This window comes from Festucalex cinctus, chromosome 1 (assembly GCF_051991245.1).
Source record: "Festucalex cinctus isolate MCC-2025b chromosome 1, RoL_Fcin_1.0, whole genome shotgun sequence".
In the NCBI taxonomy this organism is placed as follows: domain Eukaryota; kingdom Metazoa; phylum Chordata; class Actinopteri; order Syngnathiformes; family Syngnathidae; genus Festucalex; species Festucalex cinctus.
The window spans coordinates 41,429,152-41,551,047 of NC_135411.1; the positions used below are offsets into that span (position 1 = coordinate 41,429,152).

General features: G+C 40.0%; 5 protein-coding genes and 1 long non-coding RNA gene across 13 annotated transcripts; 4 read left to right on the forward strand and 2 right to left on the reverse strand.

The window, feature by feature from the left end:
* The first annotated feature begins 981 nt into the window (after positions 1-981).
* On the forward strand, positions 982-2,361 carry LOC144027869 (uncharacterized). The gene is made up of 3 exons (XR_013285674.1): positions 982-1,138; positions 1,846-2,088; positions 2,189-2,361. It is a non-coding gene; the product is annotated as an uncharacterized LOC144027869 (long non-coding RNA).
* Positions 2,362-10,899: 8,538 nt separating this feature from the next.
* On the reverse strand, positions 10,900-12,941 carry hoxb13a (homeobox B13a). Its single transcript, XM_077535612.1, has 2 exons — positions 12,236-12,941; positions 10,900-11,147 (listed from the first exon to the last, which is right to left on the reverse strand). The coding sequence occupies exons 1-2, from the start codon at positions 12,939-12,941 to the stop codon at positions 10,900-10,902; spliced, it is 954 nt and encodes a 317-aa protein (XP_077391738.1).
* A 19,917-nt stretch (positions 12,942-32,858) lies between these two features.
* atp5mc1 (ATP synthase membrane subunit c locus 1) lies at positions 32,859-41,249 on the forward strand. Of its 2 annotated transcripts, none has more exons than XM_077535704.1 (5): positions 32,859-33,006; positions 34,098-34,145; positions 35,154-35,237; positions 36,072-36,250; positions 40,874-41,249. In XM_077535704.1, exons 2-5 carry the CDS (start codon positions 34,107-34,109, stop codon positions 40,986-40,988), a joined length of 417 nt encoding a protein of 138 aa, XP_077391830.1. In that variant the 5' UTR covers positions 32,859-33,006; positions 34,098-34,106; the 3' UTR covers positions 40,989-41,249. The 2 variants fall into 2 exon arrangements, with proteins under 2 accessions (XP_077391830.1, XP_077391829.1); XM_077535703.1 differs by lacking the exon at positions 32,859-33,006 and adding an exon at positions 33,434-33,696.
* A 1,633-nt stretch (positions 41,250-42,882) lies between these two features.
* On the forward strand, positions 42,883-60,626 carry ube2z (ubiquitin-conjugating enzyme E2Z). Its single transcript, XM_077535705.1, has 7 exons — positions 42,883-43,916; positions 45,122-45,194; positions 51,245-51,432; positions 56,573-56,684; positions 56,959-57,071; positions 57,150-57,240; positions 60,070-60,626. Exons 1-7 carry the CDS (start codon positions 43,495-43,497, stop codon positions 60,244-60,246), a joined length of 1,176 nt encoding a protein of 391 aa, XP_077391831.1. The 5' UTR covers positions 42,883-43,494; the 3' UTR covers positions 60,247-60,626.
* Positions 60,627-61,937: 1,311 nt separating this feature from the next.
* Positions 61,938-101,659, forward strand: LOC144029272 (oxysterol-binding protein-related protein 7-like). Of its 5 annotated transcripts, none has more exons than XM_077535708.1 (25): positions 61,938-62,069; positions 69,752-69,868; positions 69,973-70,037; positions 73,776-73,975; positions 74,387-74,530; positions 74,646-74,699; positions 77,361-77,474; positions 78,004-78,171; positions 81,673-81,814; positions 82,439-82,557; positions 84,037-84,126; positions 84,385-84,526; positions 84,912-85,045; positions 92,376-92,468; positions 94,456-94,633; positions 95,373-95,444; positions 95,789-96,003; positions 96,803-96,940; positions 97,024-97,087; positions 97,164-97,242; positions 97,888-98,032; positions 98,137-98,287; positions 98,370-98,496; positions 100,474-100,596; positions 100,720-101,659. In XM_077535708.1, exons 4-25 carry the CDS (start codon positions 73,838-73,840, stop codon positions 100,826-100,828), a joined length of 2,739 nt encoding a protein of 912 aa, XP_077391834.1. In that variant the 5' UTR covers positions 61,938-62,069; positions 69,752-69,868; positions 69,973-70,037; positions 73,776-73,837; the 3' UTR covers positions 100,829-101,659. The 5 variants fall into 5 exon arrangements, with proteins under 5 accessions (XP_077391834.1, XP_077391837.1, XP_077391838.1 ...); XM_077535711.1 differs by having other exon boundaries at positions 84,454-84,526; XM_077535710.1 differs by having other exon boundaries at positions 61,946-62,069; positions 69,756-69,868.
* On the reverse strand, positions 100,288-120,731 carry LOC144029328 (TANK-binding kinase 1-binding protein 1-like). 3 transcript variants are annotated; one of them, XM_077535716.1, is made up of 13 exons: positions 120,608-120,731; positions 113,766-114,009; positions 113,526-113,651; positions 110,872-110,976; positions 110,628-110,778; positions 110,108-110,307; positions 108,908-108,969; positions 108,730-108,836; positions 107,783-107,967; positions 107,433-107,708; positions 107,262-107,342; positions 106,968-107,180; positions 100,288-104,307 (listed from the first exon to the last, which is right to left on the reverse strand). In XM_077535716.1, exons 2-13 carry the CDS (start codon positions 113,997-113,999, stop codon positions 104,179-104,181), a joined length of 1,869 nt encoding a protein of 622 aa, XP_077391842.1. In that variant the 5' UTR covers positions 114,000-114,009; positions 120,608-120,731; the 3' UTR covers positions 100,288-104,178. The 3 variants fall into 3 exon arrangements, with proteins under 3 accessions (XP_077391842.1, XP_077391841.1, XP_077391840.1); XM_077535715.1 differs by having other exon boundaries at positions 110,628-110,976; positions 113,772-114,009; XM_077535714.1 differs by having other exon boundaries at positions 110,628-110,976.
* Positions 120,732-121,896: the final 1,165 nt, after the last annotated feature.

Sequence of the window (121,896 nt, forward strand, 5' to 3'; positions counted from 1 at the left end):
GTTACACCCTGAACCGGTTGCCAGCCAATCGCAGGGGGTTGCACCGGGATTGACGTCATACAGCTGTCTCTCCTACACACCATTTTGAATGTTTTGAGGAAGGACTTCCCCTGCCGAATACGTCACAGCAAATAAATGAATTTGATTGCACGGTTTGTTTTGTCGGTTTGTTTTGTACCGGGCCGAACAGTGGTCAATGCCGTCCTGTCCAGACCCACTTTCTTCATTTATATATATATATATATATATATATATATATATATATATATATATATATATATATATATATATATATATATATATATATATACATATATATATATATATATATATATATATATATGGGTCTTCTCCGGGTACTCTGGCCTCCTCCCACATTCCAAAGACATGCATGGCTGGTTAACTGGGCGCTCCGAATTGTCCCTAGGTGTGCTTGTGAGTGTGGATGGTTGTTCGTCTCTGTGTGCCCTGCGATTGGCTGGCAACCAGTCCAGGGTGTCTCCCGCCTACTGCCCAGAGCCAGCTGAGATAGGCGCCAGCACCCCCCGCGACCCTTGTGAGGAATAAGCGGTCAAGAAAATGGATGGATGGATATATATGTATATAATCTCTGCAATTTTTTTTTTTAAAGGTACACTCAGTATTATACAGTGGCATCTAGTGGTGAAACAATAAATCATTCGAAAAAAAAAAAACCAATTGTTTGTGTTAGTAGTATGTAAAAAGATATGTTGTATCGCATAAACGTACTTTTTTAAAATATAACGGTTAGTCTAGAAATCGCAAATTATCTTACATGTCCGGGCCGCGGCTTCTAGTGTCCGCCATGTTTCGCCGCCATCTTTCTGCTACGGGTGCCGTCAACGACAAATTTCAGCGCTCCATTTCTTAACGCGTTTTTGGAACGCCTTTGCAGACGCACTTCCGGTTTGTATGGCGACCGCATGTACACGAAGAAGAAGAGTTTCCGGTCCTCGAAGAGAGCATTATCAAGCATCACATTGCTTTGGGAATTTATTTTATTTCAGCGCGACAAAACAAGAGTTTATATTGTAGCCGCATTTGCCAGATGGAGAGAAATGAGGAACAGACTAGGTTTGGGACGTGCCGGTGCCTTCGACTGCTTTCTACTTGACCGGTAAGTAAGAGTACATTTGTGTTTACGTTTTGAGAGCAAGAGAAAAAGTATACACTGTACTAATTAATACGATGTTCGTACCTTTGTTTTACGATCACTGTAGCTGTTGATTAGCAACTCCGCACCACTCGAACGATTTCGTTATGTAGTTACTTGCTTTGAAAAAAAAAAAAAGATTCCCGCTGGCACGTTATATTTAGAGTAAATGCGCAAGTTATTGTGTAATGTAATGTAACTGTGATTTCGGAGGTATATTTGCCCATAACTTCAATGGAGAATCTAAAGCATACTGTATTAGAGGAGGAGTTGAAAATTATTATTTTCGTTGTGGATGGTGAAAATAGTGTTCTCGAAATTAATTTTCGGCAGGGAATAACTTTCTGGACTTAAATGCTGGCTGTACCGTAAGCACTGCTAGAGTCTGAACTCTCTCACTCAAGTGTGTACTGGTCCATTGTGTAATTGGGTGCACAAGAATTTACAGGCTGCCACGTTTTCCACGGAAATTCGACAAGCAAGCAGCCTTTGCATATTCTATGCAGTATGCAGTCAAGTTACTTTTATCTAGCTAATACAATGTTTTGGGCCCAAAAACTAAAGATCTTACCTCTATTTTGGGGGCTTTGTTGGTAAGTTGGTGACATATAGTAGTATCATCAATTATTTTATTTTATTTTATAATTTTGTTTTTGTTTGTGTCACACTAGATCAACAGCCAAACTTGAGGGGTTCCAGAACCATATTCTGATGTATACAAGCATTCATGCACCGTTTAAATACATCACCGACCTGCAAGAAAAAAAATATCAAGGGGAGAGTCAGCAGCCAAATTGGAATGCCCCGAATGAGGACACTTGAACGGAGGACCCCAGAAGGCTTCGGTGTTGTACCACCAGTATCTCCACCTACCATATCTGAGCTGCAACAAACTGAAGTCAGCCGACGTCTTGGTATGTCATTTACATATGGACGGCATTGCACACTACATGAACTTTTTGTGTGAAGCAATACGGAATGGTCACATGTACAAGCACCACTTGTTTTACACAGGACCTGCTGACCAGGTGTCTGAAGCCATGGAGTGACTCCTCCCTCACTTTCCTCAGCAAGCCTTTGAAGAATATGATATCATCGTTGGTGGGAACATGCCCTCACTCCATAACATGTACTTGTGCAGTCAAGGAGCATGTCAAACTTAATAAAACCAGCAAACATTGAAGTGACTTCATTTTTACTGCAGTCTGTTCACACAATCAATGGACAAGCCTTCCTTAATTTTGCCCCAATAACATCATAGAGTAGGCGAAAAGTAGTGTTACAGATTATACTGTGTTCGGGAGAGTTTGAGGAATGTTGCAATGTTAATGGGGGACAATGTCAGCACACACACACACACACAAAAAAAAAAAACATCATGGTATTGAGGTAATCAGATATTTTAGCTGTGTACAACACATACTTGCTCTGTAACACTACTTTTGGCCCAAACCTGTATGTCTATTTTCCATATTTTGAAATGCACAGCGTATTGGTAAATTTCTGGAACTGCAATTCATGTAGCTCATTATATTCTAACAGCATTTTTTTTTTTTAGTTAATATGTTCATTTCATGTAGACTTTTATTTTACTTTATTTTATTTATTCATTTTCATGTACTGTACCTTACATTCATTGGCCAATGAAGAATTCCTTGTCATTGCAAGCATTTATAATAATTCTCCAGGCTTTTGATGTTTTACATTTCTAGTCATGTAAAATAGTGTTAGGTTAGGTGTCGAATGAACACTGCATGTTGACGCCAAAGGAAATAGTATTTTTTTAGTTATTCAAAATGTACAAATTAACACACAACAACAATATACAAGTTATACAAACTACAACAACAAGTGTCAGACATGGACTAATTATATGCCAGGTAAAAAAAATTGTATTGTCCTCAAGGATCTGGGAAAGTGTCACTTATTTGCTACAAGTCCACCAAGGTGCTGCAGTCTGGGATCCAGGTACAGGAAATCATGGTGGTGCTGATGTGTCAGCAATGTGTCAAAAAGTATTTCTTGGTGTCAGTCTATCAGCTGGACTTGGATATCTTCATGTTCCTCCATGGTCATTTCCTGTACGAGTCTCTGCAAGAAGGTAACAATTGTATGTCAGATGAGGTACCAAACAATGAACTGAAAGTCACTGAGCCAATGAAGTACATTATTATATGAGCAAGACTATTTGTGAAAGCCATGTAAATTCCTGCACATCGAAGTACAAGGAAGCTGTTGTATCTTCAATCAAAACTAATTAAGTTGCTTAGTGATATTTATTAGGTAAAATTGTTCAACATGGTGACAAATCGATATCTGAGTAAAGGGTTTCAAATGTTTTTGTAAGCAGCACTTTTCTGAGTGGTTAGTAGCAACAAGACACGGGGGGAATTACGAGTCTGAGTTGCAGATGTGTAGTTCAGTTAACACCATTATTTTTGCACGATATACTAAACATATCAGCAAACGATGTAATCTAAATACCACATATTCCAAGCAAAGGTATGTTTTGAGCCATTCACATGCATGCTCGAATGGAATTATTTTTCCATGATGACATAATTGTACGTTACGAGACTCCACGTTCTCTTCCTCGTCGTCTCCCTCGCCCCCTCATCGCCCCCTTTGAGATGGTCCACATGTCTATAAAACATATAACATAACTGTGTGTTCTCTGTTGCATGGTTTAGTTGCACTAACAAATATGAACATAGATAGCCATTATCATTAGCTGACGTACAGTATTTCCAAACAATGCCGACAAAAATATTAATTCTGAAATTAAATGACTAAATCACAATTATTAGGGATCTGTACAGTATGTCTAACAAATGCAATTCACTTACGTCATCACTCGAGGGAATACCAGAAGTTGTTTGCGTTCTGTTCCGGTGAAATTGGTGGTAGGCTGTTGAAGTCGGGTCTCTCTGGGACGCCGTAGTTCGTGTGCTTAAAATCATTGCATTATCTTGTTTGACCGATAGATGGCGGTCGTGAGCTACACACTGGGGCTTTAAGTTTACTGTTTCGTGAGCATATATTTGTTCACTCCAATGTAAACATATCTGCTGTGCATATGTTGCACTGACTTGTTGGTGGAAAAAAAAGTATTTCAGTTGTTAAAAAGTTTCAACAGCATGTGTGTGTCTACAAATATTTTTGATAAAGCTATTTGTAGTTTTGGTTGCAGTGCTTTATTTTGTAGTGTGTGACGGATTTTGCAGTTCGGTTGTGTGGTTTTGTATATATATATATTACAAATGTGTGTGTCAGCGAGTGTATCACATATCCTAGAGTGACCCTATTTTAATCGGGTGAGAGAAAAAAAGGACACTTCGGCCTAAAACTAATAATCTTAAAAATTATACTTTGTTTACTCCAAGATGCTTTACATTTAAACTCTTTTAATGCATGCCTCCTCTGGAGTGTTCGAAACAAAAATTACTTGACAAAAATGATTATGACAGACACAATGTTTTAAGTGAATTTTTTGCCCGCAAACAAATTGGGATGAGTGAGGTCCGTGCCCTTCACCTCCCGTGAGGCAGCTCATCACTTCGCCACTCAGCTAAAGCTCTGGGCCACCGTTGCAGCCGAGGACAACATTCGAACGCTAACTAATGTACGCAAATGTGGGTCTGCCCGTCACGATAAACGGTGCAGTGCACTCCACCTCCCATTTGCCACACAACGAAAACCGGACAATTTCATTCATTAATAAAAACCCGTCCGGGCGCCCGGAAAGGATGTAATAAAGTGGGCATCTCCCAGTAAAACAGTCTAATTCCTTGCAAAATCAAGCTAGCAATAGCAATGTCAAACATCAGGTAAAGTGAAAACATCCACAAAGCCAGTATTTCCTTTTGTAGCATTCTTTGTGAAAAGTGAATAATTCTCTATCCCTTACTTTGCTGAAGATCCGGTAGCTAAGGCGTTGGTCTCCCATCCTTCAAAAGATGACGTTTTGCCTCAAAAGAAAGGCATGAAAATAGTTTTATATTTTCCAGAGTGACGTCATCTTACCGGCGTACTGTGCACTAAGTGTGTTTTGAATTCACGAATGCACTGTGCGAACGTATGATCGCATAGGAATAATACAGCTACGTAAAAAGGCTGCATAGCAATCTGCCTATTTGCGTAAAGGACTTTTCTACTGGGAAACTGACTACGCATGCGTGAACACACATCGCTCAGAAAGGCTGCTGGAGGCATCGGAGGCGTGTGCCTTCCTTCAGCATGAGAATTTTGCAGCAGTTTTGCCTGCAGGCCAGAAGAAGTTGTAAGTCCTTTTTCAAGTTTGAAGTTTAAAATTTATTGAACATGTAAACATAACATATGAACATAAACAAATAGCAAGTAAAAATTAAGAGAAAGAAAAAGAAAGCATTTTAACCTTTTTAACTGAGCTATGAAACTCACCAGATGTTGTCACTTTCAAATCTATATAAGTAGTGAAACACAAAAATAACTTAAATCAATAGAAGAAGCCAATTCATTTTCGTTTCATTTCAGCCTTGGTCAGGCAGTGCCTACCTTGCCTGCCCTGATATATATATATATATATATATATATATATATATATATATATATATATATATATATATATATATATATATATATATATATAAAACAATTTAATTTGGTAAATGGTGACTGATGTAATTTGGTCCATTTTGTCCTGTTGCCCTGTTTTCGAATCAGCTACAAATATCTGACAGATTAACTTAATATAGCTAATATTTACCACCCATGATTTTTTTTTATTTTTTATTTTATTGTAAGCGTGATATAAATAAAGATGACTTGACTTTAGCTTATATTAATCATGTTTCTGATCAACTAAAAAAATATGAATTTGAAAAAAATATATCCTATTTCCTGAGGTAAATTCCTTAAAATCCTTCTTTATGGGTATTATCAAATGAACTCAACACTTTTACTGTACTTGATGAAAAGATATGAACAATAGATTGCTCCTTATTAATTGAAATGTATAGTACTAAAAATATATTTTACCAGCAACGTAGCCTGTATAATTTTCAGCAGCGAATGCTGAAACATTCAATAGGTGCAGCTTCATTCAACTGCCCTGTTGTATTGTCGGGTTTTTTTTTTTTATTGTTTAATAAACTCTTTTTCCCTGTGTTAACTTGCAAAAAAATGCTCCTCAAAATTACTAAATTGCTCCTCAAATGAAGTCACCGATTAGCAATATTGCTCTTCAAAGAAAAGAAGTTATTTCCAGCCTTGTAATATCATAATTGAATGTGCTTGCGTTGAAGACAACCAGTGGTTCCAGTGCCCTTGTCATTGCTCTTTTGCCCCCCACCCGTGCCCCCTCCAGGCCATTCCACATCATTCCAGACGAGACATGGGCCAGACTACTAACAGTTTACAAGCTGTCTGTCTGTCTCAAGTTCAACAGCAAAGTCCAACCAGGGAAACAAAAAGACAGTCCGCAATGCAGACAAAAGAGGAGGGGTGGAGTGGGGAAAAGGTGGTAAAATGATAGGGTGGGGGGGGGGGGGGGGGTGCGCGCGCGTGCGTGTGCGCGTACAGACGTGCGAAGAAGAACGAGGGCGGCCGGCCACTGTTGGACATGAACTTGAGGAAAAACAAGCCAATGGTGCTGCATTCTTGGTCTCAAGCATGAAGTATATTCTCAAGGGATTTGTTGATATGTGCATGTGTGTGCCTCGTGTATGCGTGTCTGCGCTTGTGTGTGCGTCTGGACAATGAATAGAATAGAATAGAATAGAATAGAATAGAATAGAAAAAAATAATGTGGTAGGGATTTTCGAAGCTTGATGAATGGATGGCAAAACAGTGCTTCAAGGTGGAAGGAATTCAGAAAAGAGCCATATGGACTGTACGCTGGCAATAAACAGTCTTGCTTTATGTTGCACCGTCAGCTACTATAGGCTCACTTTACAACACTGATTTCTGCCAACAGATGTGCTCCTCATAATGAAATTGCACATATTCATATACAAAGTCGTCTCTAAATCACAGCTGGCGTAATTATTGAAAGTTGTATGATCAAAACGGGGTTGTCAGAAAAGAGTTTTCTGTATAGTTCTTTTTTATGTCTGGATAAGATTACAGATTTGAATCATTTATTTCTGTTTTTGCATGCGCGTGGGTGCTGGGGTGGCAATCGGTTGTCCTTCCGAGCCACTCGTTATTGGAACTGTACGGTTGCAGTTCAAATCGTGCTGATGTGAAACCCCCCACCATGCACCCCCACTCACACACACATACACAAATAAATATATGAATACATTGAATACATATAGGCCTAATACAGTGCATACTTGTCGGAAAGGGGCTATTCCTTCCCCTATAGCCCTCACTCTTTCATTCTCCTGTGGTGTGCAACACAAAACGTACAGCAGTGTGAGTTTGATTTTAGCGACTATAATTATTAATGCCAATAAAAGATCCAACCTTGATTTCTGTCCTTAGGTGTTCATCTACTTGCGTGCTTGTGAGTTTGCGTGCGTGCGGACATTCTTCAATTGTTGTTGTCCTGTACCATCGCTTATCCTATCTGTATTAATGATTGGCTGACGTCGTCCTTTGCCAAACCAGTATATATATATATATATATATATATATATATATATATATCTATATATATATATATATATATATATATATATATATATATATATATATATTATATATATATATATATATATATATATATATATAATATATATATATATATATATATATATATATATATATATATATATATAATATATATATATATATATATATATATATATATATATATATATATATATATATATATATATATATATATATATATATATATATATATATATATATATATATATATATCCATCCATCCATACATCCATCCATTTGCTTTCTCTCTTGAATGGTTAAGTTGCACAACAAAAAGGCACACATTCTTGTTAACTTGTCGTCTTTGTTTGCATTTATGTATTTCAAAGGGCGCTGTGAATGTAAACTACAGTTCATTTGAACTGCCTCAATGTATTAAACTTAAACCGCCATAAAATCTCTTATCCGGAGCTGCCCAATGTGGTGTGACTAATTCTTTCAACAACCACTATTATGCCTTGGAGCAATATGTCTCGTCTAGGCCTATTGTAGTGTTAATAATAATAATAATAATAATAATAATAATAATAATAATAATAATAATAATAATAATAATAATAATAATAATAATAATAATAATAATACTGCGATTGGCTGGCAACCAGTCCAGGGTGTCTCCCGTACTGCTCAGAGCCAGCTGAGATAGGCTCCAGCACCCCCCGCGACCCTTGTAGGGAATAAGTGGTCAAGAAAATGGATGGATTGTATAATACTAACAATAATAATAATAATAATAATAATAATAATAATAATAATAATAATAATAATAATAATAATAATAATAATAATAATAGGAGAACAATAAATTGGCTAGAAACAGCCACGGGTGTAACTTTGGCTGCATGGTGTTTATTTTTTGGTTAATAACACTAAAAAAACAATTATGACAAAATTATTATTTATCATTATACATTATAGAATAACATTTATTGTTATTTTTTTTCGTGGAAAAAAAGGGAAAAAAAGGAATAACATTTATTAAGCCAAATATTATTGTGGTTTTTCTATATTATAAAATATCGGCCTAATTTTTCTGTCCAACAAGTCTTTTCAGTTGAAGCACTATTAATTTATGTGCAGAACATACATTGCATATGTTTATATTTACATAATTACCTATATACGTTTCTTGAAGTAATTTCTGGACACATTTATAAATAAATACATTTATTTCTTTATTAATTAAACAATTAATGTCTCCGCACTCATTTATTTTATGCTAAAAGTGTAACCAAGATTAATTTCCTCATCATATAGACATATTCAATAGGGTTTCATTCAAAACCTGTGTCTCGAAATGCAGTTATTTGTTTTCATTCGTCTTAACTGCAGGCTATAATTTAATTTAACAAAATATCAAGCATGGATCAATTAAATTGTTTGCCACGATCTCGTGGGTAATTGATGCATATTTCTTCTTCGTTCTCCTCAACTTTCTCTGCTATTTAGAGAATAACGTAAGGTGCAAATCTTTATGGCTTCCGAACTTCCGTCAGTTTTGTTGGTTTTCAGGGCGGACAGAGACTGTGTTGTAAAGAGTGTCAACAAACCAGGAGCAAACAACGCCACGTTCAATGCTGATGCTGAACACCGTGAACCCCCACTCATTTTCTGATTTCAGCAACCTTCCCACCGGACTCCTTTACTTGCTTGAATTTTACAAACAGTCACATTCGCGGGGCACGTACAAATATTTAAATTTATGGAAAACAGCAGTAAAGTTTCATCGTTTTCTCTTTTTTAAAAAATTTAAATATTCGTTGTCATTTAATATTTATTTGTGCTGAAATTAAAGCCTCAAATTGAGAGCACCAATCGGTTCATGCATTTGATTAAACATGTACATGATGAAACATTTTTGCTTAATCTAGAAATAAATTAGGACACATCAAAAGTAGAGCATTTCCTGTCAGCCACTTGTTAAGCCGTCAACGCGTGGAAAACACCTGGGGAAAAAAAATTCTCATTGAATTATTTGCCATGGTGCATGCTTAGCCTGTCGGAGTATAGATTTCAAGATCGAGAGACATAGCAAAGATCATTGTGTGCATTTCATCGAGACATGTTGAGGAAATGCAGTTAACGAGTTGAAGAGAAAATGCATGTGTGCGCGCATGCGCGTTGCCAGCACACCACAGTTTTCTCCTCTTGTAAAATAGACAGAGAGCACTCCACCGAGTTTATGGTGGTCATTTACCGTGAAGGTCAAGGTCAAACTTATCTTGGTCGGTCGCTATTCTGTGAAATTTTAATTTATTCATACAATGTTTGGTGCGTACGGACACGGTTGCAAGATGTGGTCCTTTGACCAAATTAGATTTTGTTTAGGAAGATTGTTACTGATGAATCCTCACTTTTGCCACTTTCCTTGTCTTTTATCGCTTTGTTTTGCGCGTGTGTGTGTGCGTGTGCATGTGAGAGAATTTATATGAAATTGTTTAACATTAATTTTGAAAAGAACACAAACGACCACTGCATATTTGCTCATACTGAACATTTATTGTATATAATTTTTTGTCATGCTTTAAAATGAAGAGATGCTCATAACGAGGTTTTATTCACGTGTATACAGTATCAATACAGGCAGGAACTTTTCTGGAAGCTTAATTAACCAAATGATGTCTATATCAGCGCTTTCAAGTGACAACAATACTTTGGAATTTTTGGCACATTAAAATGTTAAATTCGAAGTCTCCTTGAAATCGTAATAATATACAGATTCGTTCCCAAAAAAAAAATACAAAAATTGCACTGAAATCTGAACGCGTTATACATAAGCTGCAAGGTATTTCACTTGATATATAAGACCACAATGGCGAAATAAAATAGACAAGACAGTTCAAATATGCAATATTTACAAAATGCCTACAATGGGGTTTGGTTCATTCATATGGCCTTTAATGAGTCCCACTGGTTTGCGTCATTCATATATCGGTTAATGAGTCCCATCCATCATGGTTCATATATGCATTTCTTGTGATAGACGAGCTCAGTCACAGTGTTGGAGCATTTCATGATTGATCTCCAAAATGCGTCATCTTGCTGTCATGTCTATGCTATATAGCAAAATGCTAAGGCGTAGTGTTTTTCACTTTAGTCACAAACTTCTTCTCCTTTACCCTCCTGTTCTGGAACCAGATGGTGATCTGCCTCTCCGAAAGGTTAGTCGCGGCAGAAATCTTCCTCCTCTTGTCCTTTGTGATGAATTTGTTGGCGGCGTATTCTTTCTCCAGCTCCTTAAGCTGCACCTTTGTGTAAGGTATCCGCTTCTTTCTGCCTCGGCGGAAAGGGGAACATTCTTGCTGGTGGGCCACCACATCTGATAGCAAGCAGAAAGGGGGCATGAACGTCAGAAACACATCTTGCGTCATTGTATATCATGATGGTAAGATGAACCATCAATTTATGGGGCAACATGGATCTATTATATTTATTTAACTTTTCTTCAAAGGCAATTGAGAACAGTCTAATTGCAATGCTGACAAAACAGAGAGGCCTACATATTATATATAGGCCTATAGTATGACCTGTAGTGAGGAAAAAGAGACGGGGGGGGATTACACATGTTCACATATCGCAAAAACTTAGAAACGAGAACGTGTGACATAATATTCGCATATTACCAGAAGCATGTTGTGTTGCTTCTTCAATTGTTACATTATTTATTTATGTATGTATTTATTTATTTATTTATTTATGCTTCTTCCTGATATTGCTTTTTGTTTCCATTTTATATAGTTGTAAAATTCCGTTTTTTTGTTTTTGTTTTTTTTCCTTCTGTTTTTTTTTTGCAACTAAATAAATTGTTTTCCAGACAATGAACAATCAGTAAAATGTCTCTCTCTCTCTCTCTCTCTCTCTCTCTCTCTCTCTCTCTCTCTCTCTCAGCACAATATTTGCAACATGGGTGCCTTAACTTTTGCTTTCAAATACTTAATTCATTGGCATCTATTTTGTCTATTTGACGTAGTGGATGAATTTACATTTACATTTCATTAAATTTCACGATGGTTATATTTATGGTTGCATTCATCTTCTAATACAGTCTCTGAGAAAGCACAACAAGTTTCAATAAGACAGTTATTAAAAAAATAAATAATGAAACTTTACTGCAGACGTATAGCCCTGTTCAAATTGGGTATATTAACTAATTAAAACACTGCATTTAAAATTGAGAGAATCTTATTATTTATAATAGCGAACATATTGAACAGAACTGGTCTGCTTGACGGATATATTAAATGCTAAATTGGGTAGACTACGTTTAAAAAAAAAAAAAAAAAAAAAAAAAGGGACACGTGCCCCTGCACAGCCTTTTTTTAGTACAATCGACGGGAAATGATGAACATTTCAATAGGCTGCTATCGTAAATGTTGAGTGCGGGTGGCAGTCATAGTGAATTATTACCAGCCAAAGCGGACTTCCAGAGGTGGCCCTGCCCCTGGTCTTTGGAGCAGTACATCTGTCCCCCCCAGCCGTTGGTGAGAGCCCACGGCTGGTAGCTGTCCATGGGGAGGAAAGTTTCATGGCGCGGCTCACCAGTGCCCAGCGTTTGGACCACGGACACATCGAGGTAGCTCGCCATGGACTGGTATGGACTGGGGTAGCCGTGGTAAAATGCGAACTCCTTTGGCCTGTGGTTGGGATAATCGTCGGAGCTGACGGTGGTGTCCATGTATTGAGAGCTAAGCGCGGCTCCGGGAGCCTGTGTGCACGATTTGACTGGACCACGCCCCATCCCACACGGATAGTAGCCGTTGCCAAAGTAGCCGTAAGGTAAAGCAGGTGCTGCAGAAGTGCTCTGGTGGGCCACGGCCGCCGCGCACGTTTTCACCGACGACGACGCTGCATCGCTGGGGCCGGACACCGACACGTCCATGGCAGAGTAGCCCGCTGAAGAATGCACCAAACCAGGGGGATGGCCGCCGAGCGCAGCCGCGGCCGCCGAATGAGCCATGATGTTGCGGCACTGGTTAACCGCAGTGGCGGTGGCGAAGTTCCCGCTGCCCACCAGCCCCTCCATGTTCTTGTTCAACTCGTCCAGATTATTGTCATAAACGAACATTACCGTTTCCGCCGACCAGCGAGGGTTTAGGACCAAGGAGGCTGTCATATGAGCTCCTTTTCCCCGATCTTTGCTTCGTTAGTGCGCACATCAACGTCAAGGCACACGGATCTGCTCCAACTGCTGTAACCTACACGCACAACTAAACTACACCAGATTAGTATTGGCCTCACGCACACGATCATCGCACGCGTATTGCTTGCAGACTCTGAAGAAAAAACTATGCCGGTCACCGGGTTTCATATCTTGACGCAAACCGCCTCGAGAGGAGAAGATGGGGTTGGTCGGGTGTCCATTGGATGAGCCAGAGCGATCACGTGATATGAAGAGCTAGGGAAAAAAAAGAAAAAAGAACAGACGACGTGTTTCGGTATTGAAACTCAAGGAAATTTGTTTTAAAATGGGTATAGAGCTGACATATAGGAAGAACATGAACTATATACATGTGGCGCGAGCAAAGCTCAACGTGTTTTGTTTGTCAATCTGATCTGTCTTTGTCTCATGCAATCCACACGAGTAGGTTTCCTTCATTCGATAATCACCAGAACGCATCAACATGCAGGCAGGTTTTGTGCCGTGCGTATAATGCGCATTGCAGTATATGCCCTAAGCGACGAGCATGCATGCAGTGCTTTTCGACGATGGAAATTATGACGTTTGTATATGCACGAAACATGGAAGCGTTCTAACGCGGAGAATATAAGCAAAAATTAAAATAAAATAAAATAGAATATTATTAATATTGTACTATTACTAATATGACTTTATTTTATTCAGCTAAGGCATGAATTAAGAACAGATATCATTAATTCACGAATAGTATGAATGCAGGTCACCATATTTTAAATGTATTTACTTATGGTGATTGTTTCAAAAAAAAAAAAAAAAAAAGGGGGTAAACGTGTTGTTGCTGTGTAGTGTTTATTCATTGTAACCCCAAATTAACAAAAATATAGTTAAGCTCAAGAAACATTATATTGCACCTGCAGCTTATGTGCAGACTTAGACACAATATTTCTTATGGCGGGAAAATATTCTCCAGACAGACAGACAGATAAATTGATCAGCTAAAACATATTTTTGATTTAAAAAATACTGAAATAATTACTAAAAACAAAATACAATTTGGCTTAGCGACCTCAGTACACCGACAGCTGAATTGCTGAGAATAAGCGGCACAATATACATTACTGCATTTTACACCTTTGAAATTTTTTCTATATGTATTTTAAAAAGTAAAGAAAAACAAAACAAAACAGGATTTCGTTAGCCGATATACGTATCAGCTTGATCGGGTCCAAAAGGCAACACAAAATCTCTTCCGCTTGCGAAATAAAGTGAAGTTTGCAATTCCACTAATTTCTCAAAAGCAAAACCATATACTATTGCATTTGTTTTCCTTTTAATTAAGCTTACTTGACGCATGCATTACAATATTTAATGTTGTGAATTTTGCCAATGGTCCCGTTAACAGAAGAAAACATTTCCTTTTAGCCATACACAAATGTTGCATGGCATTTTCAAATGTTCAATTAACTTCCATGTTAGTAAAATATAAAAATAAAACTAACAAATTCCAGACTATATCTGCAGTTATGCATCTTGAATGCTAACATCCAAACACCTTCATCCGCAGTATGTGGCATGCGCCAGAGGCCACACACGGAAGCCACATATAGAGCTGTGCTCTCCTGCAGTGTGGTCTGCACTCAGACGGGCCTCAGAGGTTCAAGGTCAAGTTTGACGCATAGAGAGGGGGGCGGGTGCTGCAGACAGATGTACTGAGCTCAAGTTCAAGGCCACCGCCATCTCAAAGCTTTATGTGTGGCGTGCGTGTGTTTGTGTGCCATGGGTTCGCGCGCGTTCCCGCAGATGGCGACCAGGAAGCCGCCATGCTGTCTCAATGATCGTCATAACACCACCCAATATAACCATATATGAAGACGAACATCCAGACTGAAGTTTCCGCCTGTCGGGAAGATTTCTAAACGATTTATTAATTATTACCATCGAGACACATGTTTTTTTTTAATCTACAATATTAAAGACCTATGCATGTACGTCGACTCGTATTTGCTGTCAATAAAAAGAAAATGTGCAGCTATTGTTTCTCATTCATTTTTGAGGCATGCGACGCAGGAAAGATCTTTATTCAAGTATAGGCCCATCCCGTCTGAAAATCTGAAGCCTTCAATTAAAATTTGTTTCCAACATTTTTTTTTGATAGGTCATACGTGTTGTAGGACTTTCAATGATCCCATCAAGATTCATTCATTGAAATGCGTTGCGTTCGCATGTAGACAGCACCCTACGAATTTATCACCTGCTGTTTTGGCGCATTATAGTGTGTATTATTTCACCTTCGTTAAATCATTATTATCAAAAGTTGATTTATAAAATTAAATTATATGTTTTGTTCAATTTTCCTTGTATTACATTTCTAGTTATTGTTCAATTGTCCTTGTATTTCATTTTTAGCAGTATAGGCATTGTTGCGCGCAATCCTGCTGAAAACAATCCAAGAGGAAATCGGACGCATGTGTGGAAATTAACATTTTAACCACAGACAATAATGACTAATGAACAGTGTAATGGCCTATAATTTTAGTCATCGGCAGCAATGATTATTTCTGTATACTTAATTTCCTTGTGGTTAAGTATAGTTTTTTTTTTGTTGTTTTTTTTAACTACCATTAGATATTACTCGCTCATTGTTTGCATACTGTACTGCTTTAAGGACGAGATATATTGACAAATACTGAAAAACTAAACGAAATTTACTTTCTAAAAACATAAGCGCATTTACCCCTACAATCAGGTTTATTTTCGGGCCAGACATTGTCTTGAGTAAAGCTGCAGATTAAATAAAAAATAAAACATTTAATTAAATAAAAAAAAAAAAAATAAAAAAAAAAAAACGAAAAAAAAGTCGCAAATGATTCCTTACTTGGATTCGTCCAGCTATACACAATTATCGTCCAGGCCACTTTACCTATAGGCCTACCTCTCTTTTTGAATTTTCCACCCGCACCTGAATGTAAACTGATGGGTGGGAATAACTGTAAACCTGGTGCTTTGGGAGAGCATGGGGTTTTTGCCCTCGGTTCTTTAAAAATAAATACATAAATAAATATATATATATATATATAAATAAATAAAAATAAAAATAAAAATAATTGTATGTGTATATATATATATATATATATATATGTACATCCCCGCGACCCTCGTGAGGAATAAGCGGTCAAGAAAATGGATGGATGGATGGATATGTACATATACATATACATACAATTACAAACAATCTTAGGTATTTGACAATTCAAACCAAGTCAAACATCTCCATCCACGGAGAACATGCAGCATTTATGACTGAAGAAGAAAAAGAACAAAATACAAATGTTAGTGCTTGCTTCCATGAAAAAGCGATACGCATGTCTTCCAATGGGCTCTTTGCACATGCAGCTCGGCTATACTTCCTGAATTTAACACCACTCCTTTGTTCCCTGTCTTTCATGATTGGACAAATTGATTAATTCAGGCATGACCATTGTCGCCGTGGTTATACTGAGGTCAGGCACAACTGGATTAATCATCTTGTCCACTCATGAAAGGCAGGAAATGAAGGAGTGGGATTGAGTTCAGGAAGTAATGGACTTGTGCAAAGAGCCCATTTAACGACCTGGACGTTTTCTTCATGTCAAGTCAAGTCAAGTCATCTTTATGTTGTTGCATTGCGCAATTTGTTAGATTAGATCGCTAGAAAGAAACATAATAAGACTGCACAAACTGCAGTGGGTGCTGAAAAATAAAAGGAAAGCATGAGGAAGCCATTTTCTTTTTACTTTACAATAAACACTCCCTTAATTAAGTTGTATAACTTCCGGTCAAGAATCATGGGATCAACCTATAAAAATGGCACTTTTTTAATATTTGTAATGTACTACCTTTAAAACTTTATTTTGTGAAGCATTGAGATACACATACATACATATATATATATATATATATATATATATATATATATATATATGCTAGTATTGTTTGTAGCACAACCAAATAATGAGGTATTAGTATAACTCCCAACTAACCTGTTATGGGTGTATAGAGCAAGATATGTCCTCTCTTCTATTTTTCATATTTTATTCTGGAATGGCCCGTATATCATCTGATCTTCTCAACTTAGTTATAGAGCACTTAAAAAAAAAATAGCCCAACAATAGTTACGACTCCGAGCTTTTGTACCCCGATTCCTTAGAACCTCGTCATGTCTTGTTCCTCCTGCCCTGCCTTGTTTGTCAGTACCATAGCTTTAGTGATTTTTGATTTTTGTTTCTTGCCTCTTTTTTGTACAAGCACCTTTAGTATTTTAGTATTTTACTCTTACTTCTGCAATTAGTTGTAGGTGCACTTTTTGTTAGTATCACTCCTTGCCGTTTGCAAGCATTTTCTGTTGTACTCTATTTGTTGTGTGCTTCGTAAAAATTAATTCTGTCGTGGTTTTGGGGTACTTCCTACTCCAATAATTGCATGGGAAGTCAGTGAGTAATCCAAATCTAATAAAAGTTATGCAAAGGACAAAAGGCCTGTAATAGTAAAATATAAACACATCCTAACTCTAATTTATGGGGAAGGGTACTCTTTTTGATCCAACCGCTCCTCAACACACGCATTCACAATATTCAAGTTTCTGGAGTAAACCAGCTCCCCACAGTTTACAGTGAGAACGAAAAAGTGGACCTTGGACTTGTTTGTTTTCTGATTATATATTGCTTGTCTGTACTATTTTATATACATAAAAAACATATACATTAACATTTGCATCAAAAAAAGAAATGTGCTTGAATCTGCAAAATTATAATATTGCAAGTACAACTCTGTGTACGGGTGAAGTGCAGACACAATATAAAATATATTTAACAAAACAAACTGACTTGAGCACTGTTTGTCTCTTCCTTTTTACATCTGGCCTGGCTTTAATACAAATAAATAAATATACACTTCAAAATTGAGCTTTTGTTTGCAGAAAAACAATCTTATGTCCATCACTCTCCGTGAGGCTACTTTTTTCTGGGCAGACACACAGGCACGTACACACGCCACACACGTTAGTAAGCTAGTCAATAGCAACACAGTAGCGATATTCAGATATTCAGGAGAAGATATAAGTAAATTTGAAGCTGTTCTTGAACCGTTTGGAGCATCAGCATAGTTTTGGTCTCTTTTCGAATATAACACTTTGAATGTTTCTCCCAAGCAGTCAGAATCTGTGCTACTGGCACTGAGTAATGGAATTCTGAATACAAAACAGACACATTTTATGTTTATCTAATTATTTTTTCATAAAATCTGCCTTGAAAATGAATGTAAAATGGTGATTAGGACTTGAAAACACTACAGAATCGAAGCTTGAGGTCTTTCCTAATTTTACACTGGATTTTCCAAAACAGGGGTCGAGGCGAGCAGCTGGGGGACCCTTGAAAGCCCAGGTCAAGTCTGACAACAATTCATTTTAATTTGTCACTATTCTATTCTATTCTATTCTATTCTATTCTATTCTATTTTTGGGTGCCACGGTGTTGACTGGTTAGCACGTCCTCCTCCCAGGCCTGGGGACGCAAGATCGAGCCCAGGCTTCAGTCTTTCTGGGTGGGGTTTGCATGTTCTCCCCGTGCCATGCGCGGGTCTTCTCCGGGTACTCCGGTTTCCTCCCACATTCCAAAGACATTCATAACAGGTTAACTGGGTGCTCTGAATTGTCTCTATGTGCTTGTGAGTGTCGATGGTTGTTTGTGTCTGTGTTCCCTGCGATTGGCTAGCAACCAGTTCAGGATGTACCCTGCCTGTACTGCCCGTAGCCAGCTGGGATAGGCTCCAGCACCTCCACGACCCTTGTGAGGAGTAAGCAATTAAATTAAGAGGAAGATGTATCTTAAAGTAATTTGTTGATGCAGTACTGCCCAAATCAATATTGAAATCACCGCATAAAATTATTGATATGTTTGTGACATCTTAAAATATTTCAATGAATGTATCAGTAAATAAATCAGCTCCTGGCCCAGGCGGTCTATATACACAAGTGATTTGCGAGAGACGAACAACCACCCAGACTCACATTCACACCGAGGGACAATGCGGCGTGCCCAATTAACCTGCCATGCATGTCTTTGGAATGTGGGAGGAGACCGGAGTGCCCAGAGAAGACCCATGCGGGCATGGGGAGAACATGCAAACTTCACCCTGGAAGGCCGGAGCCTGGACTCGAACCAGAGTCCTCAGAACTGGGAGGTGGACGTGCTAACCACTCGTTCACTGTGCCGCCCACCACTAAATATGCCACCTGAAAATAACAGGAAATGTAAATGAACTTTTTTTTTTTTAATTTCTTGACCAACTAGCACACATTACTTTCAATGATACATAAAAGTATGAAAATCTCTTGTAAACATTAAGTATAAATATTCAAAATAGCTTGCATGACTTGAACAATGCCATCCATCCATCCATCTTCTTCCGCTTATCCGGGGTCGGGTCGCGGGGGCAGCAGCTTCAGGAGGGAAACCCAGACTTCCCTCTCCCCAGCCCCTTCAGCCAGCTCCTCCGGCGGGATCCCAAGGCGTTCCCAGGTCATCCGAGAGACATAGTCTCTCCAATGTGTCCTGGGTCGTCCCCGGGGCCTCCCGCCAGTGGGACATGCCCGGAACACCTCCCCAGGGAGGCGTCCAGGAGGCATCCGAACCAGATGCCCGAGCCACCTCAGCTGGCTCCTCTCAACGCGGAGGAGCAGCGGCTCGACTCTGAGTCCCTCCCGGATGACCGAGCTTCTCACCCTATCTCTAAGGGAGAGCCCGGACACCCTGCGGAGGAAACTCATTTCGGCCGCTTGTATCCGGGATCTCGTTCTTTCGGTCACGACCCACAGCTCGTGACCATAGGTGAGGGTCGGAACGTAGATCGACCGGTAAATCGAGAGCTTTGCCTTTTGGCTCAGCTCTTTCTTCACCACGACGGACCGATACAGCGTCTGCATCACTGCAGACGCTGCACCGATCCGCCTGTCGATCTCCCGCTCCATCCTACCCTCACTCGTGAACAAGACCCCAAGATACTTGAACTCCTCCACTTGGGGCAGGATCTCGTCCCCGACCTGAAGACGACACTCCACCCTTTTCCGACTGAGGACCATGGTCTCGGATTTGGAGATGGTGATCCTCATCCCAGCCGCTTCACACTCGGCTGCGAACCGCTCCAGTGAGAGCTGGAGGCCCCGGCTTGATGAAGCCAACAGCACCACATCATCTGCAAAGAGCATAGATGCAATGCTGAGGCCACCAAACCGGAACCCCTCCACACCTCGGCTGCGCCTAGAAATTCTGTCCATAAAAGTTATGAACAGAATCGGTGACAAAGGGCAACCTTGGCGGAGTCCAACCCTCACCGGAAACGAATCCGACCTACTGCCGGCAATGCGGATCAAACTCTGGCAACGGTCGTACAGGGACCGAACAGGCCGTATCAAGGGGCCCGGCACCCCGTACTCCTGAAGCTCCCCGAGGGACACGGTCGAACGCCTTCTCCAAATCCACAAAACACATGTGGACTGGTTGAGCGAACTCCCACGCACCCTCGAGGATCCTGCGGAGGGTGTAGAGCTGGTCCACTGTTCCACGGCCAGGACGAAAACCACACTGCTCCCCCTGAATCCGAGATTCGACCTCCCGACGGACCCTCCTCTCCAGCACCCCTGAATAGACCTTACCAGGGAGGCTGAGGAGTGTGATCCCTCTGTAGTTGGAACACACCCTCCGGTCCCCTTTCTTAAAAAGGGGGACCACCACCCCGGTCTGCCAATCCAGAGGCACTGTCTCCGATGTCCACGCGATGTTGCAGAGGCGTGTCAACCACGACAGCCCCACAACATCCAGAGTCTTTAGGAACTCCGGGCGGATCTCATCAACCCCCGGGGCCCTGCCACCGAGGAGCTTTCCAACCACCTCAGTGACTTCGACCCCAGAGATAGGAGAGCCCACCCCAGAGTCCCCAGACTCTACTTCCTCAAAGGAAGACGTGTTGGTGGAATTGAGGAGGTCTTCGAAGTATTCCCCCCACCACTTCACGATGTCCCGAGTCGAGGTCAGCAGCACCCCATCTCCACTATAGACAGTGTTAATGGTGCACTGCTTTCCTCTCCTGAGACGCCGGATGGTGGACCAGAATTTCCTCGAAGCCGTCCGGAAGTCGTTTTCCATGGCCTCACCGAACTCCTCCCATGTCCGAGTTTTTGCCTCAGCAAACGCCGAAGCCGCGTTCCGCTTGGTCATCCGGTACCTGTCAGCTGCCTCCGGAGTCCAACAGGCCAAAAAGGCCCGATAGGACTCCTTCTTCAGCTTGACGGCATCCCTTACCGCTGGTGTCCACCAGCGGGTTCGAGGATTGTCGCCGCGACAGGCACAGACCACCTTACGGCCAAGGCTCCGATCGGCCGCCTCAACAATGGAGGCACGGAACATGGCCCATTCGGACTCAATGTCCCCCGCCTCCCCCGAGACAAGGGAGAAGCTCTGCCGGAGGTGGGCATTGAAACTCTTTCTGACAGGGGATTCCGCCAGATGTTCCCAGCAACCGGTCGGACCGGCATCTTCCCCCACCATCGGAGCCAACACACCACCAGGTGGTGATCAGTTGACAGCTCCGCCCCTCTCTTCACCCGAGTGTCCAAAACATGCGGCCGCAAATCCGATGACACGACTACAAAGTCGATCATCGAACTGCGGCCTAGGGTGTCCTGGTGCCAAGTGCACATATATGGACATCCTTATGTTTGAACATGGTGTTCGTTATGGACAAACCGTGACGAGCACAGAAGTCCAATAACAGAACACCGCTCGGGTTCCGATCAGGGGGGCCGTTCCTCCCAATCACGCCCCTCCAGGTCTCACTGTCATTCCCCACATGAGCGTTGAAGTCCCCCAGCAGGACTAGGGAGTCCCCAGAGGGAGCGCTCTCCAGCACACCCTCCAAGGACTCCAAAAAGGGTGGGTACTCTGAGCTGCTGTTTGGTGCATATGCACAAACAACAGTCAGGACCTGTCCCCCCACCCGAAGGCGGAGGGAGGCTACCCTCTCGTCCACCGGGGTAAAGCCCAACGCACAGGCGCCGAGCCGGGGGGCAATAAGTATGCCCACACCTGCTCTGCGCCTCACACCGTGGGCAACTCCAGAGTGGAAGAGAGTCCAACCCTTCTCAAGAGGACTGGTACCAGAGGCCAAGCTGTGTGTGGAGGCGAGTCTGACTATGTCTAGTCGGAACTTCTCGGCCTCACACCGCTGGAGGCGGGGCTCGCTAGCGAGCGCCTGGTGGCCGGGCCTGTACCCATGGGGCCCGGCCGGGCACAGCCCGAAGAGGCAACGTGGGTCCCCCTTCCCACGGGCTCACCACCGGTGGGAGGGGCCAAAGGGGTCGGGTGCAGTGCAGGCTCGGTGGCAGCCAAGGGAGGAGACCTTGGCGGACCGACCCCCGGCTACAGAAGCAGGCTCTTGGGACATGGAATGTCACCTCTCTGGTAGGGAAGGAGCCCGAGCTGGACTTGAACAATGTCACATTAGAATATGAGAAAAATGTTACCTCTTGTAAACCTTTTTTTTGTGTGCAAATACCTTGCGCAAAGGTACTGTAATGCCATGTACGAAGGCCTATATTTGTGTAAAGGCGGTAATGTATTTGTGGAGGTAATGTTTCTTGCAAAGAAATATAAATAATGCCATGTGCAAAGGAGGTAGTGTGGCTTGTAAACAAAATACATAAAAAAAAATGTTAATCAACACCTATAATCAATTGCAAATAAAAATGCTTGACGTCTAAATTCGGCAGTCTCTCAGTGTTGGGAAGCAATATTTTCACGATGCGATGAATTCACATTGGAACGTATGGGGCTCGTTTTGAAATCTTTCCACTCTGGAGCCCGGTTTCAAAAGTGATAAGTTTCAAGCTGCGAAACCGTGTGGATGAACTGCCCAAACGGTAAGAAACGTGCGGATACAATGAAACGGGCTATCGTGTGAACGGGGCCTATAAATAGAGCAAGGAACAGGTGAAAGAGATGAGGCAGCTAACAAGTGCTAATAAAGCTGAGGCTCAAGAAATGGTTCACAGGAAACTGGGTCTTTAAAAAAAAAGTGTGAACAGGATATGGGCGGAACATGGCATAGTCATGTCATATGTAAAAAAAAAAAAAAATAAAAATAATCTAGCTCCACACAAAAGGAGCCCACCATGCTTGTCCTCAACCACAGCGCCTCAATATTGTGCAGGACTGTATTTTCAATGATATTATAACCCTGAGAGAAGAGTGAATCCCAGAACTGCATTTAACCCGTATACCTCAATCAAATCATAAACACATGTTGAAGTACAAGTAAAATTGACCCTGACTTTGCCTTATTTTCTCTCTGCCCTTGTAGTTAAAATCAGCATAAAAGCTTGAGTATTGACAGGTTTAGCATTGCCTAGCATCAGAGAAGGCCCAAAGCAGCAACTTTAATACGCAGTAAATGTGCCCACCTTTCTGTCAACCACCAGAGGGTCATTTATGAAAGAGAAGGAATGCGAGTAGAGGCCTTATAAAGGCTGCCATCTGACATTTTAAAAGTGCAGCCTTCCAGGTCTGGTAAAAGCTGGTATTAAAGAGAGAGAGAGAGAGAGAGAGAGAGAGAGAGAGAGAGAGAGAGAGAGAGAGAGAGAGAGAGAGAGAGAGAGAGAGAGAGAGAGAGAGAGAGAGAGAGAGAGAGAGAGAGAGAGACTTGTCTTAAAAATAATAAAGATAAAAAGAAAAAGTATGTCCATGCAACAAGGGGTAATAGCAAAGATTTTGGGGAGATGGACAATACTGTATCTGTATACTGTTAAAAGGTAAATTCTCAGAATAATTCTATATAAAAAAAAACCAATATGCAGTAGTCAAACTTAACACATCCAACAAAGTTACAGTTTTACAGAGCAGGTTTGCCTCCTTACTCATGGAAGCAGAGCATTTTGTGGAAGAAGCACATACGAATAATGAGCCAAATAGAAAGACGTGTCTTCCTTGAAAATCTCAGTGTTTCAATAATAAATTGGGTAAAATGGGTTGGGTTGAAGAACCAATGGTTACCTATATGAAAGCAAATATTTCTTCACATTGAAAAATCTATTTTGAATTTAATCTTACATTTAGACAACAGATAATATCTTTTAAGGAAATTTTTAATGAATTGACCTCATCAGTATTCAGGCATCCCTGTGGAATATTGGCTAGCTTGTCTGCCTCATATTTGAGGTTTCAATCTCATCTGGCCTTGTGTGGAGTTTGAATGTTCTCCATGTGCTTGTGGGGGTTTGCTCTAGGTCAGGGGTGGCAAACTGCGGTCCTCGAGGGCCGGTGTCCTGCAGGTTTTGCAGATTTCCCTACTCGAAGTGCAGCTGATTCCAATTAACAGGCTCGTTATCAGGTTTCTGCAGAGCTTGCTGATGAGCTGATCATGAACCAGCTGTGTTGAAGAAGGGAAATATCCAAAACCAGCAGGACTGCGGCCCTCGAGGATCGGATCTCGCCACCCCTGCTCTAGGTACTCCGGCTTTCTCCCACATTCCAAAATAACGCCTGTTAGGTTAATTGAAGAAAAATTGAAGAAGAAGAAGCAGAAGAAGAAGAAGAAGAAGAAGAAGAAGAAGAAGAAGAAGAAGAAGAAGAAGAGGATCAATGGACAGATGGACGGACGGATATCAAATTTAACTTATATCCCACATTGCTCTTTTAGACTCGGATGAATAGGTGGAAACTGGACATCATTATATTTATAGCCCACATTGTTCTGCAAACCCAATCAAAAACTTCCATATTCTTCTATCCATATGTGTGGTTCCAGAACTGAAGAATGAAGGACAAACGAAAGAGACGCTCTTTATCGTGGTGTATGGTAAAATGAATGAATAGTTAAGTGGGGAATATGCCGCACAAATCACATCTTCACGATACTTCATGGAGTCAACATTTCAAAAATGGCAGACATAACATTTCATCATTCATTGTCCTGTTGCAATATAAGACACTCACGGGTAGATTCACAAAAGGTTTGTGTAGCTTTTGCGTGGCACTAACCGGTAAAAATGGAGCAATCCGGGAGAGTCTAATCCACTAAACACGCGCAGATGGAGAAATTCATCATTAACTGCGCTGCCGACCAGAAAGCGCCCCGTTGCGCCGGTGGTTTTTGCGCGTACGTAAATGAAGTCATTTGCATTCATTTGGCGGAGAAAATGCCCACCTCTGTTCAAATGAGGCTCATTGATAAACAGTATCTAATTCACTAACGCCAGCACTAATAGCCACAGGGAGTTTGAGTGACGCAAACAAGGTTTATGGAAGGCTGGTGTAGGCGCTTCCTCGATCCCGTGGATCATGACAGCAGTCGTGGCATGGAGAAGGTAGTGCCCGTCCCCCTCAGACTGATCACATTTTTCTTGGTTTACAACATATGGCATAACCAGGGCTGGACGGCAATCACGGTGGGGGGTGGTTGGGACATTTTGCGATCATTTTTACGAGCCAGATGCATACTGTATGCCCACGTCAACCTCTGAAAATCCATCCATCCATCCATCCATCCATCCATCCATCCATCCATCCATCCATCCATCCAATTTCTTAACCGCTTGCTCCTCACAAGGGTCGCGGGTGTGCTGGAGCCTATCCCAGCTGGCTTCGGGCAATAGGCAGGGTACACCCTGAACTGGTTGCCAGCCAATCACAGCCTCTGAAAATATATTTTTGAAAACTGATCGCACTAATAATTTGTATTTATGAATGAATGACGTCATTGTCGTCCTCTCTGCTCTCTACAGCTGGCTGGATGGCTGGGATGAGATCTGGGTGGATCATCACCTTGAAGTTGTCGCCATGGAGATAGATGCCCCGACCTACCGGGCTAGATTTGGATGAGGACACACTTCCCCGACGACGTCTTCTTGCAGTGCTTCAATTTCCTAAATGGACTTTTGCACTATTCTAGTTACTAATGTTTAGTGTCACAAACTATGTCAATTGTTGCCCATTCAGCATCCATTGCAGCCTGGTCATCCTGGAAGGGGGATTACCACATCTGCGGCCCCTTCTCAAGGTTTCTTTTTTTTTTCCCTGATGTTTTTTTTTGTTTGTTTGTTTGTTTTAGTTTTTTCTTGCACTTTTGTGGTTCGATCAGAGGATGTCGTTCGTATTTGTCAACTGTGGGCATGTGAAGCCCTTTGAGTCTCTTGTGTGATTAAGGGCTATATAGATAAACTTGACTCAACTTGACCACAGCTGAATGGCGCTAAATGAGGACAACGCTTCTGCACTTCCTTGGTCCAACCTTGCTTTCTGATAATGCCATCTTTCTCCCAACTGTTACGATACTACCGTGTTCTTAGCGCAAATCCATTGCCATGTGTGGTGAATCGGGTGCAAATGTGCTGCCAGAGGTCAGAATTTATGGGTGTGTTTGCACCTGTATATGATTAGAGCAATATCCTTCGTGAATAGCTGGTAAACAGGGAGCAGACTGCAGGTACAGTTGTGGAGCAATATTTAGCGCTCTGGATGCAGCGCATTCTTAGTGAATCTACCCCTCAGTTAGGTTTCTGGAAAGGTGTGTGTTTTTTTCCCCCCTGCCAGTCAGTCTTCTGAATGTAGAACTGGGTGGGGGCTAGCTGTCTGTGGAGGTGAGACAGACCGTCTCTTGGTCAACCATCCCCCACCTTGGCGAGCCCAGGACAAAGAAACGGAGTTCCTTTGTCCTTGATGACGTTGTAAAACTTACAACCGGCCGATAATTGTTAGAGTGCCTACACCATCTCAGAGATCCAATGGGTGTTCTCGTGATGGTCTAGGGTTCTTCTTCCTCTCCTGTGCCACATCCAATAGCTCTACAGTCTCCATTCCTTGCCATCATCATCGCATCACAGCCACTACCGTGCACCAATTATCTCCCTGGATTCACCCGGCTTCTCATAGTTCCACAGTAGACAAGGTGGGCTACTGTCAACAACAGAGGTGCTATACCCTTCCTCCAGTGTCATCCGCCATACTTACTCATGCCGCTGCCCTATCTGTATGCACTGGGGAAAAGAACAGCTGATGAATCAGCTGAAAGACAGTTGCTGTGGAAATGAGGGAAGAGACCATGTAGCTAACCCTTGGGTATGTACATTTATGAGCAGAACTGTATCAACCCAAAAACAATACAGCCATCCATGTGTAGGGTTGGAGGATGGGTTCTTTTACCGTACAATCCAATTAGCAAGGGAGACTACTGCCTGGACAAAAATTATCATCATTAGTACTGACTGGTTTTCTGATGTGAAAAAGAGGGTAGATGTTGAATGAAAGACTTTTGTGATACATGCTCATGTCCATGTCTAGAAAATAGATGATTATGACATGTTTCAAAACCTGTCCATTGTTAATGTGACCTGTATAACCCAATTTAAACAAGTTTGTTGTGGTTTGTGTTGGCTTAGTTTTGGTTGTTTTGTTGTCATTTGTCAATCATGATCAGTGTTTGTTATGTTTTCCTTGTATCTGCCTTTTTTTTGTCAAGTGTGATTGTGTCCACCTGTACTTGTCTTCCCTCCCCCTTGTTTCAGGCTGCCAATCAGCTCCCGTAGCCACTTGTGTCTTTTCCAAGTGTGCCTCATTGTCTAATTCGTGAATCTGTATTTAGTTTGTTTTTGTTCAGTCTATTGTGGTTCCTTCACGTCCTGCTGTCTTGTCGTCATGTCTCTTGCTTAGTTCATCACTTGTTGTTTTTGTTTTTGCCTGCCAGTGCCATGTTCACCAGCGGGTTTTTTTTTGGGTCAAATTAAAACATCTTTGGACTTCATCTCTGCTTCACTACCTTAATTCCTTGCATTTTAGTCCACTTTTCCTCAACCCCATCGGAAAAACTTAAACATAATTTAAAAACCTTGATTTAGCAACCTGCAGGGTGTACCCCGCCTACTGCCCAAAGCCAGCTGAGATAGGCTCCAGCGCCCCCTGCGACCCTTGTGAGGAATAAGCGGTCAAGAAAATGGATGGATGGATGGATGGATGGATTTATAATGTGAGTTGATAAAAACTATTCTGTTCAAACTGTTCATTCCATTTCAAGACTATTCTTGATTCTGTAAAGATGTTGGACTTTTGCATACTGTATTTAAGTCATGGTGACAGTCGACAGACATATGACTTCAACATGACAAGAATTAATGCAATAAGTTAACATGTCGAGCAATCTATTCTGTGTTGTCCCTCAAAGTGACACAGAGAAAATGCAATGCTTCCTTCATATCCTTCAATAGTCCTGGCTGGAGCTGTATGAGTGAGCATGTATTCTGAACGTTTCCGACTGTGGAATGCTTGTAAAAGCTGGTGGACCACACAAAGCAATTATAAGATTGCTTGTGAAATTATCATAGCCACCACCCATGCAGATGCAAAGGAACTGGAAATACACACCACCAAAAAATCCATGAAGAGTAAGAACACAATGTAGCAATGTCCGGCAGTCGGACACAGGCAGAATATCAATATGCCAAAAAAGAAAAGCAAAGCGTACAAGTGACAATATGGAGGATCTATTTCAAACACTACTGTTTATAAAGTGGATATGTCCTTACAAGTAGTAAGTTAGACAAAGGGTCAAGATTAGCAGTAAAATAGATGAAAATCCATGCCTCAGAGAACAAGGCCAGACACAAGCTGTCTACTTGGTAGGATGGTTGGTGTAGAATTACAGTGAATAAATTCAAAAGATTTAAAGGGCCCCTCCGTGAGCCGGCACCTTATCGTGGTGGAGGGATTTGCGTGTCCCAATGATCCGAGGAGCTATGTTGTCTGGGGCTTTTATGCCCCTGGTAGGGTCACCCATGGCAAACAAGTCCTCGGTGAGGGGCCAGACTAAGCACGGCTCAAAGACCCCTTATGATAAATACAATACATGGTCTTGCAATTCCCTTGCCCGGACGCGGGTCACCGGGGCCCCCCTCTGGAGCCAGGCCTGGAGGCGGGGCTCGTTGACGAGCACCTGGTGGCCGGGCCTGCGCCCATGAGGCCCGGCCGGGCACAGCCCGAAGAGGCAACGTGGGTGCCCCTTCCCACGGGCTCACCACCAGTGGGAGGGGCCAAAAGGGTCGGGTGCAGTGTAGGCTGGGTAGCAGCCAAGTGAGGAGACCTTGGCGGACCGACCCCCAGCTACAGAAGTTGGCTCTTGGGACATGGAATGTCACCTCTCTGGCAGGGAAGGAGCCCGAGCTGGTGTGTGAGGCAGAGAAGTTCCGACTAGACATAGTCGCACTCTCCTCCACACACGGCTTGGGCTCTGGTACCAGTCCTCTCGGGAGGGGTTGGACTCTCTTCCACTCTGGAGTTGCCCACGGTGAGAGGTGCAAAGCAGGTGTGGGCATACTTATTGCCCCCCGGCTCGGCGCCTGTACGCTGGGTTTTACCCAGGTAGACGAGAGGGTAGCCTCCCACCACCTTCGGGTGTGGGGACGGATCCTGACTGTTGATTGTGCATATGCACCAAACAGCAGTTCAGAGTACCCACCCTTTTTGGAGTGCTTGGAGGGTGTGCTGGAGGGTGCTCTCCCTGGGGACTCCCTCGTCCTGCTGGGGGACTTCAACGCTCACGTGGGCAATGACAGTGAGATCTGGAGGGGCGTGATTGGGAGGAACAGCCCCCCCGATCGGAACCTGAGCGGTGTTCTGTTATTGGACTTCTGTGCTCGTCACCGATTGTCCATAATGAACACCATATTCAAACATAAGGGTGTCCATATGTGTACTTGGCACCAGGATACCCTAGGCCGCAGTTAGATCATCGACTTTGTAGTCATGTCGTCGGATTTGCGGCCGCATGTTTTGGACACTCGGGTGAAGAGAGGGGCGGAGCTGTCAACTGATCACCACCTGGTGGTGTGTTGGCTCCGTTGGTGAGGGAAGATGTCGGTCCGACCTGACAGACTCAAACTTATTGTGAGTGTCTGCTGGGAAGGTCTGGCGGAATCCCCTGTCAGAAAGAGTTTCAACTCCTACCTCCGGCAGAGCTTCTCCCTTGTCCCGGGGGAGGTGGGGGACATTGAGTCCGAATGGGCCATGTTCCGCGCCTCCATTGTTGAGGCGGCCGATCGGAGCCTTGGCCGTAAGGTGGTCGGTGCCTGTCGCGGCGACAATCCTCTGTGTATAGTGGCGATTGGCAGACCGGGGTGATGGTCCCCCTTTTTAAGAAGGGGCACCGGAGGGTGTGTTCCAACTATAGAGGGATCACACTCCTCAGCCTCCCTGGTAAGGTCTATTCAGGGGTGCTGGAGAGGAGGGTCCGTCGGGAGGTCGAATCTTAGATTCAGGAGGAGCAGTGTGGTTTTTGTCCTGGCCGTGGAACAGTGGACCAGCTCTACACCCTCAGCAGGATCTTTGAGGGTGCATGGGAGTTCGCTCAACCAGTCCACATGTGTTTTTTGGATTTGGAGAAGGCGTTCGATCGTGTCCCTCGGGAAGTCCTGTGTGGGGTGCTTCTGGAGTACGGGGTACCGTACGGGGTACCCTGATATGGGCTGTTCGGTCCCTTTACGACCGTTGCCAGAGTCTGGTCCGCATTGCCGGCAGTAAGTCGGAGTTGTTTCCAGTGAGGGTTGGACTCCGCCAAGGTTGCCCTTTGTCACCGATTCTGTTCACAATTTTTATGGACAGAATCTCTAGGAGCAGCCGAGGCGTTGAGGGGTTCCGGTTTGGTGGCCTCAGCATTGCATCTCTGCTTTTTGCAGATGATGTGGTGTTGTTGGCTTCATCAAGCCGGGATCTTCAACTCTCACTGGAGCGGTTCGCAGCCGAGTGTGAAGTGGTTGGGATGAAGATCAGCACATCCAAGTCCGAGACCATGGTCCTCAGTGGGAAAAGGGTGGCGTGTCCTCTCCGGGTCGGGGATGAGATCCTGCCCCAAGTGGAGGAGTTCAAGTATCTTGGTGTCTTGTTCACGAGTGAGGGCAGGATGGAGCGAGAGATCGACAGGCGGATCGGTGCAGCGTCTGCAGTAATGCGGACTCTGTATCGGTCCATTGTGGTGAAGATGGTGCTGAGTCGAAAGGCGAAGCTCTCGATTTACCAGATCTACGTTCCTACCCTCACCTATGGTCACGAGCTGTGGGTTGTGACCGAAAGAACAAGATCTCATATACAAGCCGCCGAAATTAGTTTCCTCCACAGGGTCCCGGACGGGCTCTCCCTTAGAGATAGGGTGAGAAGCTCGTTCTTCCCAGAGGGACTCCGATTTGAGCTGCTGCTCCTCCATGTTGAGAGGAGCCATCTGAGGTGGCTCGGGCATCTGGTTGGGACGCCTCCTGGATGCCTCCCTGGTAAGGTGTTCTGGGCATGTCCTTCTGGCCCTGGGGATGACCCTGAAAACAACTGGAGAGACAAGCTCTGTGTCTAAATTTACAAGGCTGGGTCCTCTGAAAGACGAATTTGTTGGCCGCATGAGTCACTCCCGGCGCGTCTCGACCGCACGCATGAACTTACACATGAATGGACTGTCGGTCAATGCGCTACCGACAAATAACATTGACATTCCAATTGAAATTCGACCTTCGGAGGACCCAGCCTTGTGAATTTGGACACAGGGTATGTCTCTCAGCTGGTCTGGGAACGCCTTTCGATCCACCCAGTGAAGATGGACAAAGTGGCTGGGGAGAGTGAAGTCTGGGCTTCCCTGCTAAGGCTGCTGCCCTCACGACCCTAACTAGAATAAGTGGCTGCTGCCCTCGCGGCCCTAACTAGAATAAGTGGCAGAAAATGGATGGATGGATGGATGGATGGATGGATGGATGGATGGATGGATGGATGGATGGATGGATGGATGGATGGATGGATGGATGGATGGATGGATGGATGGCTGCCTGCCTGGCTGGGTGGCTGGGTGACTTATAATGGGAGTCAATGTGACCAATGTGTGCGCATTTTATAAAAGAAACATGGTATAAATCTGAAATTTATATCATGTTTGTTATTTATAATCTCCATCTCCCATTTTCAGTAATTTAGAAACTACCAGATGGTGCAGTTTTGAACCACTATATGTTTTGACAATCTGCTGAAATTTGTAGCTTCCTACCTTTTCTTTGATATAACACATCAAAATACATACAAAAAAAGCAAAACATTGGAGACATATATGACCACACAGGGGTTAATACTTTATACTCATGTTTTTTTCTTTTTTTTTTTTAATTAATTCATAAATTCAACAATGATGATCAAAACCCCACATTTACACACCTATACATGCCTCTCATAACAAAAAAGGCTCTGAAAACTATCAATATTTGTAAAACTTTAATTTATGAGATTGGCTGTGAAACCCCTGGCCTTTTTCTTCTTCTTCATTTTATTATTATTATTATTATTATTATTATTATTATTATTATTATTATTGCTATTATTGCTATATTATTTTGATTATTATTTTTCCCATGTTGTTGTACAGGAGCATACTGATTCATATTATTATTATTATTATTATTATTATTATTATTATTATTATTATTATTATTATTGCTATTATTGCTATATTATTTTGATTATTATTTTTCCCATGTTGTTGTACAGGAGCATACTGATTCATATCATGTTTCCTGCTTGTTTTTTTTTCTTTTTCTTCAATAAAGATTTTGAAGTAAAAAAAAAAAAAAAGGCCGGACTTCCTATCGATTATCCAATAGCCTTATAGGACAAGGGATGTGTTTGAAAGCCCGCCTCTTCTTACCCGGTAAGACTGTCCAATAGTAGTTAGTGCCTCGCCCTCGGGGTTCACTGGTTCCACCTACGCAGAGTTTGGCCAATAAAATACTTACTGAATCAGCACACGCCTCTCTTATAGGCTACAATAACGGAAGTTACACGATGACGTAAATATTACTGACGATGCTGACATTTTCTGTCCAATGGGCGATTAGGACGTACACAAATTTCTTATAAATGACAAGGTGACAGTATTTTGCGTTGTACGACTACCCCTGCGTGGAAGAGAAACTAATCCCGGACCCTCCCGAAACCGTGACTAACCGGTAATATATGCTCTGTTGTGTATGCACGGAGTGTAGTCCGATTTAATTTTAATGCAGTGTTGTTTGGCATTTGTAGTCCTGTGAGCTGTCAGGAAACGCCTGAGCTACACTGTTGTAGCACCGAAGTTACGTCGGCCATTCAAAGATAGTATCAATGGATTTCAGCTGATTCGCATTTCAGCTCTTTGTATTAATGTGTAAGAAGTATAGTTAGTTACCTATTGTGCACGCAAGCAAAATGGGTTTCTTTTCCTCGCGATTGTCGATCAGTGCGTTGCCTGTGACTGGATGTTAAATGTATGATTCTGCGGGCCTTCCGTGCTTTATTCAGGCAGCTCCTGCAAAGACATCGCTCTTGCAGTTAAACTATTAATTCGTCATCAGTTTAGCTAACATTGCGTTGCGCGGGAGAACCGTTTTGATGAGTTTGCGCTTTGACCGGTTTCTAGGCCACGTCTGGTAATTAGTAATTCACATTGACCTTCAAGTGCGGTGATTAGCTTAGCTCCTTGATATTAGTACTGGCTAGCTCCGTCGGCGTGTCCCAGTCCTGTGATAAAGCGGTCAGCCTCTTGATTAACGTTGGATCAGTGTTTTGAATATAGTACTGACATTTCATGGTTGGTATTCTAATCAGAGAACCAGATGACATAGGCTGAAGTGTCCTCCAGAGTTCAGGAAATGGCGCAGGTGAACGGGAGCTTGTAACCCTTTTACCTCACTCCATCGGTATACTTTAGATATCCATTTAGATCACAAATTGATCCGAGCAAGTAGTCTGTTGGAAATTGGATTAGCCTCTTAGACGAAACTGGCCAGCCACGCACAACACTTGGCTAGACTTGACTGCAGCACGTTCATACTACGTACTGTTCTTCACACTTATTTGCAGTCATCCTTCCTGAACGTTATTGACGTTATTAATTTTCTGCCTTCCCAAGATATTTATGCATAGCCCCTAAGGTTCAAGCCCAACTCAGAACTGCAATTACATACAGTAACTCAATCATGTATCTTGTTGACGTTCCATACTGAGACCCTGTGTGTAATATTGGCTAATAACGCTGCAATGTATTGTCTAATTCTCTTAGGTTCCTGCCATGTACTCCTGTGCGAAGTTTGTCACTTCTCCTGCTGTGGTAAGTAGGCATGAACATTTTGCTGAATGTTTCTCAGAGCCTTTTGAGTTCACTCTGAAAATATAAGATAGTAAGCCCGTTAAAGTGGAGCTAAGCAACCACTACAATTTTAAACCAAGAATACATGGTGTATGTGTCAATACTAATAAAACAATGTGGTCTGATTAATAAGCATCCATAAAATAAGAATTAAACAGAATAATTAATCGACGTTAGCTGCCGACTGGAAGTGAGGTCGCTACAGTTGCCTGCTATTAAAGTGTACTTGGTATGTCAGCTGACCAATTACATATAGTGACTGATAGACTTATTCGATCCCGTGTACACCATTGTTGAGATGGAATCCATTCAGAGGTCATCAGAGTAGTAGTATAGCATAAAGTATCATCAACTTGTTGATGTGAATGAGATCTGCAAAAAAGGATCCAGATCAGCGAACATCTTGGTAACACTCAGAAATTATTATTATTATTATTATTATTATTATTATTATTATTCGAAAAAAAACCCTTCACATTTAAATGCAGAGTATTATGGTGCTTTACAGTGTGGCAAGATGCAAATAAAGACAGTCAGGCCAACAGCTGACAATAGCATAAAGTGTAAAATGGCCCCATATAAAAAGTTTGCCTTACTGTTTTCATGTTGCCTTTTTGTATTTTGGTACGTTTTTGAAGACTGGAAACTTTTAGGACCTAAATCGATAGTGCCCTCAACTGATTGCTGACGGGTAATTAAAAATCTAAACTCATTACAGATCTCAGCTGAATCAGTTGTGTGTTTTTTTTTATTTAGTGTATACATTGTGTAATTGAAATCATATTTCTAACATCTTAAAGTGACTGAACTGTGAGACTAAAAACCACTTAAGGCTTCATTTTTGTCACAAATTAGTTGTAATTGACAATATTTTGGAAACTTTATCAATGAAGGTTGTTTCATTTAAATATTAATGAAATAGACATGATATAGATTGTGTGACTTCTGTCTGTATTAAATGTGATGTAGCTGCGTGGGGGGTCCAGAGTCCTTGCCCGGCCAGTTTCTGTCTCCATTTTGAACAGACCCGAAGCTACAGTGCAGCAGCAGCAGGTAAGAGCTGTAATCATGTGCACCCACTTACCAAATCTTAATTGACCAGTTTCGTATATGGTATGTCAGCACACCCGCTTGCTTTATTCAAAATATCCAAGGCTCAGGAAGTATAGATGTTTTATATCATCATTCTTGTCATGGTGAAATTGCCTTATTTTAGGGCTGGGACTCTTGTGCAGTGTACCAGCCCTCATCTCATCCCACCTCGCAGATTGCTGGGCCCATGGCGAGTCGAGCTTTTGCCGGAATAACAACAACAATTTGCTGGATCATGGCAGTCTTCTTTTCCGCCTTGCTCAGCTGCGAGAGTTTGTGGTGGTCGGATGCTTGATTCTACAAGTGGAAGCTTTGTTAATGACGATGAGAGCTTTTTTATTTTTCTTTATTTTTCTTTTTTTTTCTGCTGCATGGACATGCTCCCTGCGCCCTGAGAACAACTTCACAGCACAATCAAGTACATGTTTATAAGAAGCTAAAACTTTTTAAGTTGAGTGTTGTGGGGTGTTCCAATGACGGTAAAGGTTTGGTCCCATGATGGCTAGTGGTGGAGTTAGTGGTATTTGTGCTTTGTTGTTAAAAAATCAAGAAGCTTAATTTAAAATAAGAATTACAGGTTTGAAGGCTGAAACCTGCAACATAATTTTAAGGCTTATTCCTATGTACAAAATTCGGAGGTGGCCACCTCTACCTAATTTGTTCACCACCTCCAGCCTGAGCGACTGATATTGCTCAACATAACGTTTATTTTTTTTCTAAACTCTCAACTTTATTTATTTAAATTTGTTCACTAATATCCCCCCCCTCCCCACTTCCTTATCTTGTCCTCTCCAGGCCCTGTTGCCAGTAAGCCAGTCAGGAGTGCGGACCCGCTCTTTCCAGACCAGTGCGGTTTCCCGGGACGTTGACACTGCTGCAAAATTCATTGGTGCTGGTGCTGCCACAGTGGGAGTTGCTGGTTCCGGAGCTGGAATTGGAACAGTTTTTGGTAGCCTCATCATTGGCTATGCTAGGTAATATTTATAACATGACAATATTACACGTTCTTGGTTTTAGCCCTGGCCCTCTGATAATGTAATTAAACATGGTACAGTTGAATGCATGTTAAATCAGAGATTTAAAATGCATGGAACCACTTTAATCTGACAATGTTAGTCTTTTTTTTCTTTTTTTTTTTTTTTTCTCCCCCAACATTGGCCTAATATGCACCTAAATAGCTGGCTTTCTGCACGTATATAAAATTACCATAATTCACAAAGAGAAAACCAGGTGGAGGTGCTTTGGATTGTCAAAGAAATAAATGCTTTTCTTGATCATAAGGTAAAATTTTAAAAGGTGTTGTGATCCACATTAGCTCGACATTTACCACCCAGCTATGCCTTGAGGACTGACTTCCATTTCAGGGTGGACTTTAAGTTCTGGGTTAGGAGGAGTGACTGTGGATCCAGGTATGCGTGCAGTGGTGTACGTCATCTACCCACTTCTTTTTCAGTCAGTTTTGCATTTACCCACTGCTAAATCCTCCTTGATGCGTACCGTTTAGTAATATGTGAGGATGGTGAAGCCATGCCCCACGCTACCCTGCCTCTAATTGACCTTACCGTAAACCATGCCCGCATGACCATGTAAACCAATCAAGACGCACATGCGTTTTGCTGCGGACAAAAAAAGCATTCCAAAGCCTAGAAAAAAAATCAATAAAATTGTTAAACGCTGTATAGTCACAGTCTGTAAAGGCTTGTGTAAGAGTGAAAGCCGTAGTCCCGATGGACTAACCGGCGTCCTGCTGTAGTCACGGCTTGTCTAAGAGAGACACTAAGTGCGTTTCGATTACCCTTTTTCGCAAAAATAAAAGCGATATTGTACTATTTTGATAAAGTACAATTTCGAATTGTCGGTGTTTCCATTGAAGAGAGTTTCGCTTCTGAGGCGCAATTCTCGGAATGTCCCGTCTCGCGAGACCTCGCTGTTCTGTAGGAGGTGCTCATGATGTTTACGGAAGACGGACGCCCGGTGTAGTTATATTACTTGAAAAACACTCGCCCCTCATCGGGCGGTTTCGTGCTTTTAGTGTTGGTGGTCTTGTGTGTGTCTCTCGGCAGTCGGCAAGCAGTTCTGACACGAAAGCGAGTGGCACCGTACTTCCTACTTCCTGTAATCCTAAAATGTTGTTGTTCCCATGCAGAGGCTTGGTAAAAGGCGGGTTACAAATTGTTAAAAGTTTCTCATGTTTTCTTCTAAATTAACCAGACATGGCAGGACAGGATTTCAAGCTCTCCTCTCCAACTTTTCGAAGGAGGCTCGCTCGATTACACCTCTCTCTCTTTTATGCCCATGACGTGCAGTAGCCGATACCAATCACTTCAGCATGTAAACCTAAAATACAAACCCGAAATTAATAATTCTCAAAACAAATAGTAATTGCAAGTTTAAAAAATAAAAAATACACATAAACGTGTTGCATTCCGTTCCTCCGTGACCGGGCGGGTGTCACATGACTACTAATGCGCAAAAAGTGTTTCCATTACACTTTTGCGAAATACTTCTTTTTCGATACGTCTCAAAAACCACCTCGAAAGCGCAAAAACTTTTTTGCGATATTTGAGTTTTTTTTTCGCAAATCCGGTCTTTCCATTACCAGCTTACTTTTGCGAAACATGCCTTTTGCGCAAAACTGAGGGTAATGGAAACGCACCAAATGTCTGGTTTATTCCCTTCCCTAAAACCTCAAATAACTATGAAAAATGTCTGTGCTGGATCAAAATTTGTGGAAAACCACAAACGCGACCAGTCGAATCCCTCCAAAATGACCAGAAACTACTACGTCTGCACTCAGGTAATGTTTTCCATTGATATTTTTAGCCAAAGGCTAACGATAGCTCCAGGTAGCTAACGGTTCACACGTTTGTTGACTTACTGTTTACTATAAATAGCTGTGTATCACAAATGATGGCGGGGAGGGGCATGCCACGGTAAGGTCAATTGACTGGTAGGCGATGCCTTAGCCATTAGATTGGCTAACTTTATGAATGAGGACTGATGAGCCAATTGTAGGCAGAGTAGGGCTGGTCACAAACAGAATGAATGATCCTTTTAAATGTCCTCAGCGTCGACAGCATTCCGGAGCTTTAGCTCAAACGGATCGCATCACGCTCATACACCAGAGACTACTTGGGGTGTGGTTTTGACCCCTGGAGTAGGTGCTGCGTAAATATATCATAAAGTCCACTTTTGTCACGAACATGGCATGTCCTTTTGACAATGACCCCATTGATGAAGGTGTAGCATTATTGCGCAGGAAATTAAATATTCGTCGCGAGATTGGCATCAGACCGCGCATAGATATGCTGGTATTTCCAGACAGTTCTCTTAGTGGCACCATTTCACATCACAGTCCATCATCTACATACACAACTTAATCCGTCCTTATATTTGCCACATTACCAGACGTAGTCATATCATATGCGCTCACAACGCAGCAAAACGACTTACGTGTTGCGCTCCATTTTTTTTCTTATACATCTTTAAATGTTTTTATATTTCATCATTTTTAATAATTCATCTCATGTCAAGTGTGCTTCTGCACCGCAGGATTGCACCTAAATGCAAAGAATTTAATGAGCTATCATTCAACAGGTTTCTCTTGTAGTATTGTGATTGCACAGGACTACATTTAAATTACGCATTAACCCGAGCAGCAACGTTCTCCCACGCCGCCTTTCCTCTGTAGTGTTGCACTTTCTTTTTAAAGACATGTTCAAATTTGCCATATGATCGCATTAAGATTTTTGGTTGAGAGGGGTAAAAAAAAAAAAAAAAAAAAAAAAAAGCAACGCGGCAGCATCAGGTGGTGCTGCGCTTGGCGTCCCCGTTGTCATGGTGACTCAACAAATCGGGGCTCCATTGAGGCGGTCTTTTAAGTCAGGTGCACCTAGTCAGCGTTGATATAACTCACTGGAATCAGCTGTGCTGGAACCGAAAACGCAAGGGTTCCTATCTGAGGGTATATGAACTCGTTCAGGGTTAATCTCACAGTTTGTTGAACCTGCTTTGTGAAATACACCCATGTACTTTTAAGATTCAGCCTAAAACTATATTGAGATCTAGTAGTGACTGTTTTTCACATTTTTTGTTCATTCACTAAATATTTTGACAACCATTTTTATACTGTATATTTGTCTCATAACAAACTCATTTCACATTACTTCAGGCCGCGAGTGTTACCAGTAATAACTGCAAACTGCTGAAGTCAAGTAATGATGATTTTATTATTGTGAGCAAGTAAAAATGCACCCCCCCCCCTCTCTTCTCCCCCCACCTCTCCCCTGCATTTCATTGTATCTTAAACAGGATGGTTTTCTGGACTACTACTTTAAAAAAAAAAAAAAGGAGGGGGGGTAATTTTAGAGTAGCGCACTTAAAGGACCACTACACCAGTGTTACCAGTAGCCTACATATTGATGGTCCCTAGTTGTATTTTATCAAACATTGATAGTAATTATTGTGAGAAACGTTATCAATTATTGTTATTGTTTTCACGTATCATTAATTAAAAAAGTGTTATTAAAGGTTATTTAAACACATTTCAGAAGTTCGCCGTTCACATTAATCAATAACTAAGAAGTGGTGCACTGGTGACCCGTGAACTAGACTGATTGAACTTTGTGTGCGCGCAGCTACGCACACATCTGGAGTAAACATTTGATTAAACTTTTGTCACAGCCAGCCATAAGGGATGTTTTAAAGTGGTTTGACACATATAAACACTAGATGGCTCATGCGCGCTGTGAAGTAATGTCAGAGGGCAGCCATCTTAGGACAGGGCTGCTCGATTACTCAACATTGCAGTCAATTGAGCATGGACTTTGAAATAACTGTAGATTCCTCAACTCTCCCAAATTCTCAACGGATTGTCATTTTTGTTGTTGCATATGACATGAGATGGCACAAACGACAACGCTGTGTTCTTAAAAAAGAAAATCTGACATTTAAAAATTCAGCCTGAATTATAGCCACATTTATAAGGTTTGCAATGAATCTATCCGTTTGTAAATTTGTCAAGAATCCAGCGAGTTATGAGTATTTAACTGGTATCTCATCCACTTTACCACAGATTATACGGCAACACCTGACTTAAAATGGCAGACCAGTGACGACTGCCTCATAGATATCTATGGACTGCCCACTCTGCATTGAGACTAGTGTTCTTATCTATGGTAGGACTGACCAGATTTAAAACTGTGAATGTAATAACGGTATTTTTCAACTGTTGCCCCCCCCCCAGTGAAAGGCCAGATGGCAATAAAAGTACAATTTCAACAAAACATTTGAAGTAAACCCTGTTTCACAAAACAAAAATTTAATTACAAACTAAAAATCATGTAAAGATTAGTGTGAATTATCAACCTGACATTAGATTAGTTGGTCCATGACTTAATTTTTCAGGAGCAATTATACCACAAATACTTAGTCATTGCTGGTAAACAGACCTGGAAAAGCGCTTAGATGGAAATGGAGATGCAATACAAAATAATTTGAAATTGGAGGCCAATCCCTTATTTGGTATATAAATATAAGCATAAACGTAATTTTGTTGATGGTATACCTGACACAAAAATCTCCTTTGTTCTCTGCAGGAACCCCTCTCTAAAGCAGCAACTCTTCTCCTATGCCATCCTGGGCTTTGCTCTATCTGAGGCTATGGGTCTCTTTTGTCTGATGGTGGCGTTCCTTATTCTGTTTGCCATGTAAATCTGGAAACACTCGTACCTTTAGCTTCCTTTTACACCGTTCCTGTCACCTCTCCATCAACGTTACCTTTCCTCCATCCAACGGAGGGAGTGGGGATGTTCCAGACAAGACAAGTATTCTAAAAGCGCTGATTGGTCATTCCTATCAACAGAATTTAAATAGAGTTGAGGCTGATAGACCTCATTATATATTATGTTCTGTACACATTTTTCTGGAAGACAATTTCATTGAAAAATATCTGAAATAAATGGTTGGAACAAACTTGTTTAACTTCTTTAGTTTACATTTTAGCTTTTTTGTTTGTTTGTTTTTAAGTAACTTATTGGAATGTTTTTGTCCTCCATCTTAATGAGTTTAATTTAGAATGTAGTCAATTTGACAATAACGGGTTCATTAGTGAGGATGAAACTTGAAGGCTATCTATCGTCCAATAAGATGGCTCTGGTTGTACTTTATTATACTGTAATAATGTAGGCCTGAACGGGAAGCTCGACGTATTTGCAAACTGCACACCACAGATCATACACATCCAGGCATGGACTGTATTGCACAATGTAACTACTACACTACTGAAACTTGTGTAATGCTATAATATAATGCTATAGTATAATGATATATATTGGTAGCATATGATCTCAGGGAACTTTTTTTTTTTTTTCTTTCCTGCGCTAGAATGAAGTGTAATGCTCACCCGCTACAGTAGGTGGCAATGGAACTCATCTGTGTATCCCTAGATGAGCTCCGCCAGCATTTGATTTGATATTTGTAGTGGAAATGTAATCAATTTCCATTGGACTATCCAATCATGTAACAACCCTCACAAAGGGGAAGTCAACCAAACAACTCCCAACAATATGTCCCATGCAGTCCCACCAATCCAAACATGGCGCCACGGTCCACCATGACAAGTCTTTGCCGTGTTAAAAGCTCCATTGTGATACGACTGCAACTTCCCCAGCCAGAAGCCTCACAGTAATGCATTGTATGTGTTTTTCTGTTTTGTTTTTCATTTTTCAGATTTAAGGATGGTCTCTTGACCTTTGTGTCAAGGAGGAAGTGATACTAAATCCAGGAGCGGTTCATTTACCATTGCATCTTGAAACCATAAGTACTATCTAGATGAGTAAAAAATATTGCAAGTGGTTCATGAATCATTTTCCCATCATGATCTAAAATTATAAATTATTTTCTTCTGTTTGCGATTGGCTGGCAACCAGTCCAGGGTGTCCCCCGCCTACTGCCCTGAGCCAGCTGAGATAGGCTCCAGCACCCCCCTGTGACCCTTGTGAGGAATAAGCGGGCAAGAAAATGGATGGATGAATGGATTTTCTTCTGTCCTGCAATATGACTTACCACTTGACTTTTGAGATAACCTATAACTTGACCTGCCCTAGAAACATTTACATCTCTGCTGCAAGGTAACTAAAACATTCGAAACATGCTCAAATAATGCACAGTAGAAATACTGGGGAAAGTAAGGGTTAATGACTATTATTTAGTAAAATGAACACAGGAAATATATAGAGTAATATAATGAATTGTAAATTAGAATATTGTGTTCTGTTGTTTTTTTTTTACGTCACATTTTATGAGTTTAATTTTGTTTTCCCCCTTTTCACTAGTTACTGTATTATATCTATGCATGTTCTAAATCTATAAATCAAAATTTACAACTTAAAATGTGATGCAGACGACGCCTCTGGTTGCGTTGATAAAGTGGCAAAATGCTTGCATTGGATCTGGATTTAGATTTTTACTGTTGACCTAATTTTGGCAGAGTGGTGCAAAATAGGTTTGTGACGATCAGTACAGTACTTGGTTAATATTTGTCAGTTACATATGGGTTTTAAATGCTATGCTCTCAGGTTTTGATTTGTTTCTCCAAAATTACCGTTGTATTGTTTATTATTATATTATCGTTGTCGTTGCTATTACTATTGTTAGCACCACTGTTCTTATGCAGTCCTTATGACGACCGCACAAGTGCTTGAAGTGAGTAAACACGTGGTGTAACTGCGACACAGACGTTCACTTTTAAACGTACTTAAATTTGAAGCCGTACCGGAAGTTCCCAAATCCCATACATGTGGATCTTGACTTGAAAGACATTTGATGTCGAAGTTGAGCCTTCAAGTGATTCTAGCCAGGGTACGGGTGGTAAGAATTATAGATTTATTTCGAACCCGTATTGTTTTAAGTCAACATAATATGCTGGTACGTTGTCACATAGACTGTCACAATGCGGAAGATGTGAGTTTGCTGGCGGATTTTTACTTTTAGGCCTGCAAAAAACACAGTGAAGCTAACGAGAAATAGCTACTATGCCAGGGGAAGAAATCTCTCGTTTTCTGGTCTCATCTCGACCTAGGTCGTCGTTTCTCTGATACACCAGAGCAACCACACAATCGGAGAGACGTGAAACTTGTCGCTCAGCTGTCAATGGTTCTAACCGTTGGCATACATTGTTGAACACCAGTATTTTAGCTCCAGCTTTAGCTTGAGAGCCATGGCGGACAGCATTGGAGATGCGTCAACCGGTGATACACTTGGCTCTGGCGTTACCGGACAAAGCGGTGGACCTTCGCCCATACAGACTTTGGCAAACTCTCTGACTGGTGGACCCCTCAGCGCCAGTACGAGTTCGGCTTCTGAGGGCGACCAGGGTGTCCTAAGCCCTGATGGATCCCCAATGGATGGACTCACAACTGCTCAGACGGACTTTTGGAACGCGTTTGTCTTAACTCCACCGGCTGTGTCAGTATCGCCGAACGTACACACCTCTTCACCTCAGGGTGTTGGGCAAAGCGTCGCCGGAGTGGCCGGATCGGCCCCCCTAACACAGGTGTACGCCGCTTCCTGGGACCCGACTCGTAGTGCTGACTGGGACAACGAGAAGACCTCTCAGCCAGCTATTTTAAGGATAAAGAGGTAAATCTACTTTTACGAAATGGAACAAAACCTGAAACTAAAAGCTTGCATTAACCTTTTTTTCTTTTTCTTTTTTTGTCTTTTTTTTTTGGAGGGGGGGGGGGGTCGTGGTCGTGTATTCCCAAACCTTTTCTATTATACTACGAGTATACGATTCTAACTATAATAGGACTTAATATAACTGATTGTTAAATGAAAATAATTTTAATTTGTTTTCTTAATTTGAACATTTTATTCTCATGCATTGTCTTAATTTGAACTAAAAATGAAACATAAAATAAATAGGTTGCCTTGACAATAAACAATATGAATAACAAATTATGAATTAAAAATTAAACCAGGCTTTATATACAGTATAACTCATGTAACATTTACCAGCAAAAAAAATAAGCTCCTTTGAATAATTCCCCTTTTAACAGACTGTTCTGCCAGTTTTGGTTAATTTGTTCTCTTATTTTTTTAAATCAAGCTTTTATTTGGTGCAAGCAATGTAAAACAAGTTTCGGGGGATGTGTGATATATAAGCAAGAAAAAAGTAGTTAGGCAGTTGAGAGGAAAAAAGTTTGAATTGAATCCACGTGAGCACTTTTCGCATTGCCGAACATTGATTTCAAGATTTTATATAAAAAAAAAAACATTGACTATCAGGACATCTTGTATAATGTCTCCAGAGTATAGCTCTGACTGTGTCTTATCATTATTGAGGACAGTATGCAGGAAATTTAAACTTTTAATATAAGGAACAAAACCCTGAACATGAATAATATTCAGACTCACTTTAGGAGTTTTACTTAGTTTTCATCAGTCACCTCAGCTTTAGTGTGACGCTTTACCTGACACGTGGCTGTTGTGATTTTGCCACAACTGTGCCACTGGCTGGAAAATAAGTTATTAAAAATTTCCAAGTACCCCGTATAATGTGCTCATGTACTAATAGGGACATGCAAACTCCTGGTTGGGAAACAATGGAAGTTGTGTTTCTTACTGCCAGTTTCTCCATATGTTTTAAAGTACAGGAGAACTGAGAAAATAACTTTCTAAAGACATTTGTAAATGTGTCTTCTGGTAATCAAACACTAGTTTGCCTTTCCCTGTTGTTTTAAATATGTAGATCTCTTAAAGACTTTTGAGATTACTAAATATGTTTGAGATCAGAACCATTAATGACATATTGTAAGAGTGACCTATTATTTTTCTGTTGTTAGGGATATTATGTCTATCTACAAAGAGCCTCCTCCAGGAATGTTTGTTGTCCCTGATCCTCAAGACATGACCAAGGTAAAACACAGATATACATCTGCTACTGTTAGCTTTATAATTATCACTACAGCTTATAAAATACATTTGACATTCTGCATGAATGAGGCTCAGAAAAAAAAAAGATCAGGTGCGTTTAAGCCCTTATCAATGAGCGGTGCATGCTGGCAAGGATGTGCACGTATGTTGCTTTTTCAACAGGATTCATTCAGTGGAAACATTCCGAAGACACTCTCAAAACCCTCTTTTTATATATACACTCTTAAAACATGAGGAACCAAAACTTGAGCCAGCAAATAGCCTTATCTGCTCGCATGCCAAATCTCACCGGACTGCAGAAAAGCAGTCTCTAAAACTCACATTTTTCTTCAATTAAATTAAATTATTAAATTAAATTCAAATTAATTCGTTTTTGCCACTTTTTTGTTGGAGGGGAACATACAATATTGGATAATGGAGCAATTTATAACTGTAGGATGAAGCACAAAGTAGACTCAGCATTGTATAGACCCTTCCAGTGTGACGTCATGTTTAAGTGGGCCCCTTGCGGTGGAGGGCAGGACGTCAATGCGAGTGAATTAGAAAACAATCAGTGTGACCTAGAAAATAGATCAAACAGTTGATAAATCAGCGACCAATGCTATGGTGAACTTGTGCGCGGCCGTCGGATGCTCTAATGGCTCAAAGGGAGATGAAATAATTCTTTCGGCTGCCGGCAGCGATTCTAAACCAGGCTGAAGACATTGAGAAGTGAAAGACGAGCACGGTGGCTAGCGCGACTACGAGCGAAACTACGACGCAACTGCTTTGCACCCACAAAAAGTACGAGGAAATGCTCAGATAATTTTATATCTGAGGAAGTTTTTCTCTTTTTCATATACAGCTGGTCATAACATTAACCTCTGATTGTAAATTTGAGGCAGACGTGATGAATGTGCCATATTTTTAGTGAAACAATCATTCATACATACTCACAATTAACGCTTTAACTTGGCGGTCTGTTTGTTAGCAGCTAGCAAGCTAAGATAGCTTGAAGACTTCAATATACAGCAAGACGAGTATATCCGGACACAAACGATTTCATGAATGACAATTTACACCATGAAAATAGTGATCGACATACTGCTCCAACCAAAAACAACATACCTTAAGCTTCCACCTCCACCTTTCCTTCTTAAAAAAACAACAACAAAAAACTCCTTTTTTCATAGCTAGCGGCTCCAATGGACTGGTTTCAATGATTCACAGTAATGTAGTGTCCTACTCGGCACATTTTTTGTGACACTTGACATGTTTCCCACCTTTTAACGACAATGCTCGCTAAAAATCAAGCTCTCTACAAGTACATTCATTTGTTAAGCGATGCTTGCCCTCTGGGAGGTGCAGAGGGAGCAGAGCAGTGACGCAGCTGGAAGGGTGTATTGCAGTGCGGTCCAGGGTTTTTCCTGACTCAAATTGAGGCAGAAGTGGTACTACCAGAGTTTTTAACTGCCGTCAAAATTCAGAAGTGGGCGCCTAATTTGTGCAGCGCCTCCAGCCAGAGCGACTCATATCGCTCAAGACAGCACTCCAACTGTGTTGAGCATGCCGGCAACATATTTTAACTGCAGTTGCGCCACTGTGGATGCGCTATATAAACAACATCATCAATCCATCCATCCATCCATCCATCCATTTTCTTGACTGCTTATTCCTCACAAGGGTCGCGAGGGGTGCTGGAGCCTATCTCAGCGGGCTATGGCAGTAGGCGGGGTACACCCTGGACTGGTTGCCAGCCAATCCAGGTATATCAACAACAGTGTCCCTGAAAGTCCTGAATCAACTACCGAAGAAGAAACCGATCACGGAGCAACTCTTGCACACGCCCATTTCCTTTCACATTTCCTTCACTTGTACATATTAAATTCTAAATATAGTTCAGGTTGTTGTAAAACACTAATTACACCACTCAAAAAGTTAGGGATATTTGGCTTTCGGGTGAAATTTCAGGACGAGCCGAAAATGCATTCAAACCTTTACAGATTAACTTAATGTGACCTTCTCCAAGCTTCTGAATGCACATGTCCAACTGTTAAATGTTTCAGCACTTTGTGCGCAAGTTGCTGTTCTCTAACGAGGAGCTAAACGGAAAAAAATCACAGCAGGTTTTTGATCCTTGAATTGACCAATAATTGGTGAGCTGGTGTTTAAACAGCCGTCCTCATCATGCTGTTCACATTTTGACATCATGAGACCAAGGCGACTAACAATGGATTAACAGTACCTTGCCATTGTGATGCTTCAAACAGGACATTTTCAGATGGAACCAGCCACTGAGTTTGAGTGTCCCAGAGGGTCATCAGTAGGTTGTAACAGAGACACCGAGAGGCATGGAAGAGTCACAGAAAGAAGTAGAAGTGGACGTCCTTTGGCCAAGCCCATACTACCTGAATAATATCATTAATGCAGTGATTATGCCCTTGCATGAACAACATGGGCCTAATTTCATCTTCATGGACGACATTGCTCCAGCTCATCGAGGTGGCATCATCAGGGAACGGCTGTTGGGGGGCTAGTGTACCTCAAATGAAATGGCCTGCACTTTCTCCAGAACTGAATCCTATTGAAAAGCTGTGGGGTCAGATGAGCCGCTGTGTTGAGGCTTGAAACTCTGCACCCCAGAACTTCAATGAACTGAGGGCTGCCTTTAGGAAGAGTGGGATGCCATGTCTCAGCCGACAATGAGTCGACTTGTGTACAGCATGAGAAGTCGTCGTCAAGCTGTAATTGATGCTCAAGGGCACATGACGAGTTGAGACATTGAATTTTTGTTGTTGTTGTTGTGGTGTACCCACCATTGATGTTAATTTTTCTTTCAATGAGTTGTTTGAGATGAGGAAATCACCAGTGCATCCTTCTACTTAAATGTCATACTTTCTGCCCTTACATGCATATCCCACCATGTTTTCGAGATGATCTGTCTCACCCATCTGGATGCGCAACCGCCAAGCAGCTCAGTAGCTTGTATGGCACGACATCAACCATGACGTCTGTCAATGGGCCAAGAACTGCGTCTCTTGCCCGGCCAGCAGGCTTATGGAATCTGGTATCGGCCGGCTTCCACAACCACTGCAACGTTTCAGTCACCTCCATGTTAACGCTGGCCCCCTGCCACTAACTGAAGGCCAACAATACCTCTTCACGTTGACGGAAGGATCAACACGATGGCAAGCTCTGCTTATGACAAGGGCCACCAGTGGTGGCCAGGACTGCACCGAGACCCTGCTCATCAGCTAGATATCATAGTTCCTGATGAAATGGTAAAGGATACTTCATTTGTATAGCGCTTTTCCACCTTTACAAGGCCCTCAAAGCACTTTATATTTTGTCTACTCATTCACCTACTGATGACGCAGTATCAGGAGCAACTGGAGGTTAATTATCTTGTTCAAGGATACTTCCACATGGTCACGGCCTGACTCCAAGGCCCTCTACCATAGGTCATCCTCGGATATGCGGGCAACTCAGAAAAAAGCGCTCAAAAATTCACCTGCTGAGATGGTTTTCGGTGAGACCATCACAGTTCCAGGAGCGTTCTTCTCTTCCTGCCCCGAGATGGATGACGGCCACTAGCGACAAACTTTCCTGACTCAAACTGACATTCTGGAGAGTTGACCAATAGAATCACTGTGGAACGTCTGTATTGTTTGTTAATTTTCTCTGTTATAACCATCTGTGAATTTATTTGCGAAGTACAAATATAAAATAAACATCTTTACATATGCAGAACATCAGTGTGACTTGTGTGTGTAAATCAAATTGTTAACCTCTAATTGGGTAACTCGAGCTCCAATTATTCCATAGCAGCTGAGGTTTTTCATCTGTTTACTCGATGGATTATTCAAACAGATGGGGTGCTCCTAGAGGTGACAGAGAGAACTGCAGGCAGTCTCTTGAGTCGTATACATTTGCTCTTTGAGTGATCCTAATTTACGCTACAGGCTTAACTCACAGTAATTAGTATGGATTTTTCACCATCCACTAAACCAGTTCTGTTAAACCTACAGTGGCTGTACCACTGAAAATAGAAGTGCCCCATGAGTTTTTGAATCTATCGCAAACTTTTTCTTTTTGGCTGTAGGTCTAGATCCGTAGGGACAGCCGACCCAGAATCCAGTCAACCAGTTAATTCGATCTGCCGATTACATGTGCCACTTTCATTAAAGAAACAGCTTGATTAAAATCAAAAAGTTTGTGTCTGATCTTTGTATCACTGATCTGTTTGAATGGGCTCATATTTTTAGATTGATGGGAGTATGTCGCTTCCAAATCTAATATTGGGGTCTAACAAGCTGAACGATAAAAAGAAAAAGGGGGTCTTCAAAGCAACATATATCTCTATGTTTAATCTGTACGTGCGGTGCATATAGTATATACAGTAGTTTACTCGCGCGATGGGAGTGGTAAGATGGCCGCCCTCTGGCGCCAACAGCTTCCATGGGCGAGTATGGGCTACGAGCTATCCAGATTATTATTATTTTTTTTTAAACGTACAGTTCACCATGGTAGACATCGGCCAGTTGACTCTGTGACTTGTCCTGCGTCGAATCGAAGGTGTTATCACTAACTCATGTTGATGGTCCACTCCTCATTAACATGATTGAACCTTCTTTCATATTATTGACTAGCAGTCTGCAGCGGTGCGCATAGTCCTCATATTTCAGGGTTGTTATTCTAGCCAATTGCGCGTCATGTAATAGCATGTCAAACAGCCAATCAGAAGCTGGATTGTAGGAAAGCCTGTGTAATGCTTCATATGATTGGCATAGCCAGGAGACATTGATGGCGGCGCTCTCTTCCAGGTCAAGTATTTTAACTCTTTCACTACCAGCCATTTTAGAAAATTTCAAAATTTTCAATACCCACGCGATACTACGTTCAATAATTCTAAGCCGAATTTACCAAATGACAGAATAGAATTCTTTTTGCCTCATCCCGGTCTTTTATAATTGACAGTAGAAAAATGTAGGTTTGCCAAAATACAGCCATTTTTCCCATGGACTCTGAAATAGGGCTGCACGATATTGGAAAAACATGCGATATACGATATACTTGCTGAACATTGCGATATTTAACATGTACCTAAAGAAATTTCATTTTTATTACCTAATGAAAGAAAAACATTTTTCATGTGGCAAAATAAGCAACCTTAATGTAATCTTAGTTCATTAACTGTAATTATGTCTTGATAATTTTCAACTATTGAATGGTGATGCACATTTTAGTTAGCATCTGACTGGTCAAATTCATATAAAAAGCATACATTTCCATATAAAACTGATTGCATGCCTTTGCGATATACATATTGCAAGGACCAGTATCGCGATATCAATATTTTTTCGATATATTGTGCAGCCCTACAAACTGTGTTTATTTCGTATGAAATGGAGCAATGATGTCATCTACCGGTGTTTAGGCATCAGTAAAGTTGTTTCCAAGTTTGACATTTACTGTGGAGCATAATCAGGATTCTTCCCATCTATCCCCACTCTGAAAAATTATAATTGACAAGTATACTTGTAACTGGGAGTGAATGAGTTCATCATTTTCATGCATTTCAAAACAAAAGTAACAACCATGTTTTGAAGATGTAAAAAGTACAGATATTCGTGTTAAAATGTAATGGATAAAAGTAAAAATTGGTCGAAATACTCAGGAAAGTACAAAGTACTGAAGAAAACTACTGAAGTACAGTAACAAAGTATTTGTACTTCGTTACGTCCCATCTCTGCTTGTGGAAGATGTCTGCATTAGTGAATAATTGTGAATCAAAATTAAATTCCACTCTAATTCTGCCTTTTTATTACATTTGAGGTCTGTATAATTAGAGCTTGGTACTCATCAGTGTTTTTTTTGTTGTTTTTTTAATGAGTTTTGCATTTTGCCTGATGGATAATTTGTTTCATCTGTAGGAATCAGGAGAAAAAAAATGCAAAATCTTTCTCAGGAAAAAACAAAAATGAAATGTTTATATTTTAACTTGATTGATTTAGAAGCTCGGTGTATGAAGTATACTTTCTTGTCTTTCTAAGATCCATGCGCTGATAACGGGGCCATTTGACACACCATATGAGGGAGGTTTCTTCCTCTTCCTGTTTCGGTGCCCCCCTGACTATCCCATCCACCCGCCACGGGTCAAGCTGATCACCACCGGCCAGAATACTGTCCGGTTCAATCCCAACTTTTACCGCAATGGCAAGGTCTGTCTCAGCATCCTTGGGTGAGTCCAAAATTTCAACATAATTTCTAAAAAAATTTTTTTATTGTTAATTATTATTATTATTATTATTATTATTTTTTATAAATTAAAAAGTGTTGGGACTTCGCAGTGTTTGCAGTGAATAAATAAATACATTCCAAAATTTCATAATTTCTAAATTTGTGTTGTTTAATTATTATTATTATTATTATTATTTTTATACATTAAAAAGTATTGGGACTTCCCAGTGTTTGCAGTGAATGAATAAATAAGTAAATAAAGAAAGGAATAAATAAAATGTTTTCTACTGTAAATAGTTTTCCAAAATTTCAACATAATTTCTAAATTTAATTTTTTTTATTAGTATTATTTTTATAAATTAAAGTGTTGGGACGTCCCATTGTTTGCAGTGAATAAATAAATAGTTTTCAACTGTAAATATTTCTACAAAATTTCAACAATTTCAGAATTTATTTTTATTTTTTTATTATTTTAGTAAATTAAAGTGTTGGGACTTTGCAGTGTTTGCAGTGAATAAATAAATAAATAGTTTTCTAAATTTTTCTACTGTAAATAAAGTTTTCCAACGTTTCAACATTGGTTCTAGATTTTATTTTGTTTTAATTATTATTTTATTATCAATTAATAAGTGTTGGGACTTCCCAGTGTCAGCAGTGACAAATGTATGCAAAATTTATCGAATTATCTAATTTGGGGTTTTCGTCAGGGTTCAAAAGATTTTCGCAGACGGTGACAAATTGTCTGAATATGTTCGAAATGTCTTTGCAACAACTAAAAAGTGTTTGTGAACATTTTACAAATCCTGATGAAAACACAAAATTTGCTATACGTTCGCGAGCGTTCACTGCTCAGTGAGATTCCAGCTTTGTTGGCCTTCAGATTCGTAAAAAGGCCGATGCTGATATTTGTCAACATGCCACATATCGGAACCGATAATCGGCCCGGCCGATAATCGGTCTAGCTCTAGTGTACGCACTGCATGCATAATATCCCATCTGCAGACAAAGGGTGAGAAATTGGAATCCGAAACCAGAAACTATTGGCCAGTCGCCAGAGTGTCTGGCCTGAGACTGGCAGGTTGTGGGTTCTATCATCTATCATAGGTCATACCAAGACTATAAAAATGGGATCCAGTTGCCTCCCTGCTTGACAATCAGCATTATGGGTTGGACTTGGGTGGTTAGATCGCCAAATGATCCCCGAGCTCAAGCCCTGCTGCTGCTCACCGCTCCGCTCGCTCAGTGGATGGGTCAAATGCGTGACAATCAGTGGTACTTTAACCTCTAACCCATTGTGAACAGCTAAGGTGCTAATCTGTTAATTATAAAATTTTTGAGTCATAAATGGCCAAATAGGGGCGGCACGGTAGTCGAGTGGTTAGCACGTCCGCTTCCCAGTTCTGAGGTCTCCGGTTCGAGTCCAGGCTTGGACCTTCCTGGGTGGAGTTTGCATGTTCTCCCCGTGCCCGTGTGGGTCTTCTCCGGGTACTCCGGTCTCCTCCCACATTCCAAAGACATGCTTGGCAGGTTAATTGGGCGCTCCGAATTGTCCCTAGGTGTGCGTGTGTGTGGATGGTTGTTCGTCTCTGTGTGCCCTGCGATTGGCTGGCAACCAGTCCAGGGTGTCCCCCGCCTACTGCCCAGAGCCAGCTGAGATAGGCGCCAGCAGCCCCCGCGACCCTTGTGAGGAATAAGCGGTCAAGAAAATGGATGGATGGATGGATGGCCAAATAGAAAGGCTTCTGAAAATAATTTTGGCCAACTTACATAGTTACAATTACATAGAGCAGCTTTTGCAGCAGCATTTGACACGATTGATCATAATATACTGTTAGACAGGCTGGAAATGTTGTGAAAACATTAAAAAATAAAAAGTCTACTGACTGTCTTAACATTGATATGACATTAGTAAAAAGTATTATAGAATATATTGTACAACCTTTTACATATATTTGTAATTTATCATTTAAAACTGGTATATTTCCATCAAAAATTAAGATAGCCAAAGTCATTCCTGTTTATAAAAGTGGAGAAAAACACACGTTTAATAATTACAGACCAATATCATTGTTGCCACGGTTCTCAAAAATTCTAGAAAAATTATTTTCATACAGACTGGATAATTTTATTGAGAAACATAAGCTCTTAAGTGAAACTCAATAGGGGTTTAGAGAAAAACGGACCACCTCAATGGCAGTTATGGAGCTTGTAGAAGCAATATCTACCAATATAGATAATAAAAAATTTACTATTGGGATTTTTATGGATTTAAAAAAAGCTTTTGATCATTCTGTATTAATGAATAAATTAGAGAAATATGGAATAAGAGGTTTAGCTTATCAGTGGATGAAAAGTTATTTGGATAATAGATATCAGTATGTGCAGTTTAATAATGTACAATCAGAACACATGAAGATTACTCATGGAGTTCCCCAAGGGTCTGTGCTCGGCCCTAAATTATTTATACTGTATATAAATGATATTTGCTGTGCCTCAAAAATATTGAAAAGTGTCTTATTTGCTGATGATACAACTTTCTACTGTTCAGGAGAAAACCTGAAGCGGCTTCTGACTACTGTGAAGTATGAATTGAATATATTAAAAAACTGATTTGATGTGAATAAATTATCATTGAATTTAAATAAAACCAAGTTCATAGTTTTTGGCACTAGACAAATCACTCATCAAGTTAAAATTATGGTGAATTCAATTGAAATAGAAAGGGTGAATGAAAATAAATTCCTTATAGTTGTTATCGATGATAAATTATGTTGGAAGCCACACATAGAAACTGTTAAAAGGAAAATGTCAAAAATGATAGGGATACTCTATAAAAGTAAGGATGTTTTAAACATGAAATCATTATATATATTATATAGTTCACTATTACCATATTTGACCTATTGTGTGGAATTCTGGGGAATGGCATATAAAACAAATACCAACACCGTTTTCAAATTGCAAAAGAAAGCTATAAGAATTATTAATCGATCAAAATATACAGAACCAACACATTCACTATTTATTAAATTAAATGCAATGAAATTTTATGACTTGGTGGATTTTAAAATAGCACAAATAATGTATAAAGTTTATAACAATTTACTCTGCCACAGTACTCAGAAGTTATTTGAAATTAGACACAGTCCTTATGATATAAGGGGTACAAGTGTGTACAAAAAACCCAAAACAAGAACAAATATTAAGCAAAGGTGTGTATCTGTAAAAGGTGTTAATTTGTAGAATCATTTGGGAATTGAACTGAAAAATTGTGACTTACTGCTGGAGTTTAAAAAAATGTTTAAAAGTGAAGTTAAAAAAAAAATTACCTATGTCAGACCAGAATATGAAAATTGTACATGTGAGTATGTGTAAATGATTTAGATAGGTATTATGGTATATGTTTAGGAAATTTATGTATATATGTTTTTGGCAAATGTGAATATGTTTAAGTGCACTTGTGTATATATATATAACTTGGTTTATATATTTCATTTTAATAATAGTAAATTAAAATTAGAAACTTGGGTGGGACTAAATGGAACAGTCCTTAAATGGTTCAGGTCCTATTTGGAGGAAAGGAGTTACTTTGTGACTATTGGAAATTTTGAATCTGATCGAAAGGCCATGACATGTGGGGTCCCTCAAGGGTCAGTCCTTGGACCCCTGTTGTTCAGTCTCTATATGTTACCTTTGGGTCAAATGCTTCAGAACGCCGATGTTGACTATCATAGTTATGCAGATGACACACAACTGTATTTATCAATGTCCACAAATGACAGCAGTTCTATTAACGTATTGTGTCATTCTCTAGAGCAAATTAACAACTGGTTGAACCAAAATTTCCTTCAGCTAAACGAAAACAAAACGGAGCTCATTGTTTTCGGCAATAAAGAAAAGAGGATTGCTGTTAAAAAACAGCTTGAGTCACTGTCTTTAGAAACTAAAGACCAAGTTCGAAATCTTGGGGTACTAATAGACTCAGATCTGACCTTCAGCAATCATATTAAATTCATCACTAAAACAGCCTTTTACCAGCTGAAAAACATATCCAGACTGAAGGACTGCATGCTTCAAGCAGACCAAGAGAAGCTTATCCATGCTTTTATCTCCAGCAGACTAGATTACTGTAACGGTCTTCTGACTGGACTCTTTAAAAAGAACTTGAGACAATTGCAGCTCATTCAGAACGCTGCAGCTCAAGTTCTGACCAAAACAAAGAGATCAGAACATATTACTCCAGTACTTAAGGATTTACACTGGCTCCCAGTCAGCTGTAGAATCAAATTTAAAGTTCTGCTACTCGTCTATAAATCACTAAATGGTTTGGGTCCTGAATATATCCAAGAAATGCTGATTGAGTACAAACCCAGCAGGGCTCTGAGATCCACAGACTTGGGCCAACTAGTGGAACCCAGAGTTCGAAGCAAACATGGTGAAGCTGCATTTAGCTATTATGCTGCACACAGATGGAATCGGCTACCAACAGAAGTGAAGTCAGCCCCGAGTGTAAATGCTTTTAAATCCAGGTTAAAAAATTTGCTTTTTTTCTTATACCTTTGATTAGGGACTTTTAAACAGCTTTAATTAAGTGTTTGTTTGTTTTTTAAATATTTTAAAGTTCCTTATGATAAATGTTTTAAAGTTTGTTGAATAATGTTTTAAGATTGTTATTGTATGTTCTTTTTAGTAATTTTTTTAACCTATTTTCATTTATTTTTCTTCTTCTGAATGTTAACTACTGTTTCTTGATGCTTATGTGTTGTCTTTCTTTGTGTAAAGCACATTGAGTTGCCTTGTGTTGAAATGTGCTATACAAATAAACTTGCCTTGCCTTGCCTTGCCTTTAAGTATCTGGCCTTCGTAGTGTATTAAATTAAATATAGGTTGAACATGATTTGCAAGTAACTGTATTATCATCTTATTTATGTAAACACAACATCCGAACTTCATTTGAATTGAGTTGTACCGGTAATGTTTAGTGTGATAACCCTCACGAGCATAAGTGGTTCAGTTCTCAGATGCATGGGTTGATATACTTTAATGGCACCCTCAGAGAATGCATTTTTACACAGCTTCATTGGACCTGATAAAATGACAGGCCAATATTATTAATTCCATGTATGTGCATTGTTGTGCAGAACATGGACAGGCCCAGCATGGAGTCCAGCTCAAAGCATCTCGTCTGTCCTGATTTCCATCCAGTCTCTGATGACAGAGAAACCTTATCACAACGAACCTGGATTTGAACAGGTAGCTTTCTTCAACACCGATGATGCCCATCAAATGCTCTGCTCCTTATGGCACAGTGTTTGTCAGTGTATGGTATGGAAAGTGCCAAACTAAATTATTCCATTTATCCAATATGTGTTGTTGGATACTGGCGAAGATCAGCTTATTTTTTTTAGCCCCCCAATATCAGTATCCTTGCTGTGAATACCTTGTGGTGGGGCAAAAAGGTCAGATTATAGAAACTTTACACACAATGTAACATAATAACTTAACAGTGTGTCTGTGTGTCTTTCAGGAGCGACATCCAGGGGACAGTAAGAACTATAACGAGTGCATCCGTCATGAAACCATGAGGGTTGCTGTGTGTGACATGCTGGAGGGCAAGGTTCCCTGTCCTGAAGCTTTGTGGCAAGACCATTTCCTTTTCCCTTTCCTTCGTGCTTCTTTCCACCTTCTCCTCTGACCCGCTTGTGTGTTCATTTTAAGGAGTGTGATGGAGAAATCCTTCCTCGAATACTATGATTTCTATGAGGGCGTTTGCAAAGAGAGGCTGCATCTACAGGGACAGAACATGAAGGTGACTACTCATATTCAACTTACTACATGCTTTTAATATAACATGCAAGTTTCATTTTTCTGAAACAAATGACTGAAATAGACTTTCCCTCGATATTCTTTTTTTTTTTGTCCCACCATTTAATGAGGCCATTATTTATTATTTTATCTATTTTTTGACAGTGGGTTTGGCAGGGGTGGTCACATTTTTTAGCTTTTAGTTGCAGGGCTATGTCCCTATTAGTGAATACAGTTCCCTTTAATCCATGAAGTCAGTATATTCCAATAATTGTCACTAGCCAAAAAAAAGTTGGCCTTTTGTTGGGGGGGAGAATCTATAGTTGTTTTTTTTTGTGTGATTTATTGTTCACAGACACAAACATACATTCCAAGGACTGTCCACAATTGTGGAGATGAAAGAAGTGTACTGTTTTGTTGAAAAGTAATTTGGCCCATTCTAACTTCCCTGAAAAACTTGGACAAAACAAATTGTTTTTCAACAGATTTGGACCCTTTTAGTCTTGGAATTTTTTAGTTTTTGTTTGTGTGAATTAATTTATTTTTTGGCATTTGAACATCTTAACATTTGTTTTGTTATAGTTACTTGTTAGTCTAATAGAGTAGCTCAAACTACTGGAGATAAATTTCATGTCTATTTCTTAACAAACTTGGCCAATAAAGAGGATTCTGATTAGGGCTGAACGATTAGTTGCATTTGCGATTCAGCCGCGGTTTGACAACACGAGATTACGTAATCATAAAAAGTCACTCACAAGTAACATGCCGATACCATTAATTCCAAGGCTAATATAGGATTTTGGATGCAGTATCTTGTGTCTTGCTGGTGCACGACATTCACTGTTATGTGACATGTTCACTGCATGCCGATCTAAGATATCCTATTGGCCCTTGAATGATCTGAACCAATGGCAGGACAGCTTTTTCATGTTGAGGAAAAAAAAACTTAAGTATCGGTATGGTATCGGTATCGACCAATACTGCAAAGCTGGGTATCGGTATCGGGAGCGAAAAAACGGTATCGGAACAACACTACATGTAAGTGTTTGGCGCCGGCTGATAAATTTAAGTTGTCCTATGAGGCTAACTTGGTCTGCGTTTGGCCATATGTTGTGTTGTCCGATTTCAAGAATGAAAATTTAGGTAGATGAAATGATGATTGCTCGTCACTCACCGTCATTTAGCTGCCGCCGCCGCAGCCTCTTTACATGTAATGTAGCTTTGGTGAAATAATCAGGCCAAGCGGCGAACATACAACTCTTTAATGACAATTTGCAAGCAACTGTCGGCCGCAACCACGCCAGAACACAACAGCTCCGAATGGCGTTTAGCTTTCCAAAACAAAAGTCTGTGTTGCCTTCATGGCCCGTCCAGGCCATGGGAAACGACCCAACCCGCGACCCACCCACAAGGATTGCTACAGAATGCTCGTGGCTTTTCAAATCAAATCGGAAATGTTACGTCATTTAAGGAGCCGAGGAGGTATTTCTTTGCCTACACTTTAGCATGTGTGACTTTACTGACTGGAGATCGCCAAGTTTTATTTTTTTAAGTATGTATATTGAATGTATCTATTGATAAAATGCAGTGATTAAAAAAGTGCAGTGTTTGCATGTCATGTTTCATGCAACATGAAAAGTTGGATATGTTGAATTGGTAAATTGTAACTGTAATTCCATCCATCCATCCATTTTCTTGACCGCTTATTCCTCACAAGGGTCGCGGGGGCTGCTGGCGCCTATCTCAGCTGGCTCTGGGCAGTAGGCGGGGGACACCCTTGACTGGTTGCCAACCAATCGCAGGGCAAACAGAGACGAACAACCATCCACACTCACACGCACACTATAGGGACAATTCGGAGCGCCCAATTAACCTGCCATGCATGTCTTTGGAATGTGGGAGGAGACCGGAGTACCCGGAGAAGACCCACGCGGGCACGGGGAGAACATGCAAACTCCACCCAGGAAGGTCCGAGCCTGGACTCGAACCGGAGACCTCAGAACTGGGAAGCGGACGTGCTAACCACTCGACTACCGTGCCGCTGTAACTGTAATTGTAGTTGAAAAAGATTATATTAATGCTTCATTTGCCTTTATCCTAAGATCCTGTAATCTATCTGAATGTGTTTATTATAATTAACTGTTTTGCCACATAAAGCGCCTGTTCACCGTACTGCTTCAGTTTGTTTGAGGCGAAAAATAAATGTGAATTTTGACTCATGTCGAGACTTGTCATAATATCCTGCATGTTGCAGTGTTGATTGCTCTAAGACTGCAATAAATGCCCCTCCCCGCTACTTAATCACAAATAACTGGCAAGGCTTCCTTCTCATGAATCCCTGCAGTGGCGCATTTATTTATTTATTTAGTCATGTCGCATGCTGCTTTGTAGAGTGGGTTGTTCCACTGCGCTAAACTGGAAGGTCATTGGATAAATGCTGGGCTTTTTCCTGCTCATCGGACACTCGGTGTCTCTGCGGACTTATGGAACAGTGAGCCGGCCCAGAAATGCGTGATGATTGGCTGATCTGTCTGAGGCGTAAAGAATGAGCTTCCCCTCATTTGAATGAACAGCAGCCGCCACTGACTGGTATGTTGTGTCGTGTTTTGACCAAGACACAGCAGGATTTTGTGGCAGGATGACAATAGGTGCCATCGTGATAGATCAAATCTGTCTTGTAGTCTGATCCAGGTGCGAAAAAATACAATAAAAGTAACCCTGCAGGACAGTGTTGTGGTGACAATGTGTAGTGTTTTAATTATTTGTATCACACAGGGGCAACAAGTAAAGATTTTTGGTGACTGAAAGCATGTCCTCTGCAAACCCCATACAGGACCCATTTGGAGAAAAGCGTGGCCGTTTTGACTATCAGCGCCTGCAGGCTCGACTCAGCGCCATCCATAGACGAATACGGGAGAAACGTGTGATGAGTGATCCCAATGACGACTCTGACTCTGAAAGCAGCTCCTCTGAGACGGACCCTGACAGCCAGGGTAGCATCCAGCCATGACTCCGTGAAACACAGGCCAAGAAGAGAGGACTTTTTTTTTTGCTTAAATAAAAAAAAAAAACAATGTTTGATGAAGCAATTTAATATTCCATGTTTATGGTTATTGAAAAACAGAAGTGATGGTGTTTCTCTCCAGAAAATGATCGTCAATACAGGTGTCACTACACTGGCAGATTTACTCTGTAGCTGTGCATTTGTGCTATGAATGATTGAATTTGTGTATTCATGTTTGGACTGGAAGAGGCTGTGCATATACCATAGTATGTTTTGAGATTAAACATTCCCTTGTGCTTGTTTAAAAAAAAAGAAAAAAAGTAAATGACAGTGAATTTTAAATAATCAATTGAAAATGGTAAAATAAATAGCACGTTGTCATTTCATGATGTCCCTCATACCTTTTTTATTTTCAACTTTCCACTGGGGGAAATGAACATCATTTGGTACTTGGGAGTCTTTAGATGTTGATTACATTAGAGATTTATAAATAAAGGATCTAAATTAGAATTAAGGGATTTTTCTTTGAAGTAGTCAAACACTGATACATCATGATTTTTTTATTTTTTTATTTTTACCAGTGATATTCTCTTATTGTATGCACCTTCTGTTCCATTGGCCTCCAATATGTCTACCTTTGTTTCGATGGCCATGCTTAGGTTACGAGGGACCTTTTATCAGTGCAATGCACTCTGTTTATTTGGCAGGGATAAGGTTGGGCAACCTCATGTTTACTTTGGGGTATTTCATTTTGTTATATGAGCCCTGATTGCACAACATACACAAAAAAAACTGATTCCAGCACACTTTGGGCCTACTGAAGTTGGAAGGGTTATCTAGTGCAAAGCAGAGTTCCTATTAGTGATCCTTTTAAGGTCATTGGGGATGTTTGTGTTGTTCTAATGGTCTGTAAAACTACAGAATAAAATGTCTTGGATATATGTTTAAAAATTATGTTCTGAAGTTATCTTGCCGTCAGACCTGATCTGATTAATTTAATCATTTTCAAATATTAGCCCCAGCACATACTGTAGATGAGCAGAAGCATGTTAAAACCAACAGCGCAATATTCTGCACATTTCAAGTATAAGTAAAACCATGAAATGGTGGTGTACTCTGAAGGGTTGTCACTGTTTTTCCATTTACGATTTGTTTGTCTGGATATAATGACTCACAACTCCACCACGTATGAACAGAAATGCCTCTGCTCTATTGTCTTTATAGTATAGTATAGTATAGTATAATATAGTATAGTTTAGTACCTGGCTTGACCCCACTGGAAATGCAATGAGCCACATCAGTGTCTCCAGGAAAATGTACAATTCCAGAAGTATCCATAAAAAATATCAAAATAGGAAAAAAAATCAAAATCATGTGGAGAAACCGATGTTTTGTTTTGTTTTATTTTATTTTTTTTAGTGTAAATACATCTATTTAAAATACACATAGAGGCAAGCAACCCATAAGAAATATTCGGAATGACCAATTCTTTTAGACGTTTCAGACCATGGTTATTTTACTGTATCATGAAAAGGTATGAAACTTAAAATGTAGCTTGTGTTGCCTTTTAATTTAGTATTATTTTTTAGGATAATTGTTTGTGTTGTCTAGGTGACTTGTAAACAGCTGAACAAATTCACCCCCCACCCCCACCCTTTTTTTTTTTTTTTTTTTTTTTTTTTTTATATAACTCCCATGGTGCACCTGTCCGCTTGCGCACCTGGTGGGAATTTTGGGAAAACTCCAATCCAGTCTTCCGGCACGACACAGTCTCAACTAGTAGGTTAGTGTAGGAGGTGAATTTGCTTCAGCCGACTGCTGCTTTTCAGGTAAATAACTGTCGCATGCTTTCAACCATTTAAGAAATGATTAGTAGGCTATTTTCGTCCGGAACGCGTTGATCCTTGACTGTAAGCGCCAATTCAATTTTGACATCACTAACACCCTACAATATGTAATCTCTCGTGTATGTGTCGTACCATTTTAAGTGATTACGTGAGTTTAACGTGGGTGATTAAGTGATTTTATTCATGTGTTTCTTATTAACACCTTCGTTGGCACGCTTTCACCAGCTGCGTGAATCTAATGAGACCATTGCAGACTGCAATTGCGGTTTTAGAATTACTATTGTAGCTTATATTTGTAACTAAATTTACGTTTCCCCACCTATATTGCTGTAAATGCAATTAGACAACGACTAATAAAATAGGCTGTCCGCCGTCTTAAATATGCACCAAGCTGTCTTTAAATAGTTTTCTATATTGGAAGTTTTCCATCGTGTTCTACGAATGACTCAGATTGAGGTAGTTTCGGAGAACCGGTTTGATTACACGCGCCTGTCAGAGGTGACAGTGACACACATCATACAATAAGATGTCAGGAATGTGCCATTTCAAATGACAGCTTTTGCAGTATAAAGCTTCCTAATGGCATCGGTATTTTTTTAAGCGTTAAATAGTCACACAAAAGAATTTATTTTTAGGACGTAGGCTACTGTGTAGGACTTTAATTTCTACTTAAAAGGTTTCCTCTCTCACTCAAACAAATGTTAATTTTGTGTTCGTATTTTCGCAATTTCGAGTCGTTACTGCCACCTGTTGACGATAAATTAAATTGCACACACCCTCCACATTACACTGATGGCGTGTAACACGAGTTGAGATGGACACATCCATTTCATTGTTTTGTCAACTTTTTTTTTCTTTATTGTGTTTTATCTTAGTGCTATTTTAATTTCTGATTTTAATAGTGTTTACATCATTTTCATTTTATACGTATGATAGCTGACCTTGATATCACCATGTTATTGTTTATTAATTTATATTCTCTCTTTCCTATTTTTATTTTATCATAGTGTTAATATGTGAAGCACATTTGGTCGTGTTATTTAAATTGTATTTAAATGTACAATATAAATAAACATTGACCTTGACACTGTGCACATGACGTCACATCCGAAGACAGAGGGCGGGAAATTTGAAACCCGAATCTCCAGGTGGAGGAGTGGAACCGTCACTTGCCTTCTGTGCCGGTTGGCGTGGGTTCACTTCTCTGCCTTGGAGACCATGTGTGACATGATGTAGGTTTGTGTGAGTGATTATATAAACAAAAAATAATAAATTGAAACCCAAATCCAGTCTGAAAACTACTGGCCAGAGGCTTGCAGGAGGAGTCGTTGTGAACAGTTAAGGTGTTTAATCTACCAATTAGAAGCTGTTTCAGTTATAAATTGTCAAATAAAAAGGGTATTATAAATAGTTTTGGCCAGAATGTTAGAGAGAGCAGCTTTAAATCTGCATCACTGTCCCAAATTGATTTTTAAGACCACAATGTTGTTTGTGGCAATGCTATATTATTGACTTGTAAAACAGTTCTGCTGTCTCAAGTGGTCCCGTTTCCCAACCAAGTAGCATATCTCACACTTTTGTTCATGCGCAGTAGGAAATGACATAATGGGTTAGGTGTTCGGGTTGAGGTTAGGATGAGGGTAACAGAGAGATTACAGAAAGGCAGCTATACGGGTATGCTGATTTGACGAGGTAGGCTAAAACCGGCTCCATGACCTCATAGGATAGTATTACTGTCTTGAAGACTTACTGTTTTGAAACCTCTTGTTGTCCTCAAAAATTCAAACTAGAGCTGTCAAATGATTACATTTTTTAATCAGATTAATCACATCTTAGAATTTTGATTAATCATGATTAATCACTCACTTAAAAATGCTTTTTTTCCCTAACATATTTTGCCCGCTAAATTTGAAGCGCACCTGTTATGTGTTAATTTTTTCGACATTTAATGTTATGAGGACGTTCATCCTACTTTTTCTAATGAATTAATTATTTGCATAATTTAAAATATATATAAATATATAAATATGTTTACTTTAATGCATGTACCTTTAACGTAACCATCCACTGTCGGCTAAAAAGGATAATCTGCGGTCAAAATTAATAGTGTGATTAATCTGTGGTAATACAATGATTAATGCGATAATTTTTTGTGATTAATGAATTAGTTAACGCTTTAACTTTGACAGCACTAAATCAAACACATTTAACCCTATATGAGTGGGGTCAAATTGACCCCAACAATATTAGGAGGGTTAAGTTGTGTAATGTCATACCAAACTTATGAAGTGGTGTTGGGTGAGAAAAAAATGTAAGCTCCCCTATCATGGTCAGAAGAACAAGAGATATAAGAAAATATTTTATAAGCTGTTGAAAACTAGGTTACGTTTCTGGCAAACTCCAAACAGTATGCTGAACAACTCATGAACATAAAACCCACCGTATTCTCAGAGTAGCTAGGTGGTGGTCGGATGTTTTTCTTCAGTGGACCTGCAAAATAAAGTTAGAGAATCATAAACAAATGGACAATTCTGAGATGACATCACAAGTCACAAATGGTGGTCAATTTGGTGGAAGAAAGCTCTCCGCTCATTGAAAAGCGTTGCACTTTAGATCGTTGTGATTTGATTTGTGAGGATTAGTTTAATTTCAAAAGTTGATATGTTGTTTGACTACTATAACAATCTGTGTGGTCCGTATGATAGTCACAAGCAAAAGCAATACAATCTGCCATTTGTTTACACAGTGGAAAGGAAGCATTTAAATTGCATGGAATTGCATTGTATTGGGGAAGTATGAGAAATACCTGTATGTTCGGAATTGTCAATACCAATCAATTTAGGCACAAAACCTTCAGTCTTCTGTAAGGAATGATGGAAGAACACCTGTAACATTTTGAGCCTAGTCAACAGTGGAGATTGGCCCTTTGTTAAAATCTCCAACATGCTGCCAAAAAAAAAATCTATACATACTGTATTTTCCATCATTCCATGTCAATTAACACACACCCTTCCCAGTGACACTTCTTCAATTTGCATGATTTTCATTACTTTTGTACCATATGATGTACAAAAAAAGAAAAGTTTGAGCCTCCTAGCTCACATGGTTTTTGCGTCATTCAAATTTTGGGTGACGCTCATTTTGGGATCCATGAATTTCCGGGAATTGCACACAATTTTGGACCTTATTTGGAGGCCCACGTCTTTTATTTTAAGGTGGGCACAAAGTAGTAGGCTACACTAGTAAATCTAGTGTAGAATGGATTGCAGAGGTGGGCATCGTCATTGACTGGAATTGCTGATTGATGGTAAGTGCCCACCTTCTGGCGTGTGCTTGCGCACTTTCAGCGAATGCTTGATAATGCGAAGCCTCACAAAATACACGGACTGAGAAGGGCCTTGTGTACTCAGTCTGCACTAGGGGTGTGCTAAAAAAATCGATAGGCAATATATCTTTGCGGACCTCATTACAATGCATGTATCGATACGCAGACGTCAGAATCAATGTTGCTCGTTAACTTTAAATAGGCAGTTGACGCAAGGGTGTACAGCCTCTTTGAAGTTGCGCAGGAGAAGTGGGAGCAGAGTAGACGCGGGTGCCTTTGCAGCTTGAAACATAGGAAAAAAAAAACAAAAAAACAAAAAACAGCAGCCTCTTTGAAGTTAATTGCCTTCAATTAATGCAAAAATAGCTCACCAGTGATTGGACACTGTCTTGCTAAGAAAAATTAAAGCAGAGGAAGAATATCAACATTTATTTACTTATAAACTTAACATGGCACGTATCTTAACACATTGACGGAGAAAGACGTCAAATAATGCATTTTTGCTGGGCTGGCAGTGAATGTGTTAAACACAATGTGCCAATATATTTTGTGATTATATTGCAGCATCCTTTTTTCTTTTTTAAGGCAAATTTTGCTTAAAAATCCGTCAATTTTGGTTACATCTCATCTGAACTCATTGACTGCCATTGACGGAAAAAGACGTCAAATAATGCATTTTTGCTGGGTGGCAGTGAATGTTAATAATGCACGAATTTTCCTATATTTTGTTTAAAAATGAAATAGAATGTGTTACATGGAAAAAAAAATGCTGTTTTTAGTTCCCCAAATATTTCAAATAAGCACATTTTAGAGCTGTAATTTTAATGCTTTAAAATTTTTGCTCATATCGGCTCATGCCTATTAATAAATTTTCCCGGTGTGTCTGTGAAAAATGCTCAGTTTTCTGCAATACGTACATATTTAGACCAGGCATGCCGCTTGGTGGTAAGCCAGAAGAGTTACTAACAAAAACATTTTTTGTCATCCAGCATAATAAACATATCCTTTAGGTATACATATGACTGTTATAATAAAATGCAAGTAAATTAATGTAAAATATTGGGATACGTATCGCTTTGAAGCGCAAGTATTGGGATACATATGTATCGTGATACGTATCGTATCGTGAGGTTGGTGGCAATACCCAGCCCTGGTCTGCACATTTGTTTTCAAGGCTTCACATTATCAAATCTTGTTATTCAGGCTCCTGTCACTTGTCACCTTCTGCTTTGCTCTTGGAAGATTTTTTACTAGCACTTTTTTTTTTTTTTTTTTTTTTTTTTTTTTTTTTTAAACTAGCTTCTCATGCTAGCCACTCTTGTTAGCTACTCCAGCCTATGGATCTCTACCCGCTCTTGTTAGCTCCTCCGGCTAAATCGCTCGGTCTTTCGGCGTGTCTCAGCAGGCTTCAAACTGGCTGCCAAGTCGCTGCCACTCGCCAAGATGCCCGTTTGCGCTCGCAAATTAAGAATTGGTGATAGGCTTGCGGAGTGCGGTCTCTCGCCACCATAGTGTGCGTGCTTGTAAATAAATAAATGCGCTTCGGCTGCATACTGTGATATAGCCACATCTAGTGGTCATTTATTACACACTGTGCCATTAACACTCCTGTTTGATGTAGGGCCTTTGGGAATAGGTGTCCTAAAAAAGCCAAGGGAAAAAAATTTAACACGTAAATTGATGGTTCTGGCTATAAAGTGAGGTGTAGGGGAAACCAAGGCTTGTTTTATCATGTGTAATTTCTTACGTGGGGATTTTGTTCTCCACCAGAGGGCACAACTAAAAAAGTTGTGACCAGTCTGAGAAGAGAATACACAGTGTGAGGTGAAATGAGTGCCAGTAAACCATTTTGAATGACCCAAAGTAAATTATTTTAAGCTATGCTAATTTAAAAAAAAAAATACCAGGGTATATTTCAGCTGTTTTAGGGTACTTTATGGAGGAAATGTTGGGTTAACTTATGTTTAGACTGGAGATGCGATCACTGTGGTAAAATGTAGCCGGACAGGATTTTAACTCTACAGTAGATACAGATAGTGTTCTCATAATCTTGATGTTGTCATCCAGTTTATGGTCCTGTGGCCAATAGGATGAGAGTAATGTCACATGATTTGTTGTGACACATTTGGAACTGTTCTTGGAATTTTTACTGAACACAAACCATACCACGTCCATTGTTATTGAGCCAATCTACTGATTTAGACGGGGAGGTGGGGTGGAGAGTGGCGCCATGCACGAGTTTTACACTGAGGCTGCAGTTTTTAAAATGAAGATTTCATTTATTAATAGAGGATTTTATATATATATATATATATATATATATATATATATATATATATATATATATATATATATATATATATATATATATTAGAGCTGTCAAACGATTACATTTTTTAATCAGATTAATCACATCTTAGAATTTTGATTAATCACTGACTTAAAAAGGCTTGGAGAAGAAGCTTTCGAACCACTTAAACAATTTAATTTAACAAACCTAGAAGAAAATAAAAACAAATGATTCACCAACTACCTCACTGCTGAGCCGCTAGGATGACTGCAGTTGTAATACTGAGCCCTCAAAACAACATATTTTTAAGTGGAATAGCGCTGCCATTGTAGAGGTGAAAATGTTGCATAATATGTTGACATTTGGTCATCGGCGCAATGTGGTAGGGACACATTACTATGTCAGCAATGCCTCTATTAACAGAGGAAATGATTTCGGACTGCTAACATCAATCCATCCATTACTTACCTTACCGCTTATTCGTGGTTGGGTCGTGGAGACAGCAGCCTTAGCAGGGAAAGCCCAGACTTGTCAACCACTTTCTCCAGCTCCTCCGGCGGGATCCCAAGGAGTTTACAGGCCAGCCGAGAGACAGTCTCTCTAGCGTGTCCTGGGTCTTCCCCGTGGCCTCCCGTTGTTGGGGACCTCTCCAGGGACGTGTCCAAGAAGTATCCCAACCAGATGGCCGAGCCACCTCAACTGGCTCCTTTCAACGTGGAGGAGCAGCAGCTCAAATCGGAGTCCCTCCTGGATTACTGAGTTTCTCACCCTATCTCTAAGGGAGAGCCCGGACACCGTGTGGAGGAAACTCATTTCAGCCGCATGTATCTTGTTCTTTTTGGTCACGGCACAGCTCATGACCATAGGTGAGGGTCGGAACATAATTGACCGGTAAATCCAAAGTTTTGCCTTTCGGCTCAGCTGCTTCTTCACCATAACAAATCGATACGGAGTCTGTATCACATCAGAAGCTGCACCGAGCAGTCTGTCGATCTCCCGCTCCATCCTGTCCTCACTCGTGAACATGACCCATGATACTTGACCTCCTCCATTTTGGGCAGGGTCTCATCCCCAACCCAGAGAGAGCACTCTACCTTTTTCCAACTAAACGTCATGGTCTCGGATTCTGAGGTGCTGATGTTCATCCCAATCGCATCACGCTCAGCTGCAAACCACTACAGTTAGTTGGCGATTGCGGCTTGAAGCAGCCACCAGAACCACATCATTTGCAAAAAGCAGAGATGCAATGCTGAGGCCACCCCAGGCATCTTGGCAAACTCGTTGAAATGTTACTTTGTAGATTTTGTCATCAGTCAGTTACCGCTATGGTGTATATGCCACGGAAGAGACGGATTTCAAACTTCCAGGTTTCACACGTCAGGGCTGTTTCCAGTTGCTGTTCGCGACATGTGGGTCGCGTCCCAGTGCTTGCGCTTCCGCCCTTGTGCCCCTCGGTTGCGTGTTCCTGTCGACGGGTGCAAGTGTGTAGTGTCTCTCAGTTGTCTGAAGCATTTCAGAGAGCTGAGACACCCTGCGCGTGGTTGGGGGGCACAGAGGTGGGGATGCGAGTGTTGGAACACTGGCGGTGTGTCGCGGTAGCGGCTGGAAATTCCGTGGCATCTACCTCATAGAAATGACAAGAGTTGCAGAGGAATTGCTACCTCAATGCAGTTTACATATAAGATGGCTGAGCCTTCTTGCTTATTTTGTTTTTCTTAAGACATCACCTTAAAATTGGCTCCATTAGCTGGTAACGCTGAAATCTTGTAGATTTCCCATATTGTTCTGCCACTAGTAATGCTGTTCAATGCTTCATTTAATTGTCTGCAAATATTTCTGTATTCACATAGGACCAGCAAGAAGAATCTCATTGACACATTCGTAGTTACTTGGACTTCTGTTTTAGCAGCAATATAGTGTATACGAGAATGTTTAAGACATTGTAGTTGTTGCATAATTATTTTACTTAAACCCAATTCCGCTAGATTCCAATGAGAATTCATTCCTAATTTTTGTCTTGTGGTGCTAACTTATTTTGTTCCCCTGAAGTCAGAGCTGGCAGGCCTGTTGGGTAAGGTGAAGATTAGAAGTCATCCACTTTCAGCCCCACCCAGATACTTCCTCCTCTATGATATGTACCTGTCTGGCAAGCACATACTCACTCAGGTGTGGCCTTGCTCTTTATGCTGTATTGGGGAAAGTTGTCAGAGGACTATGCTGTAGAAAAGTTCATGGAGGTATTTCTGGTTTTCTGCTCTTCATTTATCCAGGGGAGAAGCTGAAGGCATTTTGTTTGGGCTGTTTGGAGCGCAGATCGACAGAGAGACTGAAAAAGGTGTGTTTTTATGAAATATTTTGTCTTATGAGTTAATTTTGTGTTGACCTCAATGTGATCATTCTGTGGCTTAATTTTACAGTAGACTCACTAAATGTATTTTTAATGTCATGGGGGAAAAGTGTCCCAATATTTGGAGTTGATTGAACGATGATTTCCATCTGTCACTTATTGAGTCGATCAAACTTTGTCCTCTGATTAATAAATCAATGTATGGATTATTTGAAATTGTTTTATCTGAAATTAGAAACGGTGCATTTTAAATATATTGATTTGCAACTGGAAAAGTATCCAAAGTTGATACTTAAATGTAAAGGATAGAACCTAGAGTGATCATGACAGATGACATAAGGCATGTATTGCAGAGACACTATTTACAAATCCCACCCCCCCACCCCCACCCACCCCACCCAACCCCAAGTTGGAGCTCATCCTTAGTTAATTTTGAAAAAATAAATCAAAACATTTAATATCTTTCAGGTCTCAAGACAAAAGCCTGACTAATAAACTAATAAGGGAGTTGTAACTAGTATCAAGGAAGTATATGTTTGACTGATACAGCTCAACTGTTTAATAATTAAGATCCTTGTATGTTAGGGAGGAGCTTAGCCTGGCTTGTGTTTTTTTTCTTGTTTTTTTTTTTTTTTTTTTATATGAAGGTTCTGTGGAGTCTGCATCATTTGTTTTTACTTTCCTTAGCCAATGTTTAAAGCTTATTTGTAGGCATTTTTCACAGTAAGTTTGAAATGATAGGGTTTTGGTATCCTAGTTTGTGCTGTTTAAGGTTTAAACACAGTTTTATGGATCTCGAAAATATTTAACATTCAACCGAGGCACCAATTTATTTATTTCTGTTTATTTGTATATCTGTCTAATTTAATTTACTTATCTATTTAATGTATTTATCTATTTAATTTATTTGTATTTGTTACAGTACTCAGTCCGTATCCCCTGCAATGGTCAGTTGGATATATGTAAGATGGCAATTTCCAAGAAATCTCCTTTGCATTGGCTTCCACTCATGGGCATTGTTCAGAGATGATTGTATATGTCTCTAGATTGTGTACAGACTGTATTTGGTCTCCCACTCCCCTGCACAAATCTTGTTCATGTTTTGTGAAAATTAGAATATTTAAACAAAGACAAATTGCTGACAACGTCATGCCTGATTTACTGTGGCGGTCTCTCCAGACATGCAGCATGTGATGTGGGTGCGAAGTAAAGCCGAGTGGGAGAGGTTGTATCCTTTAAAACCCACAATGGCTGTATTTCTACACAATTATTGTGATCAAAACATTCAGCAGCCTTGTTTTATGGCCTTTTCTTAATCCATAAAAGTTTGAAATATTTATGACGACCATCTTTTGGTTGATCATTCCAAATGTTCCTTTTTTTAAAACAGCATTATGTAATGGTTATGGACTTAAAGAAATGTAGTTTTGGTATTCAATTGTGCTTGTTTTGTTTCGACTAATGCAGGCTTGCTAGTATGCCGCCACATTATTCTTCCATGTAGAGCTGCTGTAGCATAATGATCAATCACAAAATGAGATTTACCCAATTTTAATGTGATAACGTGTACTATGTCCACTTTGCCTAAGGATAATCAGTTGCATTCGGAATGTGGTCTTGCCCAAGTTTTTAGTCACTTTGGGATGCCACCACCACCCTGAACAGGCCACATTTTACAGCTTTCAAAAGCATTGAGGAATGCAGAGTCTCCTAAGTGCCAGCAGCTTCAAAAGCATGGGATAGTTTCATTTGAAAAAGCAAATACTGGTCTTTTGTACAAGGGAGTAATGTTCAGTGTTGGGAAAGTTCATTTTCTACGGGAACTAGCTCAAAGTTCACCTGAAAAATTTAAAAATGAACTAGTTCAGTTCATATATATATATATATATATATATATATATATATATATATATATATATATATATATATATATATATATATATATATATATATATATATATATATATTTATATTTATATATATTTTTATATTTATTTATATATTTATTTATATATTTATATATATTTATATATTTATATATTTATATATTTATTTATATATATATATATTTATATATATATATATATTTATATATATATATATTTATTTTATACCAAAATGCAACATTCCAAAAATTAACTAGTTTATAGTTCTTCTGTATTTACAATTGCTGCTAAGAAAAAACTAATCATGGTTATTTTGATTAAGATAGAAATCATAGCTAATAAAGCGATTATTCATTGATTTCAAAACTTTGTATTTATTCTACTGCTAAAACTCAACTACTCAAAACTATCATCATAGCCTCATGCATATTTATCAGTGCATGTTGAACAATATATTTGTAAATATGTGAAATTCAAGCCTGATGCTCCCTCCAACCCCATTTGATTCATAAGCATTATATTTCCCTTATCTCTTCATCATATATATTTTATCTTATATTTGAAAGTTTGAGACTTGGTTAACCTGGCACGTCAGGGATTATATTATGTGCCATGCCATATGGAAATGTGTGTTACTAGGCTATATTTAGATATTGGATATTTTAATCCTTGCAAATGTAACTTTAAATATAATTTAAAAGAACAAGGAGAAATTTAAATTACCGGTAGTAAAAAGTAAAATAAGAATACTGTGTAGTATACAAATAAAGGTGACTTTCTTATAAATAATAGCAATTAAATAAGACTGTTGCTGTGTGTGTTAACCTCTTAGAGGCAGTGTGGTGCCGTGCATGCGTCGAGTATACACACTTGCAATGACATAGCAGAAAGTTGTATTTGAAACTGTATCAATATAGTTTTCACAGATTAGGAAATAATGTTGCCTAAGCGTTATCCTGCCTGTGTATATGTGTATCAACAGCTTGTGCATGTGATCCATTATTTGAAGGAATTTCACTCCCGACATTGATGCTAATTTCCTGTTAGCATTTGAATGGGATCCTTTATTGATTTGAACATTTGCACTAGCAATGTTATGTAAACGAACCATGTTTTGTATTGAAATATACTCTGTGTATAATTCCTTATTGTGTATTTTAGTTTTACAGTAAACTCCAACTGGGGTGTCATTAAACAGCTTAAATGACGCTTGGAGATGGCAGAATCCGAAACGCATGCAACATTGGGCAATCATGCATCGCATTTTGATGACATACACGCCTTGCGAATGTTGGTGGTCACTGGGGTTGGCACCTTTTCCGCCAAATTAAGGCTAGTTTCATGTATTTACCCGGGTTTCCTCATTGTCGTCTAACAAGACAAAACCTAGCACCCTTGAACAAAAATGAACGGCATTCAAAACTGTTCATGGGCCCCAGAAGGGGCTTCATCATAGAAACGTTCAGAGCAAAAATTCATTACATTCAGTTCACATTCACCCAAAATGAGTTCATGAACTGGCGTTCATTGAACTCATTCAGGTGCAACACTGGTAATGTTAATACAGTCTAATACTTAATACCGCCTAGTTAAAAGATTTATGATTTTAAAATTACAGTTCTGCTTGGTTATTACAATGATCCATTATTCTGTTCACTTAATTTTGTTATTAATGATTATAATTGATCTAGAAACCAGGTATGGTATTTGTATCAATAATTTATGATCTCCGAGATTGAGAAGAGAGATTTTCTTAATGTATCCAGTAAATGTGATGAAAATCCGATATTACTGTTGCTAGTTGTAACTGTCGTCTGTTGCTTTTGTTGACCCTCCACAGTGCCGTTTACTGTGCCGTGACACACAGCCAGTCCTCAGTCCTGTCACGTAGCCATTACACCCATGGACCCTCAGGTGTGCCCTCCCCCGCTTAGTAGCAACCAGTCATTGATATCGGGCCTTGACAAATTCCCAGCCAGTGTATTCAAACCTGGCCACTCCAGGAGCAGCAGTACTGGCTCCTCCAAACATTCAAAGCAGGTAACTCAACTGCAAAATCTGGTTACTAATTCTTGTAGAGATTTAAGGCCCCTTTGTAAATTGCCTCAAGTATGGGATTTTATTTTTTTTTCTTATATAACCTTGAATCTTGTTTTGTTCTCTGAAAACTGGCCTCAGTTCAGGTGCACATTACATTACTTTCAAACTAAAGCGTTTGCTGTAGTAGTAAAATGTCAAATGATCAATCTCAACTGCTAATTGCAAATGTTCACTTTCTGTCACAATCTGTTACCTTTTGCAAAACCTACGTTTGAGCAGTAATCCCCCACCTCGCCACCCCCAATAACCCTTCCAGCCGCCAGATAAACCCACTTGTATGTGTTTGGAAAGATTAACTTGCTGGAGGTTATTTCACTTAAGTTTCTTAAAATGTATTTGTACTTCATGCAGTCTCGGAACTGGGAAGTGATGGAGGACTTGCACAATCTGGAGCAGAATTCTGTTCCTGGCTCATCTCTGGATCTCAGTATTCCCGGGATATGTGAGGGCTTTTTGATGAAGAGGCGGAAATACCCATTAAAGGGCTGGCACAAGGTATATACAGCTCTATAAAAATGTTTCTCAGCTCCAGCCTGCTTCAACATTGGCTGAAAATGTTTTTTTTGTTTTTTGTTTTTTTTCCTGAAGACGATGTTCTCTTAAATTTCAGAGATACTTCCTGTTGGAGAAGGGAATTCTGAAGTATTCAAAGACACATCAAGATGTAAGTCATTAACATACATGACACTGCGCTGTTACATTCTTTATAAAGAAAGCCAGTCATGAACTCCTTTTTTTTTACCAATAACTATGGAACTTGGGGTGTGTTGTTGCACTATGTCCCTCGCCTTTTTGCTTGTACGTACTTTTAAGTGGGAGATGGCCTTTTACAGGTCTTTTTCAGGTCTTGTGGCCTCAGCTTTCGTGATTTCAGTTATTAATTACAGTTATTAATGTAGTGGTTAGATTACTGTAATGTTGCATCGTCCCTTAAGACAACTTCTTGTGAGGGAATGTAGATTTACTAGCTTTTCAAACCTCTATGTGACCTGTGTTTGCTCTGAGTGAAATGTAAAAAAAAAAAAAAAAAAAAGTTGGAGCATGACAGCTTGAGTAGATTATATTGGTAATACCAATATGGTGTCAAATTGTAGTGCTGTGGAAATTAGTAGAGTATTTACTTTAGTTGAGGCTTTATGCTAGCATTTCTTTAAAAATGTTGAATAAACTGAATAAATCCTCCAGCGAATACAATCCAAAACAGTCACCATCAATTCCTTTCCGTTGGACAGTTTGACTTGTGTCATTTGCTTGATGTCAAGCAGAAACTTGACAGGGAATGTTGTGACTAGATATTTAACGCCAGGAAAGATTGTGAAACAACTGTGAAAGCAGACAAGCCGGACTTCCAGCATCACTGTAACTGAACAAAAAATGTAATCCTTCAAAGTAATGCAGATTTTTCATTAGTGTACCTATAATCTGATTATTTTTTTTCTTTAACTAGTTTACTTTTTTTTTTTGTATCCTGTATCCATGCATTATGAAAAATGTGTCTGAGAAGCAAAAACATATTTGTGCGGAGTTGTCAACAGCCCTGACTACACAGTCGTGTTCATAAGTTTACATAATGGAAAACAGCAATGGCTCAAGGACCAGGGTTGCCTAGATTTGGCCTTGTCCCTTCATGATATACAGTACAATGAAAAGTAGGTAAAAAGGCCGCTTTTTATGTTCATACTGCAAAGCACACCACAAGGTGGCCTGATCCGAGACCACCTTGCGTTAAAATGTCTTAGATGACTACTAATGATGATCCATGTGCAACTCCGTTACAGCCTGAGAGCATCATTGATGAAGTCGTCGTTTGGTTTGCTTAATGCAGGGTTCATCACCCTTTTTGGAACTGAGAACTACTTTTTGGGACTGATTAATCTGAAGGGCTACAAGTCTGATATACACTTCTGAAACAATTTTGCTCAAAACACCTGGAAAAATATTGTTTTATGTTATTAATGGTGTTACAGCACCAGGTGGGCATTGGTGGTAGTGCTCTTGAGTGGTTTCGATCCTATTTGGTCGACAGAACATTCTGTGTTCGCCTTGGGTGCCAGACCTCTTTTGTCCTGTCTGGAAGAAATAAAAGCCTGGATGGCTTTAAATTTCTTGAACTTCAATGAGAAGAAAACAGAAGTTATGGTCTTTGGTCCCAGCGGCCCTTCTCATCCTGCCGACTTGGGTCCTCTGGCACAATATCTGAAGCCAACAGCCTCAAGATGGGTGTCAAGATGGACAGTGACTTTAAACTGGACCGGCAAATTGCCGCTGTTGTCAAATCCAGCTTTTTTCATCTTAGACAGCTGGCTAAGGTCAAAAATCTCCTATCTCAGCAGCACTTAGAAATGGTAATCCCTGCCTTTGTTACATCTCGGCTGGATTATTGTAATGCACTTTATTTTGGAATCAGACAGTCCTCCCTCCAGCTTGTCCAAAATGCTGCTGCTCGTCTCCTTACTGGTGCCCGGAAGGGGGAACACATAACCCCTATCCTGGCCTCTCTTCACTGGCTGCCCTTGAAATTTAGAATCCACTTTAAGATTCTTCTATTTGTTTTCAAATCTCTCAATGGTCTGGCCCCACCTTATCTGGCTGAGCTCTTGCACCCCTACACACCTGCCCGGTGCCTCAGGTCAGCAGACCAGACACAATTGGAGGTACCGAGGGCTAAGCGGAGGCTTAGAGGAGATCGAGCCTTTGCTGTTGCCGGTCCCTCCCTTTGGAACGACCTTCCACTAAATATTATCTTCTTTTAAAACACGTCTTAAAACACATCTGTATTCTTTGGATTTTGGCGCACCATGAGACTTGTTCTTGGTGTTTTGTGGTGTGTATGAATTTGATGTTTAGTCTACTTATTTATACATTTTTAAATTTCTTTATTCACTTGCCTACTTCTTCTTAATTTACTGATGTAAAATGTATTTACTTGTGAAAAAAAACCCTTGTATACGCACTTTAAAATGTTTGCTTTGTTCTTGTTTTGTTACCTTCTTTACTTTATTCTTTACTGCACAACCAATATTTATTTATTTGTTTATGTACAGAACTTTGTATACAGCAATGCCTGTTCTTGAAGCGCTGTATAAATAGTTAAGTTCATGTTGAGATCATGTGAAGGATTTCTCACATTAAATAGTCAATAGTTACATATCAACATACAACACTTTATTTCCATTAATCTCTGTCAGTGTTTACATTTTCAAATGATCGGTATTTTTAAAAGTGTCCATAAGGCTACTCATGTGGTCCTTGGGGTCTGCCCATGGCCACTATGTTGGTGACCTCTGTTTTAATGCTTAATTTTGCTTCTAACTTTGTTTCATAGATTCAAAGAGGAAAACTTCATGGCTCGATGGATGTTAGTGTTGCGGTTATGTCTGTTAATGAAAAGTCTCAACGTATAGACTTGGATGCTGGAGACAATCTCTACCACCTGATGGTAATTTACAAAGACCAGCTGTTTGTCACATGAACTCAAAACTTATAGTGCTTGTGGAGGTGCCACAATCAATGTAATTATTTTTGAGAATCATTTAATCGTTATGACACCTTATTTAATTTAAAAGGGTTCAAATCCTTGGAATTTCAAACCCTCAACAGTAGCAGTTGTGCTCATAGGTCCGCCATGGAAGTAGACTGATTATCTGTGTGTTTACATCAAAATGTCAATTCAAAAAAACATTTGCAGACACAGGCATTTACATTTTTGCCTATTTTCTGACATGTTGTGGACCAAACCAATAACTGAATTATAATCACATTGTTGGTGCATGTCTGGACTGTCAATTTGATGTTGTATTTTTGAAGAAGGAATGAAATTAAAACTTCTAAAAAAATATCTGATTCATCAATTGACAGATTATTAAAATGAAAGTTAGTTACAGCCCTGAATACATGTATTCGAATCAAGTTATATTAGACTAGTTTTCTCCCTTTTCTACTGTGACATATGTTTTGCTTTTTCTTAGGTCAAGAGCCATGAGCTCTTTTACATTTGGATAAAAAAGTTGTGTGCCCATCGTGCATTTCTGAAGAACGAGGCTCTGAGCGTCCAACGTGGAGTGCTTCACGCAATTTCTCTTGGCCACAGTACTCTGCCAGCTTTACACAATCTTGCACAGAAAAAAAGAACCTCAGTGAGTAGAAATCTTGAATGGCGTGTTTGTTTGTTTGTGTACAATGAGGTAGATGCCACAGACTTCCGAAAGTCACACACTTGTGCTGTTTCCCGTTACTGTTACGACATATAGGCCGTGTCCCAATACTTGCAATTCCACCTTTGTGTCCCCCAATTGCGGGTTCCTGTTGATGGGTGCGAGTATGTAGGATGTCTCAGTTCTCTGAAATGCTTCGGAGGTATGCGCACAGCATAGTCAGAAGTCCCGCCTCAGCATGACTGGAGCAACGAATGTCCTCCCATAGTCAGTTTGAAATCTCTTAATTAAGCTAGGACAAGAAAATTGGGAGGATACATTTTCTGCTGTTTCACAGAACATAACTGAAAACAATTGTTACCCTGAAGTAATTAGTTTGACACAAAAAAAGAATGCGATTGAGACAGTAAACATTTAAGCTTTTATTTCACGGTTTATTTACATCTTTATCTGACTGACAGTTTCGATGATTGCACCCTTTTGTTTGAAATCACCCATTTTTCACACGAGCAAAAGTATTGGACTGTGACACTGACGGGTGTTCTATTTTGTCCCTCTCGACCACCAGTAGGCGGTGCTTAAAAGCACGGAAATCCCCCACGCACATGCGTCACTGGAGTAATAATCCCAAAAAAGGGACATGTACACCATAGTTCCGGATGACATCATCCCCATGTATAAAATGGGACGGGAACCGGGTTCACTCACTGCTGTTCTCGCCCGTCGCTGGTGGCCTGGGAAATTTTCAATCAGGGCTGCGGGTGTCCGCCCCCCTTGGCTGGAACGGCGATGTGTGATTGTATTTTCTTTTCTTTTTTTTTTTTTTTGATGTACTCGGGAGATTCCTTCCATTTCAGCACCTCATAGATAAGGGGGGTCGTGCCTCGACCCTCTTCTGGCTTGCGATATCGTAACCAATGCTTTCGCTACTGTGGGTGCCTTTTACTGTGTTGAAGAGAGCATCAAATCAAACTTTATTTATATAGCACCTTTCATACATTCAAATGCAACTCAAAGTGCTGAACAATTAAAACATACATATTACAACAAAAAGAAAAGAAAAGAAAAGAAAAAGACCCCCCTTGATCGTACACACAGACGCACAGGCAAACCACGACATGGCAGGGCACAGAAGTACCCTACCAGGGAAGCTAAGGTCTTTTCGTATCCTTTCCTAAATTGTTGCGCCACACTACTTAGCCCTCGTGTGTTTTGCGCAAGAAGGTTCTGAGAGAATGTGTTCCGGTTCCCGTCCCATTTTATACATGGGGATGATTTCATCCGGAACTATGGTGTACATGCCCCATTTTTGGATTATTACTCGAGTGACACATCCACGTGGGGGATTTCCGTGCTTTTAAGCTCTGCCTACTGGCGGTCGTTCGGGACTCATAGAACCGTAGTTACATTCGGAACTTTTGTTTTGTTGCCTAGGTGTTTTCTATTAGATTGGTTAATTAAACAATAAATGGTGCTAAAAACCTTTGCTCATTTTTTTTTTTTTTCTTGTGAACATTTACAGTATATATTTGCTAGATGTGTAACCAACATGAAAGCCAGAGAGCTGTCTCAGAGTCAAATGTGGAATTGTCTCTCTGAGAGAATATGGAAAGTCAATCTTTCGTAGAGCACAAATGACCATAGCCAATACAAACATTTTGGAGTGGCCTGAATAAGAAAGAAGCCTTTGGTGTACTGTACCTATTATCGGGTGTTAAGATAGATCAAGGAAAAATGCAGCTGTTTGATGGCAAACGGGAGAGCTGTACAAGAGTCCCAAAAACTGTTAGTAACATCAGCAACATGAAGAGATCAGTATCCACATTGCAGATGACGTCATGAACTAACGGCTACACCAGAAGATGCAAATCACTGACTGGCAACAGTAGGCCTTATGGGTTGGCCAGGCTGGAATTTGTGGAAAAAAAAATACAGAGAAACCTCAATTTATAAATTTTGATTGAACAGCCTGACATTAAGCCTTTTTGACAGGACCACCATGAACCAAATTATGGGGGCCCTGCAGAACCGGCATAGCCCTCTATATCCCTGGAGTTGGGCTCATGCCTCCTATTTGACAATTCGGTGAAGATAATATAAAAAAAAAAAAAAATCTATGAGATTGGCCAGTCTCCATGTGCGTTTTATTTTTATGCATTATTGATCAATCATGTTGAAAATGGCTTGCTTTCTTTGATCAGGCATTGTTAATGGTTGAACAAAGTTGCAATTTTTTTTTTATTTTTATTTTTTTTTTTGTATCCCGAAAAGTGATGGTTTTGAGGTGCAATAATTCCACGTCGATTCACAAAATGCACAATTATAGTTGCTGGCCTACCTATGGATGAAATGGTAACGCATGTAGTTTTAGCGGCCAAAATGCACGTAAGTATGGGCGATCAAGGCAGCTGCTTAAAAACATATCCACACTCGCCACTCTCCACATATACTCTAAACAATGGGATTAAAATGATACCTAACAAAATTCATAATTATACATTTCTGCCTACAATTTGATGAAGACTGTAATCTTGGTGACCAAAATACATGCAAGTAGTACGAGTAGGTGATCAAGACAGTCATTTACAAAATATCCTCACTTTGCACTCTCTAGTACAGGGGTGGGCAAACTCGGTCCTCGAGGGATGGAGTCCTGCAGTTTTTGGAGGTTTTCCTCTTCCAACACAAGCTGATTCCAATCAATAGGATCGTTATCAGGCTTATGCAGAGCTTGCTGATGAGATGATCATATACCAACTGTTGGAGAAGGGAAACATCCAAAACCTGCAGGACTCCGGCCCTTGAGGACAGAGTTTTCCCACCATTGCTCTAGTATATATTGTAATTTAAAACAGACTTGATGGGGTTAATGAACTACAAGTAGGTCTACTTGTGGATGAAATGGTGAAGCAGGCAGACTTGGGCCAAAGTGACATTTAATGGAGATCATGGAATACAGGTGTGCACAGTGGGGGTAAAAAGTGCAAAGGTGATTTTTCAATTTTAGTGGATAAAACTCAGTGTTAAATATTAGATATTTAAAAAGCAAGTGTGATAATTTCATCACATATATTAAATTTGGGCTGGTGGTCTGGTTAAGCTTGCATCAGTGAAATTTGGGTGGCCCCTACAGTCACGTGGTGGCCCTGGGACAGCGGACCACCATTACTGTCAGACCCTATTTTATTTATGTATGTATATATTTATTTATTTTAATCATTTATACAGTGTTTATAAGTTATGATCATTTTATATCATTGTTGCGTCATTTGATTAAACATGCATTGATATATGCAAAGAACTTTGCATGCCATGGTGAATTTTCAGTTTTTTGAATTTTTACACAAGATAATATATGGAAGTGTAAATCGCGTTTTTCTTTTTAACAAGTTATGTCCGTCAGTCGCCTTTCAATGCATTTTTACCAACTTATCTAACAAAATCACACCACAACTGAGATTGATAGTTATTTATTTTTTTTAGTTGCCCACCTTTGCCAGCTCTGCGTCAATGTTCCAAACAGAGATGGAAAGCTCCTCCCCAACTATTTCCTCCCATCCAGGCGTGACCAACAAGGTATCAGCCTGGCTGCAGCAGACCAATGAAATTGATGCAACTTCCAATGGTGAGAAGCAGCTGTTTAAGCTTTACAGTATACCCATGACACAAATATATGAAAATGTATCTAAAAAATGATTTTGTTTGTTGTATTCACTCTTTGCCTCACTGTCACTCACACCCACTGTCTCACACTTGCGCTCTCCCCCCATATATTTTTATGTGGAATAAATACACAAAATGGGACCTGCACTTATTGTTGGTTTGTTGTTTAAATAAAATAGAATAGAATGCCATTTTATACATCGGCGGTGGGGGTTTGTGGTAGACTGTGTCGGGTAACGTTAAAAAAAAAAAATCTAACTTTACCAGTTCTGGGAATGAACACATTTCGAGACAAAATAATGGCTGAAGCTAATTTTGCTAAGATGAAAGGGACATCATCTAACTGTGGGAGTATTTGAGATTTTGTATAATTTTGCCCTTGAGTGGGTTAGAGAAAATTCCAAGTTATTTTTACCAATCATTGAAGTTTCATGTTACAAAACCTTCAAACCCAAGAGAAATGTCATTTTAAATGACCAAAAGTCAAAATGAATGCAGTCACAAAAATCTTTCAAATTGATTTGCAAACAAAATATTTACATAGGGACTAAGGTTGATCTTATAAAATGAATCCTTTTTCCGTCAGACTTGACTCGTTGTCAGGCTGACCTGACAGAACTGGCCCTTCTCATCCAGCGTCTCCATTGGTTAGAAGGAGGATTGCCGATCACAGACACAGACCTGGAGAAGCGCATCAGCATGCAGGTGAGTCCACTTATATAAAGTATTGATGCAATTCTTTTATATACAGTGGAACATTTCATTAAGGCACATGATTAACAGTTGTAAGCTGTGGGTGTCTGTTGATGCTGCCCGTGTTCAAATTTATTGAATCTTGACCTTAGAAATTTGTCAAAAATGGGATCAAATTAATTTGATCATTTTTCACCAAAGGGACTTTTAAATGATTCCTGACAAAATTTCTCCCCAAGCTGGTAATTTTCCACCGGCCTCCTTGTGAAACCTTAGACGCGAGACAGGACCCCCTGGTGAGAGTGCAAACAGGATAAAGTGTGGGGGGGGGGGGAGAAGATGATGTATCATCTTCAGACTACACTGCAACTGACCCAGGAATGGCACAAATGAGAAAGATGATCAATATACTTGAGACTACAACACCTACTCCAGGAACTAACCTCCAAAGGTGATCTCGAAACTCACCTCAACAAGAACCACTCTGACAGCCAGTGGAATGGGCAGCCAGCTCTTCTACCTGACATTCCACCAGTACATTCCCCAGAACAGGACTGACATCAGCACTGGCGGAACCACGCAATGCCAGTTGCGTGGCGCAGAGCAGGAGGCATCCAATCCCCAAAGAAAAGAACTCTGTGAATATCAGCCTGCTGAACGTTCAAGGGGAAATCTTCAGTGTAGTGGCACAGACTGGCTACCTACCTGTTGTGTTCCTGAACCTTGCCAATGCCTTTGGAGCAGTTCCTCACAACCTCCTCTGAACTGCTTTCAACTTTTTCAACATCCCAGAAGCAATCACTGGCCTAGTCAAATCGAACAACCGGTGAATACACCACAGCATGACAACTGTTAGAGAGAGTGCATCCTGCCATTATCCCTATTTCACCGCTAGTCTTTACGATGGCTATGGAGACCATAATCCAAGCCTCCTGGTGGGTAATAGGACAGAAGGTCAAGCCAGGTCTTGGTCTCTCGCCCATCAGAGCATATATGGACGGCTTGACCGTACTGCCAACAAGCAAGGCATGTGTGAGGCGGCTACTGCACAAGCTGCCTGAGAACCAATGGGCCCAGATGGATTAAAAAAAAAAAAAGTTGGACGTTCCTCATAACATTAAATGTCGAAACAATTAACACACAACAGGTGCTCATTAAATTTGGCAGGCAAAAAGTTTTAATTACTGATTTTAAAAATGTAATCGTTTGCCAGCTCTTTCTAGTAACTCCACCCACACTCGCCACCACCAGTTCCTCCAGTATGTTTCATCGAGGGAATATTTGATCTAGCCCTAAAACAGAACTGTACTGTGTTTTTAACAATTTATATTAAAAATAACTCACGATTAGTTTATTTTAATGACTGTTTTATGGAGGTTATCATCTGTTATCCTGATAAAAATATCTTATAAACCTGTGATGCTCTGACTAATTTAAATATTCAACTTGAGTCTTAAGTTTTATTTATTTTTATTTTTTAAATACACCTAGAATCTTTCCTTGGAGAAACCCAAGAAGAGGAATGGAAGACATTTTGGTCACTCCAGGACCTTATCCCGTGTGGAAGCTATGGGAGGAATGGTAAGTTTTGAACACTGTTTATTTTCTTTATCTGCTGTGTAATAAGTTCTACATTTAAGAAAATCATGGGAAAGAAACACAAGCGATCTTCCAATTGAAAGTACAACTCAACTTTATTCATAAAGCACTTCAAAACAAGCATTGCTTCATACAAAGTGCTGTACATGAAACAGAAATCAGTCATGCATGAATAAGATAAGAAAAATAACTGCATTCATCTCTCTATCTTTTTGCTGTCTTTGACTCTGTTTGCTCCAGTTCACTTCCAACCAACTTGGTACCAACTTCAGATCTGTTCAATCAATCCCAGACTATGTGTATTCACAGCTGTCCAATCCTCAAGTCAACTCACCGGAAGCCAAAAAACTTCACCAGGATATCTGTATAGTTTCGCAGAGGGGTATGTGTCTGTTCCTGTTGAATTTCTCAGACTTCATTTCTTTTACCAGAAATGTTAAATACCATGATTTTTTTTATTTTTTTATTTTAAATTACTTGCTAAATGATCAAATGACGCTATGTTGTTGATTGATTTTGTTTTCAAATGTTGAGGTACACCCTCGCACATCAAATGCGCCGTGAAGGTTTCGAAAAGGATTGTTAAAATAAATAAATGTGTGTTCCATGCAATGAATACAACTGCACTGTCCTTTTTGACACAGGTTTCTCAGTTGCGAGTAGCATTCAATAAGTAGTTTCAGATTTGAAATATTTTTTGCCAGAATCTGCTATTTTAACTGTTAAGCTGTTGCTATTTTTTGATCAAGAGGAATTGTATTTTGCAGTTTTTACTTCTCTCAAGTCTGTACATGAAGTTTTGACCTTGGAGAGAGAACGACTTCGACAGGCTTGGACTGGCCCAGATTTGAGGCAGGACACCTCAGAACAGCTCGCTACGCTTTGCAGCACACTGTCAGAGGTAATATTGACCCACACAAACCTTATTCAGTTAATGTTGTTTGAAGTGTGCATGCAGACGCGTAACTATACACACGCACATATATCCAAGCACATAATTAAATGTTACAACTTTTTAAAACGTTTTTTTTTTTTTTTTTATTCTTACAATTTTCAAATTAAGTTTAGTTATTTTTTTGTTTTTGTTTGTTTTTTGCCCCCATTTTCAGGGATGTCATGAACAAAGCACTCAATTCTCGCCCTAATGGATCGAATGCACTGTGGAAGAACGAGTGAAGGTTGTGGAAGCATATTTTGCATCAAAACCGCTAACCCACACTCTGCGACAATTCATGATTGACTTTCTGGGAAGAAATCCTCCAAGCGGGACACAATTAGTCATCTTCTGCAGCAGTTCAGGAAAATGGGATGTGGGTCCAATAAAGGACATGGTGGGAGGCCAAGGTCTGCAAGGAGAGCCATGAACTGAGACCATGAGCAATCACCGACAAAATCGACCAGATGTTTGTCACGGGAGACTGTTGCTGAGTGTGGGTTACCAATTTTGACAATGCTTCCACGAGCTTAACTCTCTCCTTTTACAATGTAATGCTTTCAATCCATTTGTCTCAGAATTGAGTGCTTCATTGCTGATATTCCTGATATTCACGAAATTTGACCTGTTCTAAACTTTCCAATGCACATGTCCAGCTTTTCAATGTTTCAGTGCAAGTTCGCACAACTTGCTGTTCTTCAACGGGTGATTTTGTGTGTCAGTCTTGTGGCCCACAGGTCACACCTAGTCCAGTTTGCAGTCACACCCAATCATGAGAATTTTTCAGCCTTAGTCATAAGGTGTCTTTAATATAGGCTACTCAGCGGCATTTTTTTGTAATTGATACACAGACTACAATAGTTTAGTACTAATGCTGCATTCAAGGATGGTCGGAAGTCAGACTTTTGGTGGGGGGTGGCAAGTCCCCGACTTCACCGACGGGCTACATGTTAGTCATGTGACGTCACACTACAATGGCGACCCCTTTGGAAACACACTGAATGAAAAACACAATTTATCGAGTTTAAAACTAGATAGCTTTTTTCATTCATGAATATTTAACATACGTTCATGTAACACAACGCATGTGACAGTATGCCGCTATCTCCCACCATGAAATTATACGGTGAGCTATTGAACTGTGTGGAATGCTTATCAAATAAGATAACAAGATAAAAACAATAAAATAAGCAAAATTTGCAAGAAAGCAAGTTTTCTGGAGGTCAGTGTTTGAGGACCGAAACAAAAAATTTACTATGCAAAGTGAAAACCTTCATTCATTCGTTTATTTTTAGCAGAACAAAGCAAAACATCTCATGCATCTCATACAAGAAGCCAAATTAAAAAAAAATTGATCATGGCATTTAAAAAAAAAATCAGAAAAAAACACAATCATTTACAGTTTGGCACAACGAAACAGGCTCTAAATGTACTTATCAAAAAAGGAGTGCGAAGAAGAAAACATTAAATCCCACCCCCATTTCACATTTATATCCTATAGCATACTAGTTTTCTTCCCTGATGGTAAAGTTACATCTGTACAAAGTCCTAACATAGGCTAAATAACAGTAAACAATTAGGAAAAAAAGATGTAGATTACATATAGACTAAATGATGGTCTGCATAATTTAGAGTACAGTACAGTTTAATTCAACAATAATTACATATCAAAAATAGTCATGAAAGTGATACTAATATGCTAAACAAGTGCATACCAACATGGTAACCAAAACCAAATGTATGCAAACAATGCCAAGATTGAGCCAAGTACATAATGGTCGAGTGATTAACGCTGAGCCCCACTTCTCTTCTACTGTGGCCAGATCAAATGTTTATAAGATACTTTCAAACTATGGTTGCTTTGGTATTGCTTGTGGGGAAGAGATCCGGACTGTTTTACCCCACATATAGACGCACAAAAACGTTTCCTAGTAGTGTAAAATTTCCACACACTCATACCACAAGTACGGCAAGTCCAAAATAAACGGAAACATTTCCCCATACTTGGACACAATAGGCGAGACAAGGGAGGACTAAGGAACAGTATAATGTTCTGAGAGCATCATGATCTAGGAATTCCTTTTCTTTTTATCAAGATTGAGAGGCTTTTGCTATGCCTAATGTGGACCTTCCACGCTAACTTAGCAATTACTTGTATGGCTATAAAGTGTAATATACATTCTTACATCATCTACTGTATATGTATTATCAATTATGTGTTACTTTTATTGTTACCATATAGCAATTTTTTTTATTTATTCACATTACAGAATTCATTTATGATCCATTTGTTTGTTTTTTTAAGCTGTTTACTGTACTCACAACTTTGTTAATAATTAAATTAAATAATTTAGATGTATTGAATAGATCATTTATGTAAAAGTTAAACAACTCGGTTCCCTGCACTGACCCCTCATGGACACCACAAGTAACACCAAATCATCACAGAAATTTTCAGACATTCTTGCGTATTGTGTTGGTTCTGTTTAAGCCAGGGGTGTCCAAACTATAGCCCGGGGGCCATTTGCGGCCCTCATCATATACAAAAAATTACTTGTGACACAGCCTGTTTTTCTAGATATGCAAAGAAACTATTTAAATCATCTAAAACAGAAATATTTCTCTTTGTAATTTAATTAAGTCGCATATTTCAGTTCCAGAAGCAAAACTATTTTCCTCAATGTTCCGTTGTCTGTGTCAAGGTCTAATTTGTGAACACGTCACATTAATAATTAACTAAGATCTTCGAGTGATTTAAAATTTGTCATTTTATTACCAACTACTCTTCCTTTTGATTCTGAATGTGGAGATTGGTTCAGAGATTGGGCGGCTCTATTCTTGTGGGATATAGGGGTGCGGGCCACCCCAAAATCAAGAAAATTCCCAAGCTGTCCTGTTTAAAAATAACTAGCTAAACTATAGTACAGTATTAATCGACTTATTAGTTTTAGTGTGTTTAATAAAGTCAGACAATTTCAAAATGGCCCTAGCATCCTTCGATTATTCTCCAAGGAAAAAGTTTGGACACCCCTCGTTTTAGCCGTTCCCAGTGATCCATATTTCTCCAATTTAAAGCAAGACAATTCCAAGCCATATTCTTCACGTGTTACAACACTGTGGCTAGGAGGAGTTTAAGTACTAGACTGAACTGCCAGCAGTCCAGGCCTGTCTCCCAACGTGTGGCTCACTGTGAAGTGTAAAATACAACAAAGACTCTGAGCTGTTGAGTTAAAGTTGTGCATTTAAAAAAATAAAAAATAATTCTAACTCCTCCCACAGATCTTGTCATCGGTTCCTTTTTTTTTTTTTTTTTTTTTTTTTTTTTTTTTTTTTTTTGTCATCGGTTCCTGAAGGCGTAGTGTTGTTGTTTGACTTTCGGCTTAGTCCCTGTCAGTCACCACAGCAAGTAACTTGCATGGTATGTGAGTGTTGTTAAATGGAAAAGTTATGTAACTCAGAGGGAAACATGCCTCTGTCCCAGCCTTTTTGGAACGTGATGCATCAAATTCAAAATGAGTCAATATTTGAAAAAAAAAGAAAAAAGTTTATCAGTTTCCACATTGAATATCTGGTCTTTGCATTAATGTATTCAATTGAATGTAGGTTGAAAATCATTATTTTAATTAGTTTTTAGGTGAATGCAGGTTTACTGTTATTCTGTGATTGTCTTTGGAAATTGGTTGTATGAATACTGCTAGCTTTGCTACAGAGATTGAGTGGGGTCAGCATCTGTGCTCAGACCATAGGCAACACACTGCACCAAATTCATCTGTATGGCACTGCTGTTTCATAAGGAAGCCTTTTCTAACGATGTTGGTCAAAAAAAGCCTTTGAAAGTTTGCTGAAGACAAGCAGATTAAAAACATGGATTATTGGAACCATGTCCTGTGATGTGATGAGACAATCATCTTTGATTCAGGTGTTATCAAGCATGTATGGTGGCAAAGCGATGAGTAGTACAAAGACAAGTTTGTCTTGCCTACAGTCAAGTATGGTGGCGTGAGTGTCATGGTCTGGGGCTGCGTGAGGGCTGTTGTCATTGGGGAGCTTCAATTTGTTGAGAGAACCATGGATGCAAATATTGACTGTGACATAGAGGCAGAGCATTCCCCTTCCTTTGGAAACTTGGGAAGCATTCCAATGTAACAACCCCAAACACATCCAAGATGACCAATGCTTTGCTAAAGAAGCCCTGGTCAAATATGCATGCATGTCTTCAGTCCTAAACCCTGCCACAAGGTCTCCAACATCCACCAGCTCCGTGATGTCATCCTGGAAGAGCGATAGCGGGTTCCAGTGGCAATCCGTGTAGCTCTGGTGAAGTCCATGCTCAAGAGTTAAGGCGTGACTGGAAAATATGATGGCCACACAAAATGTTGACATGTTGGACAAAATTTGGACTGTTTCCACTGAAAGGTGTCCTCACTTTTGTTGCCAGCTGTTTAGACGTAATGGCCAAGTTATTTTGAGAGGCCTGTATATTTTCAGGAATAAATTGTATACTGAATACTTAGCCATGTAGCAAAGTATAATTTCTTGTGTTGTCCTATGAAAATGTGTGTGGCTTTGTGGCTAGGGATGTAACGATATCCAAACATCCACGATATGATATCACGATATGAAGGTCACGATACGATAATTATCACGATATTGTGGGGGGGTTGGCGTTATTGAACACATTCACTGCCAGCCCAGCAAAAATGCATCATTTGACGTCTTTTTCCGTCAATGGCAGTGAATGAGTTAAAAAAGATCACAATATTGTAAAAATGAGAGCTCACACTAAAAAAAAGCACAATATTGTGCTTTTGTACATAACGGCAGTGCATATAAACCACCTGCAATCTCTAATAACAATATTGAGGCACTTACTTGCTAATGCAAGCATACATTGATCGCTTCACAAGCAAATTAGGTTCCCCTTCATCTGACAATTAGCATAGATTTTAAACATAGAAGGCCAAAACATCCCTAATGAAAATTAAATTGCACTAATAAACAAGCCACTAGAGGGTGCTAGAACTGCACAAATGGAAATCAACCTGACTTTTTTTTTTTTAACAGATGTGTTCCTTTTAAATATTGTGAACATGACGACGACGATGTTGTGGCTGTTTTAATATGATCACAATATCACGATATTGCCCTTATCGTGACATCCCTATTTGTGGCCCAAAAATGTTAAAGAAATAAACTAATATTCTTACACATCTGAAGTTGATACACTATCTGCATGTACGCACCAAAAAAAAAAAAAGGCCCAACCCTTTCCATCAGTTGGTCTGCGCTATTGAGGTGCAGCATGAAACTGCTAAGCTAGTTTGGCCTGTTTTTTTTTCTTTTGCATGGAGGTAAGCCTACCAGTCATGTTTTTTTTTTTTTTTTTTTTTCTGCAACCTGGTCAAGCACTAAATTCTTTGATCACAAAAAGCACAGAGAGAGCAGTTATTTGTGGTTATATTCAGATGTTTTCTCTTCCCCCCCTCCTGTCAGATTTTCCACAAGGTTTCTTCTGGGCTTGCTGGTGGTATTTCTTTCATGCCAGAGTTTATGCTTGGTTGTTTTTGGACCAGCAACTGGTTTTTATTCCAAGACTTTGATTGTTGCATATTGTTGGGATGTTGCTTGTTAAATAATAACTGTGACTGACAGCCATGAAGATTTACAGCCCATTTAGCTGTCAGGGGGAGAAAAAAAAAAGTCAAGCATAAACTCTGGTACACGTTTAACATTCCATCACTTAATGTCACGGTTAAACCTTTCAAGATTACTGGGAGCAGCACACTACAGCACGCCAATCGCGCTTTAAGTGGCCTAGAATATTTATACATAATTATATTATGTCTAAATATGTTTATACATATATTGTGTATTGATAATTGTAAAGGTGTTTTCCATTGATCACGACAAGTTCAGCTTGTTTTGGGTAGCTGTTGAGAAATGTTTATTCTGATGGTACTGTATAGTGCCATGAAAAAATATTTGCTCTATTCTCATTTTTTTATTTAACCCTACTTTAATGTTCAAGATCATCAAATAAACATAACTATGAGACAAAGAAAGTTCAAGTAGACAAAATGCAGTTTTTAAAATGATTTTATTGAGGGGGAAAAAAAATAATAATACTCCGTGAAACCTTAACTGTCCCCCTAACCGTCTGGTCAACCTCAGCAACAACTGAAATAGTGGTTACTGTAACTGGCAATGAGTGTTTAGCAACTCTCGAAATATTTTGGTCCACTCTTGTTTGCTGAATTGCTTTATTTCGGCAACCCTACAGGGTTTTTGACCATGAACTGCCTTTTTTATGGTCATGCATATTCAAGTCCGGACTTTGACTGCGTCACTCCAAAAGTTTTTTTTTTTTTTTTAAATTATTATTATTATTTTTGGGCAGCAGTGCTTTTCACCTTAGAACTCTGTGATAGATGTTGTTGTGGGTCTTTTTGTGACCTCCTGGATGAGTCTTCACTCTGCTCTTGCGGTAATTTCTGGAGGCTGGCCAATCCTGGGAAGGTTCACCACTATTCCATGCTTTTCTAAACGTGCGGCTGGCTCACTGGAGGCCTAAAACTTTTGGAATTACTTTACCAGATTGATTTAAAAAAAAAAAAAAAAATTGCAACTATTGTTGTATTTATTTGGCTCATAGCATTCTGTTGATCTTTTTTCAGATCTTTTGACAAAGTTAATTTGATCAGATTCTTTATAAGTGATTTCTTGATTGAAGACATCTGGAGCTAATAAAGCTTGCGTGTGGTCAGTGAAAATGAACTCAGCTGTGTGATTAGCCAGAGCTACAGTAATCCACCTTATAACAAATGGGTCAAGTACTTTTACAAGACCATTGAAGCTTTGAATAGTGTTTTTTATTCCCCCTTAATGAGCAAAATCACCATTAAAAAAAAAAAATATATATATATATATATATATATATATATATATATATATATATATATATATATATATTTGTTTACTTAGTCTCATATTTTGATTTGTTTGCTGATTATTAAAATTAGAGTAAACTGTGCAAAAAAAAATGAAGGAGTAGGGCAAATAGATTTTATTTTAATTGTTTTAATGTATAGTTAATATTTACTAGATAGGACTGGACTGACTCCTACATTGAATAGGGGAACACTATTAGTTATGAATACTCATTACAATACAGCACACAATGGTCTTATTAATGTGTTGCAAGCAGGAAAGACATTTTTTCATCTCTAGATTAACTTTTTTCCTCCTCATCTCTTTCTCTCTTTCTCTCTCATGTGTCGGGACTGTTCTTGTGTGTTAGTCTGACATACAATCTCATCTGACCAAAGTCCATTCACTTTCCTTGTCCTCGGAATCTACTGAGGAATCCTTCTGCACTGTCCAAGCAGACCAGGTGTGTACACTGCTGGAGTTATGCATGTGTCTGAAGGACAGTTTGTAATTTTATTTCTGCTATACTCGTGTCATTAATCCATTCTTTTGTCCTCTATAATAAAGAGAATATGTCATGTCAGGGATAATAAAGGGAAAAATGTCATGCCCGACTTTCAAACTTTTTACGGACCTGTATACAGTGTATTTATAAAGTACAAGTCTAATTTTTCTACCATTTCTCCTCCTCGCACATCACTAATCCTTTTTCAGGGAATTGATACTGAGTATCTTGTCTTAAACTGCATATAGTTTACAGTGGTACTCAGCTCTCACAATCAGCTGGTTATGTGTATGTACAGTATGTAGTTTTATAATCAGAGGTGCACATAGCAATTTGGTTCTGGTTCTCAAAGAAGCACCAGTTGTTGCCCCCCGACCCAATAGCCCCACTTGGCAGTGGCAATTCCAAGATTGAATATTTTTGAGGGGCCCTATCCTTTATTATTAATTAAATGTAGTCCACACTAATATTATTTACATGTATTAACATTGTTTACGTAGACTTTACCTAATTAAATAGCTCTAACAAAATAAACATGGTTTAAAGGTTGCTGCTCAGAACACAGTTGTACAAAGTGGAATGTGCAATAATTATGTATGTCAAAAATTTGGCACTCAAATTGATTTACAATGTTTAATAATTTAAAATTTACCAAATTAATTAATTTGGCTACATTGGTTAGTAAATACTTGCCAGTTAAAGCACATCTTAAAGGAAAAATGCATAAAAGTAAATGGAAAAGCCTTTATATTTTCTTGTCTGTCCAATGAATCTGGAGAGCCTCAACTAAAGGGAAGTTTTGAAATGCAAAAATAGAATATAGTTCATTTTAAAGTTATGGTATCTTTTCTGTAAGACGCTGAATAGGGCTGTCTAAAAGTTACACACTTTGGAATATTGGTGTTTACCTTTTTGTTAGTATTTACAGATCTTACACTATATGCCTATTTCCAACAGCATGTGTCTCCTGTTTCCATGCTGAGTGGCAAATTGAGTGATGGGGGAACAAATCTCCATATTGATGGATTTTGCCCTCTGAGACTCTATTGAGTACTGTAAGCTGCTCAAGTGGCTGGCTGACATGGTTTTTTCTGGTGTTGTTTGATCAGTTTAAGTCCAGAGAAACATATTTTCACAAGAGGAGCTTACTGGAGTAACTGATGCAATTGTGGTTGAAAAAAACCCCAAAAAAAACAAACACCTTAGGTAGTTTTTGCATCACATAAACATAGCAGGATCACCTTGGTTTTCTGCTGTCAAGTTGGCACGTTTCATTAGTTTTGCAAAATTCTAAATGACAAACTAGGAAGTTAACATCAACAACTTGTTAGTGTTCCACTTATTGCACACTTGAATTTGTCTTGCGTCTCGGTGGCATTTGGTACAAAGTGAAAGAAGAAGCATGCTTTTATTTTCCACTCGCTCCTGTTCCAAACAACACCACAATAGATTCCGTCTCTCCACACCTTCATGAAGCTGCACTGTAAGAAGCAGCTTGCGCTCCCCTGAGAGCCAACAACGCTCATCTGAACTGACAAGTGACTGCATTCAATATATTCACTCGGCAGATTGAATTAGAATTGAAAGTTTGAATGAGTTGTTCTTGAACAACACTTCTCCAGCTGCCAGGAAAATTCTTAGCTCTTAAATGCAGTGACACACTTGAATCAGGTGTCTTCACATTTTCAATACGCATGCACACCTGGTTATAATTGACCATCTGTTACTCATGACCGATACCATAACTGTACATGTTAGAATGATTCCTTCCCTATGATGCAATCAAACACTTAATGTCCTGCAAATGATGATGTTCATGTTTTCTCCCATGTTATTTATTTTAGGGTTTTTTTAAATAGTCGTTTCAATATTCCTGTATAATATCCAACACTGTATTTGTAAATGCAGTTCTCAAAATCTCCTTTTGTCTTTCTCTTCTGGGCAGAGGACACCATCTTTTAGTCACAGTCAACGTGCACCCTCAGTGGCTGATTCCATGGCCGAGTATTTTGATGCCAGTGAAGTGATCCTATGTGACACCTCCTCTGAAGCAGAGGCTTCGGATGAATCAGGACTGAGTGACATAACCACCACGAGCACATCCGAGCCTGACGAAGGACATGGTGAGTGCTTCCAAATCTTTCCGAAGGAAATAATGCCAATAATTTATACACATACAGTGCCTCCTGTCTTCGCTCTTTAGTTTGTGTGAATGCAGGTGTGTCAATCCCCTGGTTGACGCGTACATTACAACACCACTGTCCTAATGTTATTCACTGCACTTTCTGTTTGTGATCATGTAATCAGTAAAATATGGATCACCGGCCTTTGAAAAGTACTCAAGTAGCAGCTCCATAATGTCACCATCTGACTGATTAGAAAACATGACTACTCTACACCAATTTGGAGTCACAAAACTTGGATTTTCTGCACCAAACGAAGTTTTGAACAGTTCAAAATTTCGGTAAAACAATGAAAACTCCAAGTTAACGTCTGGAGAACTTGAACAAACCCTGACTGTAGTGCACATTTGCTACCTTCCCCAACACTCACAATCATTTGCCCCTCAGTGGGATTTGGGCATTTGTCAGAAACTCAGCTCCTCGTGAATAGGAAGTAACATGTACAGTATTGAGACAAAAACCAAACCATCACAGTCTGCAGTACACTCTTTAATAAATGTTGCTACTGAAAATTATTTAGCATGAAATTATCATTTCCCCTCATGGCTGTTGTTTATCACATCAACAGACAGGGAATCAATTTATTTGATCCAAGAGAGCAGTCAGAAAATCCAAAAGATCATATGAATGAGCAAAAATACTTCAAACTTAAATATTTTTCAACTTTTGTCTCCTTCAGCCAGTGCCAACCTCAAATACAGAGCCAGTCTAAGGAATGCAACTGACAAACCCACCCCGATGTCTGACACAGGTATCATTGTTGCTAGTTCTCTGTCACATTAGTGGAATAACACCAATCTACCTAAAGACCCACAATTGCCCTGACTCATTTAACTTGTTGTTCAATGCCCCTAAAGCAAGGGAAAGCATTGCCACTGCCGTTAACTGTTGTCCGTTTACTGTATCCACTGTTTAAAGTACTGGGAAATGAAATCGTTTGAAGTTTTGCTTACAAAGATAGGGATTGTCCATCACAGGACTTGGTGTCATTTTACTGTTGAGCCCTATAAAAGATTCATCTTGAGAGTAGTATTTGTTTTGCAATGTTTTGATTTAAAACAAAAAAACTTTGAGTATTGTGTCACTATGATGCAGGTCGTCGCACTTGCATCCCTGCCCCCGGAACGGACAACAGCCACATTGGCATCATGACCATCCTGTACAACAACATTGGCAAGGACCTTTCGAGGGTCTCCATGCCTGTGGCTCTCAATGAGCCTCTGTCTTTGCTGCAGAGAGTGTCAGAAGAGCTGGAGTACTCTGACCTGCTTGACGTTGCTAATCGTACTGATGATCCCTATGAGCGTATGGTGAGTCTGGAACCCATAATCTAAATCAAGGATGGGCCAATTAAATGCTGGAGGGGGGCACTATTTTTCATCAGTACTACTGGGTGGCCACACACTTCCTAACTAGATGTATAACAAAATGCTACTTTATATGTGGTCAAAATACAAGCATATGAATGAAACGCGTTCTCTTAATGCATTTCATTTTGATAACACATTTCTCGATGACCATTCAAGGACGACACATAACTGTAGAATAAGAAATCAACACTAAGTGCAAGAACATATGTTGCGCATTTTTTTGTTCACAAAAACCAACACACTCAAAAATTTTATATTATTGAGGTGCTATGTTTGTCCTGCATATCATTAATTGTAATTATAATTCCAAATCCACAACAAATTATTAGGCCTACTCACACTCTAGTACTGGGCAGTACAAGATCAGTGTCAATGTGACTAAGCCATGTCTGCCATCTAGGGGTGAGTGGTCATATTGCAACTGAAAAATTACACTCGACCCCTGCATATTTGCAGTTTGGCACCTATGGATTCACATATTTGCAGATTTTTTTGTTTTTGTTCCCCAACACCCCTACCCCACCCCCATAATTTTTTCACATTTTGGATTTTTTTCTCTCTCTCTCTCTCTCGTTTCCTCCGTTGCTCGTGTAAAAGGTGTACTGAATGTTGATCAGTTTTTTTTTGTTTTATTTTGTTTTGTTGTTGTTGTTTTTTTTAAAAAATAAAATAAAATAAATTTGATCCCTGATCCACATCTGCCACAGTTTTAAAATGGCCTTTTACCCTGGGCAACCAGGTATATGTTGCAGCATTTTCTATTTCTGGATATGCCTGGGCGTCATGGAGGTATCGCTACAAACCCTTCAATCCTGTTCTTGGAGAAACGTATGAGAATCACAGAGAAGACAGAGGCTTCCGCTATGTCAGTGAGCAGGTAACCTTCCTATTCTAATAGGTGAGATTATACCACTTCTGGGCATTGTTTTTGGAACATATCTACTGCTTTGTTGTGTTCAGGTTAGCCATCATCCTCCCATCTCTGCCTGCCATGCAGAGTCAGAAAACTTCACCTTCTGGCAAGGTAATGAAGCGTGTGGCCAGTGTATATTTCTGTCTTGGCTGTAATGGCATGCAATCAGTTAGCATTTGTTTTCTAGATCAAAGATGGAAGAATAAGTTTTGGGGGAAGTCAGTGGAGATCCTCTCTAGTGGACCTGTCAATGTTACCTTACCCAGGTGAGTAAAAGTCAGGAAGAGAGCAAACTTCCTTGCTATTTGGTAATTGGATAACAGCCACACAAAGTGGTACTGCACTGTGCCTTGTTTTAAAATTTAACATTCACAGAGCTAACGGCTATGTGCTGTTTGTTGTGTAGACGCGTCTGCTCTGAATGATCCTGTCCTTACAGCTGGTTCTTTGAAGAGAATGATACGAGCCAATTTCTTGTTTTCTCGTCGTTTTTATTTCCTGTTAAAGCCGGATGTGATTGGTTAAGATGTGTGGCACGTCTGGATGTCAACATGAAGCAGAAGGGCAAAGGAGGAAGTTACAGATAGGCAGCACAGTGAGTGCACAAACTGGAACAAGGGAGCGACATTAGGATGTGAAAGTGCATTGCTTTATAGTGGAAAAACTCTGCTCACAGCTAAGGTAAAAAAAAAAAAAAAAAAGAGTGACTGTAAACATTTGGACACCTTTTGAAGTTCATGGATAGTTGGAGGGCAGAATGCAGACTTTGCAAAATTCAAATTTCCCAACATCGAAAAAATTAAGAAGAAGCCATTTGGAAGCTGAAAGAGCAAACTCTCTAAAGGTCCGAAATGAAGTAGTGAATGCTCAATTATCTCCAAGTGACCGAAGCAAATGCTTGTTGCTTGCAGGTATGGTGATCACTACGAATGGAACAAGGCAGTTACTTGCATTCACAATGTGCTGAGTCAGCAACGCTGGTTGGAACACTATGGTGAAATCGTCATCAGAAACAAAGCGAGCGATGCCTGCACCTGCAAGATAACTTTTGTCAAGGTCAGGGAATCTATTATTTTTTGGGGGGCTGGGGGGGGGGGGGGGGGGGGTGGGGGGGTGTTTGAATGTACAGTACCTTTTCTCATTACTTCCTCTGCCCACAGTCTCGCTATTGGACATCCGACAGTAGTAAAAATGGGGTTCAGGGTGTGGTTCTGGACCGGGCTGGAGAGGTTGTCCATCGTTTTGGAGGGTTCTGGCACGAGGGCATCTTCTGCGACACACTACCCTCTCCAAAATGCATTTGGAAGCCAAGTATTGTCTAATCCACACCGAGCACGAGGATTGCTATGATTGCCCTTTGCGCTGACAGCTTGATTTTAATGTCCTTTTTCAGATGTGCAGCCTGATGACCACTTCCAGTACTATGGATTCTCATGCTATGCCAGAGAGCTGAATGAACTGACACCTGAACTGAAAGCTGTCCTCCCACCAACAGACACCCGTTTTAGACCAGACCAGAGGTAAAGCAGTGTAGTCAATTCCCACTTTCCATAGGGATGCAGTCGAGGACCGCACTGAGTTTGATGCAAGTCGAGTATGGCGCTCGCATTCATGGTTGCAGTGGCGGAAAACGGAGCTGCCTTTTGACCAAAAAATATATTTTTTAATTAAAAAAACAAACCGTTTATCAATGCCAACCGCATATATGAACAGATACAACAATCAAATGCTGTTCCACTAGATGACAGAAGGTTGCCTAATATTAACCTATACTACTTTTTGCTAAGTGGTGTGCCAAGATTTTGTTCCAATGTGAAATGTGTGCTTTGTCTCAGGATTGGTTGGGAAACACTGACTTAAAATATCCAGAATATTGCTAAACTAGTTCAGTGACCTTTCCTCCCGTTGACAATTTCATCTTATGCTGTCACACTTTTTTTTTTTCTTTTTTTTGTTGTTGTTTTTTTAAGTGCACAATGATTTTTCTTTAAAGATGTTCTGAGACACGATGGCAAATGATTACACCACAATTGCTGAGTTGATAACAAAGGAGCAAGTGGGTTTGATGGTCGAACCAAATTTATGTAGCTGGGTTGTGATAAGTAGAGATGTATACTGGCAGTGTCTATTTGACTTTCCACTGCATTACTGTAAGCGTTTTTAAACCCAAGTACCATAATATTTACAGTACTACTACATCCCTAATGCGTTTTGTTATAGCAAGTTATGTTTAAGTAGCTGTTCTAAACGTTTACCTAATTGGTCAACGCTAGAAATGCATGTTTAAAATCACTTCTATTGGCACAACTCTGCAGCCGTGTTTTATGTTGAATGGTATTAAACGGTGTGCAGGCTGAGTCCTGATCTGTGATTGAGAAAGCCAGTGAGGCAGCAGGTGTGACTATATTGAGAGCAGAGCAGGGAGCCCGTGCAGTGGGACACAACAGAATTTCGCTCTGTGCTTGAACAGTCTGTTGTTGTTTGGCATGGACAAAAATAATCTTTCAGAATGCAAACAAATGGCACGCTATGAAATGTTGATGAGCAAGAAAGACTTGTTTATGCATTTGAAGTCCAAGTCAAATAGTCTCACAAATAATCAAGTCAGTCAAGCCTTTCATAAGTTTGAGTCATCTCATTGGCCGTGCATATGGAACAGTGGAGCGTATTCAACTTTTCCCACTCTGGACCCTGCTTTAAAGTTGTTGCATATTTATAGTCACGTGTAAACAAAAGCCACTTCTGAATATTTTCGTGTTTTTAACTCAACTCCAACTTTATTTCTAAAGCACTTTAAAACAAGCATTACTGTACACAAAGTGTTGTACATGAAACAGGAATCGGTCATGCAGTAAAATAATATACAAGTCAAATAAGAGCAAAACAAAACGTAAGTATACAAGTGAATAAAGTTTACATCAATAAATTAATAAGAAGTAGGTAGTGAATGAGGAACAGGAGAAAAAAAGGACATGTAGCTGGACAAATTTAAATGTTTTTCAGAATACAAATGCAGACTGCAAAGAAAACAAATTGATATTGCTATATACTGACTGTGTATTGTAGCAACATCAGACCTTTCTGAGAGATTCTGCAAAACAAGGCAGATCATTTCTGACAGAAGAAACTGGGCCAGTTCTACTAGGTGTCAATCTGAATTAAACACAAATTATGTGGATCCTGATTTATTTGATTTTTTTTTTAACATATTGTGTTGTGTTTGGGGTGATTGTATTGTTTCACTTTAAATTAGCTTTGTAGAGGGAAAAAAACGGCAAAAAAGTCTTAGGCTTTTTTTTTTTTTGTTTAAAAGAACTATGTAAATAGGTAATTTTAAAAATTAAAAACCTGTTTTTGTTTTTTGCATTGATAAGGGTAGTTTTACATGATTTTTGATAAATGAATTAAAGCAAAAACTGCAGTACTTGTACAGGTGTACATATTTTTTTATTGAAATGCAAGTATAATTTGGTCATGTCACTCAATCTTTCTATCAGGCTCTTAGAGGAGGGAAAGGTAGCAGAGGCAGACAAAAAGAAGGATGAAGTGGAGGAGAAACAAAGGGAGAGGAGGAAGGAGATGGCCAAGCAAGGGAAGCAGCACATTCCAAGATTCTTCAGGTGAGAAGACCTTTGACACATCAAAGTGCTCCGCCAAAAAACAGCAAAGTATTTGTTTGTAGTCTTTAGTTTGCATACTGCAGTTGATGTTTAAAATAGCATGATTTATTTTGATTTTTCCAGGAAAGAAGTCGATCAGGATAACCGAGAAGTGTGGCTATACAAGGGAAACTACTGGAATCTGCGTGAAGAACCCGGGTTTGCTAATACTGAGAACTTAGACCTGTGGTAGGACGACTGCGTTTGGCGAGGTCTCGACTATATGGAATGAATGAAATTCAACTTTATTTGTGTAAATTGATTTACACCCACCTAGAGCGTACAGGAATATATTACAGAATGCTGCTACTGTCAAGATGGATAGGCTGAGGAAGATCGAAAGTATATATGATCCTCTGTGTTTTGTTTTGTTTTGTTAGTTTTTTGGACCACAGGGGTGAGGTGCCATCCGTAGAACAAATGAAGACGTTTTTAACAATGCCCGATGTTTTAAAGCCTACCTCTTTAGATAATCCTTTGAGCACTGAAATCCCCTTGATTTAATGCTTACCTTTCATTCCATTTAGTAGTGTGGGTAAAAAAAATAATAAATTGCGGGTAAAAATATTCATATTTCCTATATTTGATAACACATGTTCCCAAAAATATTTATATTTCATCTCATAACATTTTTTTTGTTTAATCAAATTCTAAATGTCAGCCATATTTTCTGTATTTAGACAGGTAAAGTGTGGGAAGTTTTACATATGGACTAGGGGTGTCTTGTTTTTCCTCTAGTAGGTCTCACTGAACTTGTTACTACTAAATTGCACACTATAGTTTAACATAGTCACAATGTCCTTTGTAAATGTAGCACTATTCTTTGCTTTTCTCGTTCACTCCAAAGATTTATGTCCAAATTGATTTGAGAATGTTCTCTTCAACTTTCAGATTTTCACTTGATAAAGTTTATGCCAACGTGTTCTACATGACATTTCAGTCATGGCTTGTGAAGGAAAATACTGCAAACCCCAGTCACATTTTCCTCAGACTGTTTAACTTGAAATAAAATGTTTGAATAATGTTTGCTACTTGATTTTAATGAATGAAATATGTACTCAATCTCGAGCTCCACAATCACTTTGTTTAGGGTTATGTTGCAACGAATATTCCCCACAGTTTGGCCTGTCACATTTCTCAACACCCCACAGAGGGTGACTCCCACCAAGGAATCACCATGGGACGCCCTCACTGCCTTGTACACCCAAGTGTGTAAGGGAGCTTCTTTTAATATCACTCAAAAACCATACAACTGAATTGATGAGTTTAATAATTTAAAAAATCCAGTACTAAATTGTTCCGTCTTTGAATGTTTTCAGTACTTTAACCATATTTAATGTATTTAGCAACTAATCATGCGCTATATAAGTAAAGATGACTTGCATGGCTTCATCTTTCGATCAAGTACAATTGTTGAGTTCTTAAAAAAAAAAAAAAAAAAAAAAGTGCTATATTTATTGAACACAGATGGAATACAAAGCCTTCGTCAATGTATAATGCAGATACAGTGAATTTGGGGTTATGAAAATAAAACGGTAAATAATAATAATGACAATAATGAAAATGACTCCTCAAATACATATCCAGCTCCTTTGTATTTCATGGGCACTGGGAAATGTGTTAAAACTCAAAGCAGAGTTAAATCGCTCAATATAGCAAACATTACTGGTATATTTACAGATGATTTGGTATCTACAAAATTAGTCGTTAAAAAATAATAGATGCCATTTCATCCTCAAAGTACCAGCACCAAACTATTGAATATTTCTATTCTATTTCTATATTATAAAGTTAATGAATGGGGTTATTTTTTCTTCGGCTGATGTTTAGTACTTTGAAACATATTGACAGTGGAAACTGCTGTGTATTTGGTCCATCAACTTGATGTGATGTCAGATAGCTCGAGCTAAAAGGTGATTGGTTTCATTTTGTATGTTGAAAGCCACAACTTCAAAGCAAAATTACTGTGTAAAATTGTTTTGATAATTAGAAGGAAGACGTCAATGAAATCATAGCAAAGCAGTCAATTTAAAATGTATTTTACTATTTTTTTTGTTTGTTTTTTTAAATGTAATTTGGTCATCAACAGAGTTATAGAAAATCATCTAGCTGCTCAAGAATGATTTGGTATTTTAAATATTTAGCAATCAGTTTACGAGTGCTACAGGTAAATTTTGTCTAAAAAAATTATTATACACGTGCACAATGTCTTCCAATTCTATAATGACTCGGTAAAACTTTTCTTTTTTTTTTTAAACTATGCTCCACAAATTTGAAACGTTTTGTCACGTAATGTGTTCTTGTCTCAGAAGACTTACCAAGATGCCTCATGCGTCTACATGCACACGGTGGTGACTGGTATTCGGTCAGAGACCCCTGGCAGTCATTTTAAATCACTGATTTCAATCTGCAAAAAAATCGAGAACTGCAGATGTACAATACTTCATGACACGCCATCAATATGTGTTAAGGCTTACAAAGGGTAGAATCATAAAATGCAATGCTAAACAAAGAGCCGGACAGGGTTTTTTTTTTTTTTTTAAGCAGAGATGTATCCATTGTGACAAAGCACAGACTAAATTGTTATTCACTGACAGTTTTTATTGTGATGGGGGGTGGGGGTGCAGTTTCATTAATAATACTGTAGGTTTCTCTACTCTAGCAGCATTGACCACGTTTCTCTACAATTGACTAAATCCTAATCTTAAAAATATGAAAGGCAATGATTTATGCGTTGTCAACCTTTAACTGAAGTTGTTGTGCAGTTCTAACAATTTCTTTTGTAAATATACAATTGTTCTGAATGTAATAATTGTAATCGAGGATATGGCCACAAATATCACTGTGAAATGACCTACTTCTGCCAACTAAAAGTGAATTTAGTTTAAACCAAGGCACTTTCATTAACAAAAACAGGAAATGGAAGTTACAAGTAGCTTTTTTTGCTGTAGCTCTTTTTTTCTACATTTCAAACAAATATTGCTGAAGACGCATTAGCTAGTTTGCTTTGGTGCCATTTGAATACTGGTCCCATGTAATGGCTAATATTACCCAGACCTGTTTATTGGTTACATTTGCATTGTTTCAAGAGTTCACTTTTTTTTTTTTTTTTAATCCCATACAAATCTGGTATTCTGGTTATAGAGACAAAAAGAACCGCTTTCTTCATAGTCCTCTTGCAAGTACACTAGTGGAGATTCACTTCTGACTCGTGATGCAATTGCATTTTTTTTCTAGCATCTGTTGACTCATAAAGGAAAGAGAAAATTATGGCATTAAATTATATCCTGTCCTCTGTAAGGATGGATCATATGCTTTTCTTGACATATTGTAAAGACAGACAAGAAAATAACTTTACAACCAGAATATATCCTGTGGAGAATTTGTTGTCAAAAGGTTGCTGGTTTGATTTTAGTCTGGATAAAAAAGAAGCCCTGTTCAAAGTATGTAAACTCAATAAAGACTATGCGCTATTGCTGTAAGTCTGTAAACTTATCAGACAAAAAAAAAAAGTCGAATTAGAAATGGTGTTCATTGGGAGATTCAGATCTTGCTATTCTCCAAGTGTGAGTCGATGTGTCTAATGAGGGCATCATCCGGGTAACCAGTTGGGAAGGTCAGCTGACACAAAGGACAACTTCGCACAGCACTCTCGTCTGACTCCATCCATAACTGCAAGCAGAGGAGGAAGTCCAATTGAAAATATTGAAACGAAACATCCCCCAAATAAGAATTTAAAAAAAATAAAAGATTAACTTTGGAGGATTGACATTTGAATATACAAATTCTTGAATTTGATTTGACTGAAATTCGCTGCATTTTAAAGTTTCTTTAAATGTTTGTGACAAAAGAATTGTTTCCAATTCTTCTTTAGATTCTTTAAAATCACCAAAAAATGTCCAGTCAAGTTTCATGACCATATAAGCTGCTCTGACTATTCCGCATAGTTGATGGTGAGCAGAATTTAAGTTAATTCTTTCATTTGAATGGTTTCAAGGGGAAGTCAAGTTAGTGGAACAGTTTACAGTGTTCTGTTAATTTCACCAAAATATAATATTACCGGTGCATAAGAACATGAGCTAGTGTACGCGCTGTGGATGACGGTTGCGCGGTGAAGTCACTTTCTGTGCGCGAGCCTCGGCACTCTCGCTCCGGATGTGGCCGAGGTAAGACGCACACGCCGCTCTCTTCTGCTAGTCGTGGCGATGAATGCAATCAAAAACTTGGTGTTATATTAATTGGGTTGCATCGTGTTATTGGGTCAATTGTTAAGGATGTTTTGTGTGCTTACTAGCTGGTGTTGTTTTCGCTATGCAACACTTTTGATTCCGTGATCCGTCGATGAATGGAGCTAATTTTGCTAACGATTGGCGCCTTTTCCTGAGATTCTCTTTTGACTTTTAGGAGAGCTTGTGAGGACGTCGAAGTGTACACCGTGCTCATTGTTATTTCCATGCACACAGGCCGCTGGAAAATAAATGTTCAGTGAGACCAAACCCGACTCCATTTGTCGAAAACACAACACGACGCAGAGTAAAGTCAACCCGCACGGGTTACATTAGTCAACCTGAAAAATTTCTTGACAATAATATATGTGACCTCACTAGTCTAAACATGATATTCTGGTTAATATAACATTTTTGGAATATGAGTTATGCATCAAATTCCAGCTATTTTTATCCATCTCGGAGGGCGGCCATTTTGCCATTTGCCGTCGACTAGCCCCGGGTTTTCACCGGTTGCGGTTGCGGTGCGGTTGCGGTGCGGTCCGGCGACGCAAGCAATTAGATTCCATTCATTCGAATGGTGCAGTTTACACCGCTTGCGAGTGCGTTGCGTGTCGACTGCGGAAGGCCTGCGGCGTGCCGCAAGCCTTCCGCAAGGATAGCCTATTTTCTATTTTTGCCGGACGCCGCAGCGGTAGGCCTCCGGCAAATGGCAAGCTAGCACAAAACACATCGAGCGGGACAGGAAGACCGAGGCAGTTTCAAAATAAATTTCCGGTTACCTTTCAGAATAAAACACTCACCAGCTCCTATTTTGCAAGCTTTCAGCAAAACGTGACGTGGGCGTCGCCGGGCCATGTGCTCATTCACGGTTTAGACACCAGCGAACAAGGACGAGGAGAGGTTTATATTGGAGGTGGAAAACCACAAAATAATATATGACACGGCACATCCTTTTTATAAGGACTGTAATGCTTGTTGTGCCCGTCTCGCTTGCCGTACTGAGCGGCAGCCGGACGCGGAAGACAGAAATAAAGAGTGGACCCGCACTGACCCGACTCTCGTTATTAATATACTTTACAAGGACAACCAAAAAAAAGGATGCTGCATGGAATCTCATAGCAGAAGAAGAAGAAAAGGTTAAATCAAAAGAAGTCCACCTCTCGTTGTGAAATGCCACATGATCGCGCGCGCGCGGTCCCGCGAGACACGTTGGGAAGTGGGCGGCGACGGAGCTGCCGGACCGCAGCTGTGCGGAGCCGGTGTGGATTGACAAAAAAATTGACCCGTCCGGAGCACGCAGTCAAGACGCACCGCACCGCAACCGCATCCAGTGAAAACCCGGGGTTAAGATCACAGTTGCTCAGGCAATGACCAATCACATCTCACCTGTTTTCTGAACCTGATCTGTGGCTGTCACCTGAGACCTGAGCAATTGATGTCATTTTCGCACAACAGCAAGTGGCAAAATTACTGCCTTTTGGGCTCCAGGTGGAGGAGTGGAACCGTCACTTGCCTTCGGTACCGGTTGGCGCGAGTTGAGTTCTCTGCCTGGGAGACCATGTGTGACTTACGAGATGTAAGCTTGTGTGAGTGGGTGAGTTATACACACACACACACACATATATATATATATATATATATATATATATATATATGGCCACCTTTTGATATTGATCAAAAACTGCTGAATTTAGCTGCTTAGCTCATATTCCACTAATGCAATATCAACCAACATACTGTATTTAGATTAGTGGGGCCGAATAGAACATATTGTCAAGTTTGGTTTTTTTTCCTTTCTTTTTTTGGGTTGATTTCCCCTTTTAAGTATCTCTCCTCAGCCATTCATTTATTCCATGAGGCTCCACACTAGCAACACCTTTTCTTCTTTGAAAGGGACTTTTAAATAAAATACATTGCTAGCATTAATTGAATTAATTTTAGTTAGCAGTGTAACTCCAAAACTACCAGCGATTCACAGACCTTTTGGGAGGAGTCTGACACCAGCCAAGGATGAGTCGCTACCATATCATTATGAAGTTGGTCATTTTTAAAACAAATGTTTTTGTCTGCTTCATAGTACCCTTCGTACTGGTTTGTACTCACATTTATGGAGGGCCAGGACTGAGCATGCTCAGTGTTCATGTAGGCAGGCAGATGGCAGGAGAGTGTGGAGGGACCCTCGGGGGCTGAGAAAGATGGAATTTGTCCAGGTTTCCTCGGAGACAAGAAAGAGGGGTGGAGTGTTTTTTCCCGAAGTGATATGGGTCCAAGTGTTCGAGGGGGACTAGTGGCCGCCGAGACGTAAGTGCCCACATCCTGTAAAAGGCAACGCTATTCATTCTTGCATGCTTTAAACGCCAATAGGGAGCCATAAAGCTTCACTTGCACCGGCATCACCTCTTCATCATCTGATGAGTGTGGGGGTGTCACCAGTGGGGTTGGCTCTGGTCCATCGTCCAGGTCGCAGAAATGATGTACCTACACGCGACGAGCATCAGAGAATAACATGATGATTAGCGATGAACAGCATCGACCGCCTTACACTTCAATAAAGGCTCTCAGCGACACCTCAGTAGTCAAAGGGAAGCCCAGATCCAGCGCACGATGATGAGGACTGCTGCTCAGACTGCTGCCCCCATTTCTCTCTGATCTCACTCTTCGGTCTCCACCAGCTCCATGAGCTGACGCGGGTCTGACCAGGCCCACCAAAGGGGTCCGGAGGTGGGATTTGGATTGTCCATAAGTATGTGTGTCTCCATAGAGGGACCTGGGCTTGGGCAGGGTGGATACGGGGTCTCTCATGAGGCGAGGTGGGAGTCTCTGTATGGCTGATGGGTCAGAAACCTTGGGCACATACAAATATAAACATTCAAAAAAGTGAATCTATAATACGTACAAAGTTCAGTGGGTAAATTTACCTCCGAGTAACTACGGCGACCCTGGAATTTTGCTCGAAGATTGCTGCTGGTTGGCTGATGGGAGTAAGAGGCCGGCCCATTGTGCAGAGGAGGTGGCGGAGAGGGCAGCAGCCTCTCAGGGGTGAGGGAAGTACACTGGGGGGATGGGGGAGAAAGACGCTGAGGAGCAGAGGGAGGTCGGCAAACTGGGAAGTGGGAGAAGATACACGGAACACACCAAGAATGTATTATGCGGTGGTAAGGACAAATACATCAAAAGCACAAATGCGTTGTCATATGCTGTTTTGTGCCGCCCTCTGCTGGTCATTTTCCCTTCCCTTTCAGTTTCCTTGGAGCGTGTCGGTGGGCGGCGTCTCCTGCGTCTCACCGGCTGACAATCATAATCAGCAGGGTATTTAGACGGAGAGTCGGAGACACATGGCCTCTTTGCACAGCTCGACTACTTCCTGAACTGAATACCATGTTTTTGTTTCCTGTCTTTCATGAGTGGACAAACTGATTAATCCAGGTGTGTCTGGCCAATGGTGTTGTAGTTACTGAGATCAGGCACACCTGGATTAATCAGCTTGTCCACTCATGAAAGACAGGAAATGAAGGACTGGTGTTGAGTTCAGGAAGTAGTGGATTTGTGCAAAGAGCACATTGCTGCTTGCTTATGGGGTATATGCCACGGAAGGGGACTTCTGACTTTGGTGATTTTGCACATGAGCTTTGATTCCGGTCTGGGTTGCGAACACGCATCATACGTTATATTAAAACATCTGTCAACAATTATAAATATTTCATGAAATATTGGTGACAAAAGGAGATGATAGAAAGACTTCAGAATGTGCTCATATGTACTGATTTTACTTTTGATTTCTGACAATCTGATCTTAGTCTCAATCATCTGATGAGTGATTATTATTAAATATCAACTTTTGTGGAAAGCAGTGGTAGGCACGTACTGGATTCCTGTGGGAGTTGACGTAGAAGTTCACTTTGTTTCACAGCCAATTTTCGGACTTGACCCAATTCCTCTGTAAGCTCAGTGTAGGCCAATGCAAGGTTAACTCTGAAACACAACACAATAGTTGCCCCAATGTTCAGGCATTCCCATGATAAGGTGGTAAATACACAACTTACTGTTCATCCCCAGCTTTCTTGATCCATTCTACGTCGCAGTGCTCACAGTGTGGGACCAAGTCCTGTTAACAGAGATGTGAGCAACAGTAGTTTTTCATCACTTTATATACACAGGACCTGAGACATTCTTATCAGACATTCTGATATTTGGCAAACTAAACCTGGGATTTTAATGGCCTTCTCATTAACCACGTTTTTTTTTTTTTTTGTTTTTTTTTTTTTTTTTTTTTAAATAGGTGATTGAGTACAAAAAAATAATCCACATTCTGAAGGGTCACAGTGATATGTAATAGCCTAAGAAGAATCCCAGATATGTCTGCTAAGATTTTTGAACACATACACAGAGTGAAAAACAACACAAACTGAGCACTGCTGACCATGGTTTCATTTTTTTTTTTTTTTGCTAATTTTCTCAATCTGCTGTCATACAAATGTTTCATTTATTTTATATATAAATATTACTGACTTTTTTTTTTTGCTATAGCATTTACCCCTCCATAGCTGCGCTCACTACTACAGTGGTATAAAATGCTTCGTCCATGAAATACAAAATATTGGGGTGATTGTTGTGATATTTTTAGAGGCTGATGTGGGCATAAGCAGACATTTTGGTGACGAGTGATTGCAGTTTTCAGACAAAAACAATGCAAACTTGTTTATGCTTACGTTGAGTTTTACACTGTCCCATGTGCTAGTCTGCTACAATGTCCTCTCATTATTTACAAATATGCACATATTTAATAGACATGTCTTTCCACATTACACAATGCCACATAAAAAAAAAAAAAAGAAAAAAAAAAGAAAGAAAATTGCAGATTCCCTTTGAAAAATAAGCAGGACCTTTGCACACCAACATTGACATACTGGTCTCATACAGGCTTGTGGACCAAACATTTTCAGTAAGGCTATTGTGTATAAAACTAGCCATTAGTCAAACAAAATCACACCTTTATTTACTTTATATTTCTAATGTCTTAGTCATAAACGACTCAGCATTATTATTTCACGGCACAAAACTAGCTATTATGATATAATGAAAATTAAATACTTAAATAAAAAAAATAAAAAAAGAGTTTTATTCATCCGTGCCTCAACTGGGAAGGCACAAGTGCATGGATGGGCCTGCCCAAGGTGAGGGGTCTGCCCCACCAGGTCACCCCTACAAACCCTGACTACTTCGAAAAGTTTTAAACGCCGTACCTCTTTGTGTCTCTGCGTGTCTTGTAGCTGGGCTACTTCCTTCTGCAGTCTCTGAAGCTCAGCTCTCAGCTCCTTCTCTCTCTGACATGCTCCCTCTGCCTGATGCAGTGCTCCCTCCAACTCGGCCTCTAGACGCTGCATCTTCAGGTCTGAGAGAGCGTCCAGACTGCGGGAGCTCTGCAGTGTTGGCAAGCGGCCCTCTTTCAACATTAAACAGACAAAACGGTTGGTAAGTATATGGATTCCACCTCCCCAATCAGTGGTAATGTTTAGAATTTGTGCAATATGCTGCCAGATATAATTTAGGAACATTTAACATTTATGAAATAAACAGGACTTCTTTTCCCTCTGGTTGAAAGTAGAATTCAGTTTCCTTGTGTGTACTATGGCAAGATAAACTTTGGCCTCCAATCCAACAAGGGGCATCTATCTATCTATCTATCTATCGACCTATTATGTAGTTGTTATTCATCAGTGCTGAATGTTACATTGAGAGGTCAATGAGCTGCTACTTACTCACCTCTTGGTACAACCAGGCTTGAATGTGGTTGACCTTGATGTGCATCTTTGTTATGGAGTTGAGCGTTGAGTTTTTGAAGGGAAGTTTCTCTTTGTCTCAGAGCTGCCTCCAGACTGCAGATTCGCTCCATATGCTGCTCTGCTAGAGTGGTCTGAAGTATAAAATATGTTGAACTGGTAACCAGACTGAAAAGAGCCACAATAAATAATAGAGTGTGCATTATTTGTGTGTGTGCGTATTTGACCATCTTGTCAAGATCTCTCTGGACATTGCTTTTCTCAAGGTGGATCTTCTCATAAGCTTGAATTACATCCTCTAACTGCTCCTCCCTATCCTTGCTCTTCTGGAGCTGTGTGAGAGTGAGAGAGAGCGACAGTGAGAGAATGAGAGCGAGCGAGAAAGACAGCGAGAGAGAGAGAGAGAGAGAGAGAGAGAGAGGTAGTTATAGAGTTCCAGGTATCCCTAAAGAGGAGGATTTCTTCCACGGGTTCACTCATAATCCCAATGCCAAGTAAACATAATTACCATGTGTACGCAAACATGCCATAAGACTTTTTTTTGGGGGGGGGGGGGGGGGGATTTTAACATAAATATTGCTGACGTGTTTAAGGAACTTAACCAAATTCAAATGAAAAGATTAAGATTAAATATTTCACAATCATCACTAACCGACAACAACTGTACTGATTCCTACTAACAACATGGCTGCCGAAAGGGAGCAACACAGTCAGCGCTGCTAACCTCTAAGTTGACATGTGTGCATATTGCACTGGTGAGCTGCTGCTTTTTAGGATCTTGGCCCAGAATCTAAGACAGATAATTCAGGGAACTCAACTACAAGCTAGATTGGTCACTGGTCAATCACAATGTAAAGATGGACATTACTGTATAAAGAAAGAACTGAGTGGGAAGTGATCCAATGCCAAAAAGTTATTAATGTGAAATACTGCACTACCAGGGTCTATTTCACAAAGCAGGTTTAGTGAGAACCCTGGATCAAGAATAGAAACCCTGAAATGGGGGAAACTCTGCATTTTCTGTTTCAGAAAGGGAGGTAACTGAAATCAGAGGAAAATAAGTAACTCTAACCTGCTTCCATAAAAAGTGGTCATTTAAACTCTTGGTCAGTTACCGTAGTAACCTAACCTGGTCCGTAGCAGGTTTTTCACAATGAACCTCGAGGTTTTCTCTGTCCCCGCCTCCTTTCAGCCACACACGACATTTCATTTCCTCATTCATAAAGTCCGCTGCAGAGAGTTTTTGAATAAATACGCCTATAGTCTAGAGCAGAGGTGGCCAAGTTTGGTCCTTGACATGCTATCCAGTCTGTTTTCCATGTTTCTCTCCTTCAGCGCACCTGAATATAATGATCAGCTCATCAGCAAGCTTTGCAGAAGCCTGATAATAATCCCGATCATGAATCAGGTGTGTTAGTGGAGAGTAACATGGAGAACAAGCTGGATAGCTTCTCTCGGAACGTGGTCACCCCTGGTCTACAGCGTAAAGTCCACTTTTGTCACGAACATGGCATGTCCTTTTGACAATGAGCCCATTGGTGAATATGCCGCAGTATTGTGCAGGGAATTAAATATTCGTCGCGAGATTGTTATCAGATCACGCATAGATATGCTGGCATTTCCAAACAGTTATCTTTTTGAACTGTACTGTTTTACATCACAGTCCATCATCTACATATACAACTTAATCCGTCCTTACGTTTGAAATTTACCAGCGCGTAGTCATGCGCTCACATCACAGCATATATTTTATGTTGTACTCCACTTTTTCCTTATAACCGTTTCATGTTTTTATATTTCATCTTAAGTCAAGTATGCTTCACCCCCGCAGGATTGCACCAAAATGAAATGAATTAATGAGCTACCATTCAACAGGTTTCCCCTGTAATATTATTGATTGCAGAGGACTACATTTACCGTATTTTCACGACTATAAGGCGCACCTAAGAGCCTTCAATTTTTTCAAAAGCTGACCATGCGCCTTATATATGGATCAATTTAAGCCGCAACAGGTCTCGCTGTCAAGACGCTATCGTTGACCCTGCACGATCGGTGACGCGCATGCGCAGAAGATCCCGCCATCTTGGATCGCTAGCTAATACTAATACTTTACCTCAGAGAAAATAATAAAACAGCTGTTTATTCATTTTGGGAGTGAATGGAGTTGTCAGAAAGCTGGTTTGTAATCTATTCATAAAGTTTGACTGACCTATCTGACTGTTTTGTTGACATTCCCTTTAGCGCAGCACCATCTAATGGATGCATAACGTAACCCCAGCCTCTACTGTCGCGCCTTATATATGGAAAAAGTTTTAAAATACGTCATTCATTGAAGGTGCGCCTTGTAATGCGGTGCGCCTTATAGTGCGGAAAATACGGTAAATTTGCACATTGATCCGACACCCGAGCAGCAACGTTTCCCCACGTCGCCTTCCTCTATCGGGAGCTGCTGGGTTGTTGAGCTTTTTTTCTAAAGACATGTTCAAATTCGCCATATGCTCGCATTTAGATTTCCAGTTGAGAGGGGTAAAACACGCGGAAATCGCCCTCTGCTTCCCCGTTGCCATTGTGACTTGACGAATGGGAGTTCCATTGATGTGGTCTCTTTAGTGTAGTGAAACTACTATGCGTTGATAAACTACCTTAAATCAGCTGTCCTGGAACCGAAAACGCAGAGTTCCCTCGCTCAATGTATGTCAACTCGCTGTTCAGGGTTAATCTCTGTGTTTGTTGAACATGCTTTGTGAAATGGACCCCAGTTGTCCTCATTTGCATTCTGATTTTTCTGATATACCGAGATGGAAATACTAACTTTACTTTTAACAGATGTAGAACACCAGAAAGTGCATAGTGAGGAAATGAAGTCAAAAGCCAACTGTACCTCTTGGGTGAGAGAGTTGATCCTATGTTGCAGGTTGGATGTCTCTGATTGGATGATATTGTTATCTTTAATGGGCTGACAGGAAAAGTACACTCTTTCCTCACCAAATGTATTGATCATCGGAAACTATATGCAATTATTGAAAGAAAGGAGAGAAAACAAGACCATTTGACTGATTTGGCATAAAGGTAATACAGTCCATATTTCCGTATGTTTGTGTGTACAGTGTGTGTTCTCCACCTTGACCTCGTACTGTTTGAGCTTCCTCTTGATGCTGCTGTTCTCCCTCTCCAAACTGGCAAGACGGGTCTTAATGTCATGATAAGCCGCAGCCACAGCCAGTCCTGATGCCGGGTACATACTATCATCTTGAAGGTGGTCAGCTGACCAGCTGATCGCTGACATGTCTATGTCATCTCGCAGCCCTTCGCCGCCTCGCAACAGCTCGAGCTCTGCTGTGCCGAATACCTCCATCAACAGTTATCTGTCAGAGAGGGAAATAATAAATTGTTTTGGTCAGGGAAACACAATCAGGAAAAGGCCATTCAACTGTATCTTTGTGTTCTTCACCGCACAGTGGAACATCACTGTACAGGTAGCCATGAAGTGCATATTTTAATAAAGTTTAACCTTCTCATAGATCCCCCACCTTTATCTCAAAGCAAAGCCAGGAGGTTAAGCCCAAATGTAATCATACCCTGGTGAAATTTCAAGTTAAAATGATTTAAATTAGTTTTCATTTTGTGACTGATCTTAAAATCCAACGTGAAAGTGCTTAAATGTATAATGTAAGTTGCATTATATTTAAAAAGATGGTATGTGGTGGCCCACTGGCGTCCATGAAGGTATATATGAATCTGCTTGTCTGTCTCTGTATGTGCCCTATAATTGACTAGCGAATGAAGCTGAACATTATACCCTGTGAGAGAAAACAGATGGATATTTTTTTTGTCTATTTTTTTTTCATTAATCTTCTCAAACCATTATATTAAGTAGGTGTATGCGTATGATAGAAGTTACCCAGACTTTTTAAAATGGAATGCAAGAGATTGTGTTTCCCTAAACTTGTGAGGGATATGAATCATGCGTTCAGTCTTCTTCTGTGGAATGACCAATCTGTGCTTTCAGGAGAAGGATCTCAAATTTTGGCTTTGGTGAAGTTATGTGTATTCCTCTGCCAGATGAATCTGTACCTCTGCTATTTCAGATTCTCGTATAAGACATACTCTATTAGCATCATTATCGTCTTTGTTCGCATGGACATGTTAATGCTTTGTTTTGGAAATTCTTATATTAAAAGCATTGCAGACCTTGACAGATCATAGCTTCAATGCAGAACTGTTAAGGAGTCATATGTCTTACTGTGAAAGAACAAGTCCTCATTGTTCTGTGTTTCTATGTATCTGGGTCTTTTTACAAAGCTGTTGATGACAGTATAGGAGTGGACAAATTAACTATGAGTAATGTGGTGAGAGCTGTGCCAGTTACTTTGTGCAGTCTGGCTACTCAGTTTGTTTGTTTTCCAGACCAAGTGCAAATGCACTCGTAAATGTAGCTATACAAGCAGCCCCCACATTTAAAAAAAAAAAAATCTTTGTTCTTTATATATGACAATAAGTTTCCAACAAGAGGTAATATACTTCATTTTATTTATTATTATATGTATTTTCACCCTTCCCCGAACCATTTCATTCCGCAAAATCAAGGACATCAACATTGACACCTTCTTTGCCGACATTACCAGCGTGCTTCGAACAACTGCCAGCAGCTCCCCAGATGACCTTGATTCCCACTACAATACTCATCTTTCATGCACCTCTGAAAACCAGATCAGTTTCCTTTACCTATTCGGTTCCCTGGTTTACACTAGTTCTCCGCCAACTCAAATCTCAAGGACAATATCGCATATGCCAAATCTGCCTCCTAATTCAAACCCACCAATGAGTTGCAAAACTCTCTTTTCTCTCCTCTCTAATATCATCAAACCTCCTGACTCCATCCCCCCACACATGCACTCCACCGACACTTGTAATTCAATCATGTCATTTTTCATTTCCAAAATCAGTAATATTTGTCAACATCTGACTCCATAGTCCTGTTTCAGTTGATCTCACCGCTCAACTTTACTCTTCCGTCCATCCGCTCCATATATGATCTTATTCTCAACTCAAAACCCATAACATGCCATCTTGATCCACTTCCTACAACACTTGTTAAATCCTGACTCTCATCAGTTGCCCCTTTTATCACTAATATTATCCATCCTCCTCCACTTACTAGTATTGTTCCCAGTTCTCTCAAAAATGATTCTATTACACCAATACTAAAAAAAAAAAAAAAAATTGGCCTAGATCCAACCAACTTCAATAACCTTTGACCCATTTCCAACCTGCCATCCATTTCCAAAATTCTTGAAAAATCTGTTGCCATCCAACTTCACAATCACCTCATCTCAAATAACATCTATGAGCAGTCTCAATATGGTTACTGTCCATTCCACAATACTGAGACAGAGCTTGTCATAATCACCACCACCCTCCTCATATCTTCTGACACTGGTCTACTCTCTATTCTCATTTTACTTGATCTAACATCAGCATTTGACACAATTTCTCATACCACACTCCTTGACAGACTGTCATCGATTGGCATCACTCACACACCTCTCACCTGGTTCACCTCCTACCTCTCTGGATGTACGCAATACATTCAGCTCATATCTCACAAATCAAATACTCAGCATGTCCTAACTGGGGTGCCCCAAGGGTCCGTCCTGGGGCCCACACTCTTTATCATTTACATTCTCCCATTGGTTCCATTTTCCGCAAATATAGAATCCATTTTCACTGCTACGCGGATGACACACAGCTCTACCTCTCTTCCTAGCCCTCTTCAGTCCTTCCACCTGCCTCCTTTGCCCTCTGCCTCCAAGAACTCAACACCTGGTTTTCTTCAAACGTCCTCAAATTAAACAGCTTCAAAACTGAGATTCTACTTATTGGCACCACTTCCACTGGCACCAAACTGAACAGTTTTTCTTTATCCGTCAACAATACACCCATTCCTCCCTCCCCCAGGTTGAGAGTCAGGGTGTCATCCTTGACAGTATACACTCTCCTTTCACTCACACATGAATAGCATTACTTGCTCAGCTTATTTCCATCCACGTAACATCTCTCGCCTCCACCCATCTCTTAATCCTCACGCCGCTGCTATCTTTGTTCATAGCTTAATTACCTCCCACGTTGATTACTGTAATTCACTCCTGTACTCCTTTCACAAACTTCAACTCCTCCAAAATTCCCGACCTCCCACCACATCACCCCCATCCTTCAACAACTCCACTGGCTCCCCATTAAACAAAGAATTCACTACAAACTTCTTTTCCTCACAAATCTTGACATAACCTTGCTCCACATCTCACCTCTTTCACATTGCTACTCCTGCTCGTTCACTCCGCTCCTCATCCACCCTCCTACTCCATGTCCCTCGTGTTCGCCTCGCCACTACGGGATGCAGAGCCTTCAGTCACTCTGCTCCCAAGCTCTGGAACTCCTGACCTTCGTGCCATCGACTCCCTCCCATTCTTCAAAACTCAACTTAAAACCTGTTCAAGTTGTCCTATTCCACCTATCTATAACTAAACCTTTTATCTATTGTTTACCTTGTTTTACTGATTTTATTTGGTTTTGCGTTTTTAACGTTTTGTACAACGAGCTTGAGTGTCCTGAAAGGCACTTAAAAAAAATATATATATTTTTTTTTTTTTGCGGGCAACAATGTTCTCAATCCTGCAGAAAAGTTCAGAACGGTGCCTAAAACAGCAATCGCCATAGCGGCAAAGAGGTCAAATCATGGATGTGGCATGTGCATAACTCCCACTCCATCAGCCCACACTGTCTTTCTCTCACACATCCACTTTCATCCCACACACTGCAAACGTGCATTGTTGCCTTCCTTCCTCTAAATTTCCTGCTCCACTTTCAGTCAGAATTATTGCATTACACATACTCAGTGTAAGCCAAGGGCAGATCAGAACATGGCCATATGTTTTCCTCACATGTTTTTTTCATTTATTAATGGGCCAACATATTATGTTGTGCATAATAACCCCCTGCAGTCAAGCACAAAAACTCAAGAGTTGCATGTTATAGCATCACAATGATCAGTGTGTATAATTACCCTACCCCCAAAAAAGATTGTGTTATTACTGTTGATCAGTATGCTACGCATGTTTATATGTATCGGCATAGAACAAATGGAATTTATCATGTAAAGTCTGAAACTATCACAACTAGAAATAAATAAATAAATAAATAAATCTTTTTTAATACAAATAAAAAGTTAAAATAAAAATAAAGTTTTTGTATATTTACAATGGATTGCAATTGTCAAGCATAGCCTAACATATAAATCACAAGAATTAAACGTCAGCAGACTGAGGTAGTGCTCAGCACGTTTGCTTCACATTTCTGAGGTTCTGGGTTGAAATCTTGGCTCTGGCTCTCACTGTGGAGTCTGTTTCTTGCTTATAAGTTTTCTGCAGGAAAGCTACTTCCTCCTACATTTCCAAAATATACACGCTTGTTTCAATGAAGACTAAATTGTTCACCCTAATGAGGACAAACGCTCTCCAGAAGATGAATGCGTGGAAGAATAATTAAAGCTTAATCCATCTGACCTCATTTAGTTACCAGGAAGAGTGAAATGTTTTTTGGCTCAGCTCTTAGTGCGATACTGTCATGCACAATACATTGAATCCAAGTTGAATTTGTATACATTTCATGTTAGAATTTGGTCATGCACTCTTGTTTCATCACCTTAAGTCTTGTCCCTCCCTCACCTGTATATATAAATTCCATTTTAAACAATATCTGTCCCTTGATATTCTCTGAATAAGCAGAGCCTAACACACAAGAAAGAAAAGCTCTGTGTTACTCTTCAATACTCTTGGATGTCATCCAGCTTGTGTAAGCTAAAGAAGATGGAGTAAACCACCCACCTCGAGTTTGGTTGTTTTATTTGTGAGAGGGGGAGGTGTGTTTAATTCAAAAATAGGTCTCCATTTACCATTGCTAATTATTTTGTGAAACTAATTTCTCATACTTTTTTGTTTGTTTGTTTGTTTGTTTGTTTTTTGTTAACTACTCCTCAACCCAAGACACACCGCGGACGGTTTTTGGCCACAACAAAACTTGATTGAAGTTAAATCTCAAGCTCCACACCCTCAACAAGGTCCTCGAGCATGCACGGAGTTCGCCCAACCAGTCTACATTTGCTTAAGGACTTGGAGAAGGCATTCGGCCTACAGGGAGTCCTGTGGGGTATGCTCCAGAAGTATAGGGAATCGGACCCCCTGATACGGGAATTTCGGTCCCTCCCAGGGTTTGCTTCGCATTGCCGGCAGTAAGTCAGATCCTGTTCACTGACATGGGTGAGCTAAAGCCTATCCATGACTTTAGGTGATACGAGTTGTATATACACTATATACAGGTCGGCAGTGAATCACAGGACACATATACGCAGTTTTTCATATTATTAAATATACTATAGCCTACATTCAGTAGGCTACAAAATTCCCAACCTTCTGTATTACTGCTCTTCAGACAGCACATTTTTGAAGCTCAGCAACACTATGGGCTCTATATTTGAAGCAGATCTGTCTCTTATTACAATAAAGAGTGTAGTTTTCCTCACCACAACTGCTGTCATATGTCTTCTTTGTATTGTCATGGTGATTATGTAACATATTTAAAAAGAGATGACAAGAAGAGAAACAAATGAAAAGTTAATACAGCATTACAGTGTCGCTTCATGCTGATACAGCTGTAGAGAAGATATCCTGTCACTGTTGTAACATCTTGGACCCGCTTTTTCATATGCATGTTTATTATCTTTGTACCCATTGACACGAGTTTTATGTGCATGGCAATGTAATCATTTTAACTGTAGACCATAATAATAAGTGTGGATGGTTGTTCGTCTCTGTGTGCCCTGCGATTGGCTGGCAACCAGTCCAGGGTGTCCCCCGCCTGCTGCCCAAAGCCAGCTGAGATAGGCGCCAGCACCCCCCGCGACCCTTGTGAGGAATAAACAGTCAAGAAAATGGATGGCCCATAATAATAATAATAATAATCCATGTATTGTTCATTTGTGTAGAAACTGTGTGCAGTTTAACTTTAAGTGACTCTGCACCTCTCTGATAAGGCACTGTCCACTTCCACATTGACACATTCCACATAAATTCCAATATTCAGCTATAGTAGTCCTTTATCTCAAGTAAAACACCCATTTGAACGGAACATAATATTTAGATTTTGAGATACATTCATTTTCAACTCCAATCTGAATGCTTTTCATTACAAAAAAAATATTTTCGTTAGGCTTAAACAATCACTTAAAAAAAAAAATATCAAATGAAGTTTAGGATTTGTTCAGTTCTTCAAATGTGCTATGATGGTTATTTCCCAGTTTTAGATAATATTGTTTTTCACAGATGTGGTGCTGTTGAAGAGGCAACAACTAACAAATTGTGCATTTGAAGCATGTGCGCTCTTGTGCACCAAATAGAGGTCAGTTTGTTGCAGCGCTTGCAAAACCACCACCAGGTTCTGCGTTGCCTTGTGGGGTTTCTGATAGCCGACGACAAATGAACGCAACACGCCCTGACGAGTCAGCGTTGAAATGAATCACGAACAAAATCATACACATTTGTTGTCAGTGTAATCCAAGCTGCTCAGTTAATGGCACTTTGCTTAGATATTTGTGGACAAATGGATTTGCATCTTCGCCGATTTCTAATAAACCCACATTTCTTAGATTAAAAAAATGTATTTGTAGCCTATTTATATATTGATTTATTCGCATTTTCGCTCCACCGACGCTACTTGTCTCGCCTCCGAGATTGCTGGATTTCACGCCATGGATCGCTGCGCAACAAAATCGTCTCAACACGGCCCGCTACATCCTAGCAGCGTTATGATTGATTCATCCGATAAATGATGACCGCAGACAGCGACATGCAAGGGAAAACGACGGCAAGGCAAGCAAGGACGCACAAGTAATCGAGCTTGTTTACTTACGTCTCGTGGCAAAAACAAAGCAGGTGGTGGTGCTGATTGTGCTGAGGAAGGGTCGACATGACTTGAGTGTGACATCAGCAGTGGATGCTGGTGTGAGTGAACCTCCCACTACCCACTCAGCGAGATGGGGAGGGGACGTCTTTCAAACGGAGCATGTTCTATATAAAAATAATTGCACTTCTCTTGATTAAAACAAGATATAGCTACACTAATGCAACTTCACTCGAGCCCAACATTTTTAACCTATTGCAAATTTTTAGGGAGTTCAATTTCTAGTTGACATTTTCCAATTCTGCCTCAGATGTCTTTGTTTCGAGAGTGATGGTGGGGTAAAATGTTAGACCTGGTACACAAAATAATTTTTCAAATCTTCAAAGAGCTTTATCTGTAACAGAAAAACCCAGCTTCACAAATTACATGCCTGGTTCTTTGCTTACCACAATTATCCAAAATTTTGGAAAAACTCTTCACTAACAGATTAGATCAATTCATAGAAAACATAAATTACTCTATGATAGTCAGTATGGATTCAGAACAAACTGATCAACTTCACTCGCCTTGACAGAACTCATTGAAGCATTACAGACTCCAATAAGAAAATGTCAGTACGATTGATCTCCAAAAAAACATTTGACACGATAAATTATGACAAACTGATCAGTACAGTGGAACTCTATAGGATAGGAGGAGTAACTCTGAACTGGCTGAGTAGCTATTTAACAAAAACACAAGTTTGTGAAGCTGACTGAGTATAGATCAAAATTCATGGACATTGTATGTGGTGTCCCTCAGGGCTCAGTGTTGGGGCAAAAACTGTTCATCCTTTATATAAATGATTTATGTAATGCGTCACAGCTAATGACTTTTGTACTATTTACAGATGATACAAATATCCTAGCTTCTGGTGACAATATGCAGCAAATTTGGAAGGTAATTAGCTCAGAATTAAAAATATGTTTTGATGAAAATAAGTTTACAATAAATTTAAGGAAGACAAAATGAATGGTATTTGTTTGGAAAGGTCAAATCAAGTAATCAAATAAAGATATCAATAGAGGATGTAAATATTAGAGTCCATGAAACTAAATTCATTTGAATAATAATTGACAATAAAATCTCCTGGAAACCTCACATACAAAATATCCATTCATCCATTTTCTTGACCGCTTATTCCTCACAAGGGTCGCGGGGGCTGCTGGCGCCTATCTCAGCTGGCTCTGGGCAGTAGGCGGGGGACACCCTGGACTGGTTGCCAACCAATCGCAGGGCACACAGAGACGAACAACCAT

Coding starts and splice junctions, on each gene's coding strand:
- LOC144029272 (XM_077535708.1), top strand. CDS start 73,838: ATGGACCCTCAGGTGTGCCCTCCCCCGCTTAGTAGCAACCAGTCATTG. Junction 74,531..74,645: donor CATTAAAGGGCTGGCACAAG/GTATATACAGCT, acceptor CTTAAATTTCAG/AGATACTTCCTGTTGGAGAA. Junction 96,941..97,023: donor TCCGCTATGTCAGTGAGCAG/GTAACCTTCCTA, acceptor TGTTGTGTTCAG/GTTAGCCATCATCCTCCCAT.
- LOC144029328 (XM_077535714.1), bottom strand. CDS start 113,999: ATGGAGGTATTCGGCACAGCAGAGCTCGAGCTGTTGCGAGGCGGCGAA. Junction 110,977..113,525: donor TCAACTCTCTCACCCAAGAG/GTACAGTTGGCT, acceptor ACTCTCACACAG/CTCCAGAAGAGCAAGGATAG. Junction 110,308..110,627: donor AAGCCTGGTTGTACCAAGAG/GTGAGTAAGTAG, acceptor TAATGTTGAAAG/AGGGCCGCTTGCCAACACTG.
- atp5mc1 (XM_077535703.1), top strand. Junction 34,146..35,153: donor TTGTCACTTCTCCTGCTGTG/GTAAGTAGGCAT, acceptor AATGTGATGTAG/CTGCGTGGGGGGTCCAGAGT. Junction 35,238..36,071: donor CTACAGTGCAGCAGCAGCAG/GTAAGAGCTGTA, acceptor TGTCCTCTCCAG/GCCCTGTTGCCAGTAAGCCA.
- hoxb13a (XM_077535612.1), bottom strand. CDS start 12,941: ATGACAGCCTCCTTGGTCCTAAACCCTCGCTGGTCGGCGGAAACGGTA. Junction 11,148..12,235: donor CTGGAAGTCCGCTTTGGCTG/GTAATAATTCAC, acceptor GCTTGCTATCAG/ATGTGGTGGCCCACCAGCAA.
- ube2z (XM_077535705.1), top strand. CDS start 43,495: ATGGCGGACAGCATTGGAGATGCGTCAACCGGTGATACACTTGGCTCT. Junction 57,072..57,149: donor CCCTGTCCTGAAGCTTTGTG/GCAAGACCATTT, acceptor GTTCATTTTAAG/GAGTGTGATGGAGAAATCCT. Junction 57,241..60,069: donor TACAGGGACAGAACATGAAG/GTGACTACTCAT, acceptor AACCCCATACAG/GACCCATTTGGAGAAAAGCG.